General features: G+C 52.3%; 6 protein-coding genes and 1 non-coding gene across 35 annotated transcripts; 5 read left to right on the plus strand and 2 right to left on the minus strand.

Annotated features, from left to right (window-relative positions):
* Positions 1–3,484: 3,484 nt before the first annotated feature.
* Lcn2 (lipocalin 2) lies at positions 3,485–6,549 on the plus strand. 4 transcript variants are annotated; one of them, XM_006983477.4, is made up of 7 exons: positions 3,497–3,728; positions 4,239–4,375; positions 4,925–5,004; positions 5,140–5,259; positions 5,434–5,535; positions 6,223–6,249; positions 6,377–6,549. In XM_006983477.4, exons 1-6 carry the CDS (start codon positions 3,588–3,590, stop codon positions 6,240–6,242), a joined length of 600 nt encoding a protein of 199 aa, XP_006983539.2. In that variant the 5' UTR covers positions 3,497–3,587; the 3' UTR covers positions 6,243–6,249; positions 6,377–6,549. The 4 variants fall into 4 exon arrangements, with proteins under 4 accessions (XP_076425057.1, XP_006983539.2, XP_006983536.2 ...); XM_006983474.4 differs by having other exon boundaries at positions 3,499–3,728; positions 6,369–6,549; XM_006983476.4 differs by having other exon boundaries at positions 3,501–3,728; positions 6,398–6,549.
* A 2,805-nt stretch (positions 6,550–9,354) lies between these two features.
* Bbln (bublin coiled coil protein) lies at positions 9,355–13,224 on the plus strand. The gene is made up of 2 exons (XM_006983473.4): positions 9,355–9,559; positions 12,909–13,224. Exons 1-2 carry the CDS (start codon positions 9,481–9,483, stop codon positions 13,079–13,081), a joined length of 252 nt encoding a protein of 83 aa, XP_006983535.1. The 5' UTR covers positions 9,355–9,480; the 3' UTR covers positions 13,082–13,224.
* On the minus strand, positions 11,661–30,853 carry Ciz1 (CDKN1A interacting zinc finger protein 1). Of its 12 annotated transcripts, XM_076568913.1 has the most exons (19): positions 30,453–30,587; positions 29,619–29,781; positions 29,278–29,393; positions 27,668–27,739; positions 26,112–26,341; positions 22,710–22,788; positions 22,516–22,618; positions 21,749–21,992; positions 21,463–21,643; positions 21,103–21,224; positions 20,176–20,370; positions 18,724–18,848; positions 17,202–17,289; positions 16,694–16,807; positions 16,429–16,581; positions 15,403–15,472; positions 15,160–15,281; positions 14,577–14,741; positions 11,661–12,188 (listed from the first exon to the last, which is right to left on the minus strand). In XM_076568913.1, the coding sequence occupies exons 2-19, from the start codon at positions 29,774–29,776 to the stop codon at positions 12,168–12,170; spliced, it is 2,358 nt and encodes a 785-aa protein (XP_076425028.1). In that variant the 5' UTR covers positions 29,777–29,781; positions 30,453–30,587; the 3' UTR covers positions 11,661–12,167. The 12 variants fall into 12 exon arrangements, with proteins under 12 accessions (XP_076425028.1, XP_076425021.1, XP_076425025.1 ...); XM_076568906.1 differs by having other exon boundaries at positions 12,039–12,188; positions 21,463–21,992; positions 22,710–22,803; positions 30,453–30,813; XM_076568910.1 differs by lacking the exon at positions 11,661–12,188 and having other exon boundaries at positions 14,381–14,741; positions 22,710–22,803; positions 30,453–30,853.
* Positions 30,854–39,216: 8,363 nt separating this feature from the next.
* LOC121829259 (U1 spliceosomal RNA) lies at positions 39,217–39,372 on the plus strand. The gene has a single exon (XR_006072037.1). It is a non-coding gene; the product is annotated as a U1 spliceosomal RNA (small nuclear RNA).
* A 1,741-nt stretch (positions 39,373–41,113) lies between these two features.
* On the plus strand, positions 41,114–87,284 carry Dnm1 (dynamin 1). 7 transcript variants are annotated; one of them, XM_006983464.4, is made up of 23 exons: positions 41,114–41,407; positions 53,202–53,275; positions 53,742–53,891; positions 54,154–54,357; positions 56,373–56,471; positions 56,549–56,709; positions 58,889–59,031; positions 59,143–59,278; positions 59,373–59,440; positions 62,087–62,225; positions 67,262–67,348; positions 72,038–72,108; positions 72,287–72,338; positions 72,547–72,558; positions 75,403–75,516; positions 79,012–79,121; positions 80,020–80,131; positions 80,507–80,518; positions 80,836–81,006; positions 82,796–83,037; positions 83,385–83,600; positions 85,245–85,281; positions 86,707–87,284. In XM_006983464.4, exons 1-22 carry the CDS (start codon positions 41,247–41,249, stop codon positions 85,264–85,266), a joined length of 2,556 nt encoding a protein of 851 aa, XP_006983526.1. In that variant the 5' UTR covers positions 41,114–41,246; the 3' UTR covers positions 85,267–85,281; positions 86,707–87,284. The 7 variants fall into 7 exon arrangements, with proteins under 7 accessions (XP_006983526.1, XP_006983527.1, XP_006983524.1 ...); XM_006983465.4 differs by lacking the exons at positions 62,087–62,225; positions 85,245–85,281 and adding an exon at positions 60,396–60,534 and having other exon boundaries at positions 86,707–86,904; XM_006983462.4 differs by lacking the exon at positions 85,245–85,281 and having other exon boundaries at positions 86,707–86,904.
* A 530-nt stretch (positions 87,285–87,814) lies between these two features.
* On the minus strand, positions 87,815–109,290 carry LOC102928935 (golgin subfamily A member 2). Of its 9 annotated transcripts, XM_006983466.4 has the most exons (27): positions 109,144–109,290; positions 104,214–104,336; positions 103,094–103,174; positions 99,415–99,525; positions 99,132–99,175; positions 98,969–99,032; positions 98,548–98,604; positions 98,290–98,370; positions 97,463–97,501; positions 97,143–97,205; positions 96,965–97,058; positions 96,766–96,872; positions 94,234–94,292; positions 93,822–93,963; positions 93,206–93,295; positions 93,002–93,109; positions 92,770–92,857; positions 92,018–92,355; positions 91,664–91,777; positions 90,910–91,155; positions 90,754–90,829; positions 90,450–90,538; positions 90,028–90,246; positions 89,847–89,949; positions 89,640–89,746; positions 89,405–89,561; positions 87,815–89,315 (listed from the first exon to the last, which is right to left on the minus strand). In XM_006983466.4, exons 1-27 carry the CDS (start codon positions 109,225–109,227, stop codon positions 89,101–89,103), a joined length of 3,099 nt encoding a protein of 1,032 aa, XP_006983528.3. In that variant the 5' UTR covers positions 109,228–109,290; the 3' UTR covers positions 87,815–89,100. The 9 variants fall into 9 exon arrangements, with proteins under 9 accessions (XP_006983528.3, XP_015857491.2, XP_006983530.3 ...); XM_016002005.3 differs by lacking the exon at positions 103,094–103,174; XM_006983468.4 differs by lacking the exon at positions 99,415–99,525.
* Positions 109,291–109,320: 30 nt separating this feature from the next.
* Swi5 (SWI5 homologous recombination repair protein) lies at positions 109,321–118,802 on the plus strand (the record flags this gene model as incomplete). Its single annotated transcript, XM_076570699.1, has 5 exons — positions 109,321–109,661; positions 109,927–109,975; positions 115,938–116,062; positions 117,027–117,121; positions 118,616–118,802. Coding segments are annotated over 5 exons (675 nt in total), but the record flags the coding sequence as incomplete, so codon positions are not given.
* Positions 118,803–130,011: the final 11,209 nt, after the last annotated feature.

Genomic DNA, 130,011 nt, shown 5'->3' on the forward strand with positions numbered 1-130,011 from the left:
ATCAACCACCAAACAAACATGAATGTTAGGAGGGAGACTGGTCAGGAAGAGGAGACCAGCAGGGCAGGAAGGTGTCACGAGAGGGTAATGGTAACTAGGTGAATATGATCAAAATACCTTATATACATGTATGCCATAATGAAACCCGTCATTGTGTATAATTAAAATATATGCTAAGAGAAACACTTCAGAGCCAGGGGTGACCCTGGACACAGACCTCGAGCAGCAAGGCCTGCCACTCCCTATCTGTCAGACCCCTCCTCAGACGGGGGGGGGGTCAACCAGTGGGTGCACAGGGAATGTGAGGAGGAGCAGCCTTTCAGAGCTTTCCCAAAGCAGGATCCTGTGATGTGGAAGGGCAGGGGCCAGGAGGCCCTCTGGGTCCCTGGAGCACCTTGGTATCAAACACTCTGGAAACAGACTCAAGTCAAGGCCCTGGAGAAGTGCACATCTTCCACTGGTCACCCCTTCCCAGGTGGGTGACTGGGAGCAGAGGCCACTGGACCCATCTGTGGACATCAAGACTTCCAGAGGCTGTGCCTAGGCCACAGGGGCCTATTTATTTGTCTATTATTTATTTAGCAGAGCTGAGGATGGAGCCCAGGGCCCTGGGAACACTAAGCAAGTGCCCAACCCACTGACAGGATCCCTCAGCCCTCTCCAGGCTGTCTTGCCTCAGGGCCTCCCAGGCAGCCCTGGCTCTGAGAAGCTGACTTGGTAGTCCCACACTCTTCAAGCAGGTCTATGGTGTAGGCTGGAGGGCTGGGCTGTGTTAGCTCTATTCCCTCATGGCCAGGTTCACCAGCTTCTGGACACCAGATCACGGTGTCGGACTGGATCCCTGAGTAGTACAACAGTCTAGGAACATCTCAAGTGGATTAGACCTAGGTGGAGTTTTGGAGCAGCTAGAGTTCTCTGGGCTTGTGACCCCAGAAGCCCCAAGTGTGAACCACACACGATGGTGCATGCCTGTGATCTCAGCCCTTGCTGGGCTAGGGCAGGGGAATGGTTTACAGGTTTGAAGCTTGTCTGGGCTACCTACCAAATTTAGTATCAGCCTAAATCACACATTGAGACCTGGTACCAAACTAACTAAATAAAAGAGTCAGATGTGAGGTTAGTGATGCGTGCCAGCTCTCCAGTGGTAGAGGGGGAAGGAAAAAAGAAAAGACAGACTGGATGAGAGGCGGAGGCAGGAGGATGGGAAGTTCAAAGTCACCTTTGTCTACATAGGGAATTTGGGCCAGCCTGGGCTATACAGGATCCTGTTTCAGAGAAAGGAGGTCGGGGAGGCCTAGCAGAGTCCTGGGGCAGAGTACACACAGCAGGCGTCAAGAGACAGGCGGCCTTGGTTGTGGGTCTTGTACCTGGAACAGCCAGCCTTTGAAGCTGTCCCGGGGTCCTGGGCTAGGCCACCTCCCTTCACTCTAACTCTGACCTATTGTTTTGCAGACCCGGAACTCTGGCCCAGTTCATACTCTAGAGTCCCACTGGTCACTCAGGCCTCGATTTTCAGAGCCTAGAATATTCTACCTGCCCAGCTCCTCTGAGATTCTGGGATCTGTCTTTCCTGACTGAAAATTCTTGGGGGCTCTGCCCACACCAGTCTTCCTGACACCCATTTATCACCAAAGACTCGGGTTACCTTTTATTTTTATATTAGTTTGTTTTAAAGCAAAGGTCTTTTTTTTTTGAGACAGGGTTTCTCTTTGGTGTTTTGGAGCCTGTCCTGGATCTCACTTTGTAGACCAGGCTGGCCTTGAACTCACAGAGATCCACCTGGCTCTGCCTCCCGAGTGCTGGGATTAAAGGTGTGCGCCACCCCCGCCCGGCCAAGCAAAGGTCTTGAAATGTAGCCTTGGCTCGCCTCAAATTCCCTTGTAGACCAGGCTGGCTCAGCTTTGCACTCACAGAGATCCCCCTGCCTCTGCCCCCAAGTGTTGGGATTAAAAGTGTAAGCCACCACATCTGGCTTTCAAGGATACCTTTTAAACTAAAATGTTTAGTAAATTGGAAAGTTGTTTTTCGTGCTGTGGGAGATAGAACCTGGGGCCTCCCACGTGCTAGGCAAACCCTCCACCCCTGAGCTACATCCCCAGCTCATGGGTACCTTTTAAGGTCACAAAGGTAGAGGGGTGGATCCCCTAGGCCTGTGACTGAAGGGGCTGGAAGGGTGGGGAGGCCACTGGTACCTCAAGAGCAACAGGATCTGATGGCCACATAGTCCCCACAGCTTGGTTCAACTTCCCTTCGCTCTTTCACCATGCAGGGACCTGAGGGGACAGAGTCTAGTGGTGCAGTCTCTCTGGCATGGGGTCAGGGGTGAGGCTGCATCCTACACACCGGTTTAGGATCCCCTCCCAGGTCTGTCCCTCGGGGCTAACCACCAGAGAGCTCAGGGTTGGGGGTGGGAGGCCAGGAGCAGCAAGTATGTGGATCAGTGAGCCCGTCCAGTCCAGGGCAGGGCCAGGAGACGTCAGCCTCAGGTCAGATGTCCAGGTGCAGCCGTAAGTGAGCCATCTCAGGGGAGACACAGGAGAGCACCTGAGATCCGCTTTAAGGCTGCTGGCCAGTCCTCCAGGGAGGAAATGGCTTCCCTTAAGGACTAGGCTCAAATCAGCTCGGGAGGGGCTGAGACCCCTGACTGGGGCCACTAAGTTCCCCTACTTAAAGGGATCTTCTCAATGACTTTTCAAGGGCAATCCTGCCTTTTCAACCCAAGTGACCGGAGTTCGTAGGGCAGTGTGGGGCCATTTCCTCCCCACGACACCTACGTTTCCCAAGTTTGCCTCAAGTGATCCCCTTATCCTCTGGGGTAAGCTGGCACTGTGGTTGAAAGCAGCCACACCTAAGGACGTGTGACCCAGGACAGGGGCTGCCCCTGGGAGTTCAGCGGCTTCCCTGTCAGCTCCTGTAAATGGCAGCGGGGTCATGAGAAAGCGAAGGGGTTCAAGGTATCGGACACTCCCAGGCCAGTCTTCTGGACACCTCCCGCCCTGTGCCAAGGCCAAGCTCGGCGGCTCAGAACAGGATATCCCACTCTTCTTCGTCTGGAGCGTTCACTTTCAGCTGCCCCACCCTTCCCCAAACGAGGAAGCTGCACAGGACCCGGCGGAGTGGGACGTTTTTGGTGTTCGGCAGGTGTGTGTGGGCGGGGCCTTCACCGCACACACCATCTTGAGTTTCTGATGAGCTAGGGCTCCCAGGGGGTAATGGGGGGGGGCAGGAGACGGTCCAGATCTGAGTTGCTGACCTAGATGAAGGGGTGCAGACAGTGCCCTCATGCCTGCCAGACTCCAGAGCTCTGCCAAGGTCCCTCTTGTCCCCTCCCCTGTAGGCCTTCCTGTCACTAAACCTTGTGCAACCCTGACCTAGGGGAGAAAGGGACAGAAATCTTGCCAAGTATTTCAGCAGGACATGCTGGCAATTGCCTCACACTTCCTGGACTTGGTAAAGGATGGACCCCCCCCCCCCCCAACACGGGGGCTGGCAGCCAGGTGGCCCATAAAGAGTCTCCCTGGGGAGTCCTCCTCATTCTCTTCCTCCTCCTCCTGCCTACTGGACCCAGTCCAGTCACTGCTGAAACCATGGCCCTGGGTGTCCTGTGTCTAGCCGCCCTCACCCTGCTCGGGGTCCTGCAGAGCCAGGCCCAGGACTCCACTGAGAACTTGATCCCCGCTCCATCTCTGCTGAAGGTCCCCCTGCAGCCAGGCTTCCAGAAGGACCGGGTAGGAACCTGGAAGGGCAGCTGCAGGAGGGAGTGGGGGAAACGGGGAGCAGATGGGAGAAGCCAGGCTTCACGGGCGGCACCGGGTAGGGTGGATGGAATTCTGGGAGTCCAGGGTTCGGGTTTCACTCACCCTGCACGCCCGTGGAAGCTGTACCTCATTCTGCTCTGACAGTTCCTCTGACAGAGCTTCACAGGGACTAGACCCCCTCTCCCGTAATCGCCACTGTCCACGTAAGGTAGGAATCTCTTCAGTCACTCTGCATTGAGGAAGGAACTGAAGTCCAAGACGCCCCTGCCCAGCACCACCCCATCCTGCCAACGCAGGGCTAACTCCACCTAGGGTCTTATCTAGCCTTGGGAGAGTCTGACTCCTGCCAGTCTGTAGACAGGCCAAGCCTGAGGCCCTGCTGCCCTCCAGCTGGGGTGCCTGGAGGCACCAACAGGGCCAGCACGGGAGGAGCAGCCTGTGAGGCCATCCCTGGCTCCGTCTGTCATCAGCCCCTTGCAGTTTCAGGGGAGGTGGTATGTCGTGGGCCTGGCAGGCAATGCGGTCCGGAAGGAAGAAGAGGGTCGCTTTACGATGTACAGCACCATCTACGATCTGCAAGAGGACAACAGCTACAATGTCACCTCCATCCTGCTCAGGTGAGCCCCGTCACCCCGATCACAGCCAAGGACCTGATCCGTTTCTTGCTCTTTCCTCCCCTCCGAGAGCAGGGGTAGATGAAGATTTGGGGAGCTCAGCTCTGGAGGAGGGGGTTGAGTGGGACTTGAGGGAAAGCTATATTTGGCCTGAGGGCTAGGAGTGTAGTGCTGAGCTTGGAGCAGGCTGGCAGCTCAGAAAAAACTGCCTTCACTGCCAAGGGAGGGGGCAGAGAGGAGGCAGGGGAAAGAGTGGGGAGCCTTGCCTAGGCCTGGCTGTGTGTGGGGGAGGCCACCCAGGAAGGCACCGGGAGGAGGGACTGTGTGTGCTGGGGAAGGGTCTCAGCAGGGTCAGGCAGGGCACACCCAGAGCGGGAAGGCCCAGGGCATCTAAGATGGGTGGGTGGGGCCTCCCGCCAGGTTTGGGGACAGGCTATTATCGGTTGGATGGACACAGGGGTGGGGGACACCAGAATTCTAGCCCCACCTGTCCCAATCCAAGGAGCGTTCCAGCCTGTGTCACGTCCTTGCTCACGCCCATCTCTCCCACAGGGACCAGCGCTGTGACTACTGGATCAGAACTTTTGTTCCAAGCTCCAGGGCGGGCCGGTTCACCCTGGGAAACATTCGCAGTGAGTCCCAAATGGAGTGGGGCTCTCCACCCAGGCCTTCTTATGGGGAGAACGTTCTGAAAGTTGGGGAGAAGTGCATAGCGCCCCCTTCCTCTTCACCAGGGCAGAACTTATCCTTGTCCTTCACACCTGCAGGTTACCCTAAGGTACGGAGCTACAGTGTACAAGTGGCCGCTACCGACTATGACCAGTTTGCCATGGTATTTTTCAAGAAGATTTCTGGAAAAAAGCAATACTTCAAAACCACCCTGTATGGTGAGTTCTTGGCTGACTCTTAGGGACTCAACTCAAGGTTGGAATCCCAAGGTCTCAGCCCAGGGAGCGCTCTTTCTGCAGACCTCCACAGAAACCAAGTCTGAGGCCTCACTTACCAGCTGAGTGATACCGAGGGAGTGCCCTGCGGTCACTCTCTGCCAATCTTGGTTGCAGGAAGAACCAAGGAATTGCCCGCTGAACTAAAGGAGCGCTTTGTCCGCTTTGCCAAGTCTCTGGGCCTTACAGATGACCATATCATCTTCTCTGTCCCCACCGGTAATGGCCAGTGGGGATGTGGGGACAAGGGATGTGGGGACGCGGGGACTGTCCAAGCTGATACCTACCCCACAGGAGAAAGGGAAGACACAGTTCCCTGCTCTAGCCACTGGGATCCACTTTGAGGTCTGGAAGACCCGGTGAAACCCTGGGGTCTATGAAACCCTCAGGGATCCTGGCCCCAAGTTTCCCTTCTGGCAGCTGACCAGGGACATTCCCAGACGAGGATTCCAGGTCCACGTCCAAACATCCTCAGTCTTGCTGCCCCACGCCACTCCCGCCTACAGTCGAAGTCTATTTCCTCTCCAAACTCTGAACCTTGCTGTCCTGGGCCTTGCCCCACCCCATAACTTGGGAGACATCTTGTTTTCAAGTCGCCTGGGTAGGAGGCTCCAGCCAGGCCTCACAGAGCCACCAGCTGAGGGGCTACCAAGGCCCAGCGGGCAAACAGGCAGAAAGCCTGGGTCCATGAGCCGCTATGGACCTCCCACTCCTGCCTTACAGCGGCCCTTAGGGCCCTTCTCACACATTGTTCCACATGGGTCCCTTGGCTCCCCAACCCTGAAAAAAGCCCCAGATATTTTGTAGTTGGGCTAGTCTGGACCTGGCAAAGCACAGGCTCCTGGCAGCCAGAGATCACAAATGCTCGCTCCTCTGCTCTGTTCTGATGAACTTTCTTGCCTACAGACCAATGCATTGACAACTGAACAGGCGGTGAGTGTGGCTGACTGGGATGGGCAGGGGCCGGGTGGGAGGCCAGGGCACAGGGGACTGGGATCTCCAGCTTGTCTCTGTTCCTCCTCTGAACTGTGGGTGTCCTGATTCTGCTATAGTCTCTCAGGTGCCTCCTGTCTGTCCCCAGCCCGAGCTTTCCTGTTTCCAGAGGGCCACCTGCTTACCCCACCAGCCACGATACCAGTGAGCACCAGATGACTCTTCTTATTGGGCAGCACTGCCCGGCCACCTGTCCCAATGACACCCCCTTGTCTGCTAAATAAATGCATGTCCCCGTTCTCTGAGTCTGTGATGCTTGACCCCATAATAATGAGGGAAAAGGCAAAGGGCGGGCTCACACCAGTGTTATTCCAGCATGACCGTAGGGCTGCAGAGAGAAGACTTAGGGAAAAGAAGGCTCCAGAAAGAACTCCAGCCTCCACAGCTTCCACCATCACGGCCACTGACTGCCCCAGTCCCTCCTGTACGGAACAATACCACACTTGCTGTTGTTTTGGCTTGGTACCCTGGTCAAGCCCTGGGCTCACCTCCAGGGCAGTATGAGCTCCTCCATGCCTTGCCTCCAAGGAGCATCTTGTACTTGGTTACGGCCACAGGTCCCAAAGGGGCAGCCCCTCTGGAACTGGGAAGATGGAAGAGCCTGGAGGGGATATGAGATACAGTCATCCCACACTCGTCTGGATCCTGTGATTGCTAGGAGTCTGAGGCCATTTCTCTTCCCCCCTGCCAGAATGCATGAGGTCCAAATGAACCCCTCTTTCCCATTTCACACACATACATGCTGCCCCTTTCACCGTGGCTGAGGAGATGGGTGTGCCTAGGTGTGCCTAGGTGGTGACCACCCACTCTCAGTCCTGCGGGGGGCGGGGGGGGGGGAGGGCAGCACAGACCTGAGACCCAGCTCATCAAATGGTGTTGAAATCTGGGCTGGATTTCAGGAAGATGGCACAGGCTGAGCAGCTAGTGAGGGATAGAGGCTGTGTTCAAGCCCAGAAAGGTTCCAGGATGAAAGGTACATCTAAGGCCTACTGGTTAAAGCGTCAGTGGCTAGCCATGTAAGGAAGCTACACCACACATACTTCACTCCTGGGCTCCAATCTGACTGCAGATCTAATTTCTTTCTTTTGGGTCAGGGTCTTACTATATATCCCTGGCTGGTCTGGAACTCTATGGCCTTGAACTCATAAGAGCTCTGCCTGCTTCTGCTTCCAAAGTGCTTCTTTATGTGCATGTTTTGCTTGCTTGTGAACCACATATATGCAGTTCCCATAGAGGCCAGAAGGAGGAGTCTGATCACCTGGAGCTGAAGTTACAGAGAGTCATGAGCCACCATGTGAGTGCTGGGAATTGACCCCAGGTCCTTCAAAACAGACTGTTTTTAAACACTGAACCAACTCTCCAGTTCTTATTTTTATTTTTTACTTTTTTTTTTTTTTTTTTTTTTTTTTTTTTTTTTTTTTTTTTTTGGTTTTTTCGAGACAGGGTTTCTCTGCGTAGCTTTGCGCCTTTCCTGGAGCTCACTTGGTAGCCCAGGCTGGCCTCGAACTCACAGAGATCCGCCTGGCTCTGCCTCCCGAGTGCTGGGATTAAAGGCGTGCGCCACCACCGCCCGGCTTATTTTTTACTTTTAATGACGTGTGTGCATGCGCGTCTCTGTGTGTGTGTGTGTGTGTGTGTGTGTGTGTGTGTAGATAGGTATGCGCACATGAGCGCAGGTGCTTGAGGAGGTCAGGGGCATTGGATTTCCCTGGAGCTGGCATTACAGACAGGTGTCAGCTGCCTGAAGTGGGTGCCGAGAATTGAACCCAGGTCCTCTGCAAGTGCACTATGTGCTCTTAACTGCTGAGCCATCTTAGATCCAGTTTCTTGTGTTGGATCAAGGAAGTCAGCTTCCCTTAACCTCTTGCTTCTGTTGGGCCCTTCAGATCAAACTCTCATGGCACAGATAGGGCTTTGTTTCTTCTTCCTGCTGATGCAAATCGAAATACACGGCCAGTTCCAGCAGCATGAGTTCCGGATGTCTAGGTTTGCATTAGTTACATGGTGTCCACAGGGCCGTGCTCCCTCTGGGGTTCTGGGGAACTGTCCTCTTTCCTGCCTTTCCCAGCTTCACTGAAGTCCCTATGCCGAGAACACCCTGCACCCTGGACTAGCCACTGTGACACCAGAACGACCTGCTGACGCCATGGGGTCTCCTGGTCATTACAGATATAGGAGTCCTGGTAAGTGAGCTTCCCTGGGACACCACCCTGACACTGGGCCGGACCCAGGATTACTTCTAAATCCAATCCACAAGCGATTCTGGATGGTGACGGTTTTTTTTCGAGACAGGGTTTCTCTTTGTAGCTTTGTGCCTTTCCTGGATCTTGCTCTGTAGACCAGGCTAGCCTCGAACTCACAGAGGTCTGCCTGCCTCTGCCTCCCCAGTGCTGGGATTAAAGGCGTGCGCCACCACCCACCCACCTCACCCCCGGCTGGATGGTGACTTTGTATAGGCCTCCTTTTCCTACCAGTTCATGGAGTGGGAGATGATTGATGCCGGGCTTTATCATGAAGCCTCCTATGATGGACAAACCTTCCGCGGCTCCCGGGGCCACCTACAGCAGGGTATAGCAAGCCCTTTCTGTACGGGAAATCTGACACACAGTCCTTGAGAAGGGCCTCACACGCCTCCCCAATCCATGCCCTATTTATTGGCATGGGTCAAACGGATTGAGCCCTAAGAGAAGTGATAAGGCCAAGATAAGAGGCGGTTGTGCGTCATCTGGGGGAGGAGCGGTGATGGGAACAGAGTTCTCGAAGCTATAGAAAGCCTTGGAAACCGCCTGTCTGATTCTGACCATGCAGAGGGGGCGGAAGCAGTAGGATGGAGCCTGGTAGAAGCCTCAAGCTCTAGCGGGCCAGGGTCTCTACTGCCTGGCCTTTGGTGGGTGCTCCCTCTGTTGACCGCGGGGTCCAGCGGCGGGGAAAGGGACGCGGCTCGGAAGCGAGAGGAGGAGCCTGAGAGCGGACGGGGGCGGAGCCCTGCTTGAGGGCGTGGCTTGTGAGGCCTCTGGGCGGGGCTCGGGGCGGGCCCCGGTGCGCCGCTGCGTTCCACCCTTCCGGCCCCGCGTTCCATCAGCTGCTTGCACCTTCCGCCCAGCGCCGGCTTTCCGCGCGACGGTCGCCAAGTTCTCTTTTCGCGTGGCCTCTGCGGCGCCCGAGCCCGCAATGTCGGGCCCCAACGGGGATCTAGGCATGCCGATGGATGTGGAAATGGAAGACGAGAGTGACAGCTTCGGGGAAGCAGGTGACCCGGGCGGGGGCGGGGGTGCTGCTGAGGCGACCTTTGCTTTGCTAGGGGTACAGTCCTGGGATCTGGAATGGGGCCGGAGAGGAGGGTGTGTGAGGGACTGAAGAGCCATCCCATCCAGTCCCTGGGTGGCTCTGGAGTTGTCCCCACGGCCACCTCGGAGGCAATGGCGAGCACTAGTGAACGGATCCCTGGACGCTGCAAGACTGGGGAACTGTCGCTAACCAGCCCTGGTTACATATGGGGAAACTGAGACAGCTCCAGAGATGCTCGTCGGTTTGGGATTTGCTTTAGCCATTTTCTTCGCTGAAGGGGGCGGGTCCTACTTGGCTCTCCAGGAGGTGTTGGCCCGGTGGGCGTCCCACGGTGCTGAGTCAGCACCCCAGCCACCTGGCTTTGCTGGTGTGATCCGCTTATCTAGCACTGTGTTGGGTGCACAGCACTGCGGAAAGGACTTCGGGGGAAGCGTCAGCCCACAGACTTCCTTTGCACGTTTGGGAACCTCAGTTTTCCCATCTGCAATATTGGGCACATTGGTGTCTCCTGTTTTGAGATGTGTCGGGATTAAAGGGAAAATGGGGTGGAAAATGGTTAGACTCTTAAGATTCCAGTGTATAAGTTCCTTCTGAAAGTGGATAGTGCACACACACACACACACACACACACACACACACACACACACACACACACAGACATGCATAGTCAAGCCTGGTGCCTTGCCTAGAGGGCAGGACTTGTGCAGTAAGGATGGGGTATGCTTTGTTTAGTTATAAAAGCTTTATTGAGCTGTAAGTGACACTATAGATTTTACCATTTAAACGGTACAGTTCTGCAGGCTTTCATATATTCACAGCATATCCATTGTCACAACAGTTCTAGACTATTTTTCTCATAAAGGTTGCCCTCCAACTGGAGGCAGGTGGTGGGTCATTAGGCGTACAGTGGGCAGTGCTGGGGACCGGGATACCAGTGCAGTGACTGCTGGCAGCCATGGTGGGAACATCATGAGGGGACTGGGGGAGGGGGCGGCGTAACACTGAGTGGTCACTGGGATGGTGGGGAGGAGGCTCTCCGTTCCAGGACAGGAACAATGGCTAGGGGGTACCCCGAGGAAGCCCCTCCGCTAGCCTGCCATGAAATGGGAAGATGGACCACAACAGCTGTCTGTTTGGTTCTTGATGTGGCCGTACCAATTGAGCTCCCCTGTACAGGAACCCTCAATGTCCCCGCTCCTGAGCTCCCCTGTACTGGAACCCAGTGTCCCCGCTCCTGAGCTCCCCTGTACTGGTACCCAGTGTCCCCGCTCCTGAGCTCCCCTGTACTGGAACCCTCAGTGTCCCCGCTCCTGAGCTCCCCTGTACAGGAATCCTCAGTGCCCCCGCTCCTGAGCTCCCCTGTACTGGAACCCAGTGTCCCCGCTCCTGAGCTCCCCTGTACAGGAACCCTCAGTGCCCCCCCCACTCCTGAGCTCCCCTGTACTGGAACCCTCAGTGTCCCCGCTCCTGAGCTCCCCTGTACAGGAATCCTCAGTGTCCCCGCTCCTGAGCTCCCCTGTACTGGAACCCAGTGTCCCCGCTCCTGAGCTCCCCTGTACTGGAACCCTCAGGGCCCCCGCTCCTGAGCTCCCCTGTACTGGAACCCTCAGGGCCCCCGCTCCTGAGCTCCCCTGTACAGGAACCCTCAGTGCCCCCGCTCCTGAGCTCCCCTGTACTGGAACCCTCAGTGCCCCCCCCCCCCCCCCGCTCCTGAGCTCCCCTGTACTGGAACCCTCAGTGCCCCCCCCCCCCCCGCTCCTGAGCTCCCCTGTACTGGAACCCTCAGTGCCCCCCCCCCCCCGCTCCTGAGCTCCCCTGTACTGGAACCCTCAGGGCCCCCGCTCCTGAGCTCCCCTGTACTGGAACCCTTGGTGTCCCCGCTCCTGAGCTCCCCTGTACAGGAACCCTCAGTGCCCCGCTCCTGAGCTCCCCTGGAACCCTCAGTGCCCCGCTCCTGAGCTCCCCTGTACAGGAACCCTCAGTGCCCCGCTCCTGAGCTCCCCGCTCCAATAAGGAGTTGCAGGGGTACAGCAGCTGGGACTCAAACCGAAGGGTCCTGTCACCAAGTAGCTATGGGAAGTGTTCTGGTTCCCTCCTTAGGCCTCAGTTTCCCCATCTGTGCCATGAGGAGTGGACTTTAGGATCCAGCAGCCCTCACAGACTATTCTGTCAGGGGTGTCCTCTCTGGGAGCCATCCCCAAAGGCAGGCACATTTGCACTCATATCCCGACACCCTCCCTGGGCCTTTTTCTTAAATCCACCAGCTACCTCCCCTCTGGTCCCAAGCTGGCAGCTGAGTGTTTCTGAGTCACAGGCTGGCTCAGAACTGGGTCCCGCAGTGGGCACAGACCCAGACCTTGGGTCCTAAGGGACACAGCATTGCCAAGAGGCAGGTCAGAAGCCGCTGTAGAGGAAGACGGGCAAGACTCCGAGGAGGAGGTATTGTGAGTTGGTCCTTGAAGGGTTGTTGTGGTTGATGAATTCTAGGTGGTAGACAGCTGAGCAAAGGCAGGGACTGGAAAGCCAGAGCTTCATTCATTCATCCATTCATGCATTCATTCAGTAAGTGATTATTTGTGTCGTCGAGGGCACTGGGGAGACAGCAGAGAACACAAGACCCGTCACCTCTCCTGGATCTCTACAGTGAGTTGAGGTGGAGTACAGGCTAGCATCCAGCCAGTCACAGTAGTGATTCCTAAGGGAAAGCTGTGGAAGGGGAGGCTCCCTGGGAGGGCTCCCCTTGGCGATAGCCACACTGAGACTTGAAATGAGTGGTGTTCATCCCAGAGGGAAAGACAAGAAGGCCACCCACTGCATTCAGGCACAGCCAGCAGTACATTCAGGGGGCCCGAGACAGGCAAAGCAGATGAGAGGAGAGGAGAGGGGTGGGGGACGGGGATAAGGAGGGAAGTAGGGGGCTGGGTCTGCTCCAGGGCCCAGAAGCTGCTGGACTCTGTTCTGAAGGCAGAGGGCTGGAGTCACATGCCTAGCAGAGACTTGATTGCCCAGCTCTGGACGTGGCTGTGACTTCTAGGTAGCCATGGAGGGTAGTGCAGAGGGAACTTGTCACATGATAGGACCGGCAGCCAGGACCCTGGCAGACGGCCCCAGGCTCACTCTAACCCTACACAAAGGTGTGCTAAGGCTGACGCTTTTCCTCGTGGGCTGCCTGCTCATTTCCCCCGGTGACACTGAGAATCAGAGACTGGGGATGTGCCCAGTCTCAAGGGAGAGCTGGGGCCACTGGGTGTACCGTGTCTGTCAGCCCTGAGGAGGCACAGGACCTTCCCTGTCTTTTCCCTTCCTCCCAGAGTACGCTGCCATCAACTCCATGTTGGATCAGATCAACTCGTGTCTGGACCACCTGGAGGAGAAGAATGACCACCTCCATGCCCGCCTCCAGGAGCTGCTGGAGTCCAACCGGCAGACACGCCTGGAATTCCAGCAACAGTTTGGGGAGGACCCCAGTGATGCCAGCCCCTAGCTGCCAGGAGCCCCCAATCAGGCCCCACCCTCACCTCTTTAGGCCATGTTCTGGCCTGGGTAGATACTACCTGGCTTAGACACCATCTCAGGTACTGGCCTTCAGATCCCCAGTGGGTCTACCAGCCTGGACCAGGCCCCACTGCCCATCATCCCTTCTGGAGCCAGGTGTGATCCTACAACTTACTTGTCTGCCTGCCCACCTCTCGCCCCCCTCCCCTCCCCTCCCCCCAGGACTGAGTGTCCATATTAAAGAGATCTCCCACACCACTGTCCCTCTTGTCTCTCTCTCTCTCTCTCTCTCTCTCTCTTTTTTTTTTTTTTTTGGTTTTTCGAGACAGGGTTTCTCTGTGTACCTTTGGAGCCTTTCCTGGAACTCACTCTGTAGCCCAGGCTGGCCTCGAACTCACAAAGATCCACCTGCCTCTGCCTCCCGAGTGCTGGGTTTAAAGGCATGTGCCACCACCGCCCGGCCCCTCTTGTCTCTTTGTGCCAGGGTTAAGGACCCCAGTAGCCCCTGGAGGCAAATGGAGCAGGCTGTGGCTCATGGGCATGTGATAGGGCTGGGGTTCTTTTGTTTCTGATCCAGGGGTAAAGGCAAGGTCAGGGCTTCCTCCCTAGCCTGTGTGCTGCCGGCCAGCAGCTGCTTCCCAGCCTGGCTGAGTCAGACATGCTGTGTGACTGTGAGATATATTCAGCCTCTCTGGGCGCTAGGGCCTTTCACCACGATGACCGCCTCTAGGGTCTGACTGTAAACCTTGGGGCCTTCCACTCTAGCCCTAGTCTTCCCAGCTGGCACTGACAGCCAGGCTATTTTATCTCTAAGTGAGAAAACAGAGCTAAGGCTGGGCCTCTGCACGGCTCATCTGTCTCTGGGTTAGGAGGGCTGTGCCCTCTTGGCAAACCAAGAGCTGAACCTCAGCAGCAAGGACCCCCGCCCCCCAATCCTAACTCCATGTCTGACTCTGCAGCTGGATAGAGGCCAATGATAGAGCCAAGAATGTACACCTAGGGTTAAGTCCTGGCTATTTGCAAGTCACATGACCCTGCTAAGGCCTCAGTTTGTCTATCTGCAACTGGGGGGTAGAAGCAAGACCATCTGCTAGGTTACCAGCCATAAGGATTCTCTCAAGTTGCCTTCCTAGCCCTGATACTCGAAGAGGTAAACTGAGGCTCAGAGAAGAGAAGTGCCTTGTCGTCCTAGTCCAGCAGGGAGCCTGATCTTGGCTTCCCTGGTCCTCCACCACACTGTGTCCAGAGAGACTAAGTTCCCCTCCCTGTATCCACCCCGACACAGTGCTGGTGGGGACCGCAAAGCCAAACAACTCTTTATTGGATTTGGAGTAAAAACACCAACATGTGAACATTTCCACGCAGATACCTAGAAGGCATTAGAAGGCACTAGGCATGCTGGGTGGCCGGAACTCCCTCTATCAGGTTTTGAGGCGAGTTGAGCGCCGAAGGGCAGGAGGGGGGTTGGGGGATCCAGGCTTCACCTTGCTGGGTAGTTTCGCTGTGTCCTGGGGGTTTGTCTGGCTGAGCGGGCGGCCACTGCCACTGTTAGAGGTGAAAAGTGCAGTCAAGGCATTTCGGGCATTGATCGCACACTTGCGGCTCACGGGTCGGCTGGCTGGGCTGGGGTTCTTGGCTGCCTTGTATTTCTAGATACGAAGGGCCAAAACAGCAATGATTTGTTGTGTGACCCTGTCTGAAGCTCTTAACGTCTCTAGGCTCTGGAGTCACCCACCCCCCACCCCCAACACACACAGACACAGACACAGACACAGACACACACACACACACACACACACACACACACGCACGCACGCACGCACGCACGCACGCACACACACACAGACGCACACACACGCACGCACGCACACACAGACACACACAGACACACACACACACACACACACACACACACACACACACACACATAATCCGAAGAGCCTGAGTCCTCCCCTGCTGTGGCAGTATGGCTGGGAACTGGCTTGGTGGAGCGGTGAACAGCTGCTGGCCATCCCCGCCAGCTCGCACAGAGTTGTGCCCCAGGCAGGGCAGTCGATGGCCGCTCACCTGCAGGTTCTCAAAGTGGGCCAGGGACTTGCAGTGGGAGAGCCGCAGTCCCGAGTTACTGTGGTAGAACTTGTGGCAGATGCGGCAGACGTAGCCCATCACGGGCACCAGGAAGTCCACACCTGGGGACAGACAGCGGGGGGCTGCAGACTCGGGTCCCCCTCACCAGCTGGGGTCCCACCGCCCGGAGGGTGGGCGTCTTGCTGCAGTGCTGTGACTGGGACTGGGGACTTGGGGTCTTACCATACGCCGTGTTGGGGTTGTAAGTCTCTGAACCCTTCTGTTCCTCTAAAGATGGATCTCTCGACCTCACCTGGAAAGGGAGGGAGTGGGGCTCAGATGGGATGCCGCAGGCTCCACACGGACATAGGTCAGGGGCCTGTAGTGCACCCATGGTCTCCAGCACACCAACCATCCCCTCGGCTCACAGCTGGCTGAGGGTGGCCTTCTTTGAGCCACGGCACACGGCGATCCTGCCTCCCAAGGGTCCTTCTGATGACTGTGCCGTGGGGTTCAGTTAGCCCCTTCCTCCACGCCAAAATAAACCCCTCCTTTCTTAGGCTGCTGTTTCAATACATTTGAGTGGGTGTGGGCGTGGGTACCTGAGGCTAGTGCTTGTCAAATCTCTAGGGACTGGAGCATAGGCAGTACGAGCGACCGGACATGGGTGTGGGGAATTGAACCCAGGTCCTCTGAAGAGCAGCACAGCTTCTCACCACCATCCTTTTTTCTTTTCTTCTTTTTGAGACAGGGTCTTGGTATGTAGCATGTGATGGAGCTCTCAAGCCTCCTGCCTCAGCCTCCTTTGTGCGGGAGCCTCTGACTACCTCCCCCTGGTGCTGGGAGTGAGTCTAGGGCTTTGCACGTGCTAGGCAAGCGCTCTACCACTGGGCTATCGTTCCCAGTCCTCTGCCTTCCCCTCCACACCCCCACCCACCTGCATTTCTTTTACTTTGTCCAGAAATAGCATGAACGAAAAGCTCACAGGACTTCCGACAGTCCGCTGTAGCATGCCTTCTGCGCCTGGCTAAACACCGTTCCCTCTGCCCCCTTCCCCCACAGTCAGTGTCTCGGCCAGCCTTTGAGGCCTTGTATACTTCACCTGTCACTCAATAGTCAGCCCTGTGCCTATTTTCATGGGCACATGTGACACAGCCCATAACTGCATCATACGTTAGTAGCTACAAATGCCAGTGCAGTGTCTGGGTCCCTCAAGGAGCAGGAGGGACCCTCCCAGCTCTATTAGCCTCAAATGGCCACCCCACATACCTGCTTGCAGAATTCCTCCTCAGCTTCAATCTCTTCTTCCTCCTCCTCCTCCTCCTCGTCCTCATCTTGATCACTCTCAAAGCAACCAACGGCATCCACTGTGATGAAGTGGTCCTCCTCTGGGCTGGCTATCTCCTTTTCAAGTGTCTTCAGCTGCCCACGGCATGGATGAGGGGCTTAGGTCAGCTATGGGCAGCTGAGGGTTCTAGGCCCTGCTCTATGATCTTGGGGGAAGGCTTCATGCTATGTTCAGGCAGCGGGTTACCTCCTTGGCCTTGTCTTTGTGTCCCTGGGACTTCACATGCTCCACAAACTTCCGAGGGGTCTTGAAGTAACGGTTGCAGATGGTGCAGAAGGGCCTCAGGGACTGTTTGGCGACCTGGGGAAAGGCAGGCCGGCCATGTGATGCACCGCAGCATCCCTAGGTACAGGCCACACTACCGGTGGCCCAACTGAGCCCCGCCCCTACAATGGGACATGCAAATCACTTCTCTTCACTATGTGGGATGGTAGGTACCAACAGGGACAGGACAGGAGAGGGAATGGCCACCAAAGACCCCCAGTAGGCTAGAGGCAGGGTGAGCTGGTGCCTCCGCCGAACAGATGGGCACAGGAAAGCCCAAAGAGGAGCATGACTGACTCACCAGGAGCCACGTGCCTGACAGTCACATGAAGACAAGAACAGACTTTACCGCCCACTCCCACCCGGGGCCCCTCCCCCGCCCTGGCTGTGGCCCACACAGGTGCCTTTGCAGCACGTGAGCGGCTGGCACCTTGTGCTCCTGTGTCCTGCGGTGCTGGATCAGGTCTCCCATGTAGTACACCTGGCAGGTGTTGCACCAGCGCTTTGGTGGAGGCTCTCTGGATGGCGACAATAAAAACAAGCAGGGCGTGACGCTGTCAAGTCTCCTGGAGTGCTCGGAAATGCAGTGCAGTTTGGAAGCGAGGGTTTAGCCTACAGCGCCTTCTTGAGGGGCCAGGGCTCTAGCCGAAATAGCCGAAAGACAGGGAAGGGCAGAGATTCCTGACTCCTCTGAATGAGAGCTAACAGACCTACGCTCTCTGTCCACCAGGCCAAAAGCAGAGCGGCCATGAGTTCTGCTGACTCCTCGTCCTTGGTAGACCCCAGCCACTGATTCAGACAGTTGTCTGTCCAGCCCGGGGAAGGCTCGACTTGTCTTCAACAGGGCTGGGTGTGATTTTGAACAAGTCAGCTTAGACCTCACTATGCAGCTGGCTTTAAACTCTCGATTTCAGCTGGGCATGGTGGCGCACGCCTTTATTTTTTATTTTTTATTTTTGGTTTTTTTGAGACAGGGTTTCTCTGTGTAGCTTTGCGCCTTTCCTGGAACTCACTCAGTAGTCCAGGCTGGCCTCGAACTCAAGATCCTCCTGCCTCTGTCTCCTTCAGCAAATCCTACCGGTGCGCGCCACCACAACCGGCGGCGCACGCCTTTAATCCTAGCACTCGGGAGGCAGAGGCAGGCGGATCTCTGTGAGTTCGAGGCCAGCCTGGTCTACAGAACGAGTTCCAAGACAGCCAGGGATACACAGAGAAACCCTGTCTCAAAAACAACAACAAAAACCTCTTGATCCTTCTGCCTCGGCCTCCCAAGTGCTGGGATCACAGGTGTGTGTCACCATAGCTGGGTTTGTTATTGACACTCTGAAATTGTGAGGCTTCCTAAGTTACCCAAGTTCCTGGATTCTCCTCAAATACTGGGCACTCTGGCAACCACCGAGGCAGCTGTCCCAGGAGACACAGCCCTCATCTCCCAGTTCCAAGTCTCTCTGGTTCAGCTTTCTCCAACGACACTTCCTAGCCCTGCAGGCTGTGACACCCACTGGGGCCTGGCAGCTGCCACAGCCTCCCCGCCTCCCAGCCTTGTCACTCCAAGTGCTAGTTCCAGACTCCAGGTGGACATTTCAGACCAACCACATCCCCTGTGACAAAAGGAGGCCTCAGAAAGTCTAGCCCCAGGCCACAGGACGACCTGATTCTTGCCATTGTGCTGCTATGGTCAGAGCCAGCACAGACCAGAGGAGCAGGGCGCTGTACCCTAACCCTCCTCCCGACCACGGGGGAGTCACACTATTCTCACCTGGAAGGACCCTTGGGACACTGTCGCTACCCCCCTCGTCAGACTACTTTATAGACGGGAAACTGAGGCCCAAGGTTACAGTTACTGGCATGCAGAGCAATGATTAATGCCCAGGCAGACTTGAGAGTGTCTCTTCAGGGCCTGGTCTGTGAGGCGTCCTGCCCCACGTGAGCCTCTGCCAGCCTTGACTTACTCTGTCTCTCTCTCCAGAATGTCCCGAGGCATGGGCAGCAGAGACAGCAGGCAGGTCTGCCTCGAGTGCTGCATTTCCCCGAGCCGCTGTTGGTGCTGAGCCTCTGACATGTGGTCCTGGAACTCCTGCGGCATGAAGGAACCAGAGGTGGCTGTGAGCCGCAGCCGTGGGGGGGACAACTCCAAGCGTCACGGCCATCCTGCATCTCTCATCCTCTGACGCCGTTTCTCCCGCATGGCCTACCAGCATGTGCCACCACAACTGGCATATTTTACACAGCTCAATGTAGGCCAGGGCAGGGATGGTAAACTGAGGCACAGAAGGAATCCACACCCATATCCAGGAGTGCTTCTGTGGTAAGGAACATGGCTCTAAATGGTCCTGCTCAGTCAGGGACCACAGTCACAGGTAAGAGCATTAACGAAACTGGAGGTCAGGGCTGGAGAGACGGCTCAGCGGCCAAGAGCACCGGCTGCTCTTCCTGAGGACCTGGGTTCAATTCCCAGCTCCCACATGACAGCTCACAACCATCTGTAACTCAAGTTACAAGGGATCCGATGCCACCTTCTGGCTTCTATGGGCACTGGACCCATGTGGTGAATGGGTAGACATATGGGCAAAATACTTATACACATAAAATGAAAATAAGTCTTTTTTTAAAAAGTGTTTGTCTTTTTAATTTAAAGAAATTAAGTTCTAGGGGGCTGGAGAGATGGCTCAGCGGTTAAGAGCACTGACTGCTCTTCCAGAGGTCCTGAGTTCAATTCCCAGCAACCACATGGTGGCTCACAACCATCTGTAATGAGATCTGGCGCCCTCTTCTGGCCTGCAGGCAAACATGCTGTACACATAATAAATAAAATCTTTAAAAAAAAAAAAAAAAGAAAGAAATTAAGTTCTGGCTATATTGCCCAGGTCAATCTGAAACTCAGGTGCTCATGAGTCCTGTTTCAAACCCCCAGGCGGCTAGGAGCAGCTGCAGGAAGCCCAGCCAGTTCCAGCCAAGAGTGCTATCCATTTATTTATTTTGTTCCTCACATGTTAAGCAAGGGCTGCACTATATCCCAACAGTACTTTTTTTTTTTTTAATTTTTAATTTTGAGACAAGCTCTCTCTCACTAAGTTGACCAGGTTGCCCTTAAACTCATGATCCCCCTGCCCTGGCTTCTCAAGTAACTAGAATCAGCCCTACTAAGACTACTATTATTGTTAATGCTCCCCTTGCCTGAGGTAAGTTCTTGGCTGTACTCACTGAAAACAAGAGGAAAAGACGCAAGAGTGGAGTTTACTTCTGGAGACCTTGATAGTCAGTCAGATTTGAACCAGGTTTTCCTGGATCCTAAAAACCTGCTCTACCAGCTCATCAGGAAATGTCTAAGCAGACCAACAGCCATCATCTGGGCAGTGTAGCGAAGGCAGGCCCCCAGCCCCCACCCCTCCTCCCCACAGTACCTGCTGGCTGCTGCAGCTGGCCTTACAGATATAGCAGAAGAACTGGAGGGTCTGCTTGGAGGACGTGCTGCCAAGGGTGGGGGCAGCCGTGGAGTCCCCAGGACGAGGTCCAGACGTGAGGGGCGTGGTGTTGAAAGCCCGGCTGTCACTGCTCTGCAGGATGGTGACCTTCAGGGAGCCCCCAGCCCCCCACATCTACAGTAGATTCAGAGACAGGGTTTCTACCATCTGGGTGTTGATAGTGATCCAGCCCCAACAAGAAACACCTCTGAGCATCGTTTCCTCAAAGTTTCCTGATAGGGAACCTGAGGTTAGGTTCTTAAGTGACTGCCCAAACGTACACAGAGAATATGATAGCCAGGATTTGAACCTAGATCTCTCTCCTCTCCTCTCCTCTCCTCTCCTCTCCTCTCCTCTCCTCTCCCCTCCCCTCCCCTCCCCTCCCCTCCCCTCCCCTCTCTCTCTCTCTCTCTCTCTCTCTGTGTGTGTGTGTGTGTGTGTGTGTGTGTTACTATGTAGACCAAACTGGCTTGAAACTCGTAGAGATCCGCCTGCCTCTGCCTCCCTAGGGCTGTATACCACCACTCCCAACCTAGCTCTGTTTAATTCTAAAGTCCAACTCATACCACTCCTCACATGGTGGATGGGGAAACTGAGGCCCACGGAAGAAAAGAGGTTGGAAGTTCTGTCCTAAGATAGAGCTGGGACCCAAGTCCCACAAGGAGGTTTTTGCTGTGGTTCTCTTTGCACTAAAATGCTGTCACCACATGAGGGATTAGGGACTCTAGTGTGGAGTGGCCAGATCAGAAGAAACTCCTGTTACCAAAATCACATCCAGATCTTCAGAAAAAAGACCCAAGGGCAGAGGAACCCCGTGTGGCTGACCCGTGCAGCCAGGCGCAAGGCTGCCGTCAGGCTCTGACGCACCCCAAGCAGCTCTCCTGCTCTCTTTTCACATTCTCCCACATCTAGGCCAACAGCCGAGGCCTCCTGGCTCGTGTCTTCACTGCTCTGGGCACCTGCTGGTTCTGGCAAGGCCTCCTCTGGGCCTGAAACGACAGATATGTTCCTCTCCCAGCGTGTATCTCCCATCTGGGGTCCAAGATCTCCGTCCAAGAGAGCTGGCTTCTCTGTCCACAGCCATGACCCTGAAGTTCAAGATGGGGATGGCCCCAGCTCTGGACTCTGGGCCCAGCCCTCAGTCCCCAGCCAAGGCTAAACAGTGCCAGGTGGAGAAAGAAGGTTGGGCAGGGCTGGGTCTGCCCAGGAGGCCACACACTCGCTCACCTCCTCCAGCTTCTGCGGCGTCAGATGGCTGCTGTTCTGTGGCACAGGCCGGGACTGACGCTTGCTCTGCTTGGGGTGCTGACCCCTGTGGCCAAGTCTGAGGCTGGTCCTCGCTCTTCTCTGATGTCTGCTCCTGCCTCTGTCCTGGAAGCTGTTCCCATGGCGGTGCTTGGGCGGATACCTGTGGATGTGTCTGTGTCTGGGTCCGTGTCTGAGCTTGCTTCTGTGGGTCTGTCTCCTGAGGCCGCACCTGCCGTGGGGGCTGGGAAGGTACCTGCCGTTGTACCTGATTCTGCTCTGGTGCTACGTGCTCTGGAGAGGTCTGTGTCTGTGCCTGTTTCTGCAGCCTTGGCTGCACCCGGGCCTGGATCTGCAGAGCCTGTGGCTGGCAATGGGGCAGGACTTGGGCTCCTGGTGGCTCAGGCAGCTGCTCTGGGGTCTGGGTCTGCTTAGGTGCTGTCATCTGGGTCTGAGGCTGGACCTTTGCTTGTGGCTGCCCTGCAGGCCCTTTCTCTGTGGACTCCTCTGAGCTAGGAAAGATCCAAAGACAATCAAAAAGCCAGGCGGTGGTGGTCTACACCTTTGATCCCAGCTCTAGGGAGGCAGAGACAGGGGGATCTCTTAAGAGTTGGAGGGCAGTCTGGTCTACAGAGTGAGTTCCAGGTCAGCCAGAGTTGTCTCAAAAAACAAAAACTAAACAGGAAAATCAAAGATCAAAACTGTTCCTAACATAGAGGAACTATGACCCAGCTCCTAACCCCAGCTCTACTTACAATGGGGGATCGGGGAAGCTTGAACGCTGTCCAGGCCTGTTTTACCTAGATAAACTCAGGGGCATTGGCTCTCCACCTTGCAACATGTTTTGAATTAACCCTATAAACTGGCACCATCCATGCACTCTGCAAAGACCCCCTTCCTCCTAGCCGCCCAGCCTGGCCTCCAGGTGGCTCTCACCCATGTAGATACAGGGATGAACCTGACCCTCCCCTCAACCAGAGGCCAAGATCTAACTTCCAGGCTTCTGAGCCCCAGCATGTGGCCAGCATCACTCACCTTTTCGACCTTTTGGCTGCTGGTTCTGATGCCTCAAAGGGCTCAGGCTCAGGCACTGGGGTCTCACTCACCACGCCATCTGGACACACGAGCAAATCTTGGTCTGCAATGAAGGCAGGTGACGGAAGCCAGCTCCAGGAGACGGCCTGGCTCACCTGCCACCGAGATCTCCCCTGCCCTGATGTCTGCCTCACCTTCAGGGGTGTCCATCTGGAGCTCCAAGGCTTCTTCAGACCCCTCTGTGGGGTCCTCCCCGTCTCCCAGAGGCACTGTCTGGGAAAAAGAATCCTGCTTCTTTTTAGAATCCATTTTTTAACCTCCACCTCACTTGCAAACACCCTCCTGCTCAAGGGACTGACGGGGCTGAAGGGCAGATGACCTGAAATACCTCAAGAGTCATTGTCTGAGGAGCCCGCCCATCTATCTATAGCCTGACTGCTTTTTCAGTCCGGGCTGGGGACACACAGAATCTCTTGGTCCCACTGGTCGTCTCGACTTCCCACTCCCTGTTCCCTAGGGAGCCAGAGAGAGCCTTTGGCCTAAACCCTCCCAGGCCTCCTAGCCCTGGGATTCTCCTAACCCCAAGCCCCTGTCCACTCCTTTCCACTTGCACACCCTGGACTTCTGCCTCTCTGGTCCCCTCTGGACCCCCGACCAGCATCCCTGCTACCTCTCCATGCATCCTTGCTGGCCTTTCTCTGGTCAAGCCATGCCCCCAGCCTTCAAATGGAGCCTGAGAGCTCCTATTGGGGAGCTCCTAACAGGCAGGACCAGACCCTTTTAGTGGAGTTTCCCAGTTTTTGTTACTCTCATTTATTTGAGACAGGGTCTCACTTATTTCCAGTCTTAATTAATTGCTCTCGTGTAATTTCATTAATAGCTCTTGGACACACACCCAAGACCCACAGAAGGGCCAGGTCAGATGCCACATCTGTGCTGCTGACCAAGCACTTCCTGGGCACCTTGGGAAGCCCCAGGTGCCACTCACAGCTCCCCTTCTTCCTGCTAAGGCTTCTGGGCCTGGTGAAAACACATATGTACCCCACAGCAGGATGCTGGGCCCTCTAGAGCCGAGCTAGCTCTTGCCCTGGAAGACCCAGGGAGCCAGGGAGCCTGGATTCTGTGCCTGCCTCAACCACCCCAGCCTGTCAGCTGTAGCTGCCCTATACGTAAAACAGGAGCATAGCCATGACCTGTGCCCGGCCATACCCCCACGTAGAGGCTGAGTCCTTCTCTGGAGGGAAGGCCTTCCTCCAGATGAGGGAGGACAATAGCAATTACGTAAGGAGCACTGTTCGTGCCCTAGAAGACATCTGAGAGCCGGCCTTGTGCAAAGAGCTGTAAGGACATGCAGGACCAGAACAGTGTGTGCATGTTCTTCTTTGTGAATCTCTGAGTCTTCTGCATGTGGTAAGCTGAACCCATGAACACACTATACCCACTAGGTGGCCGCTGGGGGCTTTAGATGCAGCTGTGTGAAGACCACGGCCTCCCGGGACTCTACTTTTATTCTATGTATGAGGATTACACATTTTTGAAACTTTAGGCAGTGATACAATTTTTTTTGTTTGTTTTTTGTTTTTTGTTTTTCGAGACAGGGTTTCTCTGTGTAGTTTTATGCCTTTCCTGGATCTTACTCTGTAGACCAGTCTGGCCTCGAACTCACAGAGATCTGCCTGCCTCTGCCTCCCGAGTGTTGGGATTAAAGGCGTGCACCACCACCGCCCCGCACAATTATTTTTTGCAGAACCAGAGCCTCCAGCTCTACCACTGAGCCTGTGTTCTACCACTGAGCCATACCCTCGCACCTTAAAAGCAACTTTCAGAGCTGCCTGTCCCACACCATGACCACTAGCCTCAGGTAAACACTTGAAACGCGGAGTGTTTAATTAAGGTGGAAAGCTTAATGACACAATAGATATGGAATATTTAGTGGTTTTTTTTTTTTTAAGATTTATTTACTTATTATGTATACAGTGTTCTGTTTGCATGTACCCCTGCAGGACAGAAGAGGGCACCAGATCTCATTACGGATGGTTGTGAGCCACCATGTGGTTGCTGGGAATTGAATTCAGGACCTCTGGAGGAGCAGTCAGTGCTCTTAACCTCTGAGCCATCTCTCCAGCCCCAGTTTTTTTGTTTTTTTAAGGACAAAATGGGGCATGGGGAAATATACTGGTAGTTTTAGGAACTTGGGAGGCTAAGGCAGGGGATCACCTGAGCCGGGACTTCTGAGGTCAGGCTGGGCAACACAAGGCACAGAGGTACTGAAAGTTTGGGGGGTAAGACCTCGTCTCTTAAAAAACAAACAAACAAATAATCAATCAGCAAGAGATCTTATTTATTTCTCATTTGTTTATTTTTGGTTTTTTTTTTTTGAGACAGGGTTTCTCTGTGTAGCCCTGGCTGTCCTGGAGCTTAGTCTGTAGACCAGGGTGGCCTCAAACTCAGATATTCACCTGCTTCTGCCTCCATTAAAGGTGCTGGGATTAAAGGTGTGTGCCACCATTGCCCAGCTCATTTATTTATTTATTTATTTTTAATAAAGGTTAAAATGGTATTTTTTTTTTATTTAGACAAAATGGTAATTTTTTTACAATGTTAGACTAACTAAAATATGTTAGTAAATTTTACCTTATTTTACTCATTTTTGTTTGACTGTTTTGGGACAGCTGGCCTAGAACTCACTATGTAGCTGAAGAGGACTCCCAAGCCTTTTGTGCCATCTCCAGAGTGCTGGGATTATAGGCGTACATCACAACACCTGACAGTATAATCAACTTTATCTGTTCCTTTTAATTTATTTTTAAAGTTTTAAGGTCTTTAGCTCAGGATAGTCTGGAATGCACAGCAATGGGGTGATGGATGTTAGTCATCATACCTTGACCTTTTAATCTTTTTAATGTGGTTATCAAAATTTTTAAATCATATACATGACTCATTATATTTCTATTAGACATTGCTGATATAAAGAGAAATATCAATAAGGACCAGTGAGATGTTTCAGCAGGCAAAGACGTTTGGCATCAAAACTAGTAACCCAAGTTCTGTTCCCAGGACCATACGGTGGAAAGAGAAAGCAGGACCACACAAGCTGTTCTTTGGCCTTCGCATGCCCACCTTGGCACATGTCAAAATAATGAAGTAATAAAAAATTGTTTAGCTGGGTGGTGATGGTGCATGCCTTTGATCAGCCCTTGGGAGGCAGAGGCAGGTGGATCTCTGATCTGGTCTACAGAGCTAGTTCCAGGACAGTTATACTAAGAAACCCTCTTTCGAAAAAAATAAACAAACAAACAAAAACCAAAAAATAAAAAACAACAACAAAAAGCTTGTTTAAGAGAGAAATAGTACATAAATAATAATAGAGTAGAATTTGGGTATGGCTAAAGTCCCATCAAGGACATAGAGGTATTTGAGGTTTGGGAGAGGCTAGACAGCTCCGCCTTCATTTTACAGACAAGGACACTGAGGCACAATGAGGGAGCATGACCTGCCCAAAGGCCAGGTGAGCCCAAGCACAGGGAGCCAGGCTGACACTGGGGTACCCCTTCACCGACTCCTACCCCTGCGGCTCCACCTAAAGCTCTACTCACCTTGCAATTGGGGGTGCTGGAAGAGGAGGTTCTTGCCTGTTTCTGGGAGTTCCTCCCTGAGTGGCTGAGCTGAGAAGGGTTCATTGGGACCCCAACAGGAGGAGGACCCAGCAGGGACTGGCGCGTGGCCTGGGGAAAGAACTGTTGTAGATTTGGGGTGACCATCTGGGGGGGTGTAAGGTTGGGTGCTGCTAGGCTCGGGGCTGTCATGTTGTAAGCACGGAGGTTGCCTGTGGGGAAGAAAAGGTGAGAATGAGGTCACACCATGGTCCCTCAAAGCATCATGGGAATATCAGAGACAGTTTCCAAGGGCAGCGGAGGGAAGGTAAAGCCACGTTGAGGCCCGCTGTGGGCCCTAGTGAGAAAGGACTAAGGGTGGGTTTTCCGCTCCAGCTCTGTGTGAACCACAGGAGAAGGAACAAGCTGCTGCTTAGCACTCTGTCCCCCACCAGCTTCTCTACCACTGAGTGGGAAGCCCGAGCTACGCCGAGGCACTCCAGGCCCCACATCGGCCCTCTTGCCTGCCAGGTACAGGGCAGATGTGGCTATTTCTACAGATAACAAAACAGAGCAGGAGCCTGCCCAAGATCTGAGGGACACCCGCTACCTGTCACTCCTCCTCACCCTATCCTCCGCATCCATGACATCACCAGGCCCTAGCGACTACCGGCCATGCGCCTTTCCAAGCAGGCGGCTGTTCCTCTCCTGAAGACACTCGTCCCCTCCCTGGAACTGCAGCAAACAGGCTCTCTATGGACCCCATCCCCTGCCCAGAGCAGGTCCCTGTTCAATAAGGAAGCCTGTTCCTTCTAGAGCAAGGAAGTCTGGCCCTGCCACTCCTCGGTGCCTCACACGGGTCCTGGTGCAGTCCTCAATCACCTGCCTCTGGGCCTTTGGACACGCTGACCCCGCTGTGGAAGCTGCTGTGCCCCACCAATTCCCAGCATCCTTCAGAGCTCCCCTTCGGGAGGCCTTCCATGATGTCTGTGTCCCCAGAGGCCCTTATCCCAGAACCAGCCGTCTTATTTCCCGCTACATCTCCTCTGACTCAGCTCTCTTTACTCGGGGAAGGCAAAAGAGATTCGGCATCCACGCTGAGATTCGGGGCAGTGCAGGAGAGGGCAGCGCAGCCTTAAAGGTTCAGGTCAGTTGTGCCGAGAGCCAAATTCAAGTCCAGACTCCACAGCACTACCTCTGGAACCTTGAGCAAACCAGTTTCCCTGCCCCTCACGTCAAATGAGGATGCAAAGTTATGAACGAGTGTATCTGACAGACAAGCATAGCAAAGACAGAGACACCGTCACAGACAGCCACCCAGCTCCCATGAACAGCAAGAGGAAAGACAGAATGCTCTCAAACAGAGATGGACAAAGGACATGGACAAGTCACAAAAGGAAATGCAAATGTCTGAAAAGTGTAAAAATATTTTAGCTGCACTAGCACGTAGAAGTGTGAATTAAGACATTCAAGACACAGCTTTAGCCTTTGCAAACCAACTTAGTAAATGATATGCACATATACATTTATATAGGTGTATATAAAAAAGCATAGAATACCCAATGCTGCCGTGGGCATGGTGAGGCCGGCACTGTCATACGTGGCTGGTGGCATTGCAAACTGGTCCAGTCCTTAGGAAAGTAATTTGGCAATACTTATCAAAAGCCATCAAACATCCATCCCCCGACTCAGTCACTATGTTGGGAATCTGAGGTGAGAAGAGTCTCAATGTCATGTTCATCCCAATGGTATTTAGGACAGAAAAGAGAAAGGGGGGAAAAAGAAACAGATAAATGAGGTTTCCATAGGGCACATCCCTCTAGTGAAAACTTAAATCTATCACAAATATCCTGAGTGAACCAGTACAGAGGCTGGTGTGGCAGCTCACGCCTATAATCCCAGCCCTTGGAGGATGAGGTAGGAAGACTATTGTGAGTTCAAGACTAGCCTGGCTTACACAATAAATTCCACGATAGCCTGGGCGGCAGAGTCAGGCCTTGTCTCAAAGCAAGGCCAAACGGAGTGGCACACACCTTTAATCCCAGCACTCAGAGGCAGAGGCAGGTGGATCTCTGTGAGTTCAAGGCCAATCTGGTCTACATAGTGAGTTCTAGGCCCAGTCAGGGCTACAGAGTAAGACCCTATCTCAAACAAACAAAAAGTCAATTCTAGCGTTGTAAAATAAATAAAACACAACATAGACCCTTTCTTGTATTAATCATAATAATCATACCAAACTTCCCAAACTCCTTCCTAGAGAAAAAAACTGAAAGAACTATACCAAAACATGACTCTCCTGGAAGTGAGTGAATGTTTTCCTACCACTGGGTTTTTTGTTTACAATGACTTTATTTTTCAGTATTTATTTTAAATTTAACTATGTGCGTGTATAGGTACCGTTATGTCGTACATGGGAGGATGGCCGCCAAGGCAAGATAAAAGTGACAGACCCCTGGAGCTGGAGTTAGAGGCGTTGTGAGTACTGGACCCTAAGCAGCACACACTCCCAAGCACTGAGTCATCTCTCTGTCCCCTTTGGTTTTTGTTGCTGATGTTTTCCTATTTTAACACATCATTTTCACTATGACAAGCATGACTTTTAAAATGAAAAAAAAAAAAAAAAGGTGTCATATATATGAAAACACTGTGATCCGCTATGGGATTTCTCTCTCTCTCTCTCTCTCTCCAATTATCCGGGTGTCATCCGAAAGGCAGCTCGGAGAGCTGTCCACACCGGTCCTGGTAGGGCTGCCACATGAGGGCCATCTAACAGCTTCTGCCTCAGGTTGCCGTGGTTCTCTTTTATAGAGGAGGTTATGGGTGTACCTCCCCTTAGGGTTATCAGTAGGGCCAGGAAGGACTTGGAAGGAAGGGCTGAGATTCCTGCCCACACGGAGAAACTGAGGCAAGGGCACAAGGCTTCACACCCGAGGCCCAGGCTCAGGTCTGGCAGGATGCTGAGTGCCTCGGGAACACCGTGTCATCTTCATGACAGCAAGTGGTGCTGAGCACCGCCAAAAAAGCCAGGGCCGTAGCTTGGTAACTCCGCTGGTAGCCGAGTGGCTTGAGGACAGTCACCTCGTGGAGGCCTAGTATCTACCCATAAGGATGCTCAGGGTCACTGTGTGCACTGGGAAGACTGAGTGGGGACTGCTGAGAACCGCCATACCTTGTAACTGCTGCAGCAGCAAAGCCCTCTGCAGCATGGAGCCATTGAGCAGGGAGGCCGAGGGGGTGCCCTGGAGATTCAGAAGCTGTTGCGGGGATGACTGCTGCGGGAGGCCCCTGTGTGATGGGAGGGGGCGGGTCAGAGGGTTGTTGGGAAAGCCGTCCATCCGGAGACCCCTCACCTCCATTCTCTCCCTCTCTACGCCAGATAGAGGGTCCCCTCCGAGGTGGAAACTGATGGCATTTAATACTCAAACAAGGATGTCGTGGGAGCCAGGCTGCAAAACACGGGCCTGAGTGTCGTCAGACCACAGCCTCCATTCTCCCAAGTGGGAAACTCACCGGCTGACAGGCATGGGCAGAGGAGCCTGTGGTGGGGGCTGCTGCAGCAGCTGTTGGAGCTGCAGTAACTGCTGCTGTTGCTGGAACTGCTGCTGCTGGAGCTGCTGCTGCTGCAGCTGCTGCTGGAGTTGCTGCTGTTGGAGTTGCTGGTTGAACATGGTAGCTGCAGGTGGGTAAGGTCGGGTCACCACTCTGGGTCAATCCAGCTCCCCTCCGCTCCCAAACCACTCACCCTAGCCCACGGACGCATACTGTAGGCTAGGCTGCACGGCTAGGCACTCCCAGCCCTGCCAAACGCAAGCCACTTTTGTACCCGGGTGCTTCCGGTTCTGGTCAGCTGCCAAGAACAGAATACACAAACACACGCTTGCCTTCAGACCTCTGTCTTCACTCCCAACTCTTCAACTCTGGCAACTCCAAACCAAGTACACCTTCCCTCCCCCAATCCCCCCATCCCGCCTCTCTCCCCACTCATCACTGCCTGGCGCCGGCACCTCCCCACTCAACACTTCCCGGTTTGGGATTCCACTGCCCTCTCCCTATGTTGTGTCAATAACATCAGCGCCCACGCCGTCTTCCACTTAACTCCGTGAGCCCTGGACAGGAAAAGCTTCCCTCCACTACAACACACCCCTACGTCCCTCACTGCCCCCATTCCTCCACCCGCTTCCCCCGCAGACACAGCCAACACCAGGCATTTGATCCCGTGGCCTCTCCTGTCCACAAAGCCTGCAGCCTCCATGCAAGTAGCCGCTACCCCTGCAGTCCACCCTCCCCGGCTGCCCAGCTCTCCACAGAGGCTTCCAGGGCGAGCACCACGCAGGCTCCCCTCACCTCTCCGCAATCCACGAAGGCGGAAGGCGCGAAAGCCACGCGCGGACTCGGCGGCGCGGGCTCGCGGGCTCCTCGGGACCCGGCTGTGGCTTGGACACTCGGAAGGCCCGGCGGCTGGCCAGCCCCCCGCAGAGCGCCCTCTGGAGGACCGGAGGCCTCACCGCGGCCGCCGCGGCCCGGAGACCCGCTTCGCGCGCGGGTCACGCCGCGGGGGGACCGCGGCCGCTCATCAGTCGCTGGAGCCGCGGTGGCTCCAGGTGCCAGGAGGCGCCGGGCAGCGCAGACTCTGCGTCCCCAGGCCCCGGCACCGGGAAGGGCGATTCTGAGCTCCCAGGGCCGGCCGTTTTTCCGGCAGAGGCATGGCGGGGACTTCAAGGAGGGTCAATTCCCAACCAACCCCGCGAGGCCACCTCTGTCCGGCCATCCGGAGCCCGCGTGGGGCTGGGACCAGAGCGAGCGGGCGTGAAGGGAGCGGGAGGGGTGTGCGTGTGTGTGTGTGTTTCAGTTTTTCTTTTATAGTCTTGTTTTTTGTTTTTTAATTATTAGAGCCCACTAGAGATGGCTGTGAGCCACCATGTGGTTGCTGAGAATTGAACTCAGGACCCCTGGGAGAGCAGCCGGTGCTCTTAGTCACTGAGCCATCTCTCCAGCCCATATAGTCATGTTTTTTAAAGATTTATTTTATTTTATTTTTTATTTTTTTGGTTTTTCGAGACAGGGTTTCTCTGTGTAGCTTTGCGCTTTTCCTGGAACTCACTCTGTAGTCCGGGCTGGCCTCGAACTCAGAGATCCGCCTGCCTCTGCCTCCCGCGTGCTGGGATTCAAGGCGTGAGCCACCACCGCCTGGCCAAAGATTTATTTTATGTAAGTGTTTTATATCGTGTACATCACGTGCATCCTGAAATTAGAGGCACGAACATTTGTGAACCCCGCCTTGTGGGTACTAGGAATTGAACCCAGGTCCTCTGCAAGAACTAGTACTCTTAAACATCTCTCTGCCCCCCGCCCCCCATTTTTTAAGGTTTATTATTTCATGCGTCCTGTATATGAATTTTTGCCACCCCTTCCCCATTTGTTAGGTTTATTTTTATTTCATGTGTCCTGTATACTAATGTTTTGCCTGTATGTCTGTGTGTATGCTGTGTGCCTAGTGCCCGCGGAAGTCTAAAAAGGATATCTCATCCCCTAAGAAGTGGAGTTTATGGATGGTTGTAAGCTACCAATGGGTGCTGGGAACCGAACCTAGGTCCTCGGGAAGAGCGAGCTCTCCAGCCCCTCACTTTCATTTCTGTTTTGTAGTGGTGGCTGGCCTGGAACTCACTTTGTAGATCAGACTGGCCTCGAACTCACAGAGATCCGCCTGCCTCTGCTCTCAGTTCTGGCCCAGCTATAATTTTGTCCTGCCCCTAAAAGGGTTCCGATACCGAGGACTCCCTCATCCCAACTAGTCTTGGCAATCGGTTTACCTGGTCTGTTAAGTGCCCGGGTCATCTTTGCACACAGCGCAAGCTTTGAGAACTGGCCGCACGGTGGCGCTAGGTACCTCGACACCAAATCACGAGCGCCGCAGTCAGGTGACTGCGCTGTCCCCTAGGCTCCGGACCCGCCACTGGCGCAGGTGTCAGGTGTTCTCACTCCACTGGGACCTGCTGAGCAGTACGTGGGGTTAATTGCGCTAAAGTGGCTCTGCCTCAGCGCTAGGATGGCCGCGGCTGGGCATGCGTGTTTAGGAAGCTTGGATGGTGGGGCTTAAAACGTCGAGCTGAGCGGATGGGCTTATCTTTGAAGGACAGGGATATTTGGGAAGGGAGCGGGTGACAAGAGTAAGTCCACAGGTCGGAAAATGCTCCTAAACCCAGCACATGGGAGGCAGAAGCTGGAGGATCGCTAGTTCCAGGCCAGCCGGCACTACGCAGCAAGATCTTGGGTCAAAATAACATTATTATTTTAAAGTAAGAGAAAACGCACTCTGACCTGGCCGGGCATAGTGGCCCCAGCCTATAATCTTCTTGCATGAGGAACAGAGGCAGTATGATCGCGAATTCAAAGCCAGCCTGGACTAGTGAGATCCCGTGGCAAATAAACAAACAAACAAACAAACAAACAAACAAACAAACAAACAAACAAACGCTGCAGCTCGGTGGGAACCCAGGCGCAGGTACAGAAGGAGTCAGGGTCTCCTTTGCCTTCTGGCTCCGCCACCCTGAGGGACTGGAGGAGTCCTCGATGGCTTCTTGATATGCAAAATAAATGTCCCCTCCTGTAGGTGTGTGTGAAGATGACATTACATAATGCTTATCACTGACGCCGGCACACGGCGAGCTTAGCTAGTTGCTAAAGTGAAAACACTAAAAATAATGCTGGTGCTGGCGAAGATGGGAAGCCAGTGCGAGCTGACTGCGCACGCGCATCTTTCATGCACGCATCTGCCAAGCGTTTATCGAGGCTCTAGAACACCCTTTGCCCTTTGACCGACTAACCCCCTTGTAGGAACGTAGCCCAGGAAAAGGATCAGAAAAGAGACTTTAAAAACCAGCAGGTTTGTCCCTGGAAACGTTATTTACCATAGCAGCCTGGAAAACGGTCAGCTTCGGAGGGAAAAGCTAAATCAACGGTAGTGTCTGCCTCCTTAACAGGAAGCACACAGCCGTCAGAAATGCGATTTTCAAAGGCTATGAAACATTCACAATACGACCTGGTGTGAGCTCAGCAGGTTCTCAGACTCCACATACATTATGTGATGGGCTTTGTGGGGTAGGGAATAACAGTGTGTAGTGGGTTCGAGGGGATTTTCACTCTCCTTTTTTTCTCCCCTAATTTGCAATGATTGTTTTGGGTGACTTGATCATGGGGGAAAGGCTTTCCTTTCCTTTCCTTTTTTTTTTTTTTTATTATTATTGTGCGTGATTTCAGCCTTGAAGATCAGCTAAGGACATGGTTGGAGGGCTCTGGGTTTACTTTTTGGGGCTAATTACATTTGCTCAATCTCTGGCAGGCAGAATTCCCCTCCCCCGTGTGTGTGTGTGTGTGTGTGTGTGTGTGTGTGTGTGTGTGTGTGAAAAAAAGATTTTTTCCCATGGAGGCTGGAAAAAAACTGGCGAAATCTCTTTCTTGTATCTTTTTTTTTTTCTAAAGATTTATTTATTTATTATGTAGACAGGAGAGGGTGCCAGATCTCATTACAGATGGTTGTGAGCCACCATGTGGGTGCTGGGAATTGAACTCAGGACCTCTGGAAGAGCAGTCAGTGCTCTTAACCTCTGAGCCATCTCTCCAGCCCCCTCTTTCTTGTATCTTAATTTTTATTTTTATTACCAGTGTGTTCTGTTTTTGTGTATTATGGGGGGTATGTGTGCCATAGTGTGGGTGTGGAGGTCAGAGATCTTCTCTGTGGGGTCAGTTCTCTCTCCATCTTTACATGGGTTCTATGCCTCCAATACAGATCATTGGGTGTTGCAGCAAGTGTCTTACCCAATGAGGCACCCCAGACCCTTGCGCCTGCGTCTTGGAAAGCCTCTTTATCACAGAATTCCTGTACTCAGTGGATCTGTGTCAACACCTGCCCCTTCTGGTCATGTCCAACGTAGTACAAAATCAGAAAGTAAGTAAAACTCACCAATTCTGGATGCTGTATTTTTTTTTTCAAATTGAATAAAGAATTTTGGTAAACCACTCCCTGGTTCTAAAATCCAACCAGAAGTTTGGCTGATACTGTACTAAATGTGTTTTAGTTGGAGAAAAGCTGTTATTTTTATCCTAAGTTTTAAAATTTTTTCAATTTATTTTATACGTTTTGCTCATGTGCATGTCTGTGCACCACATGCATGACTGGTGCCCACAGAGGTCATAAGAAGGTGTTGCATCCCCTGGAATTGGAGTTATGGACAGTTGTGATCTGCTGTGTGGGTGCTGGGGATCGAACCTGGTTCTTCTAGCAAGAACAAGTGCTTTTAACCGCTGAGCCATCTCTCCAGGCTTCTCCTGAGTTTTTCAGGTTAATAATGAGGTCAAACCAGGCACGGAGTCTCATGCCTGTAATCCTAGCACTCGGGAGGCAGAAGCCCAACCACTTCTGTAAATTCAAAGCCAGATTGGTCTATACAGATCAGTGGTTCTCAACCTTCCTGATCTGCGGCCCTTCAACACAGTTCTCACGTTGTGGTGACCCCAACCATAAAATTATCTTCATTGCTACTTCATAACTGTAATTTTGCTACTGTTATGAATCATAATGTAAATATCTGATATGCAGGATATCAGATATGAGACCTCTGTGGAAGGGTCATTTGACCCAAAAAGAGATCTCAACCCACAGGTTGAGAACCACTGATATAGAAAGTTCTAGGTCAGGCAGGGCTACATAAACAAGACCCTGTTTATTGTTGTTGTTACTGGTAATAATGAGGATGGACTGAGGATATAGTTCAACTAGTACAGTGCTTGCCTAGCATGCCCAAAGCCCTGGGTTCGATTCCAGTACTGCATAAAACCAGGTATTGTGGCATATGCTTGTAATCCCAGCACCTGGGAAGTGAAGGCAAAAGGATCAGAAATGCAAGGTTATCCTCAGAGTTCAAGGCTAGCCTGGGCTACAAGAGACCTTGTCTCAAAATGATAATGGTGGTGGTGCTGGCAGTAACAATGACAGTGTCTGGTCACTGAAGCCTTGCACTGTCTTAGTTTTTGCCAGTTCCCCACACCAGGACGCGTGCAGTTTTTACAGTGGTTCCTGTCACTCTTGTCTACGTGGTTATTGACCCCATATGGCATCTTCATTTTGTAACCTGTTACCTCCTCAGCCCACATGATTTCTATCCCCAGTGATGTCATGTGCCTCTAGATGGCAAAAGAAGCTGCTGAATTGTCCCCATGTCCTTCAGATCCAGCCCACCCCTGCTCATCACATTGGCTGGTGATAGTCAATGAAATGAATGGGTGAATGAATGAATGACTCCAGCTCTTGAATTCAAGGGCCAGCCTCTGTCCCCGGGTTGATGGTCCTGGCTCTTCCTTGCTTGACATCCACACTCATCCTCCTACGGAGGAGATTCCAGCCAGGCATCCAGAACAGCACACCCACGCAGCCAGCAAGGCGGGCCTGCCACCTGCCAGCCCAGCTCAGCACTCCTGGGAGCCGGCCCTGTGCTTAGCAGAAGCTCCACACTGGGCAGGAGGCAGAGCGAATGTGAGACCCTGTGTGTCTCACGTGGCCTTCCCAGTGGCTGCTGCCCACCTGTGTCCCTTCCTATAAATAAACACGGAGAGAGACGGAGGACAGAGCTGCGGGTGAACTGGATGTGCACAGCCTTGTGTCCATCCCTCCCTTCTGGAGCAAGCATCCTTCTGATTCAGGGCCTTACTTAGGTCATTTCTGATGGACAAAACTGACTTGTGGGTGACAGCTCCCCCTTCCCACTGACCTTGTCGTTACATCCAGCCACACCCTCTTCTACCTTCCTAAGAGTCAAGGTTCCCTTTAGAGGGTGCAGTATGTGTGGGGTACGGCTTACAGCTATGCTGATCTCTATTGGTTCTCTACCCAAATTCGCTTCAATTCCCGATCCTGCAACTCAGAGGTTTTATTACCTATGCCCTTTACAGTCAGAGAAGCCGAGGCCCCCAGAGGTAAAGTGGCTTGCTCCTATTGTTGTTGGTATTTTACTCTTTTTTGGGAGGGCCTGCCACCCAGCTCCCAAATAAATCACACACGGAGGCTTATTCTTACTTAGGACTGCCTGGCCGTGGTTTGATTTAGTTTCTAGCCAGCTTTCCGTATCTTAATTATCCCGTCTACCTTTTGCCTCTGCCCCACCCCCCACTCTCTAACTCCGTAATCTTACTCTTACCCCGTGGCTCGCTGTGTACCTGGGTGGCTGGCCCCTGGAGTCCTCCTCCTTCTCTGGCTCCTAACTCTCCAATCCGTCTTCCCAGATTTCTCCTTCTATTTATTCTCTCTGCCTGCCAGCCCTGCCTACCCTTTCTCCTGCCTTGCTATTGGCCGTTCAGTTCTTTATTAGACCATCAGGTGTCTTAGACAGGCACAGTAACCCAGCTTCACAGAGTTAAACAAATGCAACATAAACAAAAGTAACACACCTCAAAATATTCTACTACATGCTCCTAGTCATCAGGCCACAAAGCAGTATGTAGAAAAGGACATGAACACCAGACTATTGGCTTTATCCCTCACCAGGGCAGAATCAGCAATGCTATCAGGCCCTCTCCCAGGCTCATGGGGAATACCGCTCCATGGGACAGAACAGGTAAGTGCAGACTTCTAGACCAGCAACTCTCCCAGACTCCGAGAATGCCTTTGTGCCCAGCATCCTAGCCTTGAAGAAGAGGGTGCTGTGCAAGCCCCAGCCTGGCTCAGGGGCTTCCCCTGCAGTACCCCTGCCCTAGGTGCCTGTCTTTGGGTTTTTATTGCTGTGAAGAGACACTATGACCACAGCAACTCTTTTTTTTTTTTTTTTTTTTTTTTTTTTGGTTTTTCGAGACAAGGTTTCTCTGTGTAGTTTTAGTGCCTGTCCTGGATCTCTGTAGACCAGGCCAGCCTCGAACTCACAGAGATCTGCCTGGCTCTGCCTCCCAAGTGCTGGATTTAAAGGCGTGTGCCTCCATTGCCAGCCTGACCACAGCAACTCTTACAAAAGAAAGTTTTTAATTGGGGCTGGCTTACAGATTCAAGATTTAATCCATTATCATCATTGGCGGGAAGCACAGCAGTGCACAAGCAGACCTGGTGCTGGAGAAGGAGCCAAGAGTTCTGGATCCGCAGGCAGCAGGAAGAGTAAGACACTGGGCCTGGCTTGAGCATTTGAAACCCCAAAGCCCGCCCACAATGACACATTTCCTCCAACAAGGCCACGCCTCCGATCCCTGTCGAGCAGTGCCACTCCCCGATGACCAAGCATCCAAATATATGAGCCTCTGGGGGCCATGCATATTCAAACTACCACAGTGCCCTTGCTCCATGTGCCCAAGCTGCTGGGCATGTCTGGTTCTCCCCTGTGAATCCCCGCTGCAATAGGATGAGCCTTGCTTCTTATTAACCACTTCATGGACCTGTGTCTTGCATGAGTTCTGCCACCAAGTTGACACCAATCCCTTGAAGAAAACACAATGAATGGTAGATCCAAGGCCAGACCCAGAGAAAGCTGAATGGCTAAATGCAAGGGCTTGCTCTAGGGGCTTTTATCTGAAGACCACTGTTCCAATCAACTGGTGTGTGTGTGTGTGTGTGTGTGTGTGTGTGTGTGTGTGTGTGTGAGGACAACCTGAGGAGACTGCTCTCCTTCTCTACCATGTGGATCCCGGGGACCAAACTCAGATAGGCAGGCTAGGTGGAAAGTGCCTTTATGGGCTGAGCCATCTCACTGGCCCTTAAGTGATTTTTTTTTTAGCACCTGCTAAGCACACATCACAAGAGGCTAGTGTATGGTTTTTTGTGCACTCAAAATACATGTATTTTGCTAGGAAGATAGCTCAGCTCATAGAGTGCTTGTCTTGTAAGCATAAAGACCAGAATTGGAACCTACAACATGTAAAAGGGCCAGTCATGGAAGCACGTGCTTGTAAGTCTGGTGCAGAGGAAGAAAGAGAAGGACTCTGGGCCAGGTTGGTCAGTCCCTCACCAACCTGATGAGTCCCAGGCCAATGGGAGATCCTGTTTCAAAAAACAAGGTGGATGGCAGATGAGGACACCATTTGAGTTTCTCCTTCAGGCTCTGCACACGCACACGCACGCACACGCACACGCACAATACATAGACTTCCAGAGTAGACGATGCTGTGAGTCACACCCACCTCTATTGACAGCTTGCCTCTGTCACTGCTTGGCCTTGTGACCTTGGACACATTCCTCAGTAGCATCTCTGTACCTCATTTCCCACATCTATCACAGCAAGCTACTAAAAGTTCTGAGACCATGCAGTGGTCACCAAACATAGTCACTGGCTGGGAGGAATCACGGACTGTTTCTATTAATAACTGGCCTCCATGGTGGCCGAACTTTGGGAGCTCAGCATAGCATCCTCCTTCCTAGTGTTCAAAGCAGAGGGCCAGACCATTTGGTGTTTTGGAGGGCTCTGATCTGATGCATGTATTGTCCCTCAGAGTGTCCTGCTTCTCTGAGCCCGGGACCTCTCTGCAGCAGCCCTCTTTCAGCCTCTGCAAAGCCATACAGAGAACCTGAGGGCAGAGTGTATGTCAGGGAGGGTTTGCTCTCTGAATTCACACCTGTATGCAGCTCCCTTTATCCACAGCATCACCCTCTTCCTCACTCCAACTTCACTTTGCAAACAATTTCCTGGAGGACCTGGTCCTTGTTACGTTCAAGTTGTGACGCAGAGAATCCTGGGTGAGTCCTTGCATTCTGCATTTCTAACCAGCTCCCCACCAGGTCCCAGATCAAGGATTGCAGGGCATTTAGTATGGTCTCGTTTTGTAAAGGTAAAAGACATGCCACAGCCGGGCAGTGGTGGCGCACACCTTTAATCCCAGCACTTGGGAGGCAGAGGCAGGTGGATCTCTGTGAGTTCGACGCCAGCCTGGTGTATAAAGTAAGTTCCAGGATAGCCAGGACTACACAGAGAAACCCTGTCTCAAAAACAAAACAAAACAAAACAAAAAATAAGCTGCAGAATAAATTCTTAGCTGTAGTGTTGATCCATAGCTGGAAAGATAACCCAAGGCTTTCAAATACTTCTAGAATGTCTGTTTTTTAATAGTAAGTTTCACTATTGTGTTTAAGAAAAAAATCATAATACTTAGCTGGCCGGAGAGATGCCATGATCAAGAGAGTAGTTTTTGCAGGGTGAGGCTCAAACATTGCGTGCTGACCCCCATGATTTCCCCAAATATGGGAAACATTGACTGTATAATTTGTGGTAGTAGAGGATTACATTCACACTTTCCCCTGAAGAGAGAGAGAGAGAGAGAGAGAGAGAGAGAGAGAGAGAGAGAGAGAGAGAGAGAGACTAAAACAAACAAACAAACGAATCCCAGTTACAATGGTCCAGACAGACATTTTCAGACTGTCCTCCCAGCCTAAACTGATGGTGCTGATCCTCTTGGCTCATATCCCTGCCCTCTCTGATCCTCAGGGCATAACAGGTTGGCTAAGGACAGCTGCTCTGGATGGAGGATGCTGGGACTGGTGCTTCAGCTCCTGGACCTTTGATGTGGATGGCACAGCTGGAGAGACATGGCAGTGAGCACCAAGCCTGGGCTGGGCCCCACCCAGGCATGCTGTCCTGTCCTTGTGCCCACTTTTCAGATTAGATAACTAAGACCCAGAATGTGGAAGGATCCAGATCATATACGTAGGTAAGGCCCAGGGGGTTCTCCAGCCTTCTCACTTGGCTCATTGTCCACCTTCTTTGGGTCTCTGTTCCAACACTACCTGGCGTTATAGTCTCTGGCCATCCTGTATACATTAACAACACAATCCCTCCCCAGCCCTGTTCATCGTTGTCAGATGGTCATGGTTATTGGCTTAGTTGCATACAGCCCCTCCTCTTCCTCTCGACTATAAGGCACGTGTAGGTAAGGACCATTCCTCTCACTGCTTTGTCTCTGGGGTCTAGCATGCTGCTTGGCACGATTCAGCGGTGAAAAACTAATAGTCTCCAATTCCCAGGACACTTCACTAGTCTCAGCACATGGAAGTGACCTGCTGATCCTCCCTTTCTTGGCTTCCTTGTGAGAGCTCCTAATTAGGTCCCTCTTGGTGCAAAAGGGGGTGGCTGGGATGGTGCCTCCCGGCCTCTTTGTGTGAAAGGGACAGGCAAGCACAGGTGGAGGAATCTCATTATGTGCCACCCTCCTCATGCCCTGGGCCTGGCTACCACCCTTTTGGAGCCCTGGGGTTTAAGACAAGAACTTTCTCCTCTCCCTGAAGGACTTCCTTCTACCAGGGTGCTCTCCCCTTATCTGCCCGTGGCTGGCCCCTGCTTATCATTTAGGTCCCTTTTCAAAGGTCACTTATTCAGGAAACCTTTGACTCCTCCCGGCTAACGTGGCTTTCCACGCCCTGTTGATTTCTTCCATTTCTTCTAGTACAGATGATTTCTGCTTCCCCCATTCCAGCCTCTGCCTATGTGTCTGTCCCACCACCTGTAAGATCTGAGCGTGGAGACCCTAGCTCTTCTGTTCGGTATTGTATCTATGAGCTTAGATAGGGCCTGGCTTATCACGGGTTCCTGGTAATTCGTGGAATTAATGGTCCTCTCTTTCGTCTAGAAACAGAAACACTGAGGCCCAAAGATAGAAAGGAATATGCTGGAGATTATTAATTAGTGTCAGAACCTAGACTAGAAAGCATTCAAGGTTAAGTGGACTAGAGCTGATTTTGGTCAGCTGACTACAACCTTGACGGTTCCAGATCTTCCAAGGCCTCAGTTTCTCTACTGAAGATGAATGCTGGAGTGAAGTAATCATAACCAACATATAATAACCCATTTCTATAGTTAGCACCCATCTCGTCCCCTGAAATAATATCTTCGGTCCAGCATCCGTACCCCAGAGACACAGGTAAATCGTCCCGAAAGCCGCAGAAGGAGAAAACTACAATACCCAGAGCGCCTCGCGCGGCGTCTGCGCATGGTGACGAGCCCGAGAGACCCCGTCCGCCATCTAGCGGCGGTCTGGAGAAGCGCTCCGCTCGGATCCCCGTGGGGCGGGGGACCCGCGGCGCACGCAGTCGGGATATTCGGCTGCAGCCGCGAAGCCGGGGGCCAGGAGCCGGAGCAGGAGCGGCGGCCGGGATCGCAGCCCGCCGGGCCCGCCGCAGCCATGGGCAACCGCGGCATGGAAGACCTCATCCCTCTAGTCAACCGGCTACAGGACGCCTTCTCCGCCATCGGCCAGAACGCGGACCTCGACCTGCCGCAGATCGCCGTGGTGGGCGGCCAGAGCGCCGGCAAGAGCTCAGTGCTGGAAAATTTCGTGGGCAGGTAGGAGCGGCGCGGACTCCCGCGCTCCGGTGCCCCGGGTCCCCGCCCCGGGCTCCGACGGTGTGGTCGCTGCTCCTGAGGACCGAGCGCCCCCGCCCCCCACCCGAGCTCTAGGGCACGCAGCGACCCCGTCAGACCACAGACATCGGTGGAGTCCCCCCACTCCTTCACCCCATTCCTCCGCAGGGCTACCCCGGCGAAGGGCTGTCCTTGATCGCCAATACCCGCACCGTGGGGGCCCGCATTACTCAGCGCCTCGCTGGGAGCGGACAGCACCCGGAGGGCAGTGTCCCCTTCCCACCCTAGGCTCCGTGGAGCCGGCTCTGCCCCCGTGGGAATTCCAGGTCGTGACAGGGGACAGCCCTCTCCTTCGGTCCCTAGAAAAGGACACAGCCCCGTGGGCATCAGGGACCAGGCACAGCCTCCCCCTTCGCACACGCACACGCGCGCGCGCACACACACACTAACACATACACACACACACCTCTGCGGCTCCCGCCGCCATCCGTGCGCAGAGCGGCGGAGGGGGAGGCGCGGGCTGCGGGGCGAGGAAGGGAAGGGGGAGGGAGGAGAAGCGGCTTGTGAGCCTTTGCGGAGCAGCCGGCCCCTGGCTTCGCCGCCCCCTGGGTGGGGGCCGCCTGTCAGTGTCCTCCTCCCCTGGCCTGGCAGAAGGGTTGTGATGGAGAGAGAAGGCGGCAGAGGGCAGAGATGACTAAGTCCGGGAGGCAGGATGGCGGGGAGGTGGAGGGTGGTGAGCCGTTGCAGAACCTAATCCTCCTCCGGCCTCTGATCCCACAAGGCGCTGGGAAGGCCAGGTGGCAGAACGGGGGTGCAGCCTTAGAGACAAAGGGTCTTGAACTTAGGGGGACAGGCAGGGTCGTGACCCCCCCCCCCCCAGGCTCCCTTTGAGCAAGGGAAAACAGAGATGGCATTTCCGGTTCTTAGAAAGAGTAGATCTTTCTCTGAGTTCAGGAGCAGGATGGGGAGGGGGCTACAGGACAGAGGGAAGGACAGGAGCCTTGAACTTCATCCCTCACCTGTACCGCTCCCTCTGGAATCTTTCTAGAAAATCTTGCTTTCTCGCAATGACCTTCATGGCTAAGGAGATGACTGGCATGGAGAGAGGGAAGCAGGGCCCCTCCTTCCAGAGGAACAGGAGCTCTGTGGGGTGACATCTGGGTCTAAGCCAGGTTCTGCTGGAAAACCTTGGGCAAGTCACTTGCCTTTACAAACATCTGTGCAATATGGACAGACTGGATGGTTGATGCCACCCCTCACATGTCCCCAGACGCCCACTGCAAACCCATCCTGGAGGCAGGAAAAGGACCCGAGTAGAGCCATGTTTTCGTGGGATGTGGGCATGGCACAGTGGAAGTGGCTGTGTCTGTCTCATCAGCAGAGAGAAGCAGCTGTGTCTGGATCACGTGACCCCAGAGCTGCAGACACAGGCAAGAAACCACATAGCTGAGCCCCTTCCTAGGGGTCCAACAGTCAGGACTGGTAAGGGTGGAGGACTATGGCGCCCTTGGAGGCAGCGGAATGCAAGGATGTCTCAGCTCTCATCCGCTGAGTGCTTGCTGGACTGCTGTGAGCTAGACTGTGCTCTGGTCGGGGGTGAAGACTGGGGAGCTCCACACAGCCCCTCCCATGCCTTGCTGTACCCCCGGTGAAGCAATCACACCATAGACGTCCACCTCATAGGTGGGCCACCTGAACGGAGATGCGTTACTCAAGGTCACATATTTGGGAAGGGACTTGTCAGATTCCATCCTGACCCTATGTTGGTCATGGGGACTCATTGGAGTGTAGACATCTGGTTTTCCTGTCTGTAGGATGGGGGCCCTGGAAACTTACCTTGACCTCTTAAAAGGGTACGAAAGCCATTCACTAAATCCGTGGAAGAGAGTCCTTGAGACACTCCCGGAGTCTTAGCCCGGGGACCTATCCATGGTGCTCCTGCCCTCCGGGAGTGCGGAAGGATGGCCCAGACCACAGCAGACACACAGCAGCAGCTGTTTACCTGTCGAGTGGCAGAAAAGGCATGGACTCTGCCCTTTGTGCCCCAGTGCCCTTGGCTTGGCCACGGCTCCGGCACGGATATGAAGGAGTGTCCAGATGCAGGTGTGGGGCGGAGGAGAACTGCTCCCAGATTGGGGGAGCAGGTAGGAAGCGGTGTTGAACCCCTTAAGCTAGAGAAGAGGCCAGGGCTGGGACGTGGGTGGTGAAATTGAGGCTAGGGGTGGGGTTGGGTTCCAGCCAGCCCTACCTGCGCCCTCTTGGGTTCCCGACCTCTCTACCTAGCGCTGGGTCCCCAGACCCGTGAGCATGGAAACCACAGCTCTTTCTCCTGGGGCTTCCAGAGCACCAACCCCCATGGAGAGGAAGTGGAAAACTCTCTGGAGGAAACAGGCTAATCCAGGCCAGCCAGGTTCCCAGGCACCCAGGAGGACCCAGTGTCAGCTCTGTAATGGAGGTGGCCCCGCAGCTGTCCAGGACCCTGCTAGGGCTTGTTTGAGTCTGTGCCATTTCTTTTGCTTCCCTTTTCCAGATGGGGGAAACTGAGGCCAGTTCATTCAGTAATTTAGCAGTCATTCTTGGAGGGTCCACAGTGGTCACACTAGAGAGTCTTTGATGAGGATGAAGCTGTGCATTCCAGAGAGGGAAACTGAGGCACCTGCAGGATGTGGCCAGGGTCCCGGAGGGAGCAGAGCGGCTCAGAAGGTCTTAGAGGAAGGTCGCACCTAGGAGAGCCAAGCAGGGCCAAGCTGTGTGAGAAGCTGGGGAAGATTCCCCAGCCAGGGAACAGCAGGTGCAAAGGGCCTGGGGCAGGAAAGAACCAGTCTGAAAGACAAACAGGCACCACGACGGCTGGCATTTGCCCAGGCAGGAAGGATGCGGCAGGCATAGGCAGGGCCTGCGTCTGTGAGGCCTTAGGCGACTGTCAGGAGACTGGCTTTATTTTCGTTATCCTTGGAGGCTCATAAGTGGCAGGATGACTTGAGGTGACTCTGACAAATGTGTGCCAGGGAGGAGGCAAGAGGGAGGACTGCGGAGCTCCCACAGGGATGTCGAAGGATGTGGCCTCAGATCTGTCTGGGGCCAGGTCCCACTGAGTGATGGACGGGAGCGGGAGTGGGAGGGGCTGAGAGGGAATCAAGGGTGCCCGGGGTCGGGGTTGATGAGACCAGGGCTCTCAGGAGAGTCCGGAGGACCAACCTCGGGGGACAGTGGGTGGTGGTGGACAGGTTCAAGGCAGCGAGGATTCAGTGAGCGAGGATTCAGTCAGAGATGCCCTAGACATCTCCTGGAGGTGTTGGGAGCTGGGGAGAGGGCACAGGGGAAATATGAATGTGGAAGCTGTCGGTGTAGACATGGGATTTAAATCCGTGAGAGATGAGATCATACAGGGGCAGCTGGAGGAGAGTCTGTGGCCCCCAGGACTAGCTAGTACTTCCTGAACAGATGCTCCACTGCGGGGCCGCCTCCATGCCCTGCCTCCCAGCATCCCTCCAGGTTAGCATGGCAGATAAGCACTTACCTTTGCCCCCAGTGGGTGGGGAGAACAGTGGGAACGCAGCAACCACAGCAGCCCCAGGTGTCTTTCCATCCCTGGCTATCTACTATTTTCACATCTGTAAAATGGGGACAGTAGCGAAGCAAGCATGACCCCTGTGAGACTTTGTGGAGGGTTGAGAGGACACAGGTGTAGCAGGGATGTGTCTTCCCCATCTGAGTGGGGCAGGGGTGGACAATAAGCTCCAGAGCCCAGCAGCCAGCCAGGGAGCAGATGTAGGCGACGCTCCCCAATCCACAGCCTTGGTCTCTGCTGTCCTTCCCTGCACTGGGCGTCCGTTTCCCACAGGAGACAGCCCACCCCTCAGTGTTCAGTTCACATTCTTTCCCCGATCTCTTTCCTCGTGAGCCTGTTTCTCAGAGTTGGAGACTGACATTGAGGAAAGTGAGGGGATATAACAGCCGTCCGAGACAAGGGGTCCCTGGCCTGGGGTGGGCAGAGAGAACAGACACCTGCTGAGCTTGCTCTGAGGAAGCGGCATGAAGACTGACCTGAGTAACACTAAACAGACTGAGAAGCCGGAGGAAGAGTGAGCCATTCTAGGTGTGGGGAGGACCTCCCTGAAGGGGACAGTGACCAGGCCCCCCACCCCACCCCCACCGTCTCCTCAGAGCACACCCCTAACACACACAGAGTGCTCAGTGCCTCTGAGCCACACGTGGAGCTCACAGCTGGGGCTGGTCTCAGCCAAGGGACACCTTCCCCCATCTCTGTCACCCCAGTGGCCCAGAGGAACTAAAGATGAAAGGTGACCCTGGCAGACAGCATTTGATCCCGGCGCCAGGAGAGTCGAGTTTCCCGGGCTTGGTTGGGGTCAGAGGGTGGGAATGTCGGGTAGTGAGTACCCAGGTAGGACACTGGTGCGGGAAGCCAGGTGTGGGCACAGTGTTGTCAGGCGTGGGCAGGAGCAGAACCACAGGCCCACATGCCATGTGTCTGGGATTGCTATTATAAATCAGGGCGAGGCTGCTGAAGGCAGTACATTCTGCCCTTGGCAAACCCACCCTGCATGGAGACAGGTGGCCCCTCGCTCAGGCTGCCCTGTCCCTTCTCATCCCACCTTGCACCACAAAGCCCCCCCCCCCCAACTGTCGTATTACCTATGCCCCCAGAAAAGACCTCTCTCGGCAACCCCTAAAATGAGGGCCATTTCCCCAGGACCCTGGAGACCTTTATCCACAGGCATAATGACGCCCAGGGCCAGGGCCCCTGTTTCCACACCTAAGGACAGCACTGTTTATGGTCTTCGTGAAATTGTGGACTATCATCTCAGGCTTCCAGAATGGCTCAGAGAAGGAGGGGGTCTTGCTTGAAGTCACACAGCAATTAAATCAAAGACGGGAGAGGAACCAAGAGGTCTCCTGCTTCTAGGCCAGACTTCCCCATGTGCCTGTCCACACTCCACACCCTGCCCTTTTGTACAACCCCATCTCTATCCTTCTCCCCTTGGCTGTCTTTCTGATTCTTACCCCTTCTGAGACAGAAGTCTGAGGACAAGGAAGCCCTATAGAAGATTGCACTAGAGACTTCAATTCCTGCAGGTAACAAGGAGATGACCAGTCAGGCTTGGAGGGTGCACAGGGCAGATCCCTAAGTACCCTGGACAGAGCCCTGGACCAAATCTCCAGCCAACAACATATCCAGGGTTCGGTCCCCAAGCCCCACAAAGCCAGCTACCAGACCAGTGACCTCTCACCACGCTGTCTGTTCTTGGTCTACCAGCAGGGAACTCTGTACTGCTCCCTCCTCCTAATCTCCTCTAGCTGAAGCTTCTTTGTCCCCTCAAAACTGAGCCCCAGATTCCGGGTTGAGCCCTGTTGTCCTGATCACCTTTAGCCAGTCCATGCTGGTCCCCTGACTAGCTGGCAGTTCATGGAGGAAATGGGTTGAGGTCCCTCTGACATTGTCTTCTCTGCTTTCCTGCCCCCATCTCCCTCACTGGCTCTGACCTCCAAGTCTCATCAGCCAGGCCCTCCTCCTCCGGATGCCTTCCTGATGCCCTAGCTCCTTGTGCTGGCCCAGTTCCATGTGTGGGGTGGGGCTCTGCCCCCCCCCCCAAGCATAGAAGAAAGGAGGAGGAAGCACCTGGCAGACGGCCGTTACAGCATCTATCTAGAGCCTTGAAATTCTTCTATCACTTGGGCTCCCAGGCACCGGCTCTCAGAGAGCATGGAGGCCAACAACCAGAAGAGGAGGCTTCTCACCTGCCCGAGCGCCCAGCACGTCTGCAGAGCACACAGCCAGAGCACGCAGCTTTTGAGCGCCCCCAGTGGGCACCCTCAGTTAGGTCTTCCACAGCCCCGTTCTCAGGGCATCCTCTCCAGAGCCCTGGAACAAAGCTGCTGCACGGAGTCCCATTTCACCGACGGGGAAACTGAGGCTCTGAGCAGGGACACATTTCTGGGGATGAAGCTGGAGCTTTCTCCTCACGCTATTGTGACAGGAAATACCAACCCAGAGGCATCTGTACCGGGTGTCTTGGGAGATGTCCCTGATGAGGGTCATGTGACTTCTGTCCTCTGAGCCTCAGTTTTCCTGTGAAATGGGGAAACTGATCACAGCGACCTCAGCCAGCCGTGAGAGCAGCCGGTCCAGATGACAGAGCCTTGAACAGCTTCACTGCTGTGTGATTTGTGAATCATAAAACCCACCCATTTAAAGTGCATAATTCAATGATTTTTAGTGTATTTACAGAGTTCTGCAGCCATCATCATAAACTAATTTTAGAACATTCCCATCACCCCAAAAAGAAATCTTAGAATGCTGCAGAGTTTTCAAGGCTCCAGCAGAGTCTGGCCAACAGTCAGCAACCACTGGTACGAGCAATGCTTACGGTGGCCGTCTCTAGGGGCTAGGACAACGGTCGTGTTTTACCTTGTAAAATAGTTTATGTATCTCTGTATCTCTTGAACTTTTTCAAGTGGAGAAAAAAAAATCCCTTTTTTTTTTTTTTTTTTTGAGACAGGGACTCTTGGCACAGCTGTGGCTGTCCTGGAACTCATGTAGACCAGGCTGGCATCAAATTCACAGAGATCCACCTGCCTCTTCTCTCTTCCTCCCATAATGCTGGGATTAAAGGTGTGTGACTAAAATCTTAATTTTTTTTGTTCATGTACATTGGTGTTTTGCCTGCATAATGGTAACAGGTCCCCTGGAACTAGAATTACAGACAGTTTGTGAGCTACCATGTGGTTACTGAGAATTGAACTCAGGACCTCTGGAAGAGCAGCCAGTGCTCTTAACCACTGAGCCATCTCTCCAGCCCAAAATCTTAATTTTTTCATTAGGTGAAAAAAAATAAACTATTTTCACTTTGAAAATATAACTTCCAGTGGATGGCGGTGGCGCACGCCTTTAATCCCAGCACTCTGGAGGCAGAGGCAGGCTGATCTCTGTGAGTTTGAGGCCAGCCTGGTCTACAGAGCGAGATCCAGGACAGGCTCCAAAGCTACACAGAGAAATCCTGTCTTGAAAAACCAAAAAGAAAAAAAAAGAAAAGAAAAGAAAAAATCAACACAAGAGAGAAAGAGGGAAAGATGGAGGAGGGAGGGAGGAGAAAGAGGGAGAGAGGAAGAATGGATGGAAAGACAAAGGGGACTAGGAAGGGTGGACGCTGCCCTGTGTGGTCCCACCCATCACCAACTTGCACTGTGAACTTGGACAACAACCCCTCCATGCCCCGCCCAGCTGAGGACCAAACCCAGGGCCTTGTGCTTGCTAGGCAAGAGCTCTATCTCTGAGCTAAATCCCCAGCCCCAACAACCTTCTTTATGTGATTCCGTGACCCCTGCTGTCCAGTGAGCTGTAATGGGGACTGCTCCCGGTGCAGCCTCAGTTTCCTCAACAGGGTGTGTGAGTGCCGGCCCCTTGCCCTCTCAGCCTGGGCACTGGGATTTGGAGGCAGGTCCCACCCAGGCCCTGCTTGGGCACCATTGGCACACGAAGGGAGTCCGCGGCTAGACTGCCCTGAAATGCCCAAACATCAGCTTATATTTCCACGCTGCAGCTTGTGGGCTGCCTCAGGCCTCCTGGGCCTCCCAGGGCCCCCGGAACAGAGGAGGTCTTGTTGCCTGTGGCAGCTTCACCTACTCCCTGTGTGTTTCTTGGCTGACAAAAATCTCTGTCCAACACCCCCTGTCGATGCCTCTGAGGCCACCTCGGAGCATGACCAGCCCTGCCTGCCACTTTCAGGAGCGGCGTTTGTCCCTGAAATCCCCTTGTCCTCCCACGCCCCCACGCCCACCCCGGACTGGTCTGGCCAGGCTGGAGACCCACCTTCCACCTCTCCCCAGCTGTCATTCACGCACCATGAGAGCTGGGGCTTGTCCGTCCTCTAACGGCAACAAACCCCGGTCAGGAGACAAGCACAGAGAGGGACTGATGGTCCCTGGTCCACAGCCCCAAAGTGGGGACTCGGACAGTGCCATGCGTGTCACCTGCCAAACCAGACATGTTATCTTGTCATCATTTGCACCCACGCAGGGGCTGGAAATCAAGGTGCTCCGGCCCCAAGCCTCAGGTTCTGGAGTGGGAGTTGGGGAGTCACTTTGGCACATTGGTGTGGTGTTTCCAGACTCTCTGGGGAGGGCATGACAGTGCCAATTTAGTTAGGAGGTGGGTGGTGCGGGAGGTCTGGAGAGGCGTCTGTTTGGTCCCTTCTGTGCGTCAGGTTTGAAGGTGTCTCTGCAGATGGCAAGGCAAGGCCTCCCTGTGAAATCACCATCTGCTCAGTGTGAGTGGGAGAGCTGGCAGGCCACCAGATGCCCTCCCATGCTGGGCTCAGCACTGGCCTCTGGAGCTAAAGAGGCTGAACACTTTCCTTAGACACCTGCTCTGCTGTCCTGGGCCTCACCGAAGGTGCCAGGGTGTGGCTCTGCTGGGAAGTTGGGTCCAAGAAGCTGACCCTTCACGGAGAGCTGGAGTGGGACAATGTGTCCGGTAGCGGGAGAGAGCCATTCCTTCCAGTGTCTTGGGGGGCACCTACTGTGTTCAGGTTCTGTGTCTGTGTGGGGCGACCTGCTGGTCCTGTCTGCGGTCTGTCCACGGTGTGAGGCATCCTGGGCTCTGTTCTCACTCAGCACTCCCTCCCCCTCCCCCCCGCCATTGCTGTGTATCCTCTCTTATCCTCGGCCTCTCTGGGCTTCAGTCCCACCTTCAGGGCAGTGATGGGTGACTGGAGTGTTCTCTCTTCCCGTTTTCATCTTGCCTTGTGTGGTGTCAGGGTCAAGACAGAGGAGGTGAGGCAGAAGAGGTTTCTATAGGGTTTCAGAATTCTTGCTGGAATTTGGGGGTCTTCCTAGAGGAGGCTAGAAATGAGAAATTCTTCTTGGTAGCCCCCTGTGGTCTCATGCCCTGGGCATGGGCTCAGTCCTTCTGCTGAGAGGCCCCACAAACCCATTAACAACAGCGTATGTATGACATCCGGCCGCAGCTGAGCACGTACAGACTCAGAGCGAAGGGAAGAGTCCAAGGACACCAGGCAAGGGGAAGGCAGGGGTGGGATTTGAACCCAGGGCCTCTGCCTGGCACTGTCTCTTAACCACTAAGATACCGGGCCTTAGTGAAAGAAAACGTGGCAGTCCCACGGGGTCTTGTGAATAGTGGCTTGTCCTTGGAGATTTGAATCCACACATTGAGGAACCAGCATTTTATATCTATGTTATAATATATGATATTTTTCCAGACAGGGTTTCTCTGTGTAGGCCAGGCTGGCCTCAGAATCAGAGATCCGCCTGCCTCTGCCTCCCACATGCTGGGATTAAAGGCGTGCGCCACCACTGCCTGGAATCAACACTTTTAACATGTGGACACGTGAATTCTGACACAGGCTGATTGGGCCTCGCATAGAGAGCCCGGCCCTCTGAGAGCTTGGTCTTGACCTCTGTTGCTTACAGGCTTCAGCTCTGAGCTGGCAGCGGCTTGGGTCAGACCCTAAGCAGCCATCAGCCTCCTCAGGTGGGCCACGCTCTTCGAGGCTCCAGAGCCCTCCACCGTCAGGGCATACAGGGCCGGGTGGGTGCGTGTGCTCACAGGGAGGCCTCTCAAGGGAAGACTCCAGGGAAGGTCCACATCTCTGCGCGGGGAGGGCTCTCTGTGGGGAGTCCCATCCTTTCCAGACCCTCCTGCAGTTTCCACGGCAACCGCTGTTGCTATGGTTTTGCTTGGCAAGCAGCTGGTGAGGAAGAGGGTGGACCAGCGGCCCCTACACCCACCAAAGCCACTGCATAAACAAGTGTGCTGCCTCCACAGCCCCAGGGACCCCCAAACAGAGGGGTGCCCCCCACCCCGGAGTCGCTGAGCGAAGGCTGGGGCGATGAGGCAGGAGGCCCCCTAGGCTGGGACTCCCTCTCTCCCTGGCCTGCCTGGCCAGCTCTGTCCTACCACAGACGATGCATGATCTGTTTACGTGTCTTCTTCCTTCGCCGCACTGTGAGGACTCGGGGTGGGGAGCCGGGTGACTCATCTCTCATCCCCACGGCCCAGCACAGGGCCTGGTACAAATCAGAGTCAATTCAATCCTATAAAAAGCTAAGTCTGGTTCCTTGGGCTTGGAGGGTAGCACAGTAGGATGGGGACGTTTCCAGCCTCTGGGGTCCAACAGACACTTGGGTTTGAATGCGAGCCTGGGTCTGGGGTGTACAGCTCAATAAGAGAGAACTTGCCCAGCATGTATGAGGATCTAGTCTTGGAGGTCAGCGCTGAAAAACAGAGAAACCACAATAAAACCCAGACGAATAAAACAGAACTCAGGTGAAAAACAGTTCTGCTGTGTGACCTTGAGTGAGTCGCTTCCCCTCTCTGAGCCTCAGTTGCTTCCCCTATAAAATTAGAATCTCTGTGAGAGTCTTGTTTGATGACTTGGGGATTCTCTTAGAAAGCATTGGGCACCTCATGGGTACTGAGCCCTGGGCTGGGTGCAGTATACAGTGGAGGACAGAAAGTACCAGCCCTGTCTTGCAGATCAGCATTTGCCTAGTACCTAGAAGGGATTAATGCATGCCAGGTTACCCCCTCCCCCAGGCCACTGACTCCCAGCAGCCTCTCCTTTCCCAGAGGTGGTGCAAGAGAAGACCCCGAGAGGGAGACTTGAACCCCCAGGCCCCTGGGCCTGTCTGTTTTCCCTGACCCTTTGCCCCCAAGCCTGGGGTGCGGGAAGTGTGAGGCTAGGTCGGCTCTGGGCTGAGGCTGAGCATCTGGTCCTCTCTTGGTCTCCCTGGGTCTCTTCTAGGGCATGACTGGCTGTATGAGTACAGTCTCCCAGGCGCTGATATACTTCCCATTTCCTGGGTTCTGGGGGATCCCATGACTGCTAGTTCTGACAGCCTAGTTCCTGGAGAGAACCCCACCCTCCAGCCAGCCCCTGGCAGAGTCATGGGTGAATAAGAATAGCTGACAGACAGAGTCAGCCAAAAGGACAGCTGAGCTGACATCAACAGGAGCAGATGTTGGTCTTGGGACACGGATGACGCTTTGGGGCTTTGGGGCTTTTGGGGCTTTGGGGCTCCTCTGTGTGGTCCTTCAAAGGGGGTTGAGTCCATGGGGCCTCGAGATCAAGAACATTCAGAGTTGAGCCTGGGGTCTCCTCTGCTATATCATGCTACCGGAGCATCTCTGAGGCCATGTCCCCAGCTCTGAAGTGGGGACAGCCACTGCGTCGTCCTTCCCCCGGGCTGCTTTCTGGGGCTCGCGAGCTCTGCCCACAAGGCAGCTGCCATGCAATAGGCCCCAAAGAAGCCCGAGTCCTGTTCCTTGCCTCCTCCAGGCTGCATCTGCCTCGTCTTCAGCTCTAGCCAGATGGGGCCCGGGGAAGAGGAACTGAGCCCCTGTCTGCCCCAGCGGGGCAGGGAGGAGGTGCTTCTGCTCTGATTTTGCTGAGATCCACTCTTCACCGCTCGCTTGGGCTACCCTGTGCTTCACTCTCCTGAGCAGAATAGCAGTGGCTGGGGTGGGGGCAGGGACTTCCTATTGGCTCAGATCCAACATGGTATATATTTGAGGGACATCTGGGGAGTTGCTGGCCTAGCCTCTTGGCAACCCGAAGCAGTGACTTGGGGGAGCCCACTCCCCTTAGTGACTTAGTGCTGTCGGTGAGATGCTGTGGGGCCTGCTCTTTGAGGGGATTTTGTGTCTCCTAATAGCAGGACAGACACTCCCTGGGGGGCAGGGATACCCTCAGATACCGTCCGGTCTTGACCGTCTTCTAACCCCAACTCCCTGCAGGGACTTCTTGCCCCGAGGATCTGGCATCGTCACCCGACGTCCGCTGGTTCTGCAGCTGGTTAATTCTTCCACAGGTGGGTGTCCTCTATCCGCAGCCAGGCGGCCCCTGCCTGAGGTGAAGCCCAGCCTAGCTACGGAAGCTGTTTGTGGAGTGACTTTAGGCAAGGTCATCTTCCCCTCCGTGGGCCCTAGACAGTGGGTATAAAACTATAAAGTGGAGGGCTAGAGAGATGGCCCAGCGGTTTAGAGCACTGGCTGTTCTTCCAGAGGACCCAGGTTCAATTCCCAGCAATCACATGGTGGCTCACAGGTATCTGTAACAGTTCCAGGGGATCCAACACCCTCGTGCAGACGTGAATGCAGAAAAAACACCAATGCACATGAAATAAAATTAAATAATTAAAAAAAAAAGCATACTGTAAAATGGAGACAAGGATCGCTGTTTGGGGGTAAAGGGTAGATTAAGGGAGAACGATGCCACCCAGGTGGGCTTCCCAGGTCTGATGCCTCCTCCCCATCCCCTGTTGGTTTCTGGAGCAGAATATGCCGAATTCCTGCATTGCAAGGGGAAGAAGTTCACCGACTTCGAGGAGGTGCGCCTGGAGATTGAGGCTGAGACTGACCGGGTCACCGGCACCAACAAGGGCATTTCTCCAGTGCCCATCAACCTGCGGGTCTATTCGCCCCATGGTGAGGAGACCCGGCCCCGCCCCCTCCTTCCGGCTTCTTTGCCTAGCCACGCGCGCCCTGGGCCAATTCCCTGGGCCCCACAGTTCTCATATTTGTTGCCTGCGTCTTCCAAGTCCACTTACCTCAAGTCTCACCTGCCTAACCCCTCCCTCTTCTGGCCGCGCTCACCAGTAGATGCTCTTCAAGCCGGAGCCTGGTGTTTAGCCCCACCCACCTGACCACGCCCCCACCGTGGGCCTGCCCTTTTTGCCTCTCTGTCCAGTGCTGAACCTGACCCTAGTGGACCTGCCTGGCATGACCAAGGTCCCGGTGGGGGACCAACCTCCCGACATCGAGTTCCAGATCCGGGACATGCTCATGCAGTTCGTCACTAAGGAGAACTGCCTTATCCTGGCTGTGTCCCCTGCCAACTCGGACCTGGCCAACTCTGATGCCCTCAAGATCGCCAAGGAGGTGGACCCGCAGGGTAGGTTGCTCGCTGGCAGCTGATGCACCTCGGCACTAGTCTGGTTTAGGAGTATCTCTGAAGGTCTAATGGTGTCGGGATCAGATTTAACCCTTAGACTCACTTCAGCTGGGTGTGGTCCCTCAGTCCCAGCACGTAGAAGACCCAACACTAGTTACATGACCAGTTTGAGGACAGCCTGGGTTACATGAGATGCAGTCTCAAAGAGTTTTAAAAAGGGGGGCTCGGTGGGAAAAGGTGCTTGCTGCCTGAGTTCAGTCCCAGAACCCATGTGGAGGAGCAGGAGAACTGATCCCTGCAAATCTTTGTGGTGGAGGGGGTGCACCCACTTACATAAATAAGCAAATAAATAAAAGTGACTTTTAAAAGCCCCACCTCAAAGAAACAATTTTGCAGGGTTTTGGATGTAGCTCAGTGCTAGGGTTCTTACCTAGCGTGGTGTTAAAACATCATTTTGGTCGGGAGGTGGTGGTGCACACCTTTAATCCCAGAACTTGGGAGGCAGAGCCAGGCGGATCTCTGTGAGTTTGAGGCCATCCTGGTCTACAGAGTAAAATTCAGGAAAGGCTCCAAAACTACACAGAGAAACCCTGTCTCGAATAAATAAATAAATAAATAAATAAATAAATAAATAAATAAATAAATAAATAAATAAACCCACATCATTTTATTCAGGCTGTGAGGACGCACACCTTTACACCTTTAATCCCAGCACTCAGGAGGCAGAGCTAGGCAGATCTCTGTGAGTTTGAGGCCAGCCTGGTCTACAGAAAAGGCGCAAAGCTACACAGAGAAACCCTGTCTCGTATGTATAAATAAATAAATAAATAAATAAATAAATAAATAAATAAATAAAACCTACATCATTTTATTCAGGCTGTGAGGACGCACACCTTTACACCTTTAATCCCAGTACTCAGGAGGCAGAGCTAGGTGGATCTCTGTGAGTTGGAGGCCAGCCTAGTCTACAGAGGGAGTCCCAGGACAGCCAGGGCTACACAGAGAAACCCTGTCTTGAAAAACCAAAATAATAATAATAATAACAAATAAAAAATAAAACATGATTTTGCATTCAGTGTGGCAGTGTACAATCAGGATCCCAAGTCTCCAAAGGTGGAGGCACAAAGATCATGAGTTCAAGGCCAGGCTAGACTATATAGATCAAAAAAATTTTTTTTGTTGTTTTCTGTTTGTTTGTTTTTGAGACAGGGTTTCTTTGTGTAGCCTTGACTATCCTGTAGAGCAGGCTGGCCTCAAACTCACAGAGGTCTTCCTGCATTTACCACCCAAGTGCTGGGATTAAAGGCATGCGCCACCACTGCTGGCTATGTTGAATTAAAAAAATAATTTAAAAATTATTTTATTAGTATGGATATTTTGCTGGCATGATGTCTCTGCATCACCTGCATGCAGTGCCCACAGAGGCCAGAAGATGGCATCAGTTCTCCTGAAACTGTTACTGATGGTTGTGAACCGCCATGTGGGTGCTGAGAATTGAACCTGAGTCCTCTGGAAGAGCAGCCAGTGCTCTTAACCACTGAGTCATCTCTCCAGTCCCTACATATATTGAGTTTGAAGCCAGCTTGAGTTTCATAGCCAGATCCTCTCTCAAAGAAATAGCACCAACTCAGGGCTGGAGAGATGGCTCAGCTCTTCCAGGGGACCCAGGTTCAATTCCTAGTACCCCCATGGTTGTTCACAACCATCTGTAATTCCAGTTCCTGAGGATGTGACACACTTTTCTGGCCTCTGCCAGCAGCACACACCAGGCACACGTGGTACACAGACATATATGTAGGCAAAACTCACATACACATACAATAAAAATGAAAATAATTAAAAAGAGAGAGAAATGGCATCAACAAAAAAAATCATTTTGGCCACTTTGAATCATGAAAGAGGAGCGGCTGGGTGGGCAGAGGATGAGAAGGATAGTGTGGGAGGTTTCAGAACGAGTGAAGTCTCCCGAGGGAGGGCTGGAGCAGGTGTGCCAGTCTACCGTGGTCACTTTGCAGGTCAGCGCACCATTGGGGTCATCACCAAGCTGGACCTGATGGATGAGGGCACAGACGCCCGGGATGTGCTGGAGAATAAGCTGCTCCCTCTGCGCAGAGGTAGGCAGGCACTGCCGCACCTTCCCCTCTCACCTTCCTGGGAGCTGCCCGCCCCTGACCTCGGCCCTGCTCCACAGGCTACATCGGCGTGGTGAACCGCAGTCAGAAGGACATAGATGGCAAGAAGGACATCACAGCCGCCTTGGCTGCCGAACGCAAGTTCTTCCTCTCTCACCCATCCTACCGCCACTTGGCTGACCGCATGGGCACACCCTACCTGCAGAAGGTCCTCAATCAGGTGGGTTAGCGGGTCTAGCCAGGGCCCTGGGGAAACAAGACTAATCTCAAGTGCATCTTTTCGTGTGTGTGTGTGTGTGTGTGTGTGTACATACGTTTTGTTTTTTTTATTTTATATGTATGGGTGATTTGTCTGTGTGCATGTCTGGTACCCTGGAAAGTCAGAAGAGGGCAGCAGATCCCCTGGAACTGGAGTTACACATGGTCTCGAGCTGTCATGTGGATGCTGGGAATCAAACCTGGGTTCTCTAGAAGATCAGTCTGAGCCGTCTCTGCAGCCTGGTTTCCTCCATACACCTTAAGGGAGACCACTGGAGATTAGCATCCAGCAATGCAAAACGAAGTGAGACCCAGAGAAAGGAAGCCACTTGTCTTAGTCCCCTAGGGAGTTAGTGACAAGAATTCTGCTGACTTTTCCTTTCTGGGGCCCAGAAGGAGAGCCCTGGGACTCCCAGCATGTAGAGAAGACCAGAATCTTGTGTGGATGGTGGCACTGACTCATGAGAACTGGAATGCATTCTGCTGGACATCTTGGTCCTCTTGACGTGATCCAAAGAGACTGAACCAGGGGCTGGAGAGATGGCTCAGGGGTTAAGAGATGGCTGCTCTTCCAGAGGTCCTGAGTTCAATTCCCAGCACCCACATGGTGGCTCATGACCATCTATAATAAGATCTGACGCTCTCTTCTGGTGTGCAGGTATACATGCAGAGCACTCATATATAAAATATAAATAAATAAATAAATTTAAAAAGGATCAACTTAAAAAAAAAAAAAAGAGAGCCGGGCGGTGGTGGCGCACGCCTTTAATCCCAGCACTCGGGAGGCAGAGCCAGGCGGATCTCTGTGAGTTCGAGGCCAGCCTGGGCTACCAAGTGAGTTCCAGGAAAGGCGCAAAGCTACACAGAGAAACCTTGTCTCGAAAAACCAAAAAAAAAAAAAAAAAAAAAAAAAAAAAAAGAGGCTGACCCAGAAACCGTGAACATTCCAAAAGCTTCCCCGGGAGGCTTCCCCTTCTGGAATGAGTGCAGGGGGCAGTTGAGACAACCATAGATCTGGATTCCAATCCCGGCTTCATTACTCACCCACTGGGACACTCTAATGCTCTGATCTTCCCACCACTACCTCTAAAGAGGATGGTGGTGACCCATCCTGTCCCACAGTGTAACCCCAATGGCTCAGGGAGAGAGGGTGAGGGACCCAGCGGACTGGAGCCCCTGAACTTGAGAATTACCTGTAGGTGACTGGAACCCAGAGTATGCGAGAGTGTCTTTCAGCCTTCCCTGCCTAAATGCATTGGGGTTCTGGAATCTAAAAATATTCAGTTACTCAAAGTTAGGTAGCTTCAGTATGGATCCAGATTCCTGGCTTCTGTCAGAAATTGAGTTATGACATATTAATTCCAATAGTTCATCTCTGTGCGCACCTGTGGAGCTCAGGCCTGCCCTTTGCAGCAGTGGTTCTCAACCTGTGGGTCACACCCCTCTGGGGGTGTGTCGTTCTCAACCTGTGGGTCACACTCCTCTGGGGGGGGTTCTCAACCTGTGGGTCACACCCCTTCTGGGGGGAGTGTGGTTCTCAACCTGTGGGTCACACCCCTCTGGGGGGGTGTGGTTCTCAACCTGTGGGTCACACCCCTTCTGGGGGTGTGTGGTTCTCAACCTGTGGGTCACACCCCTTCTGGGGGGAGTGTGGTTCTCAACCTGTGGGTCACACCCCTTCTGGGGGTGTGTGGTTCTCAACCTGTGGGTCACACCCCTTCTGGGGTGGTGTAGTTCTCAACCTGTGGGTCACACCCCTTCTGAGGGGTGTGTGGTTCTCAATCTGTGGGTCACACCCCTTCTGGGGGGGTGTCGAGCAACCTTTTACAGGGGTCGCATATCAGATCTCCAGCTATCAGATATTTACATTATGATTCATAACTGTGGCAAAATTACAGTTATGAAGTAGCAATGAAAATAATTTCATGGTTGGGGGTCAGCACACCATGAGGAACTGTATTAAAGGGTCGCAGCATTAGGAAGGCTGAGAACCACTGCCCTACAGCTTCTGACCTGGTCCTCCACAGCTCTGTGCCGTATTGCATCCACACAGCCTGCTAGCATCCCTTTCCCTGCCTGGGCCTGTGGGCATCTAGGGCTGTGACCTTGGTTTTAACCTTTTCCTTACCCACCACACCCAGCAACTGACCAACCACATCCGGGACACACTGCCAGGGCTTCGGAACAAGCTGCAGAGCCAGCTGCTGTCCATTGAGAAGGAGGTGGATGAGTACAAGAACTTCCGACCGGATGACCCAGCACGCAAGACCAAGGCCCTGCTGCAGTAAGGCTCCTGGCCCCAGTCTCCAGGGCTGGGCTGCTCCAGCCCCTCCCACCCTCCGGGGCCCAGGGCTCCCCCCTCCACCTCCTCAGGCCACGCCCCTCTCCCACACAGGATGGTCCAGCAGTTTGCGGTGGACTTCGAGAAGCGCATTGAAGGTTCCGGAGACCAGATCGACACTTACGAATTGTCAGGTGGAGCCCGCATTAACCGGATCTTCCATGAGCGCTTCCCTTTTGAGCTGGTTAAGGTAGGGCACTGTAGTCCCAGGCAGGAGAGTGGGCCCTGTATCTACCTCCTGTGGCAGGGCTGGCTCTGACCAGTCTTCCGTCTGTCCACCACAGATGGAGTTTGATGAGAAGGAACTCCGAAGAGAGATCAGCTATGCCATCAAGAACATTCATGGCATCAGGCATGTACTGGGACCAGGGTGGGGTCTGCATCCTGTTAGGCAAGGGGCACCAGGCTTGAAGGAGCCTCCCTCAGGATGGACCTGAGGGTCCTGGCCTTCCATCCCTTAACCCCAGCTTTCTGGCCCCCAGCTCAACAGGCTCCAGCTAAGGGAGGTGGCTGGGAGGCCTGGGCTACCCGGCAGCCTACAACCCACTGGCCTCCTTGGCTGTCCCCGGGAGGTCTGGAGGTCACTGGGTAGGGCCTGGGGCATAACACCCAGACACTGTTCTACATTCTTTTATGAGGGTGATTTTCAACATGCCAGATGCTCCCAGTCTCCCAACCTCTCCCGTCCTACCCCTTCTCTCCCAAGCCACCCTTTGGTGCCGAAAAGAGAGCTGGGAGAGAGACCCTCAGACACTCCTCAGGGACCCAGACCCTGAATGGCACCACGCCCATGTGACCCCTCTATGTATGCTCCTGTACGATCCATGCTGCATCTCCGCCTGAAATCTACATTGTGAGAACTGCATTTGGTCAAAACAGGAGACCTCGTCTCCTTGTCTTAATAAGAGAAGCTCAGTTCTCAGAATGGCTCTTAAGGAGGCCTCAGTTTGGTAATTTCCAAACAGTGTGGGGCTATGGAACCTTTTAGAACCTTTTACAGAAATACTTAAGAGGAAGCAAAATGGCTGTAGGAGAGGCTCAGACAGAGCTGTCTGGCCCAAGGATCACTGATGGGAAACCTCTCATTAGAACCGCTCTCCTCCCCCCCCACCGCCGTCCCCCCGCCCCCGCGCCCCCCCCCACCCCCCCCCCCCCGCTGGCTAGCTGGAGACACCCAGGCTCAGACGGGGTAGTGGGAAGACTTCTCCCCCAGGCACTGCTAAGGGGCTGGAGAGGGACCATGGCCTGGTACTCCTGGCAAGTGCCAGCCTGTGACACTCTGCCCTTCTCCTGCCCCGGGCGTTCAGAACGGGGCTGTTTACCCCAGACATGGCCTTTGAAACCATTGTGAAAAAGCAGGTGAAGAAGATTCGAGAACCGTGTCTCAAGTGTGTGGACATGGTTATCTCAGAACTAATCAGCACGGTTAGACAGTGCACCAAGAAGGTAACAGGCAGCCCTTGGCCAGCCCCGTCAGCCCCGCCCGCCCCCGCCCCGCCCTGCACCGCTCAGCCAGGCACTTCTTCCCCACATCACCGCCGCCACCGCCTGCCTCCTCGGTAGCATGCACAGGCCTCAGCGGGGTGGGGAGGGCAAGCCGATCATGATGGACCTGGACAGGGGAGCCCTCTGAGGGAACCTCACCCACACCCTGACCCCCGGACCTGGGGAATCAAAGAATTGGACACTGAGAGATCTCCCCTGGCCCAGAAAGAATGGTGTTGGAGGGAACTCTGGGTCCCTGCCTTGCCCATAGACATGGGGTAAACTTCCAAAGCTCTAGGGGGGGTCTTGGGGAAGCCTCAGCCTGGGGGCATGTGAGGAACAGGATCTTGTGGGGTGCTTTGCGGGAACCTGGGCAGCCAGAGCAGTCATAGGGCCCAGGACTGGGGTACCATGTCTCCCTGTTCTTCATCCTCTCCATCCTTCACTGTCCTCTGGAGACTGTCATCGGGCCCTCCCGCCCCTTCCACATTCGGCTCTCCAGGGACAGAGCTGTCTCCTTCCAGTCAGCCTCAAAAGGGATTGGGCTTAGAGGATGGTGCTCATTTCTCACAGCAGGGAAACTGAGGCCCAGCATGTGGAATGACTTACCCAGCCAGGGTCTTATCTGCTAGGGAGCGGAGAGCTGTCACTGGAAGCTGAGGCTGCGGACTCACCTGTCCAGTGCTCATCAGTTCCACCCCAGGCACCCCCCCTCCACACTGCTGTCTTGGCCTCTCAACCACCACCCCCCTTTCTGTCTTTTCTCTTCTCCTGCTTTCCGTCTTTCCGAGTTCCCACGAACCTGATAGGAGGAGGAGCCAGAGGGATGCCCCTTGAGGAGGAAGGAGGAGCAGGGGTGGAGGGGGAGAGCCAGGCTGCTGCTCCGAAGCCCCAGGAGGCTCCGTCTGTGGTGTTGACTGTAGGGCGGGGAGAGCGCAGCCTGGGCACTTAAACACAGCACAGCCTAGCAGAGGTGGCCCATGGGGCTGAGCTTCTGAGTCAGGCTGAAACAGTTCAGGGGTTCCCAGAAGCTTAGGTTTGAACAGAACATGTGGCTCAGTCCGGGTCTGGCCCTTAGGAGGACGCACGGGGACAGACAGAAGAGGCACTGGAGAAGAGCAGGCGGGCATGGGGCTGTTGAGTCTGCTTTCTAGGGGCATCCCTGGGGTAGAGGATCTGAAGTGGGGAAGGCTCTCTCAGAACAGGGGTTTGGTCCCTGACACCTCTGGCCATAACCCCAGAGCCCCGAGGGAGGGGGTGCTTGGTTGCACCTAGCAGGTGCAACCCTGGGAGAGGGGGAGGGGCTGGGTCCCACGCTCATGTTGTCTTCTGTTCTCTCTCTCTTTGTTGGTGTCTCTCTCTTTCCCCATGCCTGTGCCATCCTCACCCACCCTTGAGCCCGGCCGCTTGGCTTTCACTCCCATCCTCCTCCCCCCCTCTGCCCTCCTGGCTGCTCCCCTCCCTGCCCCCCCCTCCTCCTCCTCCTGCTCCTCCTCCTCCTCCTCGGGTGCAGGACGGGCCTCTTCACACCTGATCTCGCTTTTGAAGCCACAGTGAAAAAGCAGGTGCAGAAGCTTAAAGAGCCCAGTATCAAGTGTGTGGACATGGTAGTCAGTGAACTCACGTCCACCATCAGAAAGTGTAGCGAAAAGGTATGGCGGCCGCCTGGGAGGGGCTGGGCCCGGCCGTCACCCCTACCTGGTGGCTATGGCTTCCCACGGGCAGAACCATCTGCCTAGCAGATGTGATGGCCTCTTGGCTCCCCACTGGGACCCAGGCACCCATTCAGGCCAGGCAGTCCCTGGCCCAAGACTTCCTGCCATCTTAGAACCCCGGGAATACTTTCACTCAGGATGCTATCAGACAGCCCTGGCAGAAGGGCTGCACTCCACGCCTCGGGTCCCCTTTCCGTCGGTAAGGACGATCGTACAGTGCCAACCACAGTGATGGTAGGTGGTGGCTGCAGTTTATTGAGCAGCTACTCTGTGCTTCAGTGGGCTGAGTGCTGGTCCTTACCAGTGTCTGATTTAGTCTTCTCAACAACTTTAAGAAGTGGGCAACATCATTGCCCTTGCTTTACAGGGGTCCAGACAGATCTCAGGGAAAGCAGAGGGTGACTTAGACTTACGGAGAGGGCCCAGGGTCAGGGCCTCTGGGGAGAGGAGAGCCATCCCAGGACCTCGAAACCAATTTGCGCTAAAGCGTATTGGATTGCTCAGTGCCAACAGTCTGCATGAGTCAGACGCCTAGGAGCCTCTTTTGAGTTGTCTGTCTTTTCGATGCCCTTTTCTTATGTGTCCACTTTTGGCCGTTTGGAGGACTTTTAGCCAGGTTGTCCAAAGCAGTGCTTGCTTTCAGCTCCCATTGGCAGTGGGAGCTTTGCCAGACTTCCCATGCTGCCCCTGCCCTCAGCAGTGAGCTGAACTGTCCCTCGAGCTGAGGTCTGTGTGTGGAGCACACATCTGCCTTAACTCCGAGTTTCTAGTAAGTGCCACCCTTGCTCTTCTCTGGTCCCTGAGCTGTGGAGTCCTTGGGTCCCCAGGCCCTCTGTCCGCTGGGCTCAATCCATGGCAGAAAGGTTGCCGGGTCTATGAGAGGTCTGTGTTCTTAGAATCCTGCCGGGAGGCACTTAGCATGCTCCAGTGCTTACACTGGTTTGTTTTGTTTTGTTGTTCTTTTCTGCCCCCCCCCCCTGCCCTTCCCTTCACCCACCTCTTCCCCTCACTCCCACTCCCTTTTTTTTTTTTTTTTTTTTTTTTTGAGACATAGCCTCACTCTCTGGCCCAGCCTGACCTAGACTTCATGGCAGTCCTCTTGTCTCAGCCTCTTGAGCACTAGGAATAAAAGCATGAACCACCACACCCAGCTTAAAAATGTCCATATTTCTGGGCTGGCCAGATGGCTCAGTGGGTAAAGCATTCACTGTGCGTATGTGCCCATATACACATCATGCACACACAATATTAATACAGTAAAATAATTAACTTCAAAAACTTTCCTATTTCTACAACATAATTGGCTTGTTTATTTTAACCATGCTGACACTGGATCCATATATTGCTTTTTTTTTTTTTCTACACACGCTGGGTAGAATTATTACATACCCTATATAAACATTTTTTTTTTTCTGAGATAGGATTTCTCTGCGTAGCCCTGGCTATCATGGAACTCACTCTGTAGACCAGGCTGGCCTCTAACTCAGAGATCTGCCTGCCTCTGCCTCTGGAGTGCTGGGATTAAAGGCGTGTGCCACCACTGCCTGGCCCTATATAAACATTTTTAATGGTGACGTAAGAGGTCATTAAATGAGTTTGCCTGACTAGTTTCCCATTGAACATTTAATCTCTATTTTTAAATATCATAAAGAAACAAGGGATGGGGAGGTGGCTCAGTTGGTAAAGTGCCTGCCACGCAAGCAGGAGGACCTGGGTTCAGATCCCCAGTGCCCACATGGAAAGCCAGATGCAGCAACACACCTGTGGTCCCAGAGCTGGAAAGGGAGACTGGCAGATCCCTGGAGTCACCCATCACTGACTTCTGGCCCCCACATGAAGATCCCATTACGCTTCTTTCTCTTGGATGGTCTCCTTAAGATAGATTCCTAGAAGATAGCTAGCTAGATACAAACAGTCCACAGTGTAGGATGCTTTGCTCAGCTGCATCCCTAACGAGAGCAGTAATTGTGAATGATACAGCTTTGAAGGCAATCCATATGCCCATCCAGAGGCGATCAATAGGCAAAGTAATGCATCCACCGTGGGAAACTGCAAGGGTTTAAAGAGCAGGTGGGTGTGGCTGTCCACGCCTGCAATCCCAGCACTCTGGAGTGGAGGCAGGAGGACCATGAGGTCAAGGTCATTCTCTGCTACATAGTAAGAGGCCAGCCTGGGTTACATGAGACGCTGTCTCAAAAGAAAAGAGGCAAGACAGGCTTGTGTCCTTCTGTCCACGTGTCCCTCTATGATGTAAAGGGACTGTGGAAAACATTGCAGAAAAGAATGTGTGTAGCATTTTGAGGGGAAATTAGTAAATATTGAACACTAAAATCCAAAGTCATATTTAGCCAAGACTAACCATTGTTTTGAAAGAGAGAAAGGAACATACAGCCGTTTCTGTTTCACATTTAAGTCTTTTGTGGTTGTTGAGATGGTCCCCGGAGCAGGGAGCTTGCTTCCCAGAGAACACCAATCTTAAGGGAGAACCCTATGTTTGCCATATGATTTAACTCCAGCAGTCATTTTTCTTTATATGGCAAAATCCACTTATATTTGTGTGGGTTTTTCTTTTTTTCTTTTCCTTTTTTGTTTTTTCGAGACAGGGTTTCTCTGTGTAGCTTTGCACCTTTCCTGGAACTCTGTAGACCAGACTGGCCTGGAACTCACGGAGATCCGCCTGCCTCTGCCTCCCGAGGGCTGGGATTAAAGGTGTGCGTCAGCGCCACCACCTGGCTTTGTGTTTTTGTTTGTTTGTTTTTGGTTTTTTGAATGCCTGTGTTTTCTCAGCCACTCCTGACAGAAGTTTGGTTGTTACTCCTAGCCCTGCTAGGGTTAGTTTTGTTTTGTTGTTGTTGCTTCATCTCTGGATACAGCTGAAAGTCTGATGTTTAGGTATAAGATAGGAAGAGAAGTACCATGCTTGACACTTGGAAGGAGTGTTCGGTGGTCAGCAGGCAGGGCGTGGCTTTGAACCAAGGATTCATGGCTTCAGGAGCTTCATCCCTGACCCCAAAACAAATAGGCTCCAGGCTGGCTACTCTGCTCAGCCAAGGACCCAGAGAGAGAGAGAAAGGTTTCATCTTAAAAACTGGTGGAAAGTCCTGGCAGCTCCCAGGCAGCCAGAACGGAAAAAGACGTTGGAAGGAGCTGAACCTCTTGAGGGGCTGAGGCGGCCTGTCCGTATGGGACATGTGGAAAACTTGAGACATGTAGAGCCGGGCACTTAGCAGGGAGCTGGCCATGCTTTTTGGCAAATTGCTCCGTCCTTCCCAGCCCCACCCCCACCCCTGCCCTGGGAGGAAGCCTTGGACCACCTCAAAGGCCTGGTGACTGTGACTCAGCCCCACATCTCTGCCCAGACTCAGAGGCTACGTACAGAGAGGCACACAGAACAGCAGACCTGTCCGGCCGGCATTTCCAAGCCCCGGGTCTCAGGCCGGTCCTCCCACACGGTCCTCCCAGACAGTCCTCCCACAGGGTCTCAGCCCCTTGTGCGAGGCTGTCTCAGCTGCACCCTTGGCACAGCCGCGGGAAGGTTGGATGTGTCTTCTCCCAAGGCAGCCTCTCCTGGGCTGGTCTCCTGAGCTCCACTCCGTTCTCCTGTCCACCTGTCCACCCTGACAGCCCCTCTTGGCCTTCATATCGCCCTCAGAACCAGGCACAGAGTGCTTGGATGTCTTCCCACAGGATTCACCTGAGAGTGTTGACCCAGTGCAGGGTGACTAGCAGGACCAGGAACTGTCCAAGCTTCCCCTGGGGGAAGGGTGGTCCTGGTGGGTGGTCTCCACCTTCAGAAGCTCACTGGGAAGCCCTGTCTAAGCTGGTGCCGAGCCAGAAGATAGAGGAGCCTCTGCCTGTTCACCCGGCAAGGAGGGCAAAGACATCCATCTTCCATTCATTTTCTCATTCCTCCAACACACCCTCCTGGAGCATGGATGGTGCCCAGCCCTGCGGCAGCCCTGGGGGACAGTTACTCTCGAGACAGGTGGAAGAGGCTGAGGCAGCAGAGGGAGGCCCCGATTCAGTCCTTAGTCCTCAATCCGAACAGGCTTTCAGGAAGAGGTGGCAGCTAAGAGAAGCTCCAGAAGAATGAGTCGTCTGGGCTTTGTCCAGAACCTGGCTGGGCCGAGGGCAGGGTTCCTAGGAGTCCAAGGTCATCCTTGGCTACATCGGGCACAGCAGCCTACTGGGTCTGCTAAGTCTCAGACCCTGGCAGATGTAGCTTGAGATGACGGCGGCGGCAGACAGGCGTGCTAAGGGAGACAGGACTGGGTGGGCTTACCAAGTGGTCCCAGGGCCCAGCCAGGCCCCCGCGGGGTACTGTGCATGCTGCTGACACACTATCTCTGCATGTCCCCTGTGTCCTTGCATGCCTGTGCCAGGTGGCTCCTGCATGTCCTCTGGTGTGACTGTTGTTTTCCTCCTCCCCCGGCCTGACTCAGGAGGCTGACAGCCACCATGGGCCCTCCCCTTCCCAGTTTCTCCCCGATAGGTCTCTGGAGTGGCTCCTTGCATGACTCCTCACCTGGCTGTCATTTAAAGCCTTTACGAAGGCGAGGGGTAACCCCAAGAGCCAGTGAAAGGATGCCTCAAAGGCCTCCCTCCATCTGCTAGGTTGGTCTTCAAGATGGCCACTGTCAAGATGGCGGCCACTGCAGCCATCCCTTTCTGTGGTTCTCCCCGTGGAGACTGCCCCTTGCCCATTGAAATTGCCCGGGTGGGCCAGTAAAGATGGTCCTGGAACCAGGAAGACCCTTGAGGTGCCATTTAGAGGCCACGCTTGGGTGGAAGGAGTGGCCATGGCTGGTGCCATCAGCCTCCTGGGGCTCCAGGGCTCTCTTCTTGGCCTGGCTGGTTTTCCCCTGCATATCTTCCACCTCACACCCCTGGGTCCCTGTACTCAGGTGGGGTTGGGTGCCTGATGCCCAGGCCCTGTGTGTACGTGGCTTTCTCTCCTCCTGCCCTTTCTCCAGCTCCAGCAATACCCACGTCTTCGGGAGGAGATGGAACGTATTGTGACCACTCACATCCGGGAACGAGAGGGCCGCACCAAGGAGCAGGTGAGCCACAGCGTCCATCTCCCTTCATCTTTTCAAAGTAACTTTCTGATCCTCTCCCACCATTTCCTTATGGGGTAAGAAAGTTAACAGAAAGTGGATTGTTTTAGCCATTTTTGAAGGGCACAGTTCAGCGATATCGAGTACCTTGACATCGTGGTACCACCGCTGCCAACCACAGAAGACTTTGTGTCTTGAAAAGTTGACTCTGTACTTCTCATAAACAGTTCCCTCCCAGCTCCTGACAGATACTTTTCTTTCTGTGTCTGTGAATTTATCTAGGTTCCTGTGGTAAGTGAAATCATACAGTATTTTAATCCTTTGGTGGATGGCTAGTTTCACTTAGCCTAATGCCTTCAAGGTTATTCCAAAATACTGTAGCATCTACCAGAATATTCCTTTTTAATACTTGAACAATATTCTGTGAACTATACACTACAAGTTTGTTTACCCATTGAAGTCTTTCCACCTTTAAAAAAAATGGGTGTTTTGCCTGTGTTTATGTCTATTCATCATTTTTGTGTCTGGTGCCCACGAGGTCATCCAGAAAAGGACGTTGGATTCCCTGGGAATGAAGTCACAGATAGTTGAGAGCTGCCTTGTGGGTGCTGGGAATTGAACCAGGGACCTCTGGGAGAGCAGTCAGTGCTCTTAATCATTGAGCCATCTCTCCAGCCTCTCTCTGCCATCTTTTGGCTGTTGTATATAATCCTGCTAATAAATATGGCTGTGCAAATACTTTCTCAGGTCCCTGCTTGCAGTTCTTTGGGGTCTGTACTCAGAAGTGGAAATGACTGGATCATGTGGTAATGCTGCCTACCACATTTTCGTTAGTGGTCCTGGGAACTGAATGCAGGGCCAAGCACATGCTAAGCACACACAGCTACATGGCAGGCCCCATTTGTTTAGTTCTTTGAGGAGCCACCATACTGATGCGCACTTTTACATCCCCGCCATGTTCTCCCTTTTCCCTTTCTTCTTCCCTTTCTTGTTCCTCTGTCTCTACTTCTGTCCATCCCTGTCTTCTTTTCTTCCCTTCCCACCCACCCTCCACCCCCTAGGCTGGCCGCAAACCCGTGGTTCTCCTGCCTCATCTTCTGGAGTGCTCGGATTACAGGCATGCAACACTGCACCCAGACCCCATAGCCTTCCTTTTTCTTTGTCTGTCTGTCTCCTCAGCTTTCTGGCAGTCTGTCCAGGCATCTCCCTGGAGGCCGTTCTGTCTGTTTGCTTTGTCTCTGGCTAACCTTACAGCCCTCACAGACACTGCTCCTTTTGCATCTCCATTCATGAAATATTCATTCATTCACAAATTTAGACTCCAGATGTTATCTTTGGGCCTGGAAGAGCAGAGGTATTCCAGCCCATTCTGGACCTCCTGAGGCTCAAAACAGGGTCTCACTATGTAATTGGCCTAGAACTCACTATGTAGACCAAGCTGGCCTCAAACTCATAGAGATCTCCCTGCATGTTTTTAAATCCTTATTCTGCCAGATGCCTTTATGAACAACTATAATCCCAGATTCCTTGGAGATGAGGCAGGGGGATCAAAAGTTTGAAGTCAACCTAGACAACATACAGAGACCCTGTTTCAAAACAAACAAACAAAAAAAACAAATAAAATAAAACCAGGGCTGGGGCTCAGTGAGTAAATCCTCTGCTGTGCAAGTGTGAGGACTTGAGTGTGATCGGCAGAACCCACGGACGATCAGGCGTGGTAGTGTACACTTATGATCCCAGGGCTCCTACAGCAGAATGGAAGGCAAGCCACTGAAGAGAGCTGGGTATGACGGCACACACTCTTAATCCCAGCACTTGGGAGGCAGAGGCAAGAGGCTCTCTCGGAATTTGAAGCCAGACTGGTCTACATAGCAAGTTCCAGCCTGGCTTCCATAGAGGGACTCTGTCTTGACAACTTCCCTTAAGAGAGAGGAAGGTGGAGCCCCAAATCCAGCTAGCCTGGTGTATGGTAAATAGCAAGAAAGCCTGCCTCAAACATGGTAGAGGGTGAGGAAGGCTGCTCCTGGCTGCCCTCTGACCTCCATATGCACACCATGGCACACACACGGCTCTCACACACTTGATCCACCTCCTCCACAAAATCGATTGGGCGAGTTGCTTCGAGGCATCCCCACCTTGATCCCTCCCTCCCTATCTCTCCCTCCAGCCCTTCCCCTTGTGTGCGTGCGCGTGTGCGTGTGCGTGTGTGTGTGTGTGTGTGTGTGTGTGTGTGTAGACTTCTATAGCTCAGGCTGCTTTGAATTCAGTGTGTAGCTGAACTTGAACTTGAACTTGAACTTCTGCTGCTCCCGCCTCCCTCATCCCCAGGACTCAGATTACCGGAGTAAACCACTACACCCAGTTTATGTGATGTTGGAGGTTGAAGATTCAAGCCAGGACTTCCTTCAGGCTAGGCAAGGACTCTGTCACCTGAGCCACACCCCAGCATCACCTCTGTCTCTAGGAATCATATTCTTGCTGTCCATCATGCCTTTTTCTTTTTCTTTCTTTCTTTCTTTCTTTCTTTCTTTCTTTCTTTCTTTCTTTCTTTCTTTCTTTCTTTCTTTCTTTCTTTCTTTCTTTCTTTCTTTCTCCCTCCCTCTCTCTTTCTTTTTTCCATGTCTTTTTCTTGACAATAATTGCACTAGTTAACATCTGCTGACTACCTTTGACATGCTGGACAAGCGACTCACTTCATCTTAACATGTCTTCGCCAGTCCTTTGTGGGCAGGCATGCATCCTTTGCAGAGTGTGGGCCTCAGGAAGGACAGGCTCCAGGCTCGTGGGAAGGAGCAGACCTGGGGCTGGACTCAGCAGCCGCTTTCACCAAGAGTCAAGGCTGGACATGTGGCACATGTCTGGAATCCTACCTCCCCGGAGGCAGAGGCAGGAGGATCAGGTGTTCAAAGCCATCCTCAGCTGCATAAGGAGTTTGAAGCCACACTGGGCTGCATAAGACCCTGTCTCACAATATAAAACAAAAAGAAAGACTCAAGTACAAATGCTTCACATTTCAGAATCTGCAGTGTGTGTGTTCCCCCGCCACAGCCTAGACTTTTCCTACGCTTTTGAACATTGAGTCTTTCTTTTTTTATTTTTGTTTTCTGAGACAGGGTTTCTTTGTGTAGCCTTGGCTGTCCTGGAACTCTCTCTGTAGACTGGACTGGCGTCAACTCAGGGATCCACCTGCCTCTGCCTCCCGCATGCTGGGATCAAGGGCGTGTGTCACAGCCGCCCAAGTCTTTCATTGTCAGGTCACCCTAACCTATTTTTCTTTCTAGTAGCCATTAGTTTGTCCCCAGTTTTCTCCCATTACAAATTATACCACAGCCAAGCAGGTTGGCCTGTGGTCCTCGCTACTGGGAAGACTGAGGTGTGAGGAGCATTTAAACCCAGGAGTCCAAGGCTAGCCTGGGCAGCAAACATCAACATCTTATCTCAGAGAAGAAGGAGGAGGAGAAGAGGGAGGAGGAAGGGAAGGAGAAGAAGAGGAGGAGGAGGAAATAAAATAGAACAAACAAAAGGGAGGAACTTTGCCTGGGACATTCTGAGTTTATCTGAGATATAATTCTAGAAAGGTATGTGTTCATTTTAACATTAAGCATTACCAAATTGTCCTCCACCAGGTGACACTAATTATTCTTAGTGGTTTCTCTTGCCTCACTTAGGTAACTGTTTCATCCTCACCTTAGCTGTACACGAAATTAGAATTACAGTTCTGGGCTGGAGAGATGGCTCAAAGGCGAAGAGCACTGGCTGCCCTTAGAGAGGACTGGGGTTCAGTTCCCAGCACCCACATGCAGCTCACAACCACCTGTAACTCCAGTCCAGGGGGAATCTGACGCCCTCTTCTGGCCTCTGTGGGCACTGCATGCACTTTGTGCACATAGACAAATGCAGGCAAAACTTCCATATACACAACATAAATAATAATCAATAAATATTTACAAAGTAAAAAAGGAAAAGAATTACATTTCCATCTCCCTATGCCATCCTGACCTTTTATTAATACCTATTATTTGTTAGGGTTAAGAAGGATCTTTTTTTTTGTTTTTGTTTTTGTTTTTACTTTTTTGAGACAGGGTTTCTCTGTGTAGTCCTGGCTGTCCTGGAACTTGCTCTTAGACCAGGCTGACCTTGAACTCAGAAATCCTCTTATCTCTGCCTCCTGAGCGCTGAGATTAAAGGCCTGTGCCACCAACCCTTTTCTTTTTCAGATTTTAAAGAGGTTTTATTAGCATATACTAATTATATAATAATAGGTTTCCGTTTCTCTACATTCTTTTTTTTTTTTTTTTTTTGGTTTTTCGAGACAGGGTTTCTCTTGCGTAGCTTTGCGCCTCTCCTGGAACTCACTTGGTAGCCCAGGCTGGCCTCGAACTCACAGAGATCCGCCTGCCTCTGCCTCCCGAGTGCTGGGATTAAAGGCGTGCGCCACCATCGCCCGGCATGTCCGTTTCTCTACATTCTTTATTGACTGTTAACATGTCTTCTGTGAAATGTCCATTCATGTTCTTTGACTGTTTTGACCTCTTTTCTTTTGTCTTTCAGTTATTGACTGTAGGGACTTTTTACTTATTGTGGGCACTAATCTCCTAAATGTACTGAAAATATCTCTCTGCTAGCTTGCCAGACATTCTTAAACTTTGTGGCATCTTTTCTATTTGCTCGCCGACTTGTGGACCCTTGAAGGTCATGCTTCTCATCGATATTGAGCTGGCTTATATGAATACCAACCACGAGGACTTCATAGGCTTTGCCAAGTGAGTGCTCCCCGGGCTGTGGTGTGGCCCCTTGTGTGTGTGCACATATGCATGTATATGTACACATTGTGTATGTAGATTCCATTTCTGCCAGCTTAACCCTCTAAGTCCCGTGCCCCATGAGCAGTGGAGCTGGGCCTCTTGAGAGTTTTAAGACCCCTCTCCTCTCCCTCACCAGTGCTCAGCAGAGGAGCAACCAGATGAACAAGAAAAAGACTTCAGGGAACCAGGTGAGTGGCCCCTGTGCTCCCGTCCGAGGGACGGAGGGTACCAGATGGACTTGGAGCTCTGAGGAAAGCCCCTCCCGAGAGGAAGGGTCCACGGGGGCCAGGGAGCCTGTCTGTCATCTGCCAGCCACAAGCTTTCCACTCTGCCTCAGTAATCCTCTCTCCTCTCTCCCCAATGCTTCTCGTGGTTGCTATGGTTACCTCTTTGCAGGATGAGATTCTGGTGAGTACCAGGACTGGGGTTCTGGCTGGTGCAGTGAGGGGAGGTGGAGTCTCATTGGTGATGGGGATCTGCATGTGGGCAGAGGGCACTCCGGCTTGAGCACCTTGCACACACCTGCACATGAATTCCACATCTTCTCACAGGACAGAGAAAGCCCAGCCATGCACACAGTCCCGTCCACCCATCTATAAATGTACACAAGCCAAGCACCTGCTGATTGTAGAGCTAGACTACATGGGGATGGGTGGGCCCAGTGCTAGGTGGGTGCTCTTTAAACGTCTGTGGGATGAGTGTTTGGGGGATGGATATGAGACAGGCATGTTTTTAAGAAGCTGACAGTGACCTCGAGATGATGAAAAATCATGGGTCCTCACCTGGCTTCCTGCTCCATGCTTCAGATGTCTGCAGAAATGGCACTTAAGTAGTCTTTGCTCAACCCTGTTGTACACACGAGTACTGGAATCCTCTGCAGTTCCCACATGGTTCCCAGAGGCTGTGATTGATTGGTTAAATGCTGTTTCCCATCCAGGCTTGGGTCCTGGTTATTTCCAGCCCTAGGTCCCAGCATACTGTAAGTGCTCAGAGAATGAAGGTGTAAAGGAACTGTATCTCAGGAAGGCTCAGCTCAGACAGTGCCTGCTGGTCCCTGGACAGGAGTCCAGAATCTGCTCCTACCCCTTGGGGACCGGGACCTACAGACAGGACCCCAGTAGGGCCTCTGAGAGTCCTGGGCAGGACGAGAACCTCTAGTTCAGGGACTCCAGACCTAGGAGAGCTAGGTTAGCCAGGGAGAGGGTAGAGGTGGGAGTGGCCACGAGGAGAACAAAGGCTGCAGACCAGGAGAAGAGTAGCAAGATCTGCAGCCAGATCCCGGGACAGGAATGGACTCAGTTCCAAAGGCAAGGCACTGAGAAGATCCCACCAGTAGGGTGGGAGAGGGTTGGCAGGGTACCTGACTCCTGTGGCCCTACTAATTGACCAAAGCAGTGATATCACCCTCTGCTGAGACATTGATAGACTGTGATTTGAATTCTCAGTGAGGTTCTCAGAAGCCTGAGGGGGTCAGGAAAGCCTCAAAGTAAGTTGTGCTCCAGGCCTTCCCCACCAGCCCCAGGCCTCCAGGGACCTCTCTGGATGCTCAGAGAAGCAGCCAGTGAGGTCAGGGCCAGGGAGGGAGCAGAAGCAATCCCCTTCTCCTCAGTCAGTATTACTGCCAGGACCTGGGCAATGATCCTGTCCTTGGTGGTGGTGTCCGAGGTCTGTGGTGGTGTCTGGGGATCAACTACTTGCCGCCATGAAAATGGGCTCTTGTTGGTTATTCTGAAATTTTTGTAGGAAGTTCAGGCCTGGACATGTGTGCCTCTGCCTCTTCCTGCTGCCCTGAGGTCTCTTAGAACTGTCACAGTTTAGCAGTCATTTATTTATGGCACCAAAGCATTTATCCATCACTCCCTGACTGCCCAGCACTATAGCACTATGCAAGGTGGTAAGGGTCCAGGAGAACTCATAAATTAGCTGGGAAGGTTGTATAAATGGATACTGTCCTCATCCTTCTTTCCAGAGAGAGAGAGAGAGAGAGAGAGAGAGAGAGAGAGAGAGAGAGAGAGAGAGAGAGAGAGAGAGATTAACATTGCCGTCTGTGTTATAGAAGCAAACAGAGGAGACTGATCAGAGGTCATTACTGTACTCATGACTGACATGGGAGACAGGGAGGGCTGCTCACCATGGAAATCCGAGCTGATACCAAAGGCCAGTAGGTATATGCCAGGCAAAAAAGGGAAGAGGAGCAACTGCAGAGTTAGAAACATGTCAAAGTAGATGTTCAAGTGACATGTGGAACTGCCTTGTCCAAATAGCCGACACACTCTGCTTGCATACTCTTAGCAATGGGGAACTCACTCTGTAGCAAAGCGGCCAGTCTCTGGCTCACACATCCCTGGCTCACACATCCCTGGCTCACACATCCCTGGCTCACACACCTCTGGCTCACAGACATCTAGGTCACACATCTCTGGCTCATACATCCCTAGCTCACACACCTCTGTCTCACACACCTCTGTCTCACACATTTCTGGCTCACAAATCTCTGGCTCACACATCCCTGGCTCACACACCTCTGGCTCACACACCCCTAGCTCACACCTCTCTGGCTCACACATCTCTGGCTCACACATCCCTGGCTCACACACCTCTGGCTCACACACCTCTGGCTCACACACCTCTGGCTCACACCTCTCTGGCTCACACACCTCTGGCTCACACATCCCTGACTCACATACCTCTGGCTCACACACCCCTAGCTCACACCTCTCTGCCTCACACCTCTCTGGCTCACACATCGCTAGCTCACACCTCTCTGGCTCACACCTCTCTGGCTCACACATCCCTGGCTCACACACCTCTGGCTCACACACCTCTGGCTCACACACCTCTGGCTCACACCTCTCTGGCTCACACACCTCTGGCTCACACATCCCTGACTCACACACCTCTGGCTCACACACCCCTAGCTCACACCTCTGGCTCACACACCTCTGGCTCACACATCCCTGGCTCACACATCTCTGGCTCACACATCCCTGGCTCACACACCTCTGGCTCACACATCCCTGGCTCACACACCTCTGGCTATTAGAAGGCTCTCTATCCTCAGCTGACCTTTGTTTTCCTGTCTTCCACTCTCCACTGTGGTTCAAACTAGGGCAGGTCTGGCCCCCACCCTCTCTGACCAGTCAGGCCTCAGGGAATCGAGGAGGGGGCTTTTGAATGCCTCTTCACTCATCCCATCCTCTGTGGGGAAGCCTGGCCCCTGCTCACCAACCTCCTGCCCCCTCCTCGCTCCAGGTCATTCGAAAGGGGTGGCTGACCATCAACAACATCGGCATCATGAAAGGCGGCTCCAAGGAGTACTGGTTTGTGCTGACTGCTGAGAACCTGTCCTGGTACAAGGATGATGAGGTGGGTCAAGGGCCACTGGTTGCCAGGGGTCAGGCTCGGAGCATACCATCCGCTAACCGTGGCCTAGGTCACACCCTAGAGGTCCGAGAAGACTTGTATGGGGGCAGGGTGGGGTAGAAGGGAAAGATGGCAGGCCTGGAAGCACCCTGCAGTGGGCGGGCAGGGGTGCGGGGCGCTGCTCCCTGACACAGCAGCCCAGTGGCCTTCCTGTTTCCTCACTGAGGGCGTGCCGTCTCCTCTGTGGCCCCTACAGGACCATGACACACACATGTCCAGCTGCCAGACACTCAGTTAACCCCTGCCTTCATGCACTCGCAGTCCCTGACAACCAAGGCCAACTGCTCGGGATACCTCCAGGCCAAGGGACTAGTCGGGATGATGGCCTGCAGAGCACCCCACAGAATAGCCCCCTGCCTCCTAGGGCACCCGCAGGCCTCCACACTCCCCTCCTGTTACTGGTCTCCTTTAAGAACGAGTATTTGGCTTTCACATCTGGATTCCAGAGGTGACCAGCGAGAATGGGGGGGAGCAGGCAGACAGGGGGTGTTGTGGTAATGAACTCCAGCTGGCTAAGGAGTGGGGGGAAGGGACCCTCTTCCTCCTGAGGGGGCTGCCATAAGACAGGGTGCTCTCAGTGAGGCAGTGGCATTTGAGAGTGGGGGCCTGTGATTTGGGCCACCATTTCCCCCCCCCCCATCACTGTTATCCTTCCAGCCTGCCTTGGGACGGGGCCCCACCTCCCACCTTGGGCGGGGTCCTCTGTCGTTACTGGCGGGGGCGCCAAGCCATCTGGACCTCATTACCCCAACCCTGGCCTCTCCTCCAGCCCAGGGGCCCCTGGAAGGGATGGGGTATGAGGTGGTGTGGGGCTGGGAGGTGGCTTCCTACCCTGTCATCCTGGCAATCCCCCTAGACAGCCTCCTCCGTGGGTCTCATGTTCCCATATCTAAGATCCTTTATACAGAGTTAGGGGATGGCGGCCCCATAGCTGGCTACCCGGCTGAGCCAAACTGAAAGGGGCTAATATATACCCAGGGCGGGTCTTTTTTTTATTTTTATTTTTTTGAGTTTTTTGTATAGATTTGAGTTTAGTTATATGTGGAAACTTGATGAGTAGTGTATGTGGTAAGGTGGGGCCTGTGTGTGTGTGTGTGTATGTGTGTGTGTGTGTGAGAGAGAGAGAGAGAGAGAGAGAGATGGATGTTGTGGGGGGGTGTTGTGAGTGTGTTGTGGGTATAAACACCTAGGTGTGAATTTATGTGCTTGCATGTGACTTCATTGTCTGTGCCTGTGTGGCGGTGTGGGGGTGGGGGTGGGGTGGCTGGAGGAGGGCGTGTGAATGAGGGATATTTGAGAGTATGTGTATGTGTTTGGAAAGTGAGGATGGGGGAAGGGAACTTCCCATTGTGAGGCTGTGTGTCTGAGTGTGAGTGCATGCACTTGAGTGTGAATTTGTGCTTGTATGTGTGTCTGGTGGGCATGTGTGCTTTGAAGCTGGAGTGCACAGATGCATGCCTCAGAGCTCTGGTAGTGTGAGCGCTGAAGTGCATTGTTGGGATGTGAATGCATTTTTGCATTAGGATGGCTGGAGTCTGGGCTTGGGCAGCGGTCTGGTCCCCGCTGCCCAAGCCGCACGCCCTTTAGTCTTTGGGTTGGGGAAGCCTCTTGACAGACAGGCAGTCACCCACATCACCAGCTCTGCCGACCCCCCACATCTTCCCCGTCTTCCTCCGCTGCCCTCCCCCACCACCACAACCTCCCATCTGTCCCGTAGCAGGATGGCAGTCCCATAGCTCTGCACCCCCTCCCAGCCCACCCTGTGCCCCCCAGTTCCCTGTCCCAGGTCCAGGCTCTGGTTCTGGAAGACAGCGGGGTTGGTGCGGCTCTCCAGCGGCGGTGCCGAGGGTCTAACCCAGCCCAGCCTAACCAATGTGCAGACTACTGTACAATTTGGGAGTCCTGAACAGGTAGTCTAAACACTGGGTAGACGGAGTGGAGGTATCCTTTGGTCCATCCAGGCAGCAGCATCTGTCCATCCGGTAGGAGCTCTGGTCCCATCCCCTGGAGATGCGATGCCCCCAGCCCCAGCTCCCGTGTCCCCCGGCCCCGGCCGGCCAGCCGTGGTCCCTCTCTGCTCCCGACTCCCCTTCTGCCTCCTTTGACGTGGCAGGGGTGAGCGGGAGCTGGGCTGGAAGGAGGGGCCTGGGGAGGGGGCCGGCAGGAAGGGAGGGCTGGGGGAGGAGGCCACTCCTACCTAGTGTCCAACCCTGAGCACAAGGCGGCTGTGGCGGGCCTCCCTAGATGGGTTCCAGATGTTCCCTGGCCGCGTGTACAACTTCCTCCTCTCCTCCCCCAGCCGCCCTCTGGGGCTCGCGGCCACCCGCCTGGCATAAAGAGGGCTTTATGTGGCTGCATAGGCCAGGCGGGTGTGTGGGGCAGAGGGGTGGAGATGACGCCAGGGTGGGAAAGCTAGGTCCTCCTAACCCAGCCCCCACCTGAGGTCCTAGGCAAGGCTATGGAGTCCTATGCAGACCATCTCTCCTGCATAGGCTCTGTGGTTATTGGGTGAGTGGGCCAGTGGGATACAGGCAGCAGAAACTTCTCCTTCCTGGTGCCCCATCGGGGTGCCTCCTCCCAGGGTCCCTGAACCCTTCCCCTGGGACACAGAGCCTACAGACATGGACACATCTGTCCACAGATTTATAGAACTTCTTCCACAAAACAACACACCAACATGTTTAGACCACTGCACAAACCATCTATAAGACTGTGGCTCTTGAGTCTTCCGTTCTATTCACGATCGCCACACACATCCACAGTGACAAGCATGGTCATATTCCCACATGGTCCCATGCGTACATGCATGCATTATGTCCTATAGACACAAGCGCACACAATGGTGATGGACTTGCTTGGCCTTGCAACAACCACAGAACCACACACATGTGCTTGCTGACATACAATTTCCAGGCTTGTGCTGTGTGTCTGATTGGTAACACATGGATAGCTGGAGCAGGGAGAGGGGGAGTGGGCTGAGCCAGCCCTTTGAAGCCTCTGGGGCTAGCGTAGCCGCGCCCCCCCCCCCCATCTCTGTAGTCAGGAAATGAAGTCAGAGGCAGCCAGGCTGGAGGCGAGAGAGCCTCCTGTGAGCCATCCCTGCCTGAGGCCCAGCCTGGCCTGTCTCCAGGACTTGCTCACGGGGAGATGAGGGAGGCCACCTCAGTCTCGCTGCCTTCGCCAGCCCCTCAGGCTGTGGTATATATACAGGGCTGCTGGAATTGGCTTGAAAGCCCTAGGGAAGGGTGCCCATGGAGTCAGGGCTCCATGGCTAGGATTTACTGTACAGCACCACGTGCGTGAGGCGTGCGGCGGGCGTGCGGCGGGAATGGACTACTTTGGGGTTCACAGTCCCAGGTGCTCACCAACAGGGAACACTCTGAGGGATGGAGGCAGGTCAGTGCCAGACTGACCCCTCGTTCCTCCTCCTCCCAACAGGAGAAAGAGAAGAAGTACATGCTGTCCGTGGACAATCTGAAGCTCCGTGATGTGGAGAAGGGCTTCATGTCAAGCAAGCATATCTTCGCCCTCTTCAACACAGAGCAGAGGTGCCTGCCTGCCCCAGACCACGCCTGCTCTGTACAAGATGGCTGCCCAACCCCAGGGGCCTCTCACCAGACAGCTACTAAGTCTCTCCTGAGTGCTAGGCCCATGTCTAGGCATCCTCCCCCTCCCCTTCTCCTCTCCCCTCCTCTTCTTCGTTCCCTCCCTCCTATGCCACTTACCCAGCTTGGCATAGAACACTCTGCCGGGCACTAGAAACAAAAAGCCTAAAGCCCCAGTCTCCTCTGGGATGGGCTCGGGGCTGGACTTCACTTCCCCAGCTCCAGGCTGGTTCTGATATGGGCTCTTTCCTACTACGAAATAAGAATCCCAGACAGCTGCCAGAAAGCCGGAGAGGGTGCTGAAGGGGCCCGAGACCCCGGCCAGGCTGCACCGCCCGGCTGTGCGCCTGCCTTCCTTTGTTCTGAGACAGTCTGGTTTAAGTAGTCCAAGCTGGCCTCAAACTGAAGAGTCTCCTGCCTCAGCCTCTCAAGTACAGGCTTTGTCTCCCCGCCCCTGCCCCCACCAACTCCCTGCAGCTGAGGACCGAACCCAGGGCTTTTTGCTTGCTAAGCAAGTGCTCTACCACTGAGCTAAATCCCGGACCCCTCAAGTAGGGACTTTAGAGTGTGCTACCTCGCCTGGCTTCAAACTCTTTCTACACACCGGGCTACTCCCCCCCCCCCCCCCCGCCCCCCGAAGCGTCCTAATGGCCACAGCACAGAGCACTCATTACCAACCTACCTCCAAAATGAAAACCCTGAGGCTTGAAGAGAGGAGGAGCCTTGCCTAGGGTCAATAAGAAGGCCAGGGATAGATACTAGGCATGAGGACCGAGAGCCCACACCTCGGAGCAGGGTGGGGCTTTTCCTCATCTCCCCTCCCGCCTGCCCCATCTTGCAGGAATGTCTACAAGGATTACCGGCAGCTGGAACTGGCCTGCGAGACACAGGAGGAGGTGGACAGCTGGAAGGCTTCCTTCCTGAGAGCTGGCGTGTACCCTGAGCGTGTTGGGGTGAGTGGCGGTGGAGCGAGGGGAGGAGCCAGCTGCTTTCCCTCGGGGTCCCAGGGCACCGGGCTTTGAGAGGTTCTGAGTCCTTATTTGACTCAAAGAGCAAGCTACCTGCATGGGTTTGGAACAATGCCCTCTGCTTTCCCCATTTTCCTCCAGTGGATGTTTTATGTATCCCCTTCCCTGCTGGAGGGCATCTCCTGAACTCTCATACCCTAGCGGCTTCAAATCGCCTTCCCACCTCAGGCACTGTGGCAGTGTATGTGTGTACCAGCTGACACTCACTAGGCTCACACAATCCCTCTCTCTTTGTCTATTTCAACCTTGTGGCGGCGGCGATGCTGATGTGGCTTCTGTGGCTCTGATGTGGGTCTCCAGGACAAGGAGAAGGTAAGTGTGCCCTTCCCCAGCTTCCTGCCACGCTCCTGGAGCCTGGCACCAACCCTGGTCAAGTGAGGGAGCTTGGCGATGTTCTTTCCCAATGTATGGATTGAGAAACAGGGACAAATTTTAGCCACTAGGGTCAGAGTCAAGTCAATGCTGAACGTGGGGAGTCTGGGGTCCTGAGAGGCACAGGGGGGAGCCTAGAGCCCCAGTTGTCCTCGGTGCCCCTCCGGGCAGACACCCCTGCAGGGACTGAGGTCTTAGAGACACGGGAAGTCTGACTGCACAGCCCTGCCACACTGATGCTCTGTCCCCAATGGCAGGCCAGTGAGACGGAGGAGAACGGCTCTGATAGCTTCATGCACTCCATGGACCCTCAGCTGGAGCGGCAGGTGGAGACCATTCGGAACCTGGTAGACTCGTACATGGCCATTGTCAACAAGACTGTGCGGGATCTCATGCCCAAGACCATCATGCACCTCATGATCAACAACGTATGTCCATAGTTGGGGGCGATGCAGGGTGGTTCTGTAGGCCAGCAGCCAGCTGGCTTATTTGCTTATTATATTATCTATATACGCACAGGGCAGGGGAACCCATGCCACTGTGGTTTGTGTTGGTCATGGGACAACTTGAGGGGGTTGGTATTCTCCTTCCACCGTGTGGGTCTCGAGGATTGAACTCAGGTCATCAGGCTTGGCGGCACTTTTTTGTTTGTTTGTTTGTTTGTTTGTTTGTTTTGAGACAGGGTTTCTCTGTGTAGTTTTCAGTGCCTGTCCTGGAGCTCACAGAGATCCACCTGCCTCTGCCTCCTGAGTGCTGGGATTAAAGATGTGCACCATCAATACCCGGCAGCAACGAGCACTTTTATCCACTAAACTATCCCATAATCCCCAAACCCTTAATTTTTATTTATTTATTTATTTATTTTCAAGACAGGAACTCACTATATAGCTCTGGCTGGCCTTGAATGCACAGAGATCTGTCTACCTTTGCCTCCTAAGTGCTGCGATTAAAGGTGTGCGCCACTATGCCTGGTTCCAAAACCCCTAATTTTAATAGTATTTATTTTAAAGCAAGATATCCAAACTATTATTGTTTTGACTTTTGAGATAGGGTCTTGCTGTGAAGCTCAGCCTGACCTCAAACTTGCAGATGATCTCTACCTGGCTCTTCCACCTCCTGAGGGCAGAGGTGACAGGCCTGTCCCCACTACACCTGGCTTCAATGTAGAAAATATTAATTAATAAGATACGTTGCATACTATTTTCCCATTAAGTTTTTGTAAACCTGACATTACATATCCGGTGGAAAGACATCATCTTAATTTAGATTTCAGGGAACTTGCAGTTGAAAAATAGATACGAATACCTAGGTTGATCCAAACATGCATGTTCTTCAGGGGGAGCCAGCAATCTTCACTTTTTGAGATCTCGGGTGCTGCTTTGAAATACACCTCACAGCACCACCACAGCCTGTAACTTAGTGAAAAAGCAGGGCCCCAGGAAAGCAGACGTGGCTTTGAATGCTGCTGGCTGTGCCACAGATTCCCCGTGTGACTTTGAGCAGATGAACTACCATCTCTGCATCTGTTTGCTGATGTGTAAAATATGGACGGTAATAACAGAGTCGAGGACGGAAGGCTGATGAAGTGGAGAGCAGCACGCAGCCGCGCCCATGACAGCCGATCAGTAGACTTTTGGATAAGGAGTCAGTGAGACTGGACGTCAGCATCTCACAAGATTGCCCCAGATTTCTGTGTAGCCCAGGCTGGCCTCAAACTCACAGAGATCCACCTGGCTCTGCCTCCTGAGCGCTGGGATTAAAGGTGTGCGTCACCATGCCGGGCTGCCTGGAGATTTTAAGTGGGAATTAAACCTCCACTACACGCACTGACATCTTTCACTCAATCCAAGGACACATTATAATGATATATTTATTACTTTCTTTCTTAGGGACTCGGGGCATTTTAAACTATTTTCTTCCTTATTTTGGTCCCGAGAAAGGCTCATAAACTTAGTAGGCAGTTGTCTTGGTGACATGTTAGGTTCTAAGTCTCCTTCCAGATCCCAGACCTAGGGCAGGTGACTTCCCTCTATGGCTATGTATTCTCGTCTGAGAAAAGGACATTAGATGGGGTTTGAAGAGATCTACGGGTTTAGGCACCAAGTAGAAGCAGGCATCGGAAATGACAAACCCCAGCTCCCAGCAGTTCGGGCCAGCGACAAGGTGGCACGGTCATCAGGCTCCAGACTCCTTCCTTCCCTCTCTGCCCGCTCACAGACCAAGGAGTTTATCTTCTCCGAGCTGCTGGCCAACCTGTACTCTTGCGGGGACCAGAACACATTGATGGAAGAATCGGCGGAGCAGGCTCAGCGGCGCGACGAGATGCTGCGCATGTACCATGCCCTGAAGGAGGCGCTCAGCATTATTGGCGACATCAACACGACCACCGTCAGCACGCCCATGCCCCCGCCCGTGGACGACTCCTGGCTGCAGGTGCAGAGCGTACCGGCCGGACGCAGGTACCAGGGCCGGCCCCCACGGCCCCAAAGCCCCCCAGCCCGGGGCCCGCGGGAGGAGGGCCGGGACCGGGCAGTGGCGCGCCCGGGTCTCGGGGGCTCCCACCTGGAGCGAGGGGCGGAGCTTAGAAGAGGGCGGGGCTTGTCGCGGGGCGGGGCTTGCCGTGAGCTCTGGCTGCAGGATGGGTGGCGCCGCTGGGGGACGGGGCTTAGGCTGCGACGCTGGCCGCGGCCGCGGTGGGCGGGGCTTGCTGCATGGGCGGGGACAGCCTGGGCTGGGGGCGGGGTCCCTGTTGAGGGCGGAACCGCTCATCTCCGCTCCGCGCTTTTTCGGCCCTTGTCGCTCGTAGATCGCCCACGTCCAGCCCCACGCCGCAGCGCCGAGCCCCCGCCGTGCCCCCAGCCCGGCCCGGGTCGCGGGGCCCTGCTCCTGGGCCTCCGCCTGCTGGATCCGCCCTGGGGGGGGCGCCCCCCGTGCCCTCCAGGCCGGGGGCTTCCCCTGATCCCTTCGGCCCCCCTCCCCAGGTGCCCTCGCGCCCCAACCGCGCCCCGCCTGGGGTTCCCAGGTGAGTAGGGGCTGAAAGCAGCGGGAAAGGCCGCCAGGCGGGCATGGCTGGGAGGGAGGTGGAGTCGGATTCTAGATCATTGGCCTAGCGGTGGAGGCGACCCTCTCCATCCCAGGCGCTGGGGTTGGTGGTGCAAGGCCAAGGGCCCCGCGGTCGGTCTCGGGCTGACGGTCCTGCCCCGCAGAGGGCGCTGAGTCCCGGAGGTGGTCGTTTCTGGGGAGGGGGCTCTAGGACTTATACCACTTACCCCCTCCTTTTCAGCACTTGCATGGCGCTTCCTTCTTTTTTCATTTTCTCTCCATTCTTCCCACACTTGGCATTTCTAAACCTTTGCCCTCCATCCTCCTCGATTCCATTCTCCATTCTCCCGCCCAGCTCCTAGTGAGCCTACCTCACGTCTAGGGCTCTGACCGCAGATCCTCTTTGAGACACGTGGATCTCTTCAGTTACATTCAGAACTGCCTTGATACCCCACTTTCCAGCCCTGACTTTTTTAAGCTGTCCCAGGGTGGCGTCCAGCCTCTGGCCCACAGGATCAGGCCAGGCTGTGTGTGATTGTGTGACCAGCAAGGTGTGTGATGTGTGTGGGCGTGCACACGGGTGTGAGTGTGAGAATGGCGCCCAGGCATTGAGTAGGATGGGAAGCTGGGGAAGGGGTCTGGGAATCATGGACAGTCTGGTGGTCTGGAGCCAGATGGTGGGTGTGGTGCAGGACAGGAAGGCTACCCTACTGCCAGCCATCTCTAGGGAAAAGGAATACACTTCATCCCTTGGCTTTGCCTTCTTGACCCATGACCGGCTTTCCAGTAAGTTCACTCTAATAGCTGACTCAGTCTGCCCAGTTTCCACTGACCATGGTCTCTGAGGAAGAACACATTATCAGACAGACCAATAGCATCTGTTTGGGAATCTGAAGGGCAGAGCTGGGGGTCTAATCCCCATACACCAAATGAGGCAGGGGTAGGCCTGCTCTGTGGGGCTCTGATAAACCGTAGGGTAAAGGCAGGCAGCGTGTCCTGGGACTGGGAGTCCAGAGATGCTGGCTCACTTCCCTTTAGCAAGCCCTCTTCCTCCCAGGGCTTCCATTTCCCTTCTTAGTGCTCTGCCGCTCTTCCAGGGCACGGTCAGATGGAGACGTGGGCTGCTGTGTTGATGGTGAACAAGGCTGGCTGTAGAGTGGGTCAGGTTGGAGATGATTTGTGGAGACTCGATGCTGTAGAGGACCGTGGAAGATTATTGGGTGGAGAGTGACAGCTGGGTCCTAGAGTGCAAGCCCCTATCCCTTATGGAGCAGTGTGGTAACCCTGCCAGGCCTGAGTGTGCAGGGAGCTGGTGCAAAGACCTTCTGTGCAGGCGAGCTTCTGTGTTGTGACAGCTCATGCGTGTGCTTCAGTGTGTCGAGTGCCTGCATGTCCCAGATCCGTGCTGCACGTACTGGCCGGCAATGGTGCTGGGCACTGGGAGGTGGGAGGGGAGATGTATGCGTGTTTGTGGGCATGTGTGTTAGCGTGTGCATGCAGGGCCTTGAGGCCTCACAGCACGTGTGTGCACGCCCAGGCGTGTGCGTGTGTGTGACCCTTCACCCCGTGCCTGGCCCACCTGTGTGTTTGTGAACTGCCCTGTTGATTTCGTGCTGTCTTTCAGAATCACTATCAGTGACCCCTGAGGAGTGTCAGCTACGGTAGGTTATGCTCTCAGCCTGCTGCTGCATGAAGTGTGTCTGCCCCTCCCTCCTCACTGCACCAGCTCCATGCTGAGGACAACCTTGGAACCTCTGAGCCAGGTCCCTCCTGCAGCTCTAGACTCCCTCTTCCTGTCCTCTGCCAGCTGGCTCTCTCTCTTCCCAGGGAGCCTCGGGACTCAGCGCCCCTACTCAAGGCCTTCTTGCCTAAACGGAGGGCTCTCGGGACAGGTTCCATGCCCAAGCTGGTAGATGTGGGTGCTCCCTGGAGCTGTCAGAGACACCAGACTCATTGACAGTGTAGGGACTGAGAGCTTGGAGAAGATGTGTGTGGATGGCCTCTGAAGGGGCCAGAGGCCTTAGGACTTCATCCTCATACCTAGTCTAAACTGTGCTGCCAAGACAGAGCATCCAGCTCACTGCCTGGGAGCATGGGCATCTAAATCCACCACAGAGCAAACATGATAGATAATCAGACAGTAGCCATAGCTGAGCCAGGGCTCTGATTGGTTGATGATTTCAGAACACTTAAACGTCTTTGCCATTCTGTCAGCCCATAACAGCTCACCGACGAGACAGAGCAGCCCCGTTTCCTTTCCTCCTTGATATTGCACATCTGCAATTAACGGCCATGTCCTCAGCCCCACACAGTGACAGCCCATTAGTCTCTACACTTGGCCTCTTCTCAGAGTGGCCTGCACCTTTTAGCTAATGGCACTGCAGTATCTACTGACCTGGCAAGTCAGCTGGAGTTCTGCCTGGCTGGCCACGGGATCTCTCAGTGACCTGTCCCAGCTCTTCCCCAGACATTGACGCTCACCCTTCTGCTTTTCCCCAGCAGGAAGGGCCCAGCCTCACCTACGCGACCTGCAGCCCCCCGACCAGCGGAGGCTCCCCTCTTAGACTTATAAGTCTATGGCCACAGGCACCGGCTGCTTGCCTCCCAGCCCCTCCCCCCCAGGATCCCCTCAGAGGACTCCTGGGCTTTCTGACCACCTGAGGGGCCTTCAGAGCTCCCTCCAGTGTCCCCTTTAGCTTCGCTCTCCTGGTTCAAGCACTTCTGGCCTCATGGCTGTTACATGGGACTCCCTGAGGCTTGGGGTGGCCCTGGCCAGTGGGATGGGAGAAACAGTGACCAGAGAAGAGGGAGGCCCTGTGGGCGCATTGCCTGGGTGGTGTGTGAGAGGCCGTGTGCGTGGCAAGAGAGGGCCACCCAGCCTCCACCCAGACTGCCTGCTAGTTATGGCCCAGCACCTCCCATCTTCCCTTTTTCATTCATCACCTGTCTGCCTCTTTTCTGGGAGCCTTGCCCACATCCACACCTGCCTCATCCCCCTGCCTCTGCTGGGGGTGGCTGCTCTTCCTTACCAGCTCTCCTTCCTTTTCTCTCTCCGGTTCTTTCTTGGCTTTCTCTCCAACTGCCAGCCGATCGGGTCAGGCAAGTCCGTCCCGTCCTGAGAGCCCCAGGCCCCCCTTCGACCTCTAACCAGATCCCTCCTACTCCTCGGGGACCTCCCATACCAAGCCTGCCTGGACAGCTGTTCTGTGACTTGACAGCGGCTCCCCCGGCCCCAAAGCCTGTCCCCTTCATCTGTGACTTAGTCTGTTGTAGTGGTGAGCTGACACATCCAGATGTGATGTTGGTGAAAACTTGTGCCCCTCTGTGGTATTGCTCCTGCGACATTCTATAAATATCTATAAATATACCTATATATATATACATATATATGGCTGACACAGCCTGGCCTATAGTATCAGAATCAACCATCATGCTGTCCTTGTGGAGTCTTGTGGTCCAACTACAAGGGAACGCTGTCACCCTGACACCACCCCCCTCCTCCAATGTGCCACCTCCAGTGAGCTTCCCTGTCCTCTTGGCCTGTGAACAGCCATCCCTCGGCCATCCCCACCCTGCAGCATGGGGATGCTGCACCAGCAGCTGTACGGTTCTGATGGCCACCAGGCCTGCTGCCTCTTGGCTGAGAATAAAACCCATTTCTGGACGATGGGGAACTGTGTGTCCTCTGCTGGTTCGTATTCTCTGTGGAGGGAGCTGGGGGGAAGGGAGTGTAAACACTGGGCGCTGAATGCAGGGTGATGTAAGGAGAGCTCATCCTATGAACTGCGTCCACCATTGGGGGCAGGACCATGAATTGAGGCAGGAGGCTAAGATGAGGAGGCCTGCAGCCTGAAGGAGAACCAAACAGGTTCCGAGTATGGAGAGGCTGGGGGAAGGGGGACAGAATGGAGGAGGCCTGGCCTGGAAGCCAGCACCCTTAGGTGCTGCACCCACCTACAGGTGTTCCATTACATACGGTCAGGCTTGACTCGTAGCCCCATGACACGGCCCTGGGATCCCTTGGCTTCAGTAAGCAGTACCCAGACAATGGGAGCCAATTAGCCCTGCTAGGCACTTCAAACCTTGGGCTCCTTACAGGCCAGAAGCCTGCCCTCTGCTGGCAGGACACTCCCTGCTCAGTGCCAACATGAGGCTAACCCCAGAACCCAGTGACAGGAACACTAGGCCCAGTAGTATGGCTAAATCCATTTATTTCCCAAGTAAAAAGCAAAATAAAGAGGAGCTGCATCAGCAGGGTGCCACAACCCATCTCTGCCTCCCGTCCTCTGTCCTCCACTACCAATAAATAAGTTTCCCAGCCCCAAGGATTAGAACCTCCTCCCCACTTGCCAGCTCCAACCTCCACTATGATACAGGGGGTGTCCCTACCCCGGAATATACAAAATGGTACACAGGTACAATATGTACACCAGAGGGGAGCCCCCCCTCAGCAGCCTCTATCCTGCTTGGCGTACAGTTACCCCAATTGTCATAAGGCCTGAGAGAATAGTACCCACTTTCCCTGTCCCAAAGTGCCTCTGAAAAGACGGAAGCCCTCCTAAGTGGGATGCTTTCTGGAACTGCCTGGGGACCCATGGAAATGCTGCCCAGCCGCACTGCCCTAAAGTGCCTCTAAGAAGATGGGAGTTGGTCTGGGGTATGCTGGGCCCTGGGCTCCATCCCCAGCATCACCACACAAAAGGTACCTAGTGCTGGGAGTGTGAATCAATCGGTAGAGTGCCTGCTTAGCACGGCAAAACACCAGGCACAATGGTGAGGCAGGAGAACCACAAGTTCAGTGTGTAGTGAGTTCAGGGTTAGCCTGGGCTACATGAGACACTATCTACAGAAAGTAAGATAAAAGGGACGAGGAGGGAAAGGAGGGTGGAAGGGAATGAGAGATGGCAAGAAAAAGGAGCCCTGTGAAGGCTAGATTGCAGCTATCAGCCTATGCTGCACCTGGCCAGGAAAAGGCTGCCAAATTGTTCTGCTCAGTGTCTTGAGTAAGGACCAATGCCCTCCAAGTAAAGACAGCTTCGTCAAGAAGCCACCAGCTACCCAGAGGCAGTCTGCTCAACTACCAAGTCCGGTGTTCCTTCTCTAACAGGAGTTTAGAAAGTAAAACCGCCTTGGCTAAGAGAGCACAGGGCCTGTCCCTGTTTGTATCCCACATTAATATAAGGAGTCTCATCTTTTGGTTTCTTCAGACAGGGTCTCGGTGTGGCCCAGTGTGGCCTCAAACTTACTAGGTAGATAGGGTGGTTGATTCTCCTGCCTCCATTTCCCAAGTGCTCCAATTCCAAGCATCACCAGTTTCCAAGGTGCTGGGGACAGGACCCAGGGCTGTGTGCATGGCAGTCAAGTACTCTACCAACTGAGCTACTTCCTCAGCCCCTTGAGGGGGGTGGAGTCTGACCTTAGAGGATAAGGGTGACTGAGGAAGGGGGTGGGTTGGGGCAGAACCTCTGGCTGCCAGTCTTTTAGACAACCATGATTTTCACTTCGTCATTCTCATCAGCACGGTAGAAAAAGGGGATGCAAGGGTTGCTGCCCAGGCCTGGACGCTCCTGGGGATTCTGGATCTCACGCAGCAGCTGCATGATCTGCTGTGCAGTGGGGTTCTCAGGGGGAGCGGGTGGCCCAGCCTTTCCTTGTACAGGCTCCACACTGTCAGCCAGGCTCACCTCCCTAAGGTCTTTAGAGAAAGGGGAAGGAGGTGTCAGGGCTCTGCATGCCATGGGAGTCTCCCCCTTTGTGCCTGCCCAAGCCAGGGGCTCTACTCACCACCCTGCTGGTCAGCAGCTCCAAGCTCCTCGGAGCCGGTGGGCACTGGGGTGGGCACATCCACAGGGTTCTGAGAGACTGCCAGGAACTTGCTCTGCCACTCATTACGCTCGCTCACAAGCCTCAACACCAGCTCCTGCAGCTCCAGCAGCTTTACCTGGAGGGACGGGCACTCAAGTTGAGTATCGCGCAGCCCAGCCTAGACGGGGCCTGGACCACAGAAGTGTGGGCTCACCTTCATCTCCTCCTTGTCCTGGGCTAGCCTGCTGATGTACTCCTCCTTCTCCAAGTGCCGGGCCTTCAGCACTGCCCTCTGGTTTTGGTAGAGGGCAATGTACTCTCCTGTGGGGAGGGCAGGCAGGTGGACAAGGCTCAGACACCAAGGCTCCCCCAATCGGCCCCATGTGTAGCCCCGACTGCACTAGGATGGGCTCCGCCTCACCAATGGTGTCTGTCTCTCCAGAAAGCTGGATACAGCAATGTTCAAGTTCCTCTACCCTCTCCTTGAGCTCCACTTTCTCCTGCATGACCTCCAAGAAGCGGCTCTGGAGCCAAAACAGAGGTCTCAGAGACTCAGGAGCCCTGGCTGGCCCCACCCTCCCAGCCCCCAAAGACGCACTCACCTGCAGCTTCTCCATGGCTACATGTAGGGCCTGGTTGCTCTCCTCAGACACAGAGTCACTCACATTCCTGGGGACCTCTGTCTCCTTTTCGAGCTTACTTTGGACTGGGGCTGCGAGCTGAGCCAAGCTCCGGCAACGTGCCTTCTGCTCTCTCAGCTGCACGCGTAACCGGGCCTGCTCCTCCTCAGCACTGGCTATAGCTGTGTTAAAGAACGCTACCTGCACACAAGAAGGAGCTGTGCTTCTTAGGGAGATGTCAGGGTAAAGGGACAGGGAGGTAGAGGGAGCACCTACTCCCAGATGGGAGAGTGTCTGACCAGTGGCTCCCAGGCACAACACGGTAATCCAAAGCAACCAGAGGGCAGGACACCAAGGGACCACAGAGGCAGGGAAGAGAAGGGGCAGGGCAGAGCCCAGCTCACCATGGCCTCTTTACTGTCTAGGTCTTCTGGGATGGTCACACTGGGCCGAGGAGCCTCCTCCTCCTCTTCCTCCTCCTGCTCCACATCTCCTGGGGGAAGACAGGAGGTTGTCTCCTCTAATAATCCCAGCAGGTAGCAGAGTGGGCTAAGGAAGGCAGCTCAGGCCCTACCTCTATACCCAATGTATACCCTGGGGCCAGCCACTGACTAGAGAACGCCCAGCCATTCTCAAAGCGTCTCCAAAGATGTCAGCTCTTCTGCTAAGAGTCAGTAAGGGTCTCCCACACTACAGATATGGTCTTACCTTCCCTAGGGAGAGCCAAGAGGCTCAGCTGGGCCTGGAGCTGCTGGTTCTCTTGGCTGGTGGCTTCCAGGCGTGCCTAAGGGGCCAGGAAAGAGTGAGCGAGTATAGAGGTAGCCAGATCCTCCCACTAGGGCCCAGCCTCAGCAATGGCCTCACCTGGGCCTCTTGCAACTCCCGGCGGGCCATTTCAGCTGCCATCTTGCCCTGCACCTCCTCATGCTGCAGCTGGTCCATGAGCTGTGTCTGCAGCAGCAGCTGCTTGTGCACTGCCTCCTTCTCCGAAGTCAGTTGCTCATAGGCGGCCAAGTGCTGCTGGTAGGCAGCAGCATACTGCTGCAGGTGCGACAGGTACTGGTCTCGCTGCTCCTGCAGACCCTGTGCTTCTTGACTCTTCAGCTCCACCTACAGGAAGACTAGGCCTGAGGGCAGGCAGCGGCTGGCGTCCACATCCTGGCCTGTGCCTTGGCACCCAGCCTCATACCCAGTCTCCTTTCTCACCACTCTAGGCCCCAAGTACGGAAAGGTAGATGGAATCAACACATTGTTCTGCACAAACCACTAGTGCCTAATAGTCACGCACATTTTCTCATTTAACTTCCCACACTTCTACGAGGAAACTCATCTTTTAAGTCTAATGAACAGGTCTGGTGATAGGAAGCATTTGAACGAATGGACATGAAAGCAGCCTGAACCCAGAGCACTGTATAACCCAGAGCACTGTATAACCTCCAACTATAAAGAGTCAGCTCTGGCCTTAGCCCAGATGAAGAGCAGTCCAGGGCTACCCATCTCTAATACAAGAGTCACAGGCTGATTTGCAAGCCTGTCCGCAGGCTGCAGCTGATCTGTGATGGGTCTTGCACTTCCCCAAATCCAGTGACTGGCACCATATGCGGTAGGTAGGCCTTACCGTCTCCTTCAGCTCTCCCAGCCTCTCCTGCAGCTCGCCCAACTTCTTAGCCAGCTCCTTCTTGACATGCTGCTCTGACTGCAGGGCACTGGTAATCTCCATGTTCTCGTTGGTCTGGACAGAAAGCAGCAGTCAACAGGACCCAATGTGGGTGGGGTGCACAGACCTGCATGTGCCCCTCCTCCCACAGAGCAGGGAAGACTGCTGGATCATTCCCACACACCCGGGAGCTCTGGCTTGCAGGGTGCCTTCACCACTCACTACCATTTCCCGTGAGGTGGACAGCACCCCATCCCTTGCAGTGAAGGGGTGAGTGTGTTCCCTGTGAGTAAGGAGGGCCTGCCAGCTTCGCACCAGCCTGACAAAGCCGTTCTGCAGCTCAGCCAACTGCTCCTTCAGCTCCCGGTTCTGTGAGAGCGCTCTGCTGATGGTGGTGCGGTCACTCTGCATGCTCTCCAGGATCTGCTTGCGCTCCTCTGCCTGCTCACTCCAGCGCTCGGCCGCCCGCTCCAGCTCCAGCAGCCGCTCCTCCTGCTCCCGGTTCAGGAGGCTTAGGCTCTCATTGTCCTGCACCTGGGCCTTCAGCTGTCCCATCAGATTCTCCAGTTCCTTCTGCAGCTGCTCAACCTCTCCCTGCAGCCGCTCTTCGACCTCAGAAGGCCCAGCTGGAGGCTTTGGGGGCGGTGGCTCCTCTGAGAAAGGAAGCAGGCACAGTGAGGGGATCCACCCTTGGCTTCTCAGATAGGTTCCATTGTGAGCTCAAGTCAGGCTTCCTGCCAGAAGCCTTGGCTTCTTTTCTGTCAGGGTCTAAGACGAGGTAAGCATTTTAAGCCACTCTAGTACAGTTCTGTGATGCTCAGTCACCTGCGGGGGGGGTGGGGGTGGGGGAGGTGGGGGGGGGTGGGGGGTGGGGGGGGCAGTAGGCATGGCACCCTGCTCTGCACAGAAGGACACATGCTCAGAGGGACAAGACTTGCCACCTCCTGGCAGAGACCCCTGGCCCTCTGCTACAGTGCCCTTGCACCCACCTGCCTCCCCAGGGCAATGGAAACCACTTTCGTGGCCCTTGGCCACTCCTGTTCTCAGGTCACCCTTGCCCTACTCACCCATCTGACTCCTGAGTGCTGCCAAGCTGGTCTCCAGCTCTTGTACCTGACTCTCTTTGTGCTCCTTCTCTTCCTTCAGTGTGTGCACCTGCCCAGAGGCACAGAGAAAGAGCTGGAGCTCTCAGGCATCATCTAGTCCCGGTCCCACCTCTGTAAAACTGAAGCCCCTAACCCCTCAGCTGCACCCTATTGGTGCGCAAGAAGAGCAAGGACACCAGGGGCCAGGCCTCACCTGCTCTGCCATTTGCTGTATCCTCTGCTGCCACATGGCACTCTCTCCTTTCAGGTTCTCTGCATACTGGTCCCTCTCCATCTGGAGCTGTCTCAGCGACTCCATCAGCTGCATCAGTCAACGCACAAGTTACGAAGGGCTGTCACTAGTTCTCACCTGCCCTTGGCCACCTGAGGTCATGCCTTCTCCCCCACACATCCTCACCTGGCCTACGTGGGTCTCCAGCTGAGCCCGCTCCTCCATGGCATGTTGTAACTGCTGGTTACTGTCAGAGGCCTCAGACTGGCTAGAGAACTGTAGAAGGAAAATGAAGGGCTCCACGTCAGTGTTCCCCCCCAAGAGTGTAAGCTGGGATGAATGGACAACTCAGGGTCACTGCAGTATGAGAAAAGTACCAGGAGGCGGTAAACAGCCTCCTGCACACGTCATTTACATGACACAGGATGATGGCTTTTCAGCTGGGCAGGAAGCTCAGGCCTGCAGCCTCAGCACTGGGAAGGCTAAGGTAGGAGGACTACCGTGAGTTCAAGGCTAGCCTGGTTACCCAGTGAGTTACAAGTCACTCTGGGCTACCGATAAGACTGTCTCAACATCAACAAACAAACAAGATGGTTTTTCAACCAGGACATGTCAAAAAATAAAAATTTAACAGCTAATACCACCACTACTAAGACTATGACTCCATAGTTGTGATCCAGGCTCCACTGTCCAACATTTGACCAGGAGGAGGCTTCACGCTGTCCAGTGCTCGGCTACAGGCCGCCTCCAAGGATGCTGAGACTGTGTGCCTGGCCCTTGGGGTGCGGGCTGCGCCTCTCACCTGCTGCAGCAGCAGCTCTGACATTTCCAGCTTTTTCTGCAGCTCCTCCACCCCCAGCTGTGCAGCTGCTTTCTCTGCCACTAAGACTCGAAGTTTCTCTTCCAGTTCTGAGTTCTGCTGCCTCAGGTCCTCATTATTTTTGCTATGGCCGGAGGCAGTGCAGAAAGGAAGGAACCAAGAACAGAAAGGACCACGTTTTAGAGTAATGCATGAGCCCTGCCACAAAGCCCCAGACACAGCATCAAGTCACAAGTGACAGGCCACGGAAAGAGTGGGTTACCCAGGGCCACACCAGGAGTCAGGGGCACGGCTGGGACTAGAACCCAGCTCTACACAAGCCCAGACCTGTCTCCTCCGACCCTCCGCTCCCCGCACTAAGGCTGCAGAGAGCCCAGCTTCCTTCCCGTCTTACTTGTTCTTGTACAACTCCAGCTTGAGGGCATCTCGCTCTTTGGTTAGGTCCTTGTTGTACTGCAGATAAAGAAGCCGAGTCTGGACCTGGCAGGCTGAAGAGACAGCTGGCACAATACCAACAGCCCCAGTGACACTCCACAGTGACCTTTCCGTTCCTCAATCACTCTTGACATTTTCCCATGGCATTTCCAAGCCTGTGGTCTCCTTTGTGTTTCTGTGTGCTTGGTTGGTTGGTTGGTTTTTCAAGACAGGGTTTCTCTGTGTAGCCCTGGCTGTCCTGGAACTCATTCTGTAGACCAGGCTGGCTTTGAACTCAGGTATCTGCCTGCATCTGCCTCCAGAGTGCTGGGATTAAAGGCGTGAGCTATCACTGTCCAGTGTTGTTTTGTTTTTATGGTGGGGTCACACTGTGTTTTCCTAGCTGGCTTCAAACTCCTGTGCTTAGATGATCTTCCTGACTCAGCCTCCCCAACAACCGGGACCAAAGGCCCACACCACTAGTCACAGCCTTCAGGGTTGTTTGTTTTTACAATCTTTTAAATTTTTCTTTATGTGTGCTGGTGGTTTGCCTATGTATATGTCTATGCGCCACAGGCATCAATTACAGACAGCTGTGAGCTGCCGTATGGGTGTTGGGAATCAACCCTTGACCTTCTGCAAGTGCAGTCTGTGCTCTTAACTGCTAAGCCATCTCTCCAGCTCTGTTTTTGTTTTTAATTAATAATAATTTTTTTTTTCAAGGCTGGGGATCAAACTCAAGTCCTTGTACAGGCCAATCACTCTACCACTGACCCAACTCTCTTTTATTTTTCCTCCTGAAGCAGGGTCTAAACAACCAGGCAAGCCTAGAATCTACACTATAGCCCAAGATGGCCTTGAATCCTCCTGCCTCAGCCTCCCAGTGCTGGGATTGCAGGTATATGTTGCCTTGCCCAGCATTCACTTTGGTTTTATTGGACAGAGTCTCATGTAGATGGGGCTGGTCTTTTTCTTTCAAGTGCTAGAATTATAGGCATGTGCCATTCCATCTGGCTCATTCCTTTTTTAAAAAAATTATTATAAATAATTATTATAATATTTTATAATTATTTTATAATTATTTATAATAATTATTTGTATTTTATAATTATTATAAATAATTATTATAAATAATTTTTTTTGAGACAGGGTCTCTCTGTTATATAGCCCTGGTTGTCCTGGAACTCACTGTGTAGATCAGGTTAGCCTCAACTTGCAAACATCACCTGCCTCTGCCTCTGGAGGGCTGGGATTAAAGATGTGTGCACCACCATTTCTCCCTAGTAACTCCTTTTTTGGTGGTGGTGGGGGGTTCAAGACAGGGTTTCTCTGTGTAGCCCTGTAGCCCTGGCTGTCCTAGAACTCTTTCTGTAGACCAGGCTGGCTTCAGATATCCACCTGTTCCTGCCTACCAAGTGCTGGGATTAACAGCCACCTCCCAGCTAACTCCTTTTTTTTTTTTTTTTTTTTTTTTTTAAATAAGAACTCCTGAACCAGGCAGTGGTGGAACAACTCTTTAATCCCAGAACTTGGGAGGCAGAGACAGGCGGATCTCTGAGTTTCAGGCCATCCAGAGTTACAACGAGACTCTGTCTCAAAAACAAAACAGTTAACAACAAAAAAAGAAAAACTCAGTAAAGGGGGCAGATGTTGTTCTTCCAGGAGCCCCGGTTTGGTTCCTAGCACCAACATGGTTTTGGATCCAGTTCCAGAGGATCCAAGTACCTTCTGCCCTCTGCAGATACCAGCTATGCATGTATATAGTACATACACATAAAGGCAAGCAACACACACACACACACACACACACACACACACACACACACACCACACCACACACACACACTAAAAGTAAATAAAACTTAAAAATATAAATAAAAAAGCTCCTCTACCAGGTGGTGGTGGTGTGCACCTTTAATCCCAGCACTCAGGAGGCAAAGGCAGGCAGATCTCTGTGTGTTCGAGGCCAGCCTGGGCTACAGAGAGAGTTCTAGGACCACACAAAGAAACCCCTGTCTTGAAAAGCCAAACAAACAAACAAACAAACAAAAAACCCCAAACAAACAAACAAACAAAAACGGGGCTGGAGAGATGGTTCAGCAGTTAAGATGACTGGCTGCTCTTCTAGAGGTCCTGAGTTCAATTCTCAGCATCTCAGACAGGTTTTCTATATATTGTACACACACACATTCCCCTCTCCACAATGGTACTGTGCTAAGCTCTTCTGTACTTTCACAGCCCAGGTTCCATATCTTCTCTCAGCACTTGGCCAAGGCCACAGCCAGTTGAGGTCACAGCAGACACCTGCCTCTACGTTCTGCATTTAGAGCTCACTTGCAGAGCCCCCAGTTAGCCAGCTATGGACTATGCTTCTTCCAATCCCACAACAAAAGCAGCAACAAAGAGCCCATGCTGAGTTGTCAGCAGCAAGACCCTGGACCGTGCAGAAAAGCCCTTTAAGCTCACTGTCAACCAGGATACTGCTGATGGCCAGAGAGGCGACTTGTCTTACCCTGTCTGCCTGTTTCTGTTGCGTTGACACAGTAGACAGTGTCCGCTCCAACTCTCCCACACGCTGTCGGGAAGACTGCAGGCGGCTGGCAAGATCCTCAGACTCTCCTGAAAGGAGAGCAGTCTAGATGGAGCCCCAGGGACCCTCCCTCAGGCCTGCCAAGGCATCAGTACAAGGCTGAAGGGTGCCCTGATCCTACCTGCTTTCTGCCTGGCTGCTTGCTGAGTGTGAGCCAGGGCTGTCTGTAATTCTGCCTTCTCAGACACCAGGATGCCTATGGTCTGAATGTGAACCTTTGGGAGAAAAGCCCAAAAATGCTGAGAGAAAGGAGAGACATGTTCTCTGGGGGACATAGGGCCAACACACAGGCCACTCACCTGCAATTGTTCCCTGAGAGCTCCCTGCTCCTTTGCCAACTTCTGCTGATAATCTCTCTTCTCCTGTGGGCATGGGAAGTGCAGTTCTTAGTAGGGGAGCAGATGGACGAGCAGATTCCCAGCAATGGACGAGCCCCCAGAAAGCCACCAGTGGCCCAGGACAGGTCCACCACGAGGCCAGGTTATCCAGGATCCTATGGAGGACACCCTGTGGGGTGAGTCTTCTCCAGGATAGAATCCAGCAAGACCAAAGCCTGCAACTCTGAGGTCTCCCCCAACCCCATCAGCCACGAAAAGAGCAAACACAGAAACCACAGTACTTTTTCCAGTTGATCCAGAGTATCTTGGTTCTGTTGTTTCTGTGGGAAGAGCCAAAGGAAGGTGACTGGGGCTGGCTCCTTTTATGCCACCCAGACCAAGACAGAGCAGGGAAATGGATTTGAAAAAGGTGCTCAGACCAGCATGGGCACATGAACCAACAAACTCCTAAAGTTCCCCAGGAGCTACAGTCTGTGTCTTGGCTGCCTCTTGCTCACAACCATGCAACAGAGGTCTGAATCTGGGTCCAGGTTAAAGGACAGCAACTCCAGAAACAAGCTTGAGAAAGAAGACTACCCTCTGCCAGCTTTGGACTCAGAAGAGTGCTGAGTGAAGGACTGACTGTATCCTGCACAGCCAGAGGAGGAATGGGAGAGCACTTGGTTCTGAGTTCAGTAAGTCTTTCAACTCCTGCTACTTAAGAGTGGATAGACATCTCTGACCCTCTCCAACGCTGCCTCAACAGGAAACTCAAACCCAGGGTGTGGTGTGGCCCAAATCAAAGAGCAAATTAGGACCTAAGCCAGGGCAGGCCATGGGGCTCCTGACAACCAACTAGGTTTTCTTCTCGTCCACTGGAGGCACCAAGCTCAGGACAAGTGGGGTGGGACTCAAGCTGGGAGTCTGGAGCACAGCAACGAGGTGGGGAGCAGCGAGGAGCACCATGCTGCACGCTCTATGCTCTGGCTGCCTCCAGCTGAGACTGACGCCCCCAGGGTTCCCATGACCCCATGGTCCCAGGGGCTCCCAGTCTCTCTCTTCAGAGCCCCAAGGGGAACCTGAAGCCCAGGATGGGCAGCAAGAATCGGGGACCCCACTGGACTCTTACCAATTCCTCTATCGTGCTACTGAGTTGTTTGTTTGTTACATAGCTGGAGTCCAGGGCTACTGCTAGCTCTTGGTACCGGCTCTGAGGCGCATGCAGAGAGGAGGAGTTGGAGGAGGGATGGGGGGAAAGGTAGAGAGAGCATCATTAGGGTTAGGGGTGGCGGGCTGTCTCAGCTGGCAGCGGGCACTCAGGTCCCACTGTACAAGGAGCTAGGTGGTTGGCTTAAAGGGTCGCTGAACCATGTTCATAGCCACTCACCTCCAGTTCCTTCATGTTGGAAGAGGTGAGGCCCTCCCCGTTGATGTAGGAGGTAGACTAGGAGAGACAATATCTCACATGGAGATGCTCTGCCACCTTCAGTGTCTAATCCCTTCAGCCTCCTTCCTTCCCCCTCAACTGGCAGAATCTGCTTTCCTGCCTCCCTCAGACCTCTCCTCTCACACTATCTTGTGCTACTCATCATGGTTCTTATCCCACCATGGCTCAGGCCCGCCCTCCACAGCTGCCATCTGCACTTTCTACACCGGGATAAAACCACGGCACCCGTCAGGGTCCAAATCTGTCTTCTCTGAGTCTGACAGGATCCTCTCATGAGTCAGTCTCCTGAGAACCCCTGCCTCAGCTTCTGCCATGCTTCCCTTTCCCTCTACCTTCTTTCTGGACCCCAGTCCTGCGGTACCTCAGACACAAGACCATTGAGCTGTTGAGAAAGTTGTCGCAGACTCTCAGTTGACGAGAAAGTCCTAAGGAAGGAGACATAGGGTCAGGGGTGCAGGTGGTTTGAAGGGAGCCCGGCTCGTGGGCAGAGACCTGCCCTGACTCCCTCAGTAGGGAACGCTTACTTGGTCTCCTCCATGAGGTCAGAGCAATTGCCAGCGTCATGGCTCTGTAAGGGTAGAAACAAACCAGGTCACTATCCAGCTTCTGCTCGTCACCGCACAGGGACAGGGTGGGCAAGCTCATCAACACCCATCTCCCCAAGCCTCCCCAGCTTGGCCTCCCCACGCCAGGCTCCAGGAGCAGCACCTGGACCAAGCTACCTGAAGAGAGAGGAGAGTTCAGAGACGGTAAAGTCCTCTGGCAAGCAGACAGGAGCGCAGCAGGCGAAAGGGAAAAAGCACAAACCTGAGGTGACGCCATGCTAGTGAGGTCAGCGTCGGGGGAAGGGACAACACCAAGAAACATAGTGTCATCAGCAGCAGCTGGCGGGGCAGGAGCGGCTCGGTCTGTGGGCGCCTGTCACAGAACGGGGTGGGGGGGTTAGAAGACCATGAGGCGCCTCACTGCCATGGACGTGAGTTGAGGGACAAGCAGGGCAGCACAGCAGCAGTCACGGGACAGACGCACATGCTGGGAGCTACCGGGGTACAGACACAGCCTGCCCAGGCCCAGGGCCACTGAGCACTTCGAAGGACTAACGCTCAAAGCAGGGGCTGCAGGGGCTCCCTCCTGAACACCCGAGGACCTTGTTCCTCTGGAGCTCCGACCTGTGGCAGCCACAGCAGGTAGAAGGAAGTGCCCAAGTCCAGGAGCCAGAGAGCGGCCTGCGCTGACTGTGACCCTGACTACCGCCCTGCTCCTGGATGGACTAGTCGTCAGGGCCAACATAACCACTCGGCCCTTCCTCTTGCCTTCCTGCCTTCCCTCCTCCCAGACCCACGCACTGGCTGTGTTTGTTGATTCAGAAACAACCCGATAAAGCAGAGAGCAATGGCTGCCCTCTGACTTGCAGCATCCTGGAGATCACATGACCTTCCAGGGACCAGTCCTAGGATTCAGGATGTGGTGTTCGTGGAGATCTCCTCACTTGCCCAGCGGGAACTCCTTGCTTGACCACACCTCAGTGTACCCTGCCACTCCTCAGGCTCAGGCCTCACTCTTACTTCTTATTTTGTTTTGTTTTGGAGACTGGCTCTCACTATGCAGTCCTGGCTGCCCTGGAACTCACTCTGGAGACCAGGCTGGCCTTGAACTCACAGAGATCCATCTGCCTCTACCTACAGAGTGCTGGGATTAAAGGTGTGAGCCACCACCACCCAGCCAGAGACATATTCTAAGAGTGAGGCCTGAACCACTGGGCATGATGGCGCACACATTTAATCTCAGCACTCTGGAGACAGGCAGGTGGATCTCTGTGAGGCCAGCTTGGTCTATAGCGTGAGTTCCAGAAGAGCCAAGGCTATACAGAGAACCCCTGTAGCTGAAGTTTACTGGTGGGTGAGAGATTTTTCCTGACTGTGGGCCAGGCAGGACCAGGAAAACTTCAGCTACAAACACCGTCTTGAAAAGCAAGACAAAAACAAAATGTCTTTGGTTTAGAGTTCTTCTAATGTCCAACAGGCCAGATGGGCAGAGAATGGGAAGAAAAAGGAAGAGGACCAGGGAGCCCAGGCCTGTCCAGCAAGGCTCGTCGGGGAGGAAGTGGCCATGCCTTTCTCCAAAGAAAAGGCTGCCTGCTTTCTGAGCCTTCAGTCTCAGCCTCTTGAATGATGACCAGATTCCCTCCACTGAGCAAGTGAGAAACCTCGGAGAATAAGAGAAAGCCTCACTCTTTGCAGGTTTACTGTGGCCATGTCCCTGGAATCCCATGTGACTGTAAGCTTGGAATCACCCATACATGTTGCCTTGGCAGCTCTACAGTTGAATCTAATTGGTAAGAACAGGGACACAGTCAGGGAAGTGTGGCACTCACAATGACAGACCCTCCTAGGCTCTGGGTCCCTTGTGGCATCTTAGGAACATACATCTCTAAGATTGGAAACATCCAGACAGGCAAAAAATAAAGTATTTCCTGAGCTCCTTTTGATTTTCTCTCTGGCTATAAAGCCCAGGCTGCCCTCAGACTGGGGACCCCCTCTTTGTCTCAGCTTCCAAAGAACAGGGATTGCAGACATAGGATACCACACACGGCTGCTGTACTTTCAAATACTCTATGAGCAACAAAATAGCTCCTTAACTTTAAGTCTTACAGCTAAGCATGGAGTTTTAAAAAAAGTTTTCAGCCAGACGGTGGTGGCACATGCCTTAGTCTCAGCACTCCGGAGGCAGAGCCAGGCAGATCTCTGTGAGTTCGAGGCCAGCCTGGTCTACAGAGCGAGATCCAGGACAGGCACCAAAATGACACAGAGAAACCCTGTCTCAAAAAACAAACAAACAAACAAACAAACAAAAAAGTTTTCACTCTCCTTAAAACACCCCATCCCGTCAGAAACTACCTTCCTATTTCCCTAACTTCCTGTTTCATCTCTACTCAGGAGATGCCACTCTTCTTCATTCCTGGAGTAGAAAATCAGTTACTGAGTCAAGAAAGCTTTAGGAACACAAGGAAAGCCTCTGTTCCCACAACAGCGGGGGCTGGGTGCTCAGGTTAGTATTTTTCCAACAAGGAAACTGAGGCCCAGCTCCGCTTAGCAGAGCAAATGCCAAATACGTGACTGCAAGTTTCCTCCATGTCCCCCCCCAGCCCCGCCGACAGTGTGCCGCCTCTGACCTGAGAAACGAGGCACAGCACTGGGCACAACACAGCACAGGGCAGGAGCAGCTCTGGTGGCTGGGAGAGGACAGCTCCAGCCTGAGCCCCACTCCCTTCCACACGTGGCTCTAACAGGATGTGGCCTTGGCTCAGGCCCCTCCTTCAGTTGGACAGAGCCTGTTCCTTTGCTTTGGCACATGTTAACTGGGAAAGAAGTCCTAAAGTCATGTCCAGGCGGCCATCTCCAAGCCCTGTGAACACAGGTCCTGTACCACCTGGCCTCCCTCTGTCTCTGAAAGGTGCCTGCCTGCGAGCTCACTACTCCTCTGCTCCTCGGCTCTCCATGTGGATGAACAGGAACCATCTTTTCTCATGAGAGTAGTGCAAGTGCCCCCTTCTCCAGCCTCAAGTCCACTAGGAACCAACTTGTCTGTTGCTTATCTCAGCACACTGGAGGTCACACGGCATCCTGTCCTGCTCATCTAGTTTGGTATCTTTGTGAGACCTCAGACTGTCTTGGAATTTATGATCCACGTGTCTCAGTCTCCCGAGTGCTGGGCTCACAGGCATGTACCACCACACCTGGATGTTCATCTATTTCTGCCACTGTTTAGCACTGTCCTATCAAAGACCCACTGGTTTTTCAAAAACACAGAGGGTAGTCTCCTGGTCATTCATTCGTTGGTTAACTTTACCTCTTTGACAGTTAGTTTCTGTCTTTCTTTTTTTCCCCCAAGACAGGGTTTCCCTGTGTAGCCCTGGCTGTCCTGGAACTCACTCTGTAGACCAGGCTGACCTCGAACTCAGAGATCCAACTGCCTCTGGGATTAAAGGTGTGCACCACCACTGCCCAGCTAGTTTCTTAGAAAAAAGTCTTAATCCCGGAAACTATAATGCAAATTCACTTTCTCATAACCTTATGTTCCTAAGTTTCAAGCCAAAATGAATTCATAAAAAAGAATCACATACTTCCATGGTCTAGTCTTGTCCAGAGGGCAAGACCTAAAGGTGTTTTGTGTTTCCATCTGTCCCAGTCTAATGGCACCGTGCTGGGCATTCAGAAGCCCACACCTTACACTTCATCTGAAAGTTGTTTCCCCAATTAGCTCTAATTTTCAAGGTGAGTCTCAACTTCTCCAAGATGAGAAATGATATGGGGAAAGAAAAAAAAAAATCCCAATCAAGCAAGCAGTTGAAGAAGCAGACAAAGGAGCCGAGAGTTAAGAGGGCAACATAAATAAGCCAGTGGCAGAGGCTCTCCCAAAGCAGGGAAGCCTCTAGGGCATGCATGGCTGGGAGAGCAAGCCAGAGGGGGTCTCGACACTGCCTCACCTTCCTCTTGTCTAATGGGGGGAGTGACACCCCATTGCAACGGTTAAGGTCGGACACCAACACCTTCAGAATGTCCTGAATCTACAGCAGGCGGGAAGGAAAAACAAGGGCGGGAGAGAGGCAGGAAGGTCAGGGCAGGAAGAAGAGAAACGGTCAGGGAAAGGGAACACCCAAGGAGCAGAGAGCAGCACCCAGGCCTGCAGCAGCCTTCCAAACAGCCGCCTGCTGCCCCTCGGAGGCAGCCCTCACAGTAAATAAGAGGCCCCAAGGGATGCAGTCAATCCTCTTGACCAATGCAGCAACTCAACACTGAGACCCTTTCCACCGACCTAGGATTGCAGGGAGCAATTTGAAAGGGCCAGAGCCTATGTCCACCTTCAAAACCAGACTCTCTAGTAAGACTTCACTCTTACACTGCTACAGTCCAGCTAAAAAGCAAGTCTGTAAGACACTAAGCCAATCCACCATCATCTTATCAGAGAAACTCTGTGTGCGTGCGTGCGTGCGTGCGTGCGTGCGTGCGTGCGTGCGTGCGTGTGTGTGTGTGTGTGTGTGTGAGAGAGAGAGAGAGAGAGAGAGAGAGAGAGAGAGACTTTCCTGAGGTAACCCAGCAAGCTCATGACAAAGATGGACTTAAAATGTCCTTTTAGGAAAGCTTGAGAACAAATCATGGTGCCTCTGGCCTGGTTTCTACCCACAAACCAAGAAAATCAAGCAGCACCTAATGTTGAATCACTGTTAACTCACAGCAAGCCCTCTATGAGGGGACTAACATAAAAACAACTGCAATAAACTTCATTTACACTTTATAAATACATGTTAAACAAATTACCACTATTTTATAGATATGTAAAAAGAGGCTCAAAAAGTTTAAACAACTTGCTCTAAGTCTTATCATATTTCCAGCAGATGAAGAGATAGGCTTCAGACCCGGATTTTCTTTTCTTTTTCTGTGCAGAGATCAAACCCAGGGTCTCTTGCCAGGCAAGACCTAACTCATTAACCACTGAACCAGGCTCCCAACCCTCAAAGGCAGAGTTTGTAACCAGCACTGACATTTCCACCTGAACCACAGCCCTCTCCACCCCACCATCCCCAGGACTCTGCTGCCCAAACTCACATCCTCTGGTGACTGACAATCATTGGTGGTGGCTTTCTCAGGGCTACTGCCATTTTTAATCTTTTTCTTCTTCTTTGCTCCTGCAGGAACACCAGCGCTGTTCTTCTGCTGATACTCTCTCAACTGTGGAAAGAACAGGGACACTCATGAAAGCCATCTGTTCCGTACTCACGGCCTCCACTCCAGCATTCCAGTTTATCGAGGGGTTTTTGCTTGGTAGTTCTGTACACATTACTTGTTTGAGACAGGGTCTCACATATCCCAGGCTGAGCTCCAACTCACTATGTAGATTTAGATGACTATGAACTTCTGATCTTCCTGCCTGAACCTCTAAAAGCTCTAGGATTACAAGTATGTGCCACCATACCTCATTTATACAAGCTGGAGATCAAACCGAGGGCTTTGTGCAAGCAAGGCAAGTATTCTACCAGCTGTGCTTCATGCCCAGGTCCCTGCCATGCAAATTTTATAAAAATACCCTTATGTACATAAGTCTCACGGAATGGTACCACAATTCTACAAGATATCGTAATGACCTTTGAATGGCCGAAGAAACAGCATGGCTAAAAAGGCAGTAACTGGGCTGGGAATGTAGCTCAGTGGAAAATACTTGCCTAGCATTCAAGAGGCCCTGAGTTCCATCCCAGCAACACATACACATGCGCATACACACATACACACAGAGGCAAACATCAAGTTTAAACTCCATCTTCTGATTCCCAGCTCTGGGGTTTGCAGTTCCCAAGGGGAAAATCTAGAGGTAGAGACCTGAGAGTAAACATCTGGTAACAGGAACCAGCTGGGTGTGGTGTCCCCTACCTGTAATCCCAACTCTTGGGAGAGGCAAGAGGAATGAGTTTGAAGCCAACCTCGGCTATACAGCAATACCCAGTCTCAGAGTAAGAAAACAAGCAAACAAATGAACCAGCAGACAATTATATACTGGACCTTAAAAACCCTCTTTAAAAAAAAAATATCTTGCTGGGCATGGTGGTACACACACACCCACACCTTTTTTTTTTTTTTTTTTTTTTTTTTAAGCTGAGGATCGAACCCAGGGCCTTGTGCTTGCTAGGCAAGTGCTCTACCACTGAGCTAAATCCTCAACCATTTTTTTTTTTTGGGGGGGAGGTGTACATACCCTTAATTCTAGCACTCAAAACAGAAGCAGATGGATCTCTGTGATGAGCTGAGCTAGCCTGGTCTACATAGCATGTTCCTGGCCAGCTAGGGATACAAAGCAAGACTCTGTCTTTATTCTTATTTATTTTTTAAATTTATTTTATGTGCATGAATGTTTTGCCCACATGTACATATGTGCACTACATGTGTACCTGGTGCACACAGAGGTCAGAAGAGGGTGTCAGAACCCTTGGAACTGGAGTCACAGATGATATTAGTCATCATGGGTGCTGGGAATAAAATCCAAAAATTCTGTCTTTAAAATCTTTAAAATATTTATGCGTGCATGCGTGCGTGCGTCTTGCACGTGTATGTCTGTATACTGTAAGAGGGTGCACAGGTGTGTCATGGTACATACAAGAATGTCAGAGGAAGCCTCTTCCACTTGAGACAGGTCCCTTGTCACCACACACAGCAGACTAGATGGCCTTTCAGTTTCTAGGAATTCTGTCTCTACCTTCCACCCAGCCAGAGAGCACCCGGGCTTAGAGATTCATGCTGCCGTGTCTGGTTTGACACGGGTTCTAGGGAATTCAACGTAGGCCCTTCTGTCTGTGTGGCAAGCACTTTACCCAATGAGCCGTCTCAAAGTACCGCCAATACAACCTCAAGTCAATGGTTTTGTGTGTGTGTGTGTGTGTGTGTGTGTGTGTGTGGTAGTGCTGGGGATTGAACCTGAAGCACACGAGGCCAGTGTTCTACTACTGAGCCATATACAGCTTCCATTAAAAAAAAAAAAAAAAAGTGTTGGGCATGGTAGCCCACACCTTTCATCCCAGCACTCGGTAGGCAGAGACGGGGGACCTCTGTGAATTTGAGGTCAGCCTGGTCTACATAGTGAGTTCCAGTATAGCCAGGACTACATAAACCCTTCTCAAAACAAAACAAAAAAAAAATTAATTTAGTTTAAAAATATTTTTATTTTGACTTTTTTCCCCTACATGTATGTCTGTATATCATATACATATAATAACCTAGATGGCCAGAAGAGGGTGTCATACAGACACCTCTGGAACTACAGATGGTTGTTAGCTGCCATGTGGATGGTAGGAGCTAAACCCAGGTTCTCTGCAAGAGCAACAAGTGCTTTAGCTGCTAGGCCACCCTGCCAGCACCAATCCCCCCACCTTTTTTTTTTTTTTTTTTTTTGTAAAGATAGAGTAGTACATATACCATGCTGGCCTCAAAACTACATATAAAGGCAAAAATAACCTTGAAGTCCTGATCCTTCTGCCTCTCCCCCAGTCTTGGGATCCAGCATGCATTGCTCTGCCCAGTTAATGCCATGTTGGGATCCAACCCAAAGCCTCATACATGTTAGGCAAGCACTCTTGCCAACTAAGCTGAGTATTGAACGGGTCCTTATATACACTAAACAAACATCCTAACAACTACATGCCCAACCCCACTGGGGCCCTTTACCAACACATATTAAAGGTACACAGCAGTATTTCCTAAACTTTCACATCATAACATAAGGAAAGAAGTCATGAAGGCAACCCTAGTGAACTTGAGAACAGGAATAAGTAAGCATCATTTCAAAGAGAAGTGTGGTGATATTGTGTTCCCCAAAATATTGTGCACCCTAATAAACTTATCTGGGGTCAGAGAACAGAACAGCCATAATATTAAGCATAGAGGTAGCACATGCCTTTAATCCTAGCATTCCATCTGGATCTCTGTGAGTTCAAAGCCACAACTGGAAACAGCCAGGCATGGTGACTCACGCCTTTAATCCCAGGAAGTGATGGAGGAAAGCAGAAAGGTATATAAGGCATGAAGACCAGGAACTAGAGCTGGTTAAGCTTTTAGGCTTTTGAGCAGCAGTTCAGCCGAGATCTATTTGGGTGAGGACTCAGAAGCTTCCAGTCTGGGGAAACAGGATCAGCTGAGGAATTGGCGAGGTAAGGAAGCTGTGTCTTTTCAGCATTCACCCCAATACCTGGCTCTGGGTTTGTTGTTGTTGTTATTATTATTATTATTATTATTATTTTAAATATTTATTTATTTATTATGTATACAGCATGTATGACTGCAGGCCAGAAGAGGGCACCAGATCTCATTACAGATGGTTGTGAGCCACCATGTGGTTGCTGGGAATTGAACTCAGGACCTCTGGAAGAGCAGTCAGTGCTCTTAACCTCTGAGCCATCTCTCCAGCCCTGGGTTTGTTATTATTAATAAGACCTTTTTAAGATTCATGCTACATCTGGCACCCAACATTCGTGGTATGAATTCACCAAAAAGCTACTTGCCTGTGGCGTTGCGGGCCCCAGCCCAAACATGAGCTACACTCGGCTGGTTGTGGTGGCACACTGGTTGGATTCACTGAAGGAAGGCAGAGGCAGGAGGATCTGTTGAGGCCGGCCTAGGAGGCTTGCTAAGGAGAAGCTGTGGCCGGGGCCAAGCCACAAATATAGCACAAATCTTAGAAGGTCTTATTAATAAAAACAAACCCGGGGCCAGGTATTGGGGTGAACCCTGGAAGATCAGAGAGATAGAACAAGCCACAGCCACCTCACCTTGCCAACTCCTCAGCTGATCCTGTTTCCTCAGACTGGAAGCCTCCATGTCCTCATCCAGAATGAATCTCAGCTGAACTGCTGCTCAAAAGCCTAAAAAGCTTAACCAGCTCTAGTTCCTGGTTTTTACGCCTTATATACCTTTCCGCTTTCCATCACTTCCTGGGATTAAAGGCGTGAGTCACCATGCCTGGCTGTTTCCAGTTGTGGCTTTGAACTCACAGAGATCCAGATGGATCTCTGCCTCTGGAATGCTAGGATTAAAGGCATGTGCTACCTCTATGCTTAATATTATGGCTGTTCTGTTCTCTGACCCCAGATAAGTTTATTAGGGTGCACAATATTTTGGGGAACACAATATCAACGCAGAGAAGTTTTTACATTCTTACAAATCTATGAAAACGCCATGCCTGACTTTTATGTTCATGTCTCAAAAGAATCATGCAAAAGTGATGCTTCAGAGAGACGCCTCATGTTTATCCTGTGGTTCTCATCACCCCAGTTTGAGAAGATTATTTGGCTGAATTTTAAGCTGTCCAGTTTCCCAAGAAAATGATCCACACTATACACTCCAGAGATATTTGTCTCTCTAGCGAGTAGAAAACTGAAAAACCCCAACCCAATCAACCCAAACCCGATCATCCATGTCAGCAAGGAGCACTGACAGTGTTTTGTGCTCACATTAATAGCTAAGTTAAGAGAGTGAGTGAGGTGCCTGAATCGTCTCCGTACTAGAGCTCCCTTCCAGGTGGATATAGGTGCTCCACCAGAGAAACAGAAAACGGGGTGACAACATTAGGTGAGCAGGTGGGACGGTCCAAGACGGGACTCCGAATAGTAATGACAGTTTCGGGGGGGACCGTGACGTAATTACATTCCACTCCACACTACCAACGCCCGAGTCGCCGCTCGGCGGCGGGGTATGAGAGTACAGGGCCAGGAGCGAGGTCCTTGGAGACAGGAGCCCGGGGAGGTCTGGTATGGGGCGTTCGGAGTTGAGGGCCGAGAGTCCCTAAGTCCCTGGCCAAAGTCACCCAGGGGCGACCCGGAGGGCGGGGGGGCTGGGCTGGTGAGGGGGCGGGGCTGGTGAGAAGACTTTACTAGGGGAGCCCAGGGCGCGGAGGGGCTCTTCCCGTGTGCCTCGGGACAGGCTCGGACTCGGGTCATGGTCCGGCCGTCGGAGGAGCTCGGGCGGGGTCAAGGGGCCGCGACCCGGAGCGCTTTACCTTTTTCTTGGCCGCAGCCAATTTGCTCTGCCTGGTTTCTTCCGACATCCCGGGGTGGGGAGGGGGGAAGCGGGGGGGCCACATCACCACAATCCCGGCAGCCACCGCGGAACTGCTTCCGGCAGCTACGGCGCCTCGGTAAGTGGCAGAGAAGGCGGTGCAAGGCGCCTCTAGGCCTCTCGGAAACCCAGCGTGGCCTCCCCTCTCCAAGCCCATTGGTTGAGGGGAACGGTGAATGACAGGGAGGCGTGGTCACGCCGCCGCGAGGCGGGAGCGACGGGTGGAGTCAACGCCGAAAGCTGCGTGCGCAGCCATGACCCCTCTCGGCCGCCAATCGGAGCGGGGGGCGGAGCCGCTCCGGCTTGGTGCGCGCGCAGCTTGACGCGGGTCAGTCGGTGGTCTCCATCGTCGTTTTCTGGTTACGTGAGGCGCCGAGGCTGCCGTTTAACCCCAACCCTGGACTCTCCTACGCACCAGACGACCCCGCTCCGGGTGCCTCGGAGCTCAGGGTTCCGGAGGTGGGCGAGGAGCGCGCAGCGCTGCATTTCACAGCCCTCCCCCGACTCCTCAGGCCTCAGCCCAGACCTGCCCTCCCCAGGCCCCTCGCGACCCGTCCCCCCCAGCGCTCCCTTCCCACAATGCGAACCCCGACCCCAAAGCCCCCTGCCCCATCCCGATAGCCCAGGCGGGGGCCCTGGCAGCCGGGGCGCGGTCCTTCCCCACCGCGGCTCCGCGCCCCCTCGCCGCCCCCCTCACCAGCCCTCTCCTCGGGTTCCTCCCCAGGACCGACCCAGATCTCTTCCCGAGTTGCCATGGGCCCTTCCGGTCACCGGTGAGTATGTCAGCCCCACCGCGCCCTCCGCATCCCAGCACCTGCCCACCCTTCTCCCGCCGCCACGCTGTTCGGAGGCGTCGGTCCTTGCCTAGCCCCACCCCTCCCCTCCCCTTCCTCAGAATCGGGGTCCTGCCCTTGCACTCCTGCCTGTCCTTCGCTTCCCCCGCCGCCTCCCCACCCCTGCCTTCAGTCCCGCGTACGGTTTCCCAGGCAAGGAATCCCCCCCGTGCTGGCCTCTCCCTGAACTCCGAGTAGCACTATCTCCTTTTTCCCGGCTCCCCCAAAGCTCAGCCTCCTTCATTTCTCACCCCGAAGATGGATTTTTCAAGCACTCTTTTCGAGGAAATCGCCACTCATTTCTTTTTAGTAGTTCCTTTTGTTCTTTATGCTTTTTTTTTTTTTTGAGACAGTTGTTAACCCCAAAGATGGAAGGAGAAAGGCCACCGACCCAAATCATCCTGGCCAAATTAATTAAAGCAAACAATTAAGCAAGCTTTTTTAATTCGTGTACACAGGCCGCCTCCCCCTAAGGCGGGGTTGGAGAGGTCAGCCTTGGATTGAAGAAGATGAGGTTTTTACAGCTGGTGGGTGGGGGTTAACAAATGGGGGCTTGGGTGCAAAGTTGGCAGGGTTACAGGAGCAGAGCATGAGCATACATGTTAATTCTAACGACCTCCGACCTCCCGAAACAGACATGGTTGCAAGGTGGCCATGACAAGGTAGTTATAACAAGGTAATCGCAGGTGGTCATATAACCTTTTGAAACAAAGGTAAAGCCGGACGGTGGTGGCGCACGCCTTTAATCCCAGCACTCGGGAGGCAGAGCCAGGCCGATCTCTGTGAGTTCGAGGCCAGCCTGGGCTACAGAGTGAGTTCCAGGACAGGTACCAAAACTACACAGAGAAACCCTGTCTTGAAAAAAAAAAAAAAAAAAAACAAAAGAAAGAAAAATGAAACAAAGGTAGGATTGCAAGATGGTTACAACAACTTTTTGAAACAAAGACATGGTTGCCATTCCTGAAACAAGCAGTTGAGAACAATTTGTAATTAAAAAGGTTATATGCATGGTTTTACTATGTAGCCAGACTGGCCGAATACTCATCTTCCTGCCTTAACAACTCCCAAATGCTGGAGAGTCAGATAAAATGCCAGGGAAAATTATGGGGACATAAGGAGGGGAAAAGAGCGCTTTAAGCAGGATGGTGGTGTCATATGCCTTTAATCCTAGCACTGGGGAGGCAGAGGCAGGGCCTGTGTGAGTTCAAGGCCAGCCTGGTCTACAGAGTGAGTTCTAGGACAGCCAGGACACACAGAGAAACCCTGTCTCAAATAGCAAAACAAAAAGAGAGAGCGAGAACCCTGATTTTAGAATCAGGATTCCAGCACAATTTACATTTGCTGTGAATGTTGCCAACATAAAGACAATATTTCCTTTTTAAACTTATTATTTGGTTTTGGTTTGGTGTTTTTGTTGTTGGGTTTTTTGTTTTGAGTTTTTTTCTTCTTTTTGAGACAGGGTCTTTATGTACCCTTTGCGGCAGACCAGGCTGGGCTTGAACTTACAGATAAATACCTGCCTCAGCCTCCCAGTACTGAGATTAAAGGCCTATGCCCCCACACCTGGCTGTTTTTTTTTGTTTTTTGTTTTTTTTTTTTATAATTTAAGATTACATTTTAAAATGTGTTTAGTATTTGTTTGTGGGCACTTGAATGTTGCAGAATACATACGGAGGTCAAAGAACAACTTCGGAGAGTTGGTTCTTTCCTCCACACGATGAGTCCAGGGATCCAGCTCAGGTCACCAGACTCATCACCAAGCACTTTTTTTAAAGATTTTTTTTTTTTAATTTTTAAATTTATGTATGTGTGTGTAAGTATGTAGTGTGTACGGGTGCTTGTGTAGGCCAACAGTGTCAGAGCCTCTTGGAGCTGGAGTTAGAGGTAGTTGCACATTGCTTATGTAAGTGCTGGAAATTGAACTCAGGTCCCCTGGCAGAACAGCCCATGCTCTAAACCACCGAGCCATCTTTCCAGCAGGTCACCAAGCACTTTTCCCACCTAAACCATTTCACTGGTCTCTAATATTTCTTTTGAGGAGAAATATTTTTGAATAGGAATGGTAAGGCCTTGGATAGTGCCGCACTCCTCATCCAGAAGTTTTCCAGGAATCTCATAAGACTTTTGTTTACAGTAAAGATGATGCTATCCTAATTTTCTGCATCCTTGTGATCTAAGGGTCTAATTATCCATTGTAAACCTGTCAAGCAGGTGTCAGGAACCGTGGGACCACTTGTAATCACTTTAAAATTCCTTAGCAAACCTTTGAGTAATTTCAGAAGTCACCTATATGTGGACACTCTTTGGGACCTGCTTGGGATATGAGACTGTACAAAAGGAGTGGAAACACTTGCTTTTAATGCCAGATACTCTTGGGGGGCTGAGGCTGGTGAATTTCAGGGTGTTTAAAACCAGTCTGGTCTACATAATGCGTTTCAAGACAACTGGGGCAACATAGTAAGACTCTGCCTAAAAAATAAGAAAAAACTACAAATTCAAGTATCCTTTGGAAGCCCACACCTCACTTGAGTTTGTTTCATTCTTTCTCAGGATGCCTTTGACTCCTATTCTTTTTTTTTTTTTTTTTTTTTTTTTTTGGAGCTGAGAATGGAACCCAGGGCCTTGCACTTGCTAGGCAAGCGTTCTACCACTGAACTAAATCTCCAACCCTGGCTCCTATTCTTAAATGTGTTAAGAATGTGTTTTTTAATAAAGCCTAGCTTTTCCCTCATATGTGCTTTTCTTTGACAAAGCCAAGGATTCAGCTTTACTTGAGAGGTAGTGCCTGGGGAAAAGTCCCCAGGCTAATATTAGAGCTGTTGGTCAAGCTGACACCCACTTACCCTTTGAAGTTCAGCTGCTTCCAGAAGCCTTACTCCCTACTTCTGACTCTGTCAATTCTAGACGCTTCCTTAGCACATTGTTCTTCCAAGCTTTTTTTAGACTTATAATTAGTTGATTAGTTGTTGGATCTTTCATTTGATGAATATTGTCTACTGTGTACCCAACTACTGTTGTAGGCATTATGGTGTCAGCATCAGACAAACACACAAAGTCCTTGTTTCCTTCGAATTTACCAAGATAACAGTGGTGTGAAAATAAAAATGAAATGTACAGCATGTCAGGTGATGAGAAATGAAGTGAAACACCAATGTAGATCGGAAAGATAGCTCTGTGGGTAAAGTGATTACCGTGAAAGGACCCACATAAACTCTAGCACCCATGTGAACACTGGACACAGAAGCACAAGCATGATGTCATCCCAGCATTGAGGTAAAGACCACAACCACCCTAGGACTTGTTGGTCAGCTGCCAAGCCAAATCAGTGAACTCTAGGTTCAGAGAAACTGTCTCAAAGTGAGCTGGAGAGCAAGTGGAGAAGAGCCTGGACATGGCTCGTTGGTCAAGAGTGTGCTTTGCTCTTGCAGAGGACCTGAGTTCAGTTTCCAGCACCCGTATCAGGTGGTTCACAACCTCCTAGAACTCCAACTGCAGAGGGATATAATGCCTCTGGCTTCCACAGGCACCTGCGTTCATGTGCACAGACACATATTTAAAAATAAGATAGCCGGGCAGTGGTGGCTAATCACCTTTAATCCCAGCACTGGGAAGGCAGAGGCAGGTGGATGTCTGAGTTTGAGTCCAGCCTGGTCTACAGAACAAGTTCCAGGACAGCTAGGGCTACACAAGAGAAACCCTGTCTCAAAAAAACAAAATTAAAAAAAAAATGTATTTAATATGTTTTTAAATTTTATGCCGGGCGGTGGTGGCGCACGCCTTTAATCCCAGCACTCGGGAGGCAGAGGCAGGCGGATCTCTGTGAGTTCGAGGCCAGCCTGGGCTACCAAGTGAGTTCCAGGAAAGGCGCAAAGCTACACAGAGAAACCCTGTCTCGAAAAACCAAAAAAAAAAAAAAAAAAAAAAAAAAAAAAAAAAAAAAAAAAAAAAAATTTATGTTCCTGAGTGTTTTGCTTATGTGCGTATGTGTACCATAGTGCATGCCTGGTGCCTAGAGGTCAGAAGGTCTGACCCCTGGCACTGAAGTTACAGGTGGTTGTGAACCCTGTGTGGATGCTAGGAACCAAACCCAGATCCTCCTCAAGAGCAGCATGTACTCTTAACCCTCATTACAGCCTTATAAAAAAAATTATAAAATTACATTTATTTCTGCTAGGCATGGTGGCATATGCCTTCAATCCCATCACTCCGCAGGCAAGAGGCAGATGTATCTTTGAGTTGGAGTCCAGCCTGGTCTACGTAGTGAGTTACAGACCAGCTGGAGCAGAGCTACATAGTGAGACCTTGCCCCCTCCCCCCCCCCCTTTTTTTTTTTTTTTTTTTTTTTTTTTTGTAAAATAAAAGTAAATAAAATTACATTTACTTTTATTTGGGGCAGGAGGCACTATATGACAGCAGTTCTCAGCCTGTGGGTTGTGACCCCTTGAGGGTTTGAATGACCTTTTCATAGGGTCACATTTCAGATACATACATTATGATTCATAACAGTAGCAAAATTACAATTTTGAAGTAGCAACAGAATTTTTATTTTTTGGTTTTTCAAGACTGTTTCTGTGTAGCTTTGGAGCATGTCTAGGATTTCGCTCTGTAAGTCAGGCTGGCCTCGAACTCACAGAGATCCTCCTGGCTCTGCCTCTGAGTGCTGGAATTAAAGGTGTGCGCCACCACCTCCAGGTGCAACGGAATAATTTTATGGTTGGGGTCACCACACCATGAGGAACTGTATTAAAGGGTCACCTGCACTATGGTATACAAGTGGAAGTCAGGACACCTTGAAGGAGTCATTTTTTTCCTCCCACTGTGTAAACACTCAGTGGCCCCTTTGAAACATTTTTAATGTGTAGGTCAGAGGACAATTTTGAGGAGTTGGTTGGTTCTCTACCGGGGTTCTGGGAATCAAACTCAAGGTTGTCGGGATTGCAAGGCAGGTAATGTAACCAGCTGAGCCACCTTTCCGGCCCTTCCCTTTGGTTGGCTTATGTATCCTCTGAATACAGGGGATGTCTTTTCCTGGGGCTCCTGCCAATGCTGGCAGACAGTGCGCTCTCATAATTGCAGTGACTGATCACAAGCCAGAGAGCTAAGAACAGGAACCACAGCTTCCTCTGTGTTCTTGCTAGGCAGTTCATCCAACATGTACTTCCTGAAGATAAGATAAGCAGTAGATGCCAGCCTTTACAGCAGCGGTTCAGCCTTCCTAACGCTAGGACCCTTACACTTCCTCATGTTGTGCTGACCTCCAACCATAACATTAATTTTTTTCTTGCTACCTTATAATTAATTTTGCTACTGTTATGAATCATAATGTAAATATCTGATATGCAGGATATGTAATGTGGCCTGTGTGGGGGTCATGACCCACAGGTTGAGAAAGGGCAAAGATGAAATGTAGCCTTAGGGAAAAGTCTTGTCCAATAAGATTATAAATCCAATGACATTGCAGACCTGGGCTCAGACTGCAGGCCAAGGTGGCCAGCTGTTTAGGATTGGATTTAATTGATAAGAAAACTCCAAATAACCGCCATCATGGACTCCATCCTCCATCTTGCTTCAGCCTCCATGAGGCTGCTGCTTCTTCATCCAAGATTGCTGATCTACTCCAGTATTACATCAACATTTCAGGCAGAGAAAGGCCAGCTTAGGCATGTTCTCTCCCTGGAAAGACATTCCTCAGGCATTGCACATATCACTCCTGATGACATTTCCACTTGCATAATAGTCTTGGGCCACACCTAATTCCAAGGAAAGCTGAGAAATAAGTGGTATTTTGGGAGCAGGGGCCTATTACCAAGCAGAAATAGAGAGTAAATATCGAGAGGTATCGTGTAGGCTCTGACGTGTGGGTAACTAATCAATCTAGCTGGTATTTTTCTCTGCCACTTAGCGTCCATCTCCCAAGCCTGAACAGACTGATGAAAATAGCAGTGTGGAGTCTTTGAACTCTGACATTCAGAAACTGAAGGAGAGACGGGACATGCTGGACAAGGAGATTGCCCAGTTAGTAAAAGAGTAAGTCTTTGTGATTTTGTTTTCTGAGACCCTTTTGTACCCCAGGCTGACCTTAAACTTCCTGTATAGCTGATAACGTTGAAGTGATAGGTATAGGCAACAACATCCAGTTTTCTGAGCCGGTCTTATTCCTCTCCAGTGTGGTTAGGATAACTGACCAATGTGGAGTGCTCGCCTCACATGGGTAAAGCCCTGGGCCCCATCCCTACTGCAAGAAAACAAAGGGCAAGGGATGAAGCTCTATGGCAGAGTGTTCACCTGTTGTACAGAAGCCTTGGGGTGTATCCCAAGTCACGCACAAACATTCTTAACTTGTAATTAGTGCCTACTAACAAACCCAGCTCTACTAGCTTGGCATAGGAAAGATTCTGCCGTGGGACTCGGGGTATCTTTGCAGCTGCTCTGGGAATTCAAGTTAGGACAAGCCTAGAACCAGGGTCTAGAAAGCTGATGGAAGTGGAAGCAGTGACTATTCTGGTCTCTTCCTCTGGTGCTGAGTTCTGGGCACTGCTGACTATCATGGATCCTTTCATCAGTGTGGCGTTTTAGCACCTAGGAGAAGCTGGCTTCTCCACAGCTCCTGGGCTTCCTCATGCTCCTCACTCCAGCCTTAGGACAGAGGCTGAGATGCACTGGGATGTATATTTCACATGAGAGAATCTGCCTGGTGCCTCAAATTATGTGCTTATCTATGGCTAGAGTCACATATTAACCATGTGTCTGGAAACCCTCCTTTAAGGGACAAGTTTGCCAGGAATGAGGGGGTGGCGGGGGGGGGGGTAGGCCCCCTGCCCATTATAAGCTTCAGGAAAACAGGGTCCATCCTGTCTTCACTGTCCCCAAGACCTAGCACCTAGTATGACTACATTTGTGAATATTTGTTGAACAGATGCTAAACAAATGTCTGTCTCACTGTCTTCATCAGCTTACCTGATGGTACCTGCTCCCCGTTGCTCTTCCCCAGAGGCTACCGTGTGGGTGAACTGGAGAACCATATCGCCCTCCTCCACGAGTACAATGACGTCAAGGATGTGGCACAGATGCTGCTGGGAAAGCTGGGTGAGTCTCAAGGGATGGGGAGATGGCTCCTCCCCCAGGGGTGTTGGATTTTACTCCTTGGTCCCCTGACTTGCCAAGCATCCCACTCTTGTCAGCTCCCCTGCTCCTGGAATACCCCAACCCTCTTCTCACCAGCCTCTGCTTCCCCGAGTACCCAGCAAAGCAGGTCTGCAGCTCTTTGTTTAGTCCCCAGGGTCTCGAGCACAGGGCCTACTTAGGAGCAAGTTTGAACAGGATTTACCCACCTGTGAGGCTGGACTAGGTCCCTGATCTTCCATGCCTGCACAGACATTGAGATACATGGAGGCCTCTGATGACCGACTTGCTCCAGTGGAGCAAGGCCCAGGGCAGCTCTTTATGACACACGGTGGATTCAGTTCCTCCTCCCACTAAATCTTGCCGTCCAGAGTCACAGGCAGATAGCTGTGTGCTTGGGCTGACGAGCAGCCTGCCATGAAGTCAGACTGGTTTGGGGTAAGGTACTGGGTAGGCAGCCTTAGCTACTGGTACTCTACAGCCAATGGGAGAGTGTTTAGAGCTGCGTTGTTGACCAGTTGCTGCCTGAGTTTTTGTGCTTGTGACAGAAATCCCTATCAGCATCCAAGATTCCACAGACCAGAGGAACCCAGGTTCACAGACCAGAGGAACCATGTGTCTTTAAGAATGGGTCCTCTGGAGGGAGAAGAGAATAGGAAAGCAATGAAAGTGTCTAAAAGGACAGTGATCAGAGCTGGGGGGGGGGGGCGGAGGATGTGGCCAAGTATGGTGGTATATGCTTGAAATCCAGTCCTCTGGAGGCTGAGGCAGGAGGATCATAAGTTCAAGACCAGCCTGGGTTCCATAGTGAGACCTGGTCGGAACAGCAACAATAAAAGTGTTAGAACTCAGATGGAGACCTGTCACCTCTAGGTGATATGGCTGGAGCCAGCATCCTATCACTTTCCTGTCTTTTCAGTGAATATTCACTGTGTAAATGGTACTGTGTACCAGGTACTCTAAGATGCTGGGAGGTGGTGAAATACGTGCCTTGGGTTTTAGTGTTTAGAGTGGGCAAAATGGCCAGTCAGTGGATGAACAGAAATGCTACGGTGTGTTAAAGTTCTGTGAAGGACACAGTGGAGATGGAATACTGAGGTCTGGAGGAGGAGGCAGGAGAGAGCAAGACCAGGTGCTAGGAGGAGGCCTCTGGGGAAAGAGCCTTCCCTGTGGAGAAAAGGGTGAGTCCTAGGCAGAGCGGCGAGAGGAGCAGGGTCACACAGGCTGCTGCTTGAAGGCTGTCTGCAGGCCATGCTATAAAGCTTGGTCTTGTGGGCTGGCCAGGCCAAGCCCCTAAGGGGCAGAGCTTGGAAGAAGTAGTAGGGAGATTTCCTTTGCCATTTGGGTGAGGTGTGAATCTGGGCCCCAGGGGTGGTGGTCTGGGTGGTTAAGACAGTGGCCTTGACTTGGATTTTGACCTTTCCCACTGGATAGTAATTCTTCTGTCCTTTCTTTCAGCTCTGACCCGAGGTGTCACCACCAAGGAGTTATATCCAGATTTTGGTCTAGACCTGAGTGACTGAGCAGAGTCTTGCAGATTTTTGTCTACAGCCCATGGGGACAGGTGGATGGGGACATGAAAAGCAGAGAGCCCAGACAGTACATTTCATGTGGTTTCCAGATAAAAAATGCTAGAAGCCCAAAATTTCCTAAAGAGTCCAAACTAAGTTTAGGGTGGGTCCTAGAGAAGGGGGGTGGTGATAGGGGTGGGTATTATCAGTTCTGAGGTTCCTGAATGTACTTGTGCATGGATGTGTGTGTGTGGTTGTCCCTTTTGTTAATAAACATGAGCAGTCTCTATATGGTTCTGTCCTTTCCTCTACCAGTCCCAGTCTGCCATGGATCACAGCAGCTCACTCCTGCTGAGTCTCATAGCTGTTACCTCATCCAGGAGAATTTTCATTGCTGTCCCATTGACCTCAGAGAGGCAGGTGACTTGCCCAGAGTCACACAATAGCAAGTGTGGCAGGGATTGAGCCCAAGATTGTGCTTTGCGATGCTACTTTTCTGGGTTGAGAAGGGACAGGTTAGAGGTAGAAGTGAGAAATTTATTTATTCAGGTGTAGTAGTGTTGCACAAATCCTAATTGGTCTTATAATAAAAACACAGAGCCAGATAATCATCGGGGTGAATGCTGAAAGATCAGAGGAGACAAGCCACAGCCACTGCTCACCTCTCCAGCTCCTCAGCCGAAAGGGGAAGGTCCTGTCCCCACAAATCCTCAGACTGAACGCCTCTGAGTCCCTCAGCCGAAAGGGGAAGGTCCTGTCTCCACGAATCCTCAGACTGAATGCCTCTGAGTCCCTCCCAGCCTTAACTGTACCCCTTTAATCCCAGCACTCTGGAGGCAGAGGCAAAGGCAGGCAGATGGATCCCAGGGCTACATAGAAACCCTAGAGGTGGGTGTCTTAGGGTTTCTGTTGCTGTGAAGAGACACTGTGACCACAGCAACTCTTGTAAAGGAAATCATTGAATGGGTGGCTTAGTTTTAGAGGTTTAATTACCACCATGCTGGGACACGGTGGTGTGCAGGCAGACATAGTACTGGAGAGAGAGCTGACCTGAAGGCAGCGGAAGTGGTCTGACTCACTGGGTGTAGCTTGAACATAGGAGACCTCAGAGCCCACCCCCACAGTGACACACTTCCTCCTATAAGGCCATACCTACTCCAACAAAGCCACACCTAATAGTGCCACTCCCTGTAAGCTTATGAGGGCCAGTTACATTTAAACCAGCACAGTGGGGTAGGGGAGGAGGCTTTCAGAAGCTGTGTGGCCATGGGCAACTGCCTTGACTTCTATCTTTAAAAAAAAAATTCTGGAAAAAAAAAAGTGTGATTATAGAGCCAGCTGTTCATGCCTGTAATCTCAGCACTTGGCAGTTGTGGCAGGATAGTACTATAAATTCCAAGCCAGCCTGGGCTACATAGGATATATAAGACCCTGTCTCAAAAAGACACATGTCTGGAAAGCTGGCTCAGCTGTTAATACCTGAGTTGTGAGTAGTAGCATTCAGCTTTAATCCCAGCACTCAGGAGGCGGAGGCAGGAGGATCTCGGTTAATTTACGACCAGCCTGGTCTACATTGTGAGTTCCAGGACAGCCAGGGCTACATAGTGAAAACCCTGTCTCAGATTAGTTCCCAACACATCTGGCAGCTCACAACCACTTGCTCCAGTACCCTCTTCTGGCCTCTGCAGTCACCCCCTCCCACACAGACAACACAGACACACAAATCTTTTTTAAAGTTTTTTTTTTGTTTGTTTTGTTTTGTTTTGTTTGTTTTGTTTTTTGAGACAGGGTTTCTCTGTGTAGCTTTGGTGCCTGTCCTGGACCTCACTCTGTAGACCAGGCTGGCCTCAAACTCACAGAGATCGGCCTGCCTCTGCCTCCTGAGTGCTGGGATTAAAGGCGTGCGCCACCACCGCTCTCCTAAATTTTTTTTAAATTATGTGTATGTCGTGTGTAGTATATGTGTGTGCACTAGGGCTCAGAGGCTTGGGGTTCCCTTGGGGCTGGACTTACAGGCAGCCTCGAGTCTCTGACATAGGTGCAAGGAGCTGATCACTAACCCTAAACCATCTCTCCAGCACCAAATTTTTTTTTAAAATGTCTGTTGCTGGACATGGTGGTGGCATATCCTTAATATCAGCTCTTAGAAGTCGGGGGCTGGCAGATCTCTGAGTTCAAGGCCTGACTCATCCATATAGTGAGTTTCAGGCTATACGGCTATATATAGTGAAACCCTATTGTCTTAAGTCACTATTCTGCTGTGAAGACACACTCTGAGAAAGCATTTGATTGTGCGCTTGCTTGCATACAGTTTCAAAAGCTTAGTTTATTATCATGGCATGGGGGAGACGGGGAGGCATGGCAGCCATAATGCTGCAGATGTAGTTGAGAGCTCCATCCTGATCCACTGGCAGAGCACGACTAGGCCACACCTCCTAATTCTTCTAATCCTATCAAACAGTTCCACTCCCTGGGGACTAAATATTCAAATATATGAGCCTATGGGGGCCATTTTTATTCAAACCACCATATCCTGCCTTAAAAAAAATGTCATTGGGGTGAGTGAAGAGTTGGTTTAGTGCATAAGATTGCTTGTTGTGCAATCATGATGACCAGAATTACTTGCTTTACAATCACATGGATCGCATTGTCCCACAGGCATCTAAGGCCAGCTCTGAAGGTGGGTGGAGACAGGAGAGTGACTGGGGCTTGCTGGCTTCCAGCCCAGCTAAGAAAACTTAAAAGTCCACTTTCAGAGAGAGAGACCTGCCTCAAAGGAATAGGCTGTGAGAGGCGGACTCAACCCCCTCTGCTGGCCTCTGTACAGACAGGCATGCACTCAGACATACAAAATCTTAATGCCGAGTGTGGTGGTACACAGCTTTAATCAGCACTGGGAGGCAAAGGCAGGGGGATCTCTGCATCCAGGCCTACCAGAGCTACATAGTGAGACCCAGTCTCAAAACCTGTTACCACCATGGCAACTCTGTGTCTGAAAGTTCTCACCTGGACATGTGAGAGAAAAGAGATGCACAAGATACAAAATACACAGCCCAAACTGAGGGAGGTTGGGGGTGAAGATGAGCACATGGTGTTTGATAGGCATGAGCAGCTGCCTGAGCCCTGGAAACCTAACTTCTGAAGGGTACGTGGAGGACTTGGTGGGCAGCCACACTGCTCATGACCCAGCTCTGGTCCCATTCCTGACATCTGCATTTCTCTCTCTTTCCAGGTTCGCCATAAGACCCCATGTCACTTGTCCCAGGCAGCAGCCATTCTCATTTCTGGCCTTTCCTAGCCATTCTTTCACCACACATCATCCCGGGCCAGGCAGACAAGAATGTGGGAGGGTCCCAGGTCTGTAAACAGCCTGTACAGAAGCTCAGAGTCAGTGTCCCCAGGACTCGGATTCAGTGTGAAGGAGAGGTGACTAGGGATTGTGATGGGTAGTCTGGTCTTCTTGGCGTCTCTCCTAAGTCCATCCTAACCAGCTCTGCATTTGCATCAATCATAAGCGCCCAAGAAGGTCACTGGGAAAGAAATTATCTCCACATCCAGTACAGTGTGAAAATGTCTCTGCCACGTGCTATTAGCAGGCACCAGGCTCTTGGGGGCAGTGTCCATTCAGAGATGTGCTTAATAGCTTGCTGGGCAGCATGTGGACGGACAGAGGAGGAGGTGAAAGGAGATAATCACACATCCTCATTAGTTATAAGCCAAAGCTTTCAACAGACAAGGGCTGGCAGCTGCAGTCCAGCCATTTGCACAACTCTGGCTCACAACTCTGTGCACCTCATTTGCAGCATTTTGCTGTCCCTGACAATGGAGTAAGGTTCAGTGGAATGCCCCATTCCCAAACTGAGCCAGATGAGGCACAAGATGTAACAAGTCTGTCCGACTCCAGAGCTGGCTAAGTCCCCATGAGTACTGACTCCCAAGGGCAGACCGGCTTCTCTTGAAGAAGTAATGGCTCACACCTGCAATCCCAACACCCAGGAAAGCCTAAGGCTGATGGATTGCTAAATTTAGGTCCAGCCTTGGCTATATAGGGAAATGTGTCAGGGGACGTATCTTTTGAGGTTCTTAGGTAGCCCAGGCTGGCCTGGAACTCATCTCACTGCCTCTGCCTCTAAAATGCTAGAATTGTGGGTATGCACCAACATACTTTTTAGGGAGGAAATAGAATTTGAATCCAGAACTCTCTGAAACCTTAGGTCTAATATCTTAGCCACACACCTCCATTATGTTTCTCAGAAATTGTACCTGCCTTTGGCCAGGTGTGGTGGCACAGGCCTTTAAACTCAGCATTCAGGAGGTAGGGGCAGGCAGTCACAGCCAGCCTGGTCTGATTAGTTCCAGGCTATCCAGGGATAGAAAGTAAGACTCTTTCAAATGCCCAAATGGGGGAGGGGCTGAGGATGTAGCTTAGTATTGGAGCATTTTCTCATTGTGCACAGACCTGAGTGTTATCTTTAACACCACAAAATAATAATATGTAGCCAGGCGGTGGCGGTGCACACCTTTAATCCCAGCACTTGGGAGGCAGTGGCAGGTGAATCTCTATGAGTTCAAGGCCAACCTGGTTTACAGAGTGCATTCTAGGACAGCCAAGGGCTACACAGAGAAATCCTGTCTCAAAAAAAAAAAAAAAAATGCTTTTGAAATTTGGCTGTCCAGTGTTTAGGAATTCTGAATTTGCAGGCCTAGGGTTTTGCTTTTTATAAATTTTTAAAAGATTTGTGTGTGAGATGGTGTTACCGTGTGAGTGCAGTGCCCTCAGGACAGAGGGCATTGGGTTATAGGGAGTTGTGAGTCACCTGACCTGACCTGGGTACTGGAATTGAGCTTAGGTCCTTTGGAAGGCACTTGAGCCATCTCTCAAACCAGTTTTTTTTGTTTTTTTGTTTTTTTTTTTTTAATTTTTTTTGTTTTGTTTGTTTCAAGACAGGGTTTCTCTGTGTAGTCCCAGCTGTCCTGGAACTCACTCTGTAGACCAGGCTGGCCTCGAACTCAGAGATGCATCTGCCTCTGTGTCCAGCATGTGCCACCACCACCCAGCTTTAGTTTAAATTTTAATTTTATTTGACGTTTTGAGTCCAGGCTGGCTTCAAGTTCACTATGTAGCTGAGGATGACCTTGAACTCCTATTTTTTCTGCTTTTGCCTCCCAAGTGCTGAGAAATTTTGAAAATTTTTAGCACATCAAAGAGATCAGCTGAGGCACTGGACATGCCAGGCAAACACTCCCTCACTATCTATATCCCTAGCCATTTATCTATTTATTATGTGTTTGTGTATGTGTGCTTGTTTGTGTGGGCTCACATGTATGTACATGTGCACATGCACATGTCTGCTTTTGTGCAGAAGTTGGAGGTCAAGAGGACAGCCTTGGGTGTTATTGGGTGATGTCTACCCTGTTTTGTTTTGTTTTGTTTTTGTTTTTTCAGACAGGGTTTCTCTGTGTAGCTTTGCGCCTTTCCTGAAACTCACTCTGTAGCCCAGGCTGGCCTCAAACTCACAGAGATCCGCCTGCCTCTGCCTCCCGAGTGCTGGGATTAAAGGCGTTCACCACCACTGCCCGGCTTCCACCCAGTTTTTTTAAGGCAGGGTCTCTCATTGGCTTGGATCTCCCCAAGTAGCCTAGGCTAGCTAGCCAGTGAGCCCCATGGGTCCCCCATCTCCACCTTCCCAGCATTGGGATTACAAGTACCTGCTTTTGTACCACTTTGTGTATGTGTGTATGTGTCTGTCTGTCTGTCTTTCTAGGCCAGAGATCAACATTGGGTGTCTTCCTCAATCACTCACCACTTTTTTTGAGACAGAGTTTCTCAGTGAAAGGGGAGCTTGCCAATTTGGCTAGACTGGCTGGCCAGTAAGCCCAGGGCTGTCCCTGTCTCTGCTTGCCCAGCATGGCCTACAGCTATGAGCAATGCTGCGATCAACTTTTTACATTAGTGATAGGACTCGAACTCAGGTCCTCATGTGCATGGCAAGTGTTCTGCTAACTGAGTCATCTCCTTAGCTCTCTCTTTTTATTTCTTTGCTTGGAAATTGAACCTCATGTGTGCTAGGCAAGTGCTCTGCTGAACTAGACTCCTAGTTTTTCTGGGTTTTTGTTTGTTTGTTTGTTGTTTTGGATTTTTCAGACAGGGTTTTTCTGTGTAGCTTTGGAATCTTTCCTAAAACTCACTCTGTAGCCCAGGCTGGCCTCGAACTCACAGAGATCCGTCTGCCTCTGCTGCCCGGGTGCTGGAATCAAAGCATGGTTTTGGTTTTTCTAGACAGAGTTTCTCTGTGTGGCCCTGGCTGTCTTGGAACTCAGTCTATAGACCAGGCTGGTCTCAAACTCATAGAGAATCTACCTGCTTCTGCCTCCCAAGTGCTGGGATTAAAGCCATGCACCACCACCACCCAGTAACCTTCAGTCTTTAAACAGTTTTTAATGATGGGATCACCAGACCAGTTTCTAGAGTTGTTGATGGCATCTTTCACCTCTGCTGCTTCTTCCTGGTGGCTGATGAAATAAATGGGCTTCTGAGCATCAGTAATAATGTCCTGCCTCCAAACCTATCCATTGTACTCCCTGGCCCCAAGTGCCAGCACGATCTCAAATCTCCATCACCCAGAAGACATCTAACTTGGCTGCTCCCCAGGAAGTCTTGTAGGCCCTGGTTGGCTGCCTTCCCTCCCTGGGGTTGACCGCCCTACATCCCTCCTGCCTGACATCAGCAAACCTGCCCAGCTGGTTTGCCAGGGAGGAGCCGGGCCTGTTTTGTCATCCTAGGGCTCCTCTGGATTCTAATTCATCAGGAATACAAGGGTCAGAGGTGAGACCACTGAGAGAAGAGTTCAGGCAGGAGGTCCACTTTGACTGTAGCCTGTTCTGCAGGCCCTAAAGGGGCTGGATGGCCCCCAAATAGTTCTGTTTTCCTAATCACACCCTGGTCATCATTCTGCAATTCTTATCTCAGCCTCTACCCTCTTCCCAGCATCCTCAGTGCACACCATTCAGAAGCTCGTTAGTGTGAACGTTAGTGTGACTGATGTCTGTGCTGTTATCCAGCCCATCCCTGGGAGAGGGCCACTTCCTGTTGCGGTGCTCAAAGGACACAACCGAGCCAAGGCTGTAGAGGAATGCAATGCTGGTGGATATGAGTTTGTTTGCTTTTCTGTTTTTTTGAGACAGGATCTCTTTATATAGTTTGCCCGACTCAAACTTGGAGTCCTCCTGCATCAGCCTCTTAAGTGCTGCGATTATAGGTATGCACCACCATGCCAACTGTGACGGCCAACCCTTCATTGTCAACTTGACTGGATTTGGGGTCCCCATGGAAACACCCGTGGGTGTCTGTGAGGGTGTTTCTGGAAAGGTTTAACCAGACAGGAGGAGGGCCCACCCTAAATGTGAGTGCCCCACCTTATAGGCTAGGATCTCAGATTGAACACAAAGGTGAAAGCTGAGGGGGCTGGAGAGATGGCTTAGTGGTTAAGAGCACTGGCTGTTCTTCCAGAGGACAGGGGTTCAATTCCCAGCACCCACATGGCAGCTCACAGCTGTATTCCAGTTCCAGAGTATCCATCACTCTCACAGATATGTGCGCAGACAAAACACCAGTGTACATAAAAGAAAAATAGTAAATTGTTTTAAAGTGAAAGCTGAGGGCTGGAGAGATGGCTCAGAGGTTAAGAGCACTGGCTGCTCTTCCAGAGGTCCTGAGTTCAATCCCAGCAACCACATGAAGACTCACAACTTCTGTAATGGGATATGGTGCCCTCTTCTGGTGTGTGTATACATAATAAATAAAATTTTTAAATTTTATTTATTTTTAATTACACTCATGATATTAATTACATTTGTGATATTCATTGACTACATTTGCAGTATTCATTCAATAATTATATTATGATATTCATTAATTACATTAATTGTATTGATTTATTACATTCATGATATTATGTCCCGATACTACTGTCCATTTGTGGGATTTTTCCATCACACAAAACAGAGATTCTGTACTTAGGAAACCATTGCTCTATATTCCTTTCTTCTCCATCTTGAGATAATGTCTAATCTTTCTGTCTCTATGAATTTGTATATCTATATATTTCATGTAATACAATTCTATAGTAGTTGTCTTTTTTTTGAATGTAAAAACATTTTATGTACAACTGCAGGAGAAATAATACACAGAAAGCTTGAACATAAAAACAGGTTACAATTCAAAAGTCCAGGGTTATTTTAAACAGTAAAATATTTTCTCTGTAGAAAATAGTAAAAATAATAACATTTCCCAATAAGCCCCTTTAAGCCAAATGATAGCTGATTAAAAAAAAATCAATCTGGCCTGGCGTGCTGGTACATACCCATCAATTTTGTGGTGTCTGCTTCCTGTCCCTCATTTAGCGTGGTGTATGCATCCCTCTAGCCTGTTGGGTGTGTTCATTTTTCTCCTCAGTCCAAATCATTCCTGTCAGTTTTCTCTATAGAGATTAATTAGTCTTCATAAATTCCTTTTGCTTGCTTTTATCATGGAAAGTTTTTCTTGACCAAGTATGACAGTTTTGCTGGGAATAGTAGTCTAGGTTGGCCACCGTGGTCTTTCAGAACTTGAAATACATCATTCTGAGCTATTCTGACATCAGTTTCTGTTGAGAAATCAGCTGTAATTCTCAGGGGCTACATTTGTATGTGACTTCTTTGCAGTTCAATATATTTTATTCTGTATATGTAGTGTTTTCACGATAACTTGATGAGGGAAGTTTGTTTGTTTTTTTTTTTTTCAGTCTTGTCTATTTGTGTTCTAAATGCCTCTTAGACCTGGATGGGGATTTGACCAATGTGGGGGTTTTTTTATTTTGTTTTTTTACAGTTATCATAATATATTTATTTTAAGTGCCATCCATGCATATCAGTTCTGGCAGCGACGATCCTAATGACACTTGGAATATTTCTTTACAGCACTAAATGGTTACAAAGAATGGGTGCCACTCACCATCAGCAGAATATGAAATCGTGCAATAGGAAGACTGTAGAAACATTAAAACACTGACTGTCCAACTGCAGCACAGAGGGCAGGTTGTTTCTGCACAAAAGCCAGTGCATGTCACCACATCTATACAATATAGGTGTGTACACATCACCCTCTTGATGAACATATCAAAATACTCTGTTCCATTTGAAATTATCCCAAGGTTGATCCCCTCCCACTTCAAAGGACATTTGAGAGACATGTATTAAATATTTACAGGGACACACAAGAATACATTTACATTTCAAACACTACCACAAATGCCAGTCGGACTCTTCTGGACAGAGCACCTCATCTGTTTACCCCAAAGTCTCCAGTCAATTTAAGCCTAAGAGAACTTGCTCTGTATCATCAATTACCAACAGAAATGGCCACTAGAGGGACTCTGCACCCACCAGGTAGCCCTGTCTGGCACAGCCCACTGGGGCCTGCTCTGAGCCCCTGGGGAACAGGGGTCACAGAAGAGTGATGAGTCTGGTCTCAAGTGCCATTCTGGGTCAGTTCAAATATTAATAACTACGTCAATCACTGCAAACCAGTAAATGGGATGTTAGCTTCACATAATTTGTAAAATCATCATCAGTGGTCCTACCCAAGCCAGTCTGTTTCAGAGACTGCAGTACTCCAACACCTAGTTACTTAAAGTGCACACTGCTAGTAGCAGTCCTAGTCACGGAGCAGCTGTTTTGGTGTTTGGAGGAAACTGAGACTTGGGTAAGCTACTGGGAGCCCCATCTTCCGATGCTGTCTTCTGCAGGCAGCCATCTATCTTACCTTGCCTAGTTCTTCCAAGGGAGGCCTATTGGTGGCTGCTTGAGAATCCTCTGATTTTCACTTGTCTGAGGGGCTGTACCTGAGCTTCCTTTTCATGCCAAGTGGTACCCGAACAACAGAGTGATTCATTCCAGGCAATACTCCATGAGTACACAGATAGAAATCATCGATCAATCCCCCCCCCTCACACACACACACACACACACACACACCTTTCTTCAAGTAGAGATTACCATTGCTGAGCCCAGAGACACTAACAAGCAACTGGTGATCAGTTATTTTTCCTTGATTTGACAGAATCTATTTCCTCATTAAAACAGATCTTTGTAAAGAACAATTAAAAATCTATTCACTGTGGGGAGGAGAGTCTTCTTTCTTCTACTTTCATTATAAAATCCACATGCTCAACCCGTGCAAACTGTGACGTAACACGAACAAGCAACTGATAAAAGCTCCAAGTGTTTCCTTTTGACCCATGGTTTTGCCATGAGTTTATTGAAAATGTTTCTTATCCTTTGGCATGAAGTTCTTCTCCTTCTATGCCCACAATTCATAGGTTTTTGTTTTTTTCATAGAGCCCCAAAGATCTAGTATGTTCCATTTGTACACTTAATATTTTTTCTTGACAGAATGTCCCAATGGTCCATGTTGTTTTTCAGGCCCAGGTAGTCTGTCCTCCACATGGTCCATTCTATTGTGACTCAGTTCAACTGGACTTCATGAATTTCTCATTTCCAGCATTTCAATTGGGTTTTGCTTCAGTATTTCTCTGTGTAGAATTCCATTTTCATATCCTATATTGACTTCTGTGTTTCATATAGCTATTTGTGTTCTCTTAGCACTCATTTGGGAGTTAATTTTTATTTCTTTCAGCATATTTATAGTCATTCTTTTTAATTCTTTGTCTGGAATCTCTCCTAAGTCACTGTCCTTGTAGGCCATTATGATGGGATTGGTATTTGGGGGAGAAACACAGTCTTGATTTTTAGTGTTTCTTGTGTTCTTTATGGGGACTTGGGCAGCCAGCATTATTGGTAGAATTTTTTTTTCAAATTTTATTTCCCTTTCTTCATGAAGTGGAAATGTTTGCAGTGTTCAAGACAGACTAGGTTGCAGTAGGGTCATAATGTCATCTTCCTTGGTCAGATTGATGTTCAGGGCATCGGACCCAATTCCCAGGACTCCCCGAAAGTAGAATACTGTCCGCAGTAACAGTCACCATCCAGGTGGCCTTCTGTGAAGACCCAGTACTAGTCAAATAAAAAATAATCCCCGCCTCAAGCACTAACCAGGGAGCAGAGAGAGACCGAGAGTTGGTGAGTTAATTACTGATGTGTTAATTACTGATGATGAGTGGGAAGAAAGAACAGAGGGAAAACAGCGAAGACCACTGGGTACTTGGGTTTGTGAAGTAGTGAAGAGGCTAATGTAAACAGAGGGGCACTGCAGGGGAGACGGCCGAGTCTGGCTGCAGGTGGACTGAAGAGAGGCAAAGACATGCAGTCAGATCATGGAGGCGGGTCCATCTCCCAGGAGGCTGA

Source organism: Peromyscus maniculatus, chromosome 4, assembly GCF_049852395.1.
Source record: "Peromyscus maniculatus bairdii isolate BWxNUB_F1_BW_parent chromosome 4, HU_Pman_BW_mat_3.1, whole genome shotgun sequence".
NCBI classification, from domain to species: Eukaryota; Metazoa; Chordata; class Mammalia; order Rodentia; family Cricetidae; genus Peromyscus; species Peromyscus maniculatus.

Coding starts and splice junctions, on each gene's coding strand:
- Lcn2 (XM_076568942.1), top strand. CDS start 3,588: ATGGCCCTGGGTGTCCTGTGTCTAGCCGCCCTCACCCTGCTCGGGGTC. Junction 3,729..4,238: donor CAGGCTTCCAGAAGGACCGG/GTAGGAACCTGG, acceptor AGCCCCTTGCAG/TTTCAGGGGAGGTGGTATGT. Junction 5,260..5,433: donor CTTCAAAACCACCCTGTATG/GTGAGTTCTTGG, acceptor TCTTGGTTGCAG/GAAGAACCAAGGAATTGCCC.
- Bbln (XM_006983473.4), top strand. CDS start 9,481: ATGTCGGGCCCCAACGGGGATCTAGGCATGCCGATGGATGTGGAAATG. Junction 9,560..12,908: donor TGACAGCTTCGGGGAAGCAG/GTGACCCGGGCG, acceptor CCTTCCTCCCAG/AGTACGCTGCCATCAACTCC.
- Ciz1 (XM_006983469.4), bottom strand. CDS start 29,776: ATGTTCAACCAGCAACTCCAACAGCAGCAACTCCAGCAGCAGCTGCAG. Junction 29,394..29,618: donor CTGCCCATGCCTGTCAGCCG/GTGAGTTTCCCA, acceptor CCCATCACACAG/GGGCCTCCCGCAGCAGTCAT. Junction 14,742..15,159: donor CCCACTTTGAGAACCTGCAG/GTGAGCGGCCAT, acceptor CTTCGTATCTAG/AAATACAAGGCAGCCAAGAA.
- Dnm1 (XM_042274895.2), top strand. CDS start 41,247: ATGGGCAACCGCGGCATGGAAGACCTCATCCCTCTAGTCAACCGGCTA. Junction 53,892..54,153: donor GCGGGTCTATTCGCCCCATG/GTGAGGAGACCC, acceptor CTCTCTGTCCAG/TGCTGAACCTGACCCTAGTG. Junction 56,710..58,888: donor TGCAGAAGGTCCTCAATCAG/GTGGGTTAGCGG, acceptor CACCACACCCAG/CAACTGACCAACCACATCCG.
- LOC102928935 (XM_006983466.4), bottom strand. CDS start 109,227: ATGTGGCCCCCCCGCTTCCCCCCTCCCCACCCCGGGATGTCGGAAGAA. Junction 104,337..109,143: donor TGGCTGCGGCCAAGAAAAAG/GTAAAGCGCTCC, acceptor TTCTTTCCACAG/TTGAGAGAGTATCAGCAGAA. Junction 91,156..91,663: donor TGGGAGAGCTGAAGGAGACG/GTAAGGCCTACC, acceptor GTCTTCCTGTAG/GTGGAGCTGAAGAGTCAAGA.